General features: G+C 43.1%; 1 protein-coding gene across 2 annotated transcripts; it reads left to right on the forward strand.

The window, feature by feature from the left end:
• Window positions 1-70,217: 70,217 nt before the first annotated feature.
• Window positions 70,218-72,725, forward strand: LOC123184963 (uncharacterized). 2 transcript variants are annotated; one of them, XM_044596988.1, is made up of 3 exons: window positions 70,218-70,361; window positions 70,919-71,299; window positions 71,416-72,725. In XM_044596988.1, exon 3 carries the CDS (start codon window positions 71,761-71,763, stop codon window positions 72,625-72,627), a length of 867 nt encoding a protein of 288 aa, XP_044452923.1. In that variant the 5' UTR covers window positions 70,218-70,361; window positions 70,919-71,299; window positions 71,416-71,760; the 3' UTR covers window positions 72,628-72,725. Both variants share the same exon structure in this region, with proteins under 2 accessions (XP_044452923.1, XP_044452924.1).
• The last annotated feature ends 71,454 nt before the right edge of the window (window positions 72,726-144,179 follow it).

Raw genomic sequence — 144,179 nt, forward strand, 5'->3', positions numbered from 1 at the left:
ACACTTCTCGGTGATGACCGTAGTTTGAGGAGTTCATGTATTCACTAAGTGCTAATGATTTGGTCCGGTACTCTATTAAAAGGAGGCCTTAATATCCCTTAGTTTCCATTAGGACCCCGCTGCCACGGGAGGGTAGGACAAAAGATGTCATGCAAGTTCTTTTCCATAAGCACGTATGACTATATTAGGAATACATGCCTACATTATATTGATGAATTGGAGCTAGTTCTGTGTCACCCTATGTTATAACTATTGCATGATGAATGCCATCCGGCATAATTATCCATCATTGATCCATTACCTACGAGTTCATTTCATATTGATCTTTGCTCGATTAATTTTTCCGTTGCCACTGTTATGATTGTTACAAAAGTGCTACTGTTACTTTTGCCATTGTTACTGTTACTTCCATACTACTTTTCTACTAAATACTTTGCTGCAGATATTAAGTCTTTCAGGTGTGGTTGAATTGACAACTCATTTGCTAATACTTGAGAATATTCTTTGGCTCCCCTTGTGTCGAATCAATAAATTTGGGTTGAATACTCTACCCTCGAAACTATTGTGATCCCCTATACTTATGGGTTATCAAGACCTTTTTCTGGTGCTGTTGCCAGGGAGCATAGCTCTATTCTCTGAGTCACTTGGGATTTATATCTGTTGATCACTATGAGGAATTTGAAAGATCAAAGAACCAAAAAAATTCGCTCGACTACGAGGGGAGGTAAGGAACTGCCATCTACCTCTGCACTTGATTCTCCTTCTATTTTAAGTAAATTTGCGACTCCTAAACTTGCTATTGATTCTAATATGTCGCATGTTATTGATGATGCCACTTCTGCTATGCATGATGCTTAAGATGAAACTACTTCTCTGCTTGATAATACTATGCCACTAGGTGAATTTCTTGATGAACAACTTGCTTGGGTTAGAGAGAATGAAATTACTTAAACTAATGATATTATTGAAACTGAAGATTATGATTCTCCCCCTAGATATGAATTGCTTGTTGTACTTGAGGGTTATGTTATGGATGAAGAAACTGCTAGAGACTTCTTTGCTTGCAATGATAGAGAGGATCTTCAGAGAATTGTTAGCTAAGCTAAAAGAAAAATCCTTGAATTCTAGAATGAAATATGATCCCAATTTTTCTACTTCACCTATCTTTGTTATTGATAAGGACTATGAATTCTCTGTCGATCATGAGTTAATTACTTTGGTTGAATCTGATCCTTTCTATGGTTATGAATCTGAAACTGTTGTGGCACGTCTTACTAAATTGAATGGTATAGCCACCCTATTTGCTCATGAGGAAAAAATCGCTATTACTATATTCTTAAGTTGTTTCCTTTCTCATTAGAGGGTGATCCTAAGATATGGTTTAATTCTCTTGTCCTGGTTGTGTGCATAGTCCCCAGGATATGATTTACTACTTCTCTCAAAAATATTTCCCTGCTCATAAGAAACAAGCTGCTTTAAAGGAAATATTTAACTTTGTGCAAATTGAAGAAGGGAGTCTCCCACAAGCTTGGGGGAGGCTTCTCCAATTGCTTAATGTTTTGCGTGATCATCCTCTCAGGAAAAATGAAATACTTGATATCTTTTATAATGGACTAACTTATGCTTCCAGAGACCACCTGGATAGTTATGCTAGTTGTGTTTTCAGGGAAAGAACTGTTGAGCAAGATGAATTGATATTGAATAATATGTTGAGTAATGATAATGATTGGACACTTCCTGAACTAACTCCTAAGTCAACTCCGAAGAAAAGGGGTATTCTATTTCTTAGTCCTGAAGATATGCAAGAGGCAAAGAAATCTATGAAAGAAAAAGGTATTAAAGCTGAAGATGTTAAGAATTTACCGCCTATTGAAGAGATACATGGTCTTGATAACCCGACACAGGTAGTAGAGGTAAACTCTGTCCATAGATTTGATGAAGGTGATATTCCTCCTAATAAGTCTGCTAGTCAATGCTTGGATGAGTTTGATAATTTTATTGTTAAACAAGAAAATTTCAATGCTTATGTTAGTAGACAATTGAAATGTAATGCTTACATGCTTGACCAATTGAGTAATTATATGAGTAGAACTATTAATGATCTTAAGATTATTAGTAAACATGCTTCCATGGTTACAAGTCAAGTAGAACAAGTACTTAAGGCACATGACGATTTGCTTAATGAGTTGAATAGTAAGAATAATGATAGTGCTGTTAGGGTTATGACTAGAGGTGGTAAGATGACCCAGGAACCTTTGTATCCTGAAGGCCATCCTAAGAGAGTTGAGAAATATTCTCAGAGAATTAATACGGATGCATCTAGTCCTTCTAATAAAAATAAAAATAAAACTGATAGGACTTTGCATGCAAGTGAACCTGATACACCTGAGAATCCCAATGATATTTCTATTTCTGATACTGAGACAGAATCTGGTGATGAACATGAACCTAGTGATAATGTTAATAATGATGTTCATGTTGATGCTTAACCTAGTAATGATAATGATGTAGAGATTGAACCTGCTGTTGATCTTGATTACCCACAATCAAAGAATCAACGTTATGATAAGAGAGACTTCGTTGCTAGGAAACATGGTAAAGAAAGAGAAATATGGGTTCAGAAACCCATGCCCTTTCCTCCTAAGCTATCCAAGAAAAAGGATGATGCGGATTTGAGAGCTTTGCTGAAATGATTAGACCTATCTTTTTACGTATGCGTTTGACTGATATGCTTAAAATGCCTCCTTATGCTAAGTATATGGAAGATATTGTTACAAATAAAAGAAAGATACCGGAAGCTGAAATTTCCACCATTTTTGCTAATTATACTTTTAAGGGTGGAATACCATAGAAACTTGGAGATCCAGGAGTACCAACTATACCATGCTCCATTATAAGAAACTATGTTAAAACTGCTTTATGTGATCTTGGAGCCGGTGTTAGTGTTATGCCTTTCTCTTTATATCGTAGACTTGAATTGAATAAGTTGACACCTACTAAAATTCTTTGCAAATGGCTGATAAATCAACTGCTATACCCATCGGTATTTGTGAGGATGTGCCTGTTGTGGTTGCAAATGTTACTATCTTAACTGACTTTGTTATTCTTAATATTCCCAAGGACGACAGTATGTCGATCATCCTTGGTAGACCCTTTTTTAATACTGTAGGGGCTGTTATTGATTGCAACAAAGGCAATGTCACTTTTCATGTTAATGGTAATGAGCATACGGTGCACTTTCCGAAGAAACAACCTCAAGTTCATAGTATCAATTCTATCGGAAAAAATTTATATCATTTTTTGGTACTAACCTATTGACATAGTGCCAAGTGTCTGTTGTTGTTTTCTGCATGTTTTTTACATTGCAGGAAATCAATACCAAATGGATTCCAAATGCAGCGAAACTTTACGGAGATTTTTTTGGACCAGAATACACCCAATGGGCCAAGGCAGCGCCTGGGGGGTGCTCCGAGGGGAGCACAACCCACCATGGCGCGCCAGGAGGCCCATGCGCGCCCTGGTGGGTTGTGCCCACCTCGGGTGCCCCCCGGACCGCCTCTTTGCTCTATAAATACCCCAATATTCCAGAAACCTTAGGGGATTCGATGAAAATCAATTACAGCCGCCGCAGAGTCCAGAACCACCAGATCCAATCTAGACACCATCACTGAGGGTTTGACCACTTCCATTGGTGCCTCTCCGATGATGCGTGAGTAGTTCCTTGTAGACCTTCGGGTCCATAGTTAGTATCTAGATGGCTTCCTCTCTCTCATTTGAGTCTCAATACAATGGTCTCTTGGAGATCCATATGACGTAACTCTTTTTGCGGTGTGTTTGTTGGGATCGGATGAACTTTGAGTTTATGATCAGATCTATCTTTTTATATCCATGAAAGTAATTTGAGTTTCTTTGATCTCTTATGTGCATGATTGCTTATAGCCTCGTATTTCTTCTCTGATATTTGGGTTTTGTTTGGCCAACTTGATCTATTTATCTTGCAATGGGAAGAGGTGCTTTGTAGTGGGTTCGATCTTACGGTGCTTGATCCCAGTGACAGAAGTGGAACCGATACGTATGTATCATTGCTGTTGATACGTCTCCAACGTATCTATAATTTATGAAGTATTCATGCTGTTATTTTACCATTCTTGGATGTTCTACAATCATTTTATAGCAACTTTATATCATTTTTTGGGACTAACCTATTGACCCAGTGCCTAGTGCCACTTGCTGTTTTTTGCTTGTTTTTTACATCGCAAAAAATCAATATCAAACGGATTCCAAACACCGCGAAACTTTTTGTGGATTTTTTATGGGCCAGAAAACTCCCGATGGGCCAAAGCAACACCTTGGGGGTGCCTTGAGGTGGTCACAACCCAGTAGGGCGCGCCAGGGCCCCCTGGCGCGCCCAGGTGGATTGTGCCCACCTCGATGGCCTCCCATACCCCTTCTTTGCACTATAAATTGCAAAATGTTCCTAAACCCTTCGGGGTTTAACCTAGATCAGAAGTTCCGTCGCCGCAGGGCTCCGTAGCCACTGAAAACTAATCTAGACCCGTTTTGGCACCCTGCCGGAGGGGGGATCATATCCGATGGCCATCTTCATCATCCCGGCGGCCACCATGATGAGGAGGGAGTAGTCCACCCTCGGGGTTGAGGGTTTGTACCAGTAGCTATGTGTTTTATCTCTCTTCCTCATGATCTATGTCATGGGCTTTGTTAATATAGTCAGATCATATGATGTTTCTCCCCTCTATACTCTTGTTGTGATGAATTGAATCTTTACCCTTTGAAGTTTTGTCATGTCAGATTGAATATTCACAGATGAGAACACATGATATATATCTTGCGGCATGAATACTTGAGGTGACAATTGGGGTATCTTATTGATTCACTTGATATATGTTATGGCATTCAACTTGCAGATTCCCGCGGTGATATTGGGGTAATCTATGCATAGGGGTTGATGCACATTTTTCTCCGACGGAAACTTTGGGGTCTCTTTATAGTTCTTTGTGTGGATTGAGTATTATGAATATGAACTTGCTTTGGTATTATTCTAGTACGAACTCTAGGATAGATCGAACGGAAAAAATAGCTTTGTGTTATTTTAGTACGAACTCTTGAATAGATCGATCGGAAAGAATAGCTTTGAGGTGGTTTCGCACCCTACAAACAATTCCTACCTTTTGTTCTCCGCTAATAGGAACTCGAGAGTGATTCTTTGATGTACTTTGAGGGATAATCATATGATCCAACTATGTTAGCACTGTTGAGAGATTACACTAGCGAAAGTACGGACCCTAGGCCTCCTTTTTAAGCATTGAAATACCGTTTTTGTGCCCGTTTACTATTTGCTACCTTGCTATTTTTATTTATTCATAATTTAAAAATATATTTCTACCATCCATATTACACTTGTATCACCATCTCTTTGCCGAACTAGTGCACCTATACAATTTGCCATTGTATTGGGTGTGTTGCGGACACAAGAGATTTCTTGTATTTAGTTGTAGGGTCATCTGAGAGAGACCATCTTCATCCTACACCTCTCACAGATTGATAAACCTTAGGTCATCCACTTGAGGAAAAATTGGTACTGTCCTACAAAACATTGCGCTTGGAGGCCCAACATGTGTCCACAAGAATAAAGCTGCGTTGTAGACATCAAGCTCTTTTCTGGCGCCGTTGCCGGGGAGGCGAGTGCTTGAAGGTATATCTTTAGATCTTGCAATTAAATCTTTTAGTTTCTTGTTTTATCACTAGTTTGGCTTATAAAAGAAAACTACATAAAAATGGAATTGAGGTTGCATCATATTATTGATCATCTTTATAATATCTTTCATGAAAATGATGGTTCGAAAAATTGTGCTCAATTGTTAGAAGAAGAAGTCAATAAAATGTTTGGCACAAAATATTTGAATGATGAGCATGGTTGCAATGCTATTAGTATGAATTCTTCGAATATCCATGATGCTAATGATATGCAAAGCCATAAGCTTGGGGATGCTATATTTGATGAATATGATATTTTTAGTCCCTCAAGGTTTTGATGAGAAAATTTATTATTATGATAGCATGCCTCCTATCTATGATGATTATGGTGATGACATGTATGCTATAAAAATAATGATAACCATGAAACTTGTCATCATGATTTTAATTTTCACTCTCATGATAGTTATTTTGTTGAGTTTGCTCCCACTACTATTGATGAGAAGAAATTTGCTTATGTGGAGAGTGACAAAATTTCTATGCTTATGCATCATGAAAAGAATGCTTTATGTGATGGTTATATTGCTGAATTCATTCATGATGCCTCTAAAAATTATTATGAGAAGGAACTTATGCCCTTACATATCTCAATAATATTAAGTTTCTTATCTATGTGTTGATTGTTTTGAAGTTGCACTTGTTTTGCCTTCCTATGCTAGTTGATTCTTGTTCCCATAAGTTGTTTGCTCACAAAATCCCTATGCATAGGCAGTGGGTTAGAAGTAAATGTGCTAGTCATATGCTTCATGATGCTCTCTTCATGTTTCAATTCTTATCTCGTATGCGAGCATCATTGAAATCATCATGCCTAGCTAAAAGGCATTAAAGAAAAGCGCTTGCTGGGAGACAACCCAACACTTTTACCTACTGTTTTTGTGTGTTCACATGATTATGCTCTGTAGTAATCATGTTTTATTGCTTTTGTTTCAATAAAGTGCCAAGTGAAGCCTTTAGGATCTTGTTGGGTGATAGTTGATTTGATCTTGCTGAAAAACAGAAAGTGTTGCGCTCAGGAAAACAATTCTAATTTTTTAATAGAAGCATGATAAAATGTTGATTCTTTCTGAAGAAGATTAATAGACAAATTGTTCAGGTTGTCCTAATTTTTCAGAATTTTTGGAGTAGCAGAAGTATGGTTTGAGTACAGATTACTACAGACTTTTTTGACAGATTCTATTTTCAATGCAAAGTTTGCTTGTTTTCTAGTTTCCATGGCTTATATTGCTCAATGTAAATTGTGGAAATGATATGCTACACTAAACATTGTGTGCGAACAATTATGAGTCTTGTCTTTGACAGTACCAAAAGTGGAATGGCTTGCTCTTTATCATACTAACCTATCTCACAAAGTTCCGTTAAGTTTTGTGTGATTGAAGTTTTCAAGTTTTGGGTGAGATATCGATATGAGGAGAATAAGGAGTGACAAGAACCTAAGCTTGGGGATGCCCAAGGAAGCCCAAAGGTAATATTCAAGGAATATCCAAGCAACTAAGCTTGGTAATGCCCGAGAAGGCATCCCCTCTTTCGTCTCCAACATTATCGGTAACCTCACTTGGAGCTATGTTTTCATTCTTCACATGATAGGTGTTTTGATTGGAGCATCATTTTATTTTGTTATGATTTAAATTCTGTTATTTATAATAATTTTTTTCATTCATTATTTCAATAAAATTGGCATGTATAGCCTTTACTATGCTTATTTTGCAAGTATACATGTTGCTGTTTGAAAACACAAAGTTTACCACTGTTGCAAAAATTCCCTAGAAAGGTAAGAATGTGATAAAATGTTGATTTTTTTTTAAAATGAGCTCTGATAAATTTTCTATAGTGTGGTATATTTTCATAATTTTTGGAGTTAGGGAAGTATTGATACTCTTGCATTCTTTACAGACTGTACTGCTTTGGCAGATTGCTGTTATGTTTTCATTGTTTGCGTATGTTTGCTTGTTTAATGATTCTATTTGTGGATAGGAGTATTAAATATGCAGAGGCATTTAGTATGCAATGTTGAATAATAGTTTTAGTGATTTTCTACAGTAGAGAATGATAAGGTTTTTGCATTGGTTTATACTAACTTATCTTACGAGTTCTTGTTGAGTTTTGTGTGGATGAAGCTTTTGAGATTTAGGAAAACCGTGATATGAGAGGAATTAAGGAGACACAAAAGCTCAAGCTTGGGGATGCCCAAGGCATCCCAAGATAATATTTCAAGAAGTCTCAAGCATCTAAGCTTGGGGATGCCCCGGTAGGCATCCCACCTTTCTTCTTCAACAATTATCAGTTAGTATCGGTTGAGCCTGAGTTTTTATTTCTTCACATGATGCGTGCTATCCTTGGATTGTCATTTTATTTTATTTTTCTTGCTGTTTTAATAAAGTACTTAGATCTGAAAGTTTTAAATAAAATAGAGTCCTCAAATAGTTGCCAGAGAGGCTAAGTAAACGGCATTCACATCCCGTGAACGAAGCTCTTTTCTATGTCATTTACTCTTGTGCTTCACTTACATCCTATGAGTAAATTGTTGAATAAATCGAATGTCATGAAGTTGAAATCATATCATGCATAGTGGTTGCTTCACATTGGGTTTAGAAAGTGAAATCTTTTGAGGCTTGACAATTACAATATTGGTCATAGAAGCAATTCACGAATAATTAGTATAAGGAAGAGAACTTTCACATATAAATACACTATCATGGAAATATTTTGTGATTGTGAGCCCCCATCAAAATATTATATGCCAAAATTGTTGACGTTGGACAAGGAAGACAACGTAATGGTTTATATTTGTTCATACTGACATAGAAGTTATATTGTCATAGATCCTTCAACATGTGGTGCTTGCTCCCCATCTTTGCTAGCCAAAAATTCCGCACCAAGTAGAGATACTACTTGTGCATCCAAAAACCCTTAAACCCAAATCTTACTTTCAAGAGTCCACCATACCTACCTAAGGATTGAGCAAGATCCTTCAAGTAAGTTGACATCGGTGCAATAAGGCAATAAAAATTGCTTCTGATAGTGTAAGATCATTTAGTGTAAGAGAAAATTGAGCGTTGTACGAACTTGTGATGGTAAAGCAATAAAAGTGACAGACTGCATAATAAAGGTTTCTATCACAAGGGCAATATAACGTGATGTTCTTTTGCACTAAGGAATTGAGCATACAAATAAATAAGCGCATGGGAACCTCTGCTTCCCTCTGCGAAGGGGCTATCTTTTACTTTTTAGTATTTACTTTTATGCAAAGAGTCAAAGTATTCCTATGTATTCCTTTTTATTTTCTCTTTGGTTAAGCATCATGTGGTGAGGAAAGATCTAGGCACATATGTCCAGTTTAATATGGGTAGCATGAATTATTATTGTTGACATCACCCTTGAGGTGAATGCGTTGGGAGGAAAAACAATAAGCCCGTATCTTTCTATGTGTCCGGTTGAAACATTTTGCTCATGTGTACAAGGTGAGTGTTAGCAATCATAGAAGACTATATGATAGTTGAGTATGTGGAGCTCTTACTTAAACTCCGTTGACTAAGTTGAATTACAATTGCTTGGTGACTGAGAACATAGGTTGTTGGGTTTCAAGAGAATTGTTTGAACCTTAACATGTGAATGGGTTGCCACTATAAGATGAGAAGTTTTATAAGAAAGATTTGTTGTTATGATGCTAGGAAAAGTGATTGAAATTATAATTGATCAAACTTATGCACTTTGCTAGCATTCACACTTCATAAATTATTTCTTTTATCATTTACCTACTCGAGGACGAGTAGGTATTGTCGTGGAATTGTCACGGCAGATGTCCTAGTGTGAGGACTTAGTCGTGGAGCCATCGCAATGAGGTTAGCTTAAAGGGGTTAATCAGGACAAAGGACACGAGGAATTTATACTGGTTCGGCCCCTTGCGGTGAAGGTAAAAGCCTAATCTAGTTGGAGGTGGTATTGCTAGGGTTTCGATGACCAGGGAGCGAATACGCTTAAGCTGGCTCTCGATCTGTTGTTTCTTGCCCTAAGCCGCTGCCGGGTCGTCCCCTTATATACACGGGTTGATGCCCTGCAGCCTACAGAGTCCCGGCCGGCTCATACAACGTGTCCGGCTCGGTAACGTATCTTACATGACTTACATTACAAGCCTATACATACATGGCGGTTTATACTTATGGGCCTTATGCCACCTCCGGGCTTGGGCCTCTTACAAGCCTAACTGTGAACCGCCATCTTGTATACTCTTGGGCTTCATACAGGTGAACCACCATTGTGGTTGACCCGGCCCCTCCTGGGTGGTTCATACCTGATAGTCATATCCCCAACATTAGGCCCCAGGTTGATTTGAACTTGTTCAGGTTAATCTTCAACACTTTATAAAAAATCCTTCTTCCTCTACTTGTGAAACATTGTAACCCGCCATGACGTCATCTCCGCAAATTTCGGAAACCTGCCACGACGTCATCTTTAAACGGATTTTTTATCCTTAATGACCTTTTGAAACTCGAGGCGTTTAATTAGCTGGATAATCATCATTTGGCCACCTCGTTTTTCGCGCTTGCCTGTTACTCTTTTCCTTATAAATAGAGTCAGACCACCCCTTTATCATTCTCCTCTCTTATCCTTCTTCTTCCTCGCGATGCACCAACCCTTGCGAGCTCTGCTGCTGTTGACATTCATCCCCTTCATCAACTCCGGCCGCTGCATCGCCCTGAACGATCCAGAAATACCGCGACACTCCCCCGCTGTCAGCTAGCATCAGTAGGTCTCCCCCTTTCCTTTTCATAGATCTGTTCTTTAGGGTTTCGGTGTTCATTGGCGTTCATTATTTCTCTTCCTTCTTCTTGTTAAGTTGCATAGCTTTGATCAGAAAACAATGTAAATCCTGTGTGGTAGCAGTTTAGCACCTGCTTTTGATATTAGAAAATATCTTCTTTGTGATAGAGCTCTTCTAGGGCATCTCCACTTTTCTGTTGCTGCCCCTATAGGTTTAGAATTTATTTCTCTTTTCTGAACAGCAGTAGATCCGAATTTATAGCTTCAACCTGTGGAACTTGTTTGTCCTAACACTTAGCAAATTTTGCTCTTTGGTGGATCTTGAATATTGTGATCATGGCGGCTTATTCTGCTAGCTTATTGTTACTTCGTATATCATTATCCCTTGCTTAAGCCGCCATCCTGAACATGCACTACAATTATTAACTTGTAATCTCCTCAACTAACTTGAGCCGGCAAATTATTTTCTTTCTTTAGGTTGTCCTTTCACCATGCCGCCAAAGACAATTACAACCTATAACTGGGTTCCCTCCATCGTCACCGAGAGCACTTTGAAGGATTTTTGTCACCGTTGGATATTTGCCAGAGAAAAGTGTCATGCATTACCGTGCTCCTGACCCCGGGTGAAGAGAGACCTCAGCCAAAGGACGGTGAACTTATTGTATTCATTGATCATATGAAGCGGGGCTTCTCACCGCCCGGCTATAAGTTCTTTAGGATGTTTTGCACTTCTTCAAACTCCATCCGCAAGACATTGGACAGAACTCCATGTCAAATATCTATAACTTTCAAGTTTTCTGTGAGGTATACCTTCAAGAAGAGCCTATGTTGAGCTTTTCAGGGAATACTTTACCTAAACCGGCAAAATGAGTTCACAAACGGGCCAAGCTTGGAACTTGGTGGAATTTCAATTCAACGCAGAAGAGATGCCATCTTCCCTCAAGCAGCTCTACTGAGCCACCCCAAGGACTGGAATCAAACATGGTTCTACTGCAAAGATATCTCGCCGTCTGATGAAAATCCGTTGCTGGGTTATCGCGTTGAACGTCACGACTCAAGTTATCAACTCCTTGATAAACTTACTGCCGCCGAACGGAAGAAACTTGTCCCTACAATTTGAAAAGTCCAAGCCTTGCTAGGAAACGGTTTAACCGGAGTCGATCTAATCCGCTGCTGGGTCACATGGCGGATCATACCCTTAAGCCGCCGACCCGGCTTGATGTGTACTTACACCGGAGGGACAGACGATCCCTTACGCCATAGCTCTCTGCGTCTGACTAAACAGGGCATCATTGAAATGGCAACAACGCTTGTAAGTAGCAAATTTGAAGACTGCAGCAAAGTGGGTTTGAATCCTTTCTGCAAGCTTAACCCACCGCCAGATGTAAGTCTCTTAATATCTTTTACCTTACTTCATTACCAAAACATTGTGTGAACTCAAATATGTTATTCTTCCGCAGGCTAAATCTAACTTCTGGAAGGCAAAATATGACCATGAGGCCGCAAAAAGGCTAGAGCTTCCGCGAAGGCCGCCAAAAAGACCATCAAGAGATCTAGGAAGAAACCAATCGCCTCTGATCTGCTTAAGCTGGACGAAACCTCTGAGTCGGAGGTAGCCCTTGACTCTCTTGGCTTGTTTTTCAACCACCTTATTGACACTGACTATCGCCAGGATGACACGGGAGCGAGCCAAGCAGTTGAAGAAGAGGTAGCTATTATTTCCTCCGACTCAGAACCTTTACCAAGGCAGAAACTTCGGCGAGTAACCCGGAAAGTAAGGTTTTCACACCCCTTGGCTTATTTAGATCCTCACTTTCTTTTGAAACGACAGCAACACAAGAACCGCCGCCAGACCCGGACCAGTGGAGGTGAAGATTTGTCCTCCAGTTTACCAAACACTCCTCGAAAACGCCAAAATGAGGTTCCTTTTAACCTTAACTCTTTTATTTACCGGCGGGTTTCTTTCGTTAACCACTCAATTCCTTTGATTTCATTTTTGCAGGAGATTTCCCGTTCTTCCTTTGGCGATTCATCGCAAACTCAACTGCCAGCTTTCAAGACTGCCCCTGGGTAAGAATAATTATCTTTCTTCTGTACCTTTATATCTTCATCATTATGCTAACTTGTCCAAATTCTTTTTAGCGGTCAAGCAAAGCCCAACAAGAAAGCGAAGGTGACAAAGCCGGCCGAGGATCCTAAAGTCGCTGAACCGGACCAGCCAACCTTTGCACCAGAAAACTCTGAACAACCAGAAGATCCTGCTCCCAACACTCAACCTGAGATGCCTGAGTTGTCTGTTAATGAAACCAATATTGACCCGCCAACGACTGAACCGTCCAGCTCTCTTAACCCACCAGAGACTCATGCTGATGATGTTTTAATTACTGGCACTGAGTTTACTGAACCGGGGAATCCAACTGTACCAGCGAGACATTCTGCCAAACAAGAAGTCATGGAAAGACGAAAAGTGAGGTTTGATGTCTCCCACTATGCTCAATTGAGTAATAGTGAAGTATTATCTGGTTATCTCAGTCAAGTGCACTCTAGGCGTGACTTCGAAATTGAGATGGTTAAACAGATGCACCAAAAGTATGAGGTACGTCATTCGGCTTATATAAGTTATATATCCTGCCAGCCCCCAAGTCTTCTGATTATGATAAGATCGAATAATCTGTAGACTTTAAAAACTTACAAGCTTCTATCCTAGATTCCCTCCAAATCCGGTTTAAAACTAAACTGGATGCTGAGAATAACATAATTTCGCATTCGTAGTCCCCAAGGGCCGGTTTAATCAGTATGAATGAGCCGGTCCTATTGATCACTGTGTAAAAGAACAGAACTTAACTGCATAGCCCCCATGAGTCGGCTAAGACTGTTGACAGCACACCCGACTCATCCTTAGGAAGAAACAAGCAATATGCATTAGCCCCCAAGTGCCAAGCGTTGTTGCTTGCAAAGCACTTGGGACTTTAGAAAAGCCGTTTCCGTTGAAAAATTTGCGTTGACAGACATTAGCCCCCAAGTGCCCAAGTGTTGTTGCTTGCAAAGGACTTGTGACTTATATTGTTGTAATCCGCCATGAAATTTGACAAAGTTGTTCTGTATGCAGGCTGCTACTGCTAAACTAGAGTCTCAACTAAACGATGCCAAGACTCAGCTGGTGGCTCAAGAAAATGAGACCTGAAAGGCTGAATCAAAATTCCAGTTTAGTGTGTCTGAATCGGAGAAATTGAAGACCAGCTTTATTGAGGACAAAAGGCTTGGGTTGAAGAAAAAGATGCCTTGATACAGCGTGCCGAGAAAGCAGAAGCCGCTCTTCAGGAGGTGACCACGGAGCTCTTCGGCTTAAAACACCGTGTGTCTCAGATGGTTTCTGCTATCTTCGGTGAGTCGCCTTATTACTCATCCAAAGTGAGTATTTTTCATCACAATGTAAACCGCCATTTAACCAATCTGTAACTTACTCAGGTCCCAGGAGCAGCAACCTTAGCCAAGACACACTAGTGAAGCTCAAGGCGGTTTATACCCTTGTTGAGCAATATACACTAGAGCTCAGCGAACCCTTGCTACTATCACCCCATCGAATCAAGGACAAAATCTGTTAAGTGATATTCTGAAGAAATTGTCCATCTTGCCCGCTAGACTCCAAGAAATCAAATGGTCTTGTGCTAGAGCCGGAGCTGTAACGGCCTTGAGCCGTGCCAAAGCATGGGTACCAGAATTAGACCCGGCAGATGTAGCTAGCGGGTATCCTAGCTTAAAGTAAGATGGAACCTCCTTCGATCAGCAAGACTTTGCTGCCTGTATCAAAGAGATTCGTCCTCATGCAATAGTCATCGCCGAAGAAACCAATCTGTCCAAATATCAGCTGGCTTATGATGAGGATAATAAGAAGATGTAGACGCCTTCATATAAAGTGATGGACTTAATTCCACCGATTCGTAAGCACACTTTCGCCCATGATATTGACCCGGCCAATCTGATTGACGATGAAGCTGAATTCTTCACCTTGCGTGGCTTTGAATGGTCCAAACCGAACTTCCAGACAGTGGAGGAGGAGGAAGAACCGGTAAGGGATGGACCGGAGGCCTCCCGTCAACAAGGTCAAGAAGAATGAACCGCCAGGCGGCTGAAAGACTTATAGTTGTAATAAAACACTTGATCTTATGTTAGCTCATGGAGCTATGTAATAGAGTAGTTAAAACTTTGAATCGGTCGTGCCATCGTGCATGTTTTCTGTTTTCCATAACACTGATGATCCACCGGTTTAAATAACCACTCTTTGTATGATAATCTTTGACTTATGCAGATGTGTATTATACTCCCGTGAGATTGGATCACACTGTTGGTTTACCAAGCTAGTGTAATGAGGGCGATAACCCAAAATTTGAGCACTTGTAATTATCATTTATTGTTGGCTTATGAACAAAGCCAGACCGGGTTAATAAACACCCAATATTATCGTATCTCATACTGGCGACTTATAGCCGAAAGCCAGGTCGGGTTAATAAACACTAGATAGTATCTCATCTCATACTGGCGACTTATAGTCAAAAGCCAGGCCGAGTTAATAAACACCAGTGAATTATAATCATAAAGCCTTATAAGCCTCATCAAATAAACCTCAAAAAAGAAAAAAATCTGTCGAATAAAAACAAACAAAAAACAAGGCTTTTCATGGGCTGCCAGGCCGAAAATCGAGTGCTTTCACGGGCCGCACAGCCACCGAGTTAAACCTATATACAAACCTTATAAGATGGACCTCACATAACCAATCATCGGTTTAACTTTGACAAGTTCAGTGTCTGCATAAGATTGACTTGTAAAACGTTTGGCGGGTCATTCCAGGATTACTTGGGGCGGAGTGGCTTACTTAAAAAGGCAGGATAACCCGGGGTTTTAGGTGAATACACCTGGCTTCCAAGCCTGGCTTTTAAGCCTATTACAAGGGTTATAAAAACTCTTTGTTCTTTAGAACAAAAGAGCCCCCAAGCAATATTGTTGAGTTGTGCTTAATGGGCACCTATGTTTGAGTTGTGCTTTTGCAACAGACTCTCTTTGGTCCCTGTTAACATGGGTAGAAACCCCCAAGTTTTTTTCTGGCCAATAAGCCAGATCAAAGGGTAATCATAACTTCGCTCTGTAAAGCAAAAGCCCCCAAGTGACCAAAAACTCTTTAAGAAAAAACGACAAAGGCCCTGCTTTAGTAGGGATGCCGGTTTATTTTATTGATCATAAGATATACATTGTCAAAAATATGTACATCAGAAGAGCCAGTGGCTCAAGTGTAGTAAGGCCGAAGATGAGCAATATTCCACGGCCGGCGGGTCTCTTCCTCCGACGTGCGTGAGTCCTTGTGGTCTCGAACATCGATAAGGTAATATGACCCATTGTTCAGATTCTTGCTGACCACAAAGGGTCCTTCCCAAGGTGGAGATAACTTGTGCATATCAGTCTGATCCTGGATAAGCCGGAGCACCAGATCGCCTTCCTGGAAAGTTCTGGCTTTAACCCGGCGGCTGTGGTAACGGCGCAGATCTTGTTGGTAAATTGCCGAACGAGCCGCCGCTATATAACGCTCCTCATCTAACAGGTCAAGTGCTTCCTAATGTGCTTTTTCATTGTCAGCTTCAACATAAGCCGCCACACGAGGTGAGTCATGATAGATGTCACTAGGGAGAACCGCCTCTACTCTATGGACCATGAAGAAAGGTGTATAACCCGTAGATCTGTTGGGGTGGTGTTAATGCTCCATAACACGTAAGGTAACTCCACCACCCAACAACCGGGCGTCCTCTGTAAGGGAACCATAAGCTGGGGCTTGATTCCTCTCAGGATCTCTTGATTGGCTCTCTTAGCTTGACCATTAGATTGGGGGTGAGCCATTGACGATACATCAAGCCGGATATGCTCACGTTGACAAAATTCTTCCATAGCACCCTTGAAGAGATTAGTGTCGTTGTCTGTTATAATGTTGTGTGGAAAGCCAAAACGGAATATCACCTTTTTCATAAATTTAACCGCTGTTGCTACATCACACTTACTGACTGGCTCTGCCTCTACCCACTTAGTGAACTTATCAACCGCCACCAAAAGGTGGGTCTTCTTATCCTTCGATCTTTTGAAAGGTCCAACCATATCAAGCCCCCAAACTGCAAACGACCAAGTAATTGGAATCATCCTCAATTCTTGAGCCGGCACATGGGCTCATCGTGAAAATTTCTGGCATCCATCACTCCTGCTGACCAGGTCTTCAGCATCAGCATGAGCTGTTAGCCAATAAAACCCATGACGAAAAGCTTTAGCCACAAGAGACTTTGAACCGGCATGATGACCACAATCTCCTTCATGAATCTCACGCAGGATCTCACGGCCCTCTTCTGGAGAAACACAACGTTGAAAAGCCCCTGTAACACTGTAGTGATGCAGCTCTCCATTGACAATTGTCATTGACTTTGACCGCCGGGTTATCTGCATGGCTAAGGTTTCATCCTCAGGTAACTCGCCCCGGGTCATATAAGCCAAATAAGGGGTTGTCCAATCAGGAATTACATGAACAGCTGCCACCAACTGAGCTTCCATGTCAGGAATAGCCAAGTCCTCCTCTGTAGGTAACTTGACCAATTGGGTTATGCAAAACGTCAAGAAAAACATTAGGCGGCACCGGTTTATGTTGAGAACCCAACCGGCTTAAGGCATCAGCCACTTTATTTTTCCTCCGATCAACATGCTCAACTTGATAACCTTTGAAGTGACCAACAATAACATCCACTTCTCGTCGATAAGCCGCCATGAGTGGATCCTTAGAATCCCAAGTACCAGAGACTTGTTGAGCCACCAAATCTGAGGCGGCAAAGCACCTAAACCGACTTAAGTTCATCTCCTTAGCCATCCGAAGATCGTGGAGCAAGGCCTCATATTCAGCTGCATTGTTAGTGCAAGGGAACATCAAACGGAGAACATAACAAAATTTATCACCTCGAGGGGAAGCGAGCACAACTCCAGCCCCCGAGCCCTCCAATTGCCTGGACCCATCAAAGTGAATAGTCGAATACGTGTTATCCGGCTTTTCCTCAGGCATCTGCAGTTCTATCCAGTCATTGATGAAATCCACCAGCGCCTGAGACTTGATGGTCGTGCGAGGCATATATTTCAATCCATGAGGACCAAGCTCAATGGCCCACTTGGTTATCCGTCCTATGGCTCAACGTCCACTTGAGGCATATATTTCAAACCAGAACTAACCATAGTGATGGGATGTGATGTCTACTTCACAACCTTCTTCTTGTAGACGTTGTCGGGCCTCCAAGTGCAGAGGTTTGTAGGAAAGTAGAAAATTTCCCTCAAGTGGATGACTTAAGGTTTATCAATCCATGGGAGGCGTAGGACGAAGATGGTCTCTCTCAAAAAACCCTGCAACCAAGTAACAAAGAGTCTCTTGTGTCCCCAACACACCCAATACAATGGTAAATTGTATAGGTGCACTAGTTCGGCGAAGAGATGGTGATACAAGTGCAATATGGATGGTAGATATAGCTTTTTGTAATCTAAAATATAAAAACAACAAGGTAACTAATGATAAAAGTGAGCGTAAACGGTATTGCAATGCGTTGAAACAAGGCCTAGGGTTCATACTTTCACTAGTGCAAGTCCTCTCAACAATAATAACAAAATTGGATAATATAGCTATCCCTCAACATGCAACAAAGAGTCACTCCAAAGTCACTAATAGCGGAGAACAAACGAAAAGATTATGGTAGGATACGAAACCACCTCAAAGTTATCCTTTCTGATCGATCTATTCAAGAGTCCGTAGTAAAATAACATGAAGCTATTCTTTCCGTTCGATCTATTATAGAGTTCGTACTAGAATAACACCTTAAGATACAAATCAACCAAAACCCTAATGTCACCTAGATACTCCAATGTCACCTCAAGTATCCGTGGGTATGATTATACGATATGCATCACACAATCTCATATTCATCTATTCAAACCAACACAAAGTACTTCAAAGAGTGCCCCAAAGTTTCTACCGGAGAGTAAAGACAAAAACGTGTGCCAACCCCTACGCATAAGTTCACGAGGTCACGGAACTTGCAAGTTGATGACCAAAACATGCATCAAGTGGATGACATGATATCCCATTGTCACCACAGATAAGCACGTGCAAGACATACATCAAGTGTTCTCAAATCCTTAAAGACTCAATCCGATAAGATAACTTCAAAGGGAAAATCAATTCATCACAAAAGAGTAGAGGAGGAGAAACATCATAAGATCCAACTGTAATAGTAAAGCTCGCGATACATCAAGATCGTACCACCTCAAGAACATGAGAGAGAGAGAGAGATCAAACGCATAGCTACTGGTACATACCCTCATCGCCGAGGGAGAACTATTCCCTCCTCGTCATGGAGAGCACCGGGATGATGAAGATGGCTACCGGAGAGGGATTCCCCCTCCGATAGGGTGCCAGAACGGGTCTAGATTGGTTTTCGGTGGCTACGGAGGCATCTGGCGGTGGAACTCCCGATCTCTTTTGCTCTCTGATGTTTTTAGGGTATATGGATATATATAGGCGAAAGAAGTCGGTCAGCGGAGCCACAAGGGGCCCATGAGGGTGGGGGCGCTCCCAGGGGGCAGGCGCGCCTCCCTGCCTCGTGGCCACCTCGAAGCTTCCTTGACTTCAACACCAAGTCTCCTCGATCATGTTCGTTCCAAAAATCACGCTCCCGAAGGTTTCATTCCGTTTGGACTCCGTTTGATATTCCTTTTCTGCGAAACACTGAAATAAGGGGAAAACAGAAACTGGCACTGGGCTCTGGGTTAATAGGTTAGTCCCAAAAACAATATAAAAGTGCATAATAAAGCCCATAAACATCCAAAACAGATAATATAATAGCATGGAACAATCAAAAATTATAGATACGTTGGAGACGTATCAGCATCCCCAAGCTTAATTCATGCTCGTCCTCGAGTAGGTAAATGATAAAAACAGAATTTTTGATGTGGAATGCTACCTAACATATTTCTCTAAGTAATATTCTCTATTGTGGCAAGAATATTCAGATCCATAAGATTCAAGACAAAAGTTTAATATTGACATAAAAATAATAATACTTCAAGCATACTAACAAAGCAATCATATCTTCTCAAAATAACATGGCCAAAGAAAGTTATCCCTACAAAATCATATAGTCTGGCTATGCTCTATCTTCACCACACAAAATACTTAAATGATGCACAACCCCGATGACAAGCCAAGCAATTGTTTCATACTTTTGATGTTCTCACACTTTTTCAATCTTCACGCAATATACGAGCGTGAGCCATGGATATAGCACTATGGTGGAATAGAATGGTGGTTGTGGAGCAGACAAAAAGGGAGAAGATAGTCTCACATCAACTAGGCGTATCAACGGGCTATGGAGATGCCCATCAATAGATATCAATGTGAGTGAGTAGGGATTGCCATGCAACGGATGCACTACAGCTATAAGTGTATGAAAGCACAACAAAAGAAACTAGTGGGTATGCATCCAACTCGCTTGCCCACGAAGACCTAGGGCATTTTGAGGAAGCCCATCATTGTAATGTACAAGCCAAGTTCTATAATGAAAGATTCCCACTAGTATATGAAAGTGACAACATAGGAGACTCTCTATCATGAAGATCATGGTGCTACTTTGAAGCACAAGTGTGGTAAAAGGATAGTAGCATTGCCCCTTCTCTCTTTTTCTCTCATTTTTTTCTTTTTTTATTTGGGCCTTTACTCTTTTTTTATGGACTCTTTTTTTTTCTTTTTTTATTTTTCGTCCGGAGTCTCATCCCGACTTGTGGGGGAATCATAGTCTCCATCATCCTTTCCTCACATGGGACAATGCTCTAATAATGATGATCATCACACTTTTATTTACTTACAACTCGAGAATTACAACTCGATACTTAGAACAAAATATGACTCTATGTGAATGCCTCCGGCGGTGTACCGGGGTGTGCAATGACTCATGAGTGACATGTATGAAAGAATTATGAACGATGGCTTTGCCACAAATACGATGTCAACTACATGATCATGCAAAGCAATATGACAATGATGAAGCATGTCATAATAAACGGAATGGTGGAAAGTTGCATGGCAATATATCTCAGAATGGCTATGGAAATGCCATAATAGGTAGGTATGGTGGCTGTTTTGAGAAAGGTATATGGTGGGTTTATGGTACCGGCAAAAGTTGTGCGGTACTAGAGAGGCTACCAATTGTGTAAGGGTGAGGGTGTGTATAATCCATGGACTCAACATTAGTCATAAAGAACTCACATACTTATTGCAAAAATCTATTAGTTATCGAAACAAAGTACAACAAACATGCTCCTAGGGGGATAGATTGGTTGGAAAAGACCATCGCTCGTCCCTGACCGCCACTCATAAGGAAGGCAATCAATAAATAAATCATGCTCTGACTTCATGACATAACGGTTCACCATACGTGCATGCTATGGGAATCACAAACTTCAGCACAAGTATTTCTCAAATTCACAACTACTCAACTAGCATGACTCTAATATCACTATCTCCATATCTCAAAACAATCATCAAGTATCAAACTTCTCTTAGTATTCAATGCACTTATATATGAAAGTGTTTATTATGCCTAAAAGCAAATTACCATGCTGTTCTAAAGACTCTCAAAATAATATAAGTGAAGCACGAGAGTTCATCTATTTCTTCAAAATAAAACCACCGCTGTGCTCTAGAAAGATATACGTGAAGCACTAGAGCAAATGACAAACTACTCCAAAAGATAAAAGTGAAGATCAATGAGTAGTCGAATAATTATGCAACTATGTGAAGACTCTCTAACATTTAAGAATTTAAGATCTTGTTATTTTATTCAAACAGCAAGAAAAACAAAATAAAATAAAATGACGCTCCAAGCAAAACACATATTATGTGGTGAATAAAAATATAGCTCCAAGTAAAGTTACCGATGAATGAAGACGAAAGAGGGGATGCCTTCCGGGGCATCCCCAAGCTTAGGCTCTTGGTTGTCCTTGAATATTACCTTTGGGTGCCTTGCGCATCCCCAATCTTAGGCTCTTGCCACTCCTTATTCCATAGTCCATTGAATCTTTACCCAAAACTTGAAAACTTCACAACACAAAACTTAACAGAAAACTCGTAAGCTCCATTAGTATAAGAAAGTAAATCACCACTTAGGTACTGTTGTGAACTCATTCTAAATTCATATTGGTGTAATATCTACTGTATTCCAACTTCTCTATGGTTCTTACCCTCCGATACTACTCACAGATTCATCAAAATAAGCAAACAACATGATGAAAACAGAATCTGTCAAAAACAGAACAGTCTGTAGTAATCTGTAACTAACGCAAACTTCTGGAACCCCAAAAATTCTAAAATAAATTTCTGTAAGTGAGGAATTTATCTATTAATCATCTGCAAAAATAATTAACTAAATAGCACTCTCCAGTAAAATATAGCAGCAAATCTCGTGAGCGCTAAAGTTTCTGTTTTTTACAGCAAGATCGCAAAGACTTTCCCCAAGTCTTCCCAAAGGTTCTACTTGGCACAAACACTAATTAAAAGCATTAAACCACATCTAAAAAGAGGCTAGATGAATTATTTATTACTAAACAGAAACAAAAAGCAAGGAACAAAAATAAGATTGGGTTGCCTCCCAACAAGCGCTATTGTTTAACGCCCCTAGCTAGGCATGATGATTTCAATGATGCTCACATAAAAGATAAGAATTGTAACATAAAGAGAGCATCATGAAGAATATGACTAGCACATTTAAGTCTAACCCGCTTCATATGCATAGGGATTTTGTGAGCAAACAATTTATGGGAGCAATAATCAACTAGCATATGAAGGCAAAATAAGCATAACTTTAAAACTTTAAGCACATAGAGAGGAAACTTGATATTATTGCAATTCCTACAAGCATATGTTCCTCCCTCATAATAATTTTTAGTAGTACCATGAATGAATTCAACAATATAACCAGCACCTAAGGCATTCTTTTCATGATCTACAAGCATAGAAATTTTACTACTCACCACATAAGCAAAATTCTTCTCATTCATAATAGTGGGAGCAAACTCAACAAAATAACTATCATGTGAGGCATAATCCAATTGAAAACTAAAATCATGATGACAAGTTTCATGGTTATCATTATTCTTTATAGCATACATGTCATCACAATAATCATCATAGATAGCAACTTTGTTCTCATAATCAATTGGAACCTCTTCCAAAATAGTGGATTCATCACTAAATAAAGTCATGACCTCTCCAAATCCACTTTCATAATTATCACAATAAGATTCAACACCCTCCAAAATAGTGGGATCATTACTTCCTAAAGTTGACACTCTTCCAAACCCATTTTCATCAATATAATCATCATAAATAGGAGGCATGCTATCATCAAAATAAATTTTCTCATAAAAACTTGGGGAAAAATATCATCTTCATCAAACATAGCTTCCCCAAGCTTGTGGATTTGCATATCATTAGCATCATGGATATTAAAGGAATTCATACTAACAACATTGCAATCATCATTCAAAGATTTAGTGCCAAACATTCTAATGCATTCTTCTTCTAGCACTTGAGCACAATTATCAGAATCCTTATTCTAACGAAAGGCATTAAAAAGATGAAGCATATGAGGCATCCTTAATTCCATTTTTTGTAGATTTATTTTATAAACTAAAAAAGTGACAAAACAAGAAACTTAAAGATTCGATTACAAGATCTAAAGATATACCTTCAAGCGCTAACCTCCCCGGCAACGGCGCCAGAAAAGAGCTTGACGTCTACTACACAACCTTCTTCTTGTAGACGTTGTTGGGCCTCCAAGTGCAGAGGTTTGTAGGACTGTAGAAAATTTCCCTCAAGTGGATGACCTAAGGTTTATCAATCTGTGGGAGGCGTAGGATGAAGATGGTCTCTCTCAAACAAACCTGCAACCAAATAACAAAGAGTCTCTTGTGTCCCCAACACACCCAATCCAATGGTAAATTGTATAGGTGCATTAGTTCGGCGAAGAGATGGTGATACAAGTGCAATATGGATGGTAGATATATGTTTTTGTAATCTGAAAATATAAAAACAGCAAGGTAGCTAATGATAAAAGTGAGCGTAAACGGTATTGCAATGCGTTGAAACAAGGCCTAGGGTTCATACTTTCGCTAGTGGATGTCCTCTCAACAATAATAACATAATTGGATCATATAGCTATCCCTCAACATGCAACAAAGAGTCACTCCAAAGTCACTAATAGCGGAGAACAAATGAAGAGATTCTGATAGGGTACAAAACCACCTCAAAGTTATCCTTTCTGATCGATCTATTCAAGAGTCTATAGTAAAATAACATGAAGCTATTCTTTCCGTTCGATCTATCATAGAGTTCGTACTAGAATAACACCTTAAGATACAAATCAACCAAAACCCTAATGTCACCTAGATACTCCAATCTCACCTCAAGTATCCGTGGGTATGATTATACAATATGCATGACACAATCTCAGATTCATCTATTCAAACCAACACAAAGTACTTCAAAGGGTGCCCCAAAGTTTCTACCGGAGAGTCAAGACGAAAACATGTGCCAACCTCTACGCATAAGTTCACGAGGTCACGGAACTCGCAAGTTGATCACCAAGACATGCATCAAGTGGATCACATGATATCCCATTGTCACCACAGATAAGCATGTGCAAGACATACATCAAGTGTTCTCAAATCCTTAAAGACTCAATCCTATAAGATAACTTCAAAGGGAAAACTCAATTCATCACAAGAGAGTAGAGGGGGAGAAACATCATAAGATCCAACTATAATAGCAAGTCTCGCGATACATCAAGATCGTACCACCTCAAGAACACGAGAGAGAGAGAGAGAGAGATCAAACACATAGCTACTGGTACATACCCTCAACTCCGAGGGAGAACTATTCCCTCCTCGTCATGGAGAGCACTGGGATGATGAAGATGGCTACTAGAGAGGGATTCTCCCTCCGGCAGGGTGCCAGAACGGGTCTAGATTGGTTTTCGGTGGCTACGGAGGCCTCTGGCGGCGGAACTCCCGATCTCTTTTGCTCTCTAATGTTTTTACGGTATATGGATATATATAGGCGAAAGAAGTCGGTCATGGGAGCCACGAGGGGCCCATGAGGGTGGGGGCGCGCCCAGGGGGCGGCGCACCTCCCTGCGTCGTGGCCACCTCGAAGCTTCCTTGACTTCAACTCCAAGTCTCCTGGATCACGTTCGTTCCAAAAATCATGCTCCCGAAGGTTTCATTCCGTTTGGACTCCGTTTGATATTCCTTTTATGTGAAATACTGAAACAGGGGGAAAAACAAAAACTGGCACTGGGGTCTGGGTTAATAGGTTAGTCCCCAAAACAATATAAAAGTGCATAATAAAGCCCATAAACATCCAAAACAGATAATATAATAGCATGGAACAATAAAAAATTATAGATACGTTGGAGACGTATCAGGATGACCCAGAAAATATTGTTTATGCTTCCGACTAGCCATGAAGACCCCATATACAAGCTTCTGCCAGTGCGAATATCTCTGCTTGGACTCAATAAGCACCTCGCTGATGTAGTAAACTGGCCTTTGAACCGGATATTCCTTGCCTGCCTCCTTCCGTTTCACCACAATAGCCACGCTGACAGCCCGGGCATTGGCAACCACGTACAACAACAATGGCACTTTATCAACAGGAGCAGCCAGAACAGGTGGCTCAGCCAGCTGTTTCTTCTAGTCCTCAAACGCTACATTGGTGACATCACTCCAGACAAAATTATCTGTCTTTTTCATCATCTGATATAGAGGGATAGCCTTCTCTCCCAACCGGCTTAATGTCGCAATACGACCCGCCAGACGTTGCACATCATTGATACACGCCGGTTTAGCTAGAGAGGTGATGGCTTTGATCTTCTCCGGATTAGCTTCAATGCCCTTGTTAGACACCACAAAGCCCAAGAGCTTGCCTGCCGGCACACCAAAAACACACTTGGCCGGGTTTCAAGAGAATTCATCGTTTGAAACTTAACATGTGAATGGGTTGCCACTATAACATGAGAAGTTTTATAAGAAAGAATTGCTGTTATGATGCTAGGAAAAGTGATTGAAATTATCATTGATCAAACTTATGCACTTTTCTAGCATTCACACTTCATAAATTATTTCTTTTATCATTTACCTACTCGAGGACGAGTAGGAATTAAGCTTGGGGATGCTGATACGTCTCCAACGTATCTATAATTTATGAAGTATTCATGCTGTTATTTTATCATTCTTGGATGTTTTACAATCATTTTATAGCAACTTTATATCATTTTTTGGGACTAACCTATTGACCCAGTGCCCAGTGCCAGTTGCTGTTTTTTGCTTGTTTTTGACATCGCAGAAAATCAAAATCAAACGGAGTCCAACCGCCGCGAAACTTTTTGTGGATTTCTTATGGGCCAGAAGACTCCCGATGGGCCAAAGCAGGGCCTGGGGGGTGCCCGGAGGGGGGCACAACCCACCAAGCGGCGCACCCTGGCGCGCCCAAGTGGGTTGTGCCCACGTCGGTGGCCTCCCATACCCCTTCTTTGCACTATAAAATCCCAAATATTCCGAAACCCTTCGGGATTTAACCTAGATCAGAAGTTCCGCCACCGCAGGGCTCCGTAGCCACTGAAAACCAATCTAGACCCGTTCTGGCACCCTACCAGAGGGGGGAATCATCTCCGGTGGCCATCTTCATCATCCCAGCGGCCACCACGATGAGGAGGGAATTGTCCACCCTCGGGGCTGAGGGTTTGTACCAGTAGCCATGTGTTTTATCTCTCTCTCTCTCTCTCGTGATCTATATGATGGACTTTGTTAATATAGTCGGATCATATGATTTTTCTCCTCTGTATACTCTTGTTGTGATGAATTGAATCTTTACCCTTTGAAGTTTTGTCATGTCGTATTGAATATTCAGAGATGATAACACATGATATATATCTTGCGGTATGAATACTTGAGGTGGCAATTGGGGTATCTTAATGATTCACTTGATATACGTTATGGCATTCAACTCACGGATTCCCGCGGTGATATTGGGGTAATCTATGCATAGTGGTTGATGCACATTTTTCTCCGACGGAAACTTTGGGGTCTCTTTATAGTTCTTTTTGTGGATTGAGTATTATGAATATGAACTTCCTTTGGTGTTATTCTAGTATGAACTCTAGGATAGATTGAACGGAAAAAATAGCTTTGCATTATTTTAGTACGAACTCTTGAATAGATCGATCAGAAAGAATAGCTTTGAGGTGGTTTCGCACCCTACAAACAATTCCTACCTTTTGTTCTCAACTAATAGAAACTCGGGAGTGATTCTTTGCTATACTTTGAGGGATAATCATATGATCCAAGTATGTTAGCACTATTGTGAGATTGCACTAGCGAAAGTACGGACACTAGGCCTCCTTTTTAAGCATTGAAATATTGTTTTTGTGCCCATTTACTATTTGCTACCTTGCTGTTTTTATTTATTCAGATTATAAAAATATATTTCTACCATCCATATTACATTTGTATCACCATCTCTTCGCCGAACTAGTGCACCTATGCAATTTGCCATTGTATTGGATGTGTTGGGGACACAAGAGATTTCTTGTATTTGGTTGCAGGGTCGTTTGAGAAAGACCATCTTCATCCTACACCTCTCACGGATTGATAAACCTTAGGTCATCCACTTGAGGGAAAATTGCTACTGTCCTACAAAACTCTGCGCTTGGAGGCCCAACACGTGTCTACAAGAATAAAGTTGCGTAGTAGACATCAACTACTAAGGATCAAATGATGGGGTCTATCTCTACATAGATAGATCTTGTCTACATCATGTCATCGTTCTTATTGCATTACACTATTTCTCCATGAACATAATACACTAGATGCATGCTGGATAGCGGTCGATATATGGAGTAATAGTAGTAGATGTAGACAGGAGTCGGTCTACTAATCTTGGACGTGATGCCTATATAATGATCATTGCCTGGATATCATCATGATTATTTGAAGTTCTATCAATTGCCCAACAGTAATTTGTTTAACCAACATTTGCTATTTTTCTCGAGAGAAGCCACTAGTGAAACCTACGGCCCCCGGGTCTCTTTCTCATATTATTTGCCTTTGCAATCTACTTTTTACTTGCTTTTATTTTCAGATCTATTAAATAAAAAATACAAAAATACGTTGCTGTGTTTTATTCTTATTTATTTTGTTTGGCGTTCGATCTATCAATCTACTACAATTTTATTTCGCGTCTGTTTGCCTATCTTGGGGTGTCGCTACCCAAAAAGGATTGACAACCCCTTTTACACGTCAGGTTGCGAGTATTTGTTATTTGTGTGCAGGTGTTGTTTACGTGTTGTTGCTTGGTCCTCCTACTGGTTCGATAACTTTGGTTTCATATCTGAGGGAAATACCTACCGCTGTTGTGCTACATCATCCCTTCCTCTTTGGGGAAATACCGACGTAGCTTCAAGCCGCCATCAAAAGGAATGTGTGGCGCCGTTGCCAAGGAGGATCTTCAACATATACCAGGTTCCTAATCACAAATCTCATCTCCTCGAAATTTACATTATTTGCCATTTGCCTCTCGTTTTCCTCTCCCCCACTTCACAAAAATTTGTTGTTTTATTTGCCCCTCTTTTTCGTTCGCCGTTTTCTTGTCGGATATGTTTTTGCGTGCGTTCTTGTTTGCATACTCATGATGCCTCAAAGAAAATATATGATGTTCCTTACCCCAATATTTTGCTTGAAATTGAGAAAAGTGCTAAGGAATATATGACTACACAATTTGAGCATAATAAGTATTTTACCGAAGAACTTAAGGAACACTTTGTTGTGCTCGATGCTATAACAAAACAACTTGATGATATTACTAGAGAAGTTCGCAATCTCCAATATAAGTATGCTTTTGCCGAAAGTTTTCTAGGAAAAATATCCGATGCACAAGCTACCCTAGTAAATCAAATGGTCGCTAAATCAATCTCATTATAAGATAAAAATGAAGATCTTAAAATGATTGATGTTTCTTCTATTGATTCCTTGTTTAGTAAAGTTACGGCTGATGAAAAACGGACTGGAGAAGTGTCAACTTTAGTTAGAATGCGTCCCTATAATTCGGAGGGTGAAAATCTTGTTGAGAAAATTGATAAAAGTGGGTTTGAAGAGGTCAAGACTTTAACTAGTGATGTGCCCACTCTTTTGGATTACAAAGACTTTAATTATGATAGTTGCTCTTTGATTGATTGTATTTCTTTATTGCAATCCATGATAAATTAACCCCGTGCTTATAAACAAAATAAAGTTTTTACTAAACATATTGTTGATGCTATGATGAAAGCTTTAGAAGAAAAATTGGAGAAGTTTCAATTCCTAGAAAATTGCATGATGAATGGGAACCTACCATCAAAGTCAAGATTAAAAATTATGAGTGTTTTGCTTTATGTGATTTGGGTGCTAGTGTTTCTACAATTCTGAAATCTTTATGTGCTGTGCTTGGTCATACTGATATTGAAGAATGCTCTTTAAATTTGCACTTGGCGGATTCTACTATTAAAAAGCCTATGGGAAGAATGAATGATGTTCTTATTCTTGCAAATAGGAATTATGTGCCCATAGATTTTATTGTTCTTGATATTGATTGCAAACCGTCTTGTCCAATTATTCTTGGTAGACTGTTTTCACGCACTATCGGTGCCGTGATTGATATGAAAGAAGGCAATATTAAATTTCCAATTTCCTTTGAGGAAGGGTATGGAACACTTACCTAGAACAAGAATTAGGCCACCATATGAATCAATCATGAGGGCATCTTATAGATCTCGAAATAAAGATGAAAAAACTTAGATCCTTGTTTTATGCCTAGCTAAGGGCGTAAAACTATAGCGCTTGTTGGGAGGCAACCCAATGAATAAAATTTATTTTTGCCTTTTGCTTTATGTTCTTGAGTGTTTTCACAATTATTCTACTGTTATGATTGTGTTTTTTGTGTTTTAGTTAGTGTTTGTGCCAAGTAAAGCCTTTAGGATCTTCTTGGGTGATAGTTGTTTGATCTTGCTGAAAAAAACAGAAACTTTTGCGCTCACGGAAATAATTTTCATTTTTAACCAGGAAATTATAAAATACCAATACCTTTTGCAGTATATTGATATACAAATTGCCCAGGTCGTCCTAATTTTTCAGAGTTTTTGGAGTTATATAAGTATTCGAATTATCCAGATTTCTAGAGACTGTTCTGATTTTGACAGATTATGTTTTCTTTGTGTTGTGTGCTTGTTTTGATGGATCTATGGTTTTCTTTGATGAGTTTTTGCCATAGAAAAGTTGTAATACAATAGATATAATGCAAGAACAAAATATGAATTGGTTTACTACAACACTTATAGTAGTGAATTGTTTTCTTATAATAACGGATCTCACGAAGGCTTTTGTTGAGTTTTGTGTGATTGAAGTTTTCAAGTTTTGGGTTATCTTACGATGGATGAAGGAATAAGGAGTAAGAAGAGCCTAAGCTTGGGGATGCCCCGACATCCAAATCTATTATCCAAAAGAGAGCAAGCAACTAAGCTTGGGTATGCCCCCGAGTGGCATCCCCTCTTTCTTCTAACGACCACCGGTATTTTACTTGAAGCTATCTTTTTATTCGTCACATACTATGTGTTTTGCTTGGAGTGCCTTGTATGATTTGAGTATTTGCTTGTTTTTTTTGTTTTAAGTCTTGATTCCTTGCTGGACACACCTATTTGAGAGAGTCAAAATTATGTCATGACTTGTTAGAATTGCTCTCTATGCTTCACTTAAATCTTTTATGAGCTAGGACTTGCTCTAGTGATTCACTTATATCTTTTTAGCACAGTGTGCTTAGTATCTTTGAAGAAATTATCTCTTGCTTCACTTAGATTTATTTGAAAGTTAGTAAAATTTTGAAGAAAATCTCTATTGCTTCACTTCAATTATTATGAGAGAAAGAAAATTTGTTATGCTCATGATCTTCACTTATATTTTTTTTGAGCTTATGAAAAGCAACTCATGAAAATTAGTCCCAAAGTTATGGATATCCAAGAAGGATATAATAAAAACTTTCATGAAGATCATTGGACAAAATAAACTTGATTCTTAGTAATAGTTTTGAGATATGATGATGTGATATGTGAGTCATCTTGATGAGTAATTATGCTTTAGTAAGAATATTGGTGTTAAGGTTGGTGATTCCGTATGCAAGCACGAAACTCAATAATTGTGCAATGAAATTATATCCTACTTGTGGTGCATTATTCGGTGTTAATTATGCTTAATGCTTGCTTGTGAGATTATTCGTTTCTTGGTTGGTCGCTTCTGAATCTTTTTGCTAGCCTTCATTTTGCACTAAGTATGATCACTACTTGTGCATCCAAAAACTTTTAAACCAGTTTTGCCAGATGAGTACACTATATCTACCTATATAAGGTATTCTTTTGCCATTCTAAACAAATTTGTATGTGCCATCTCTAATTTTCAAAATAAACTTCTCTTTTGTGTGTTCATACCACTCACGGAGCGGTGAGGGGTGGCTGATATTTTCCATGCTAGATGTGTTATTCTCACGATGAGTGTTTATTCACTTGTCATTGCATGAGAGTAAGGCAAAGTTATTAGGGATGCTCAGTCCGAAAATGAAAAATGAATTTACTTTATGTCGTAAAATCATAAATTCCTTGGAAAGTGTTGGTATGGAAGGCACCCGTGGATACGGTTAGCCATGGAAAGTGAAAGTATTGTGGAAAAAGGAATAAACTTTATTTTCTGTTTGGGAACCGCCTATGATATATCTAGCATGGAAAGTGTTGGGAACTCTAAGTCGTTTTCGTTAGTGGGAAGGACACACCTCCCAAAATGTTTTTATCTCTAAGTTTTTTCTTTGAGCTCTGACACCTCTACAAATCCCTACTTCCCTCTGCGAAGGGCCTTTCTTTTACTTTATGCAAATTTTATTTTGAATTTGAGTCTCATCCTCTCTTATAAAAGCACCAACTAAGAGGCACTATGATCATACTTGGGCATTGGGTGTAGTTAATATGTGAGTGTGTTTCATGAATGGATCCATGATTGAGCATGATGGGCTAGGGGTAGCTTATTTTAGCGTTGATATTTGAAAGACAGGTTGCTTGTTGATATGCTTGAGCATTTAAGTTATCATGTAAAAACTAGACTATTGCTTTGAACAATATAAAAGTCCAAATGTCCATGCTATATAGAAAAGAATATGATATGACATGTTAGGCATCATTCCACATCAAAAATTCTGTTTTTATCACTTACCTACTCGAGGACGAGTAGGAGTTAAGCTTGGGGATGCTGATACGTCTGCAACGTATCTATAATTTTTGATTGTTCCATGTTGTTATATTATCAATCTTGGATGTTTTATAATCATTTTATATCATTTTTTGGTATTAACCTATTGACATAGTGCCAAGTGCCAATTGTTGTTTTCTGCATGTTTTTTACATCGCAGGAAATCAATACCAAATGGAGTCCAAATGAAGCGAAACTTTACGGAGAATTTTTTGGACCAGAAGACACCCAATGGGCCAAGGCAGCTCCTGGGGGTGCTCCGAGGGGAGCACAACCCACCAGGGCGCGCCAGGAGGCCCAGGTGCCCCCTGGTGGGTTGTGCCCACCTCGGGTGCCCCCCGGACTGCCTCTTTGCTCTATAAATACCCCAATATTCCTAAAACCCTAGGGGAGTCGACGAAAATCAATTCCAGCCGCCGCATAGTCCAGAACCACCAGATCCAATCTAGACACCATCACGGAGGGGTTCACCACTTCCATTGGTGCATCTCTGATGATGCGTGAGTAGTTCCTTATAGACCTTCGGGTCCATAGTTAATAGCTAGATGGATTCCTCTCTCTCGTTTGATTCTCAATACAATGGTCTCTTGGAGATCCATATGATGTAACTCTTTTCGCGGTGTGTTTGTTGGGATCGGATGAACTTTGAGTTTATGATCAGATCTATCTTTTTACATCCATGAAAGTTATTTGAGTTTCTTTGATCTCTTATATTCATGATTTCTTATAGCCTCATATTTCTTCTCCGATATTTGGGTTTTGTTTGGCCAACTTGATCTATTTATCTTGCAATGGGAAGAGGTGCTTTGTAGTGGGTTCGATATTATGGTGCTTGATCCCAGTGACATAAGGGGAACCGACACGTATGTATCATTGCTGCTAAGGATAAAACGATGGGGTCTATCTCTACATAGATAGATCTTGTCTACATCATGTCATCGTTCTTATTGCATTACTCCATTTCTCTATGAACTTAATATAGTAGATGCATGCTGGATATCGGTCGATGTGTGGAATAATAGTAGTAGATGCAGACAGGAGTTGGTATACTAATCTTGGACGTGATGCCTATATAATGATCATTGTCTGGATATCGTCATGATTATTTGAAGTTCTATCAATTTCCCAACAGTAATTTGTCTACCCACCGCTTGCTATTTTTCTCGAGAGAAGCCACTAGTGAAACCTATGGCCCCCGGGTGTCTTTCTCATATTATTTGCCATTGCGATCTACTTTTCCCTTGCTCTTATTTTTAGATCTATTAAACCAAAAATGCAAAAATACCTTGCTGCGTTTTATTCTTATTTACTTTATTTGGCGTTCGATCTATCAATCTACTACAATTTTATTTCACGTCCGTTTGCCTATCTTGGGGCGCCACTACCCGAAAGGGATTGACAACCCCTTTTACACGTCGGGTTGCGAGTATTTGTTATTTGTGTGTAGGTGTTGTTTACGTGTTGTTGCTTGGTCCTCCTACTGGTTCGATAACCTTGGTTTCATATCTGAGGGAAATACCTACCGCTACTCTGCTGCATCATCCCTTCCTCTTCGGGGAAATACCAACGTAGCTTCAAGCCGCCATCAGTGACTCAGGAACCACTTTATCCTGAGGGACACCCAAAGAGAATTGAACACGACTCTCAAAGAATTAACACTGATGCACCTAGTCCTTCCAAAAATAAAAACAAAAAGAAAAATGATAGGACTTTGCATGCCTCTAGTGAACCTGAAGTAGAAAAACCTCCTGTTAGTGATAATGAAGTTTCTATCTCTGATGCTGAAACTCAATCTGGTAATGAACACTCACCTTCTGATAATGAAAAATATAATGATGAGGTCCATGAAGATACTCAAACAAATGATAAAGAACCAGACAATGATGTTGAGATAGAACCAGTAATTGATCTTGATAACCCACAACCCAAGAATAAAAGGTACGATAAAAGAGGCTTTGTGGCTAGAAAACATGGTAAGGAAAGGGAACCATGGGTTCAAAAACCTATGCCCTTTCCACCTAAGTCAACTAAAAAGAAAGATGATGAAGGATTTAAATGTTTTGTCGAAATGCTGAGGCCGGTCTTTTTGCGTAGTCGCTTGACTGATATCTTGAAAATGCCTCCTTATGCAAAGTACTTGAAAGACATCATCACCAATAAGAGAAAAACACCGGAAGATGAAATCTCCACCATGCTTGCCAATTATACTTTTAAATATGGAGTACCTAAAAACTTGGAGATCCATGAATACCAACTATTGTGTGCTCCATCAAAAGAAATTATGTGAAACTGCTTTATGTGATTTGGGAGCTGGTGTTAGTGTTATGCCTTTCTCTTTATATAAAATACTTGATTTGAATAAACTCACACCTACTGAAATATCTTTGCAAATGGCTGACAAATCAACTGCCATACCTATCGGTATTTGTGAGGAGGTGCCCGTTGTTGTTGCTAATGTTACTATTTTGACTGACTTTGTTATACTTGAGATGCCCGAGGACGACAACATGTTGATTTTCCTTGGGAGACCCTTTTTGAATACTGCAGGGGCTGTCATTGATTGCAGTAAAAGCAAGGTCACTTTTCATATCAATGGTAATGAGCATACGGTGCACTTCCCGAAGAAACAATTACAAGTGAATGGTATTGACGTTATTGAAACATCTCCGACAATCACTATTGGAAGTTTTCAACTACCTCTAGCTACTATTAAGAAGAAATATGAAATGCTTATTGTTGGGGACATTCATATCCTTGTTGAGGTCACTTAGTGACTTACGAAAGTTCTTCGGTTTCATGCTAATCGAAAGTGGTTGTTAATAAGACTTGGTCAACCTTATTAATGGATAATTTTTGAGAGGTATGAAGTCGATGAATTTAGTGAGCACTGCCTTCTGTCCCTACCTTTTATTTTCTATTTTTATTAGTTAAATAAAATAAAATGCCATGTTTTGTTCGTTTTCTGAATTTTTCGTGCAATAAAAAATGACCCAAAAATAAAAGTTCTCGGAACTCTGAAAATTTAATACGAATTTTTTCTGAATATTTAAGAACTTTTGGTGCAAATAACATCATAGGGAGGTGCACTAGGTGGGCACAACTCACTTGGGCGCGCTAGGACCCCCAGGCGCCCTTGGTGGGTTGCGGTCTCCACATGGGCCCCCTCACTTATCTCTTCTTCCCACATCATCACCTACCTCCAGAAAAAATTCACCATTGCTCTCTCTCTCTCTCGTGTTCTTGCTCTCAAACCCGTGGATTTCGATCTCTTTGCTTGATGCTTCGTTTCCAGAACTGTTTCGGGGTATTGTTGCTTGGTATGTGACTCCTCCGTTTGTCCAATTAGTTTTTGTTTTAGTGGTTTATATTTTGAATAATTAGCTACTCTTGGTGCTTCTATAGTTGAGCTTGCATGTTGAATTCTTAGAGTTCTAAGTAGTTTGAATGCTTGTTATGGCTTCTATGCATCCCTATGAGTAGTTGCTATCAATCTTGTAGAGTTTTGCTGAGAAAAAAATTGTGGACTAAAATTTTAGAATTTTGTTCATAGGAAAAAGATGAGTATATTTAGGAAGTTTGCTTCCAAGAAGAACTCCAAGGGAGTCATTGGGGAGTCATCTAACAGTGATCTCCATACCCGGAGAATGGTGGAGGTACGGTGTACGAATGGCCGCATAACCCGTTCATGGAAGGGGCCAGAATCCTTCAAGAGTTTACACAATATGCTGCTAATGCTGGCCTCACCGACTTCATCGCAGCTGAATGTGAACATTATCATCTCCTCACAAATTCCTTTGTGCAAAGTTTTTGTTTTCTTCCTAGGAACAATCCCCCTGTGGTGGAGTTTAATTTATATGCTGAAACCCGTCAGATACCACATAATGAATTTTGTGACATATGCATGATCCGTTCTAACGGGAGTTTAGTTGAGCCTAGACCCGCGGAGTTTGATGGTTTTTACCGCACTCTGACTGTGGGGGATGAGAGAGGGGTGTCGAGTGTCACCGCCACTAGCATACACTTTCCTGTTGTGTATTATTTTTCTTTATTCATTGTGAAGTGTTTGCTTGCTAGAGAGAAAGTAGGTGCACTTAGTGCACCAGACTTTGCTATTTTGCGTCGTGCACTTCACGGCGAAAGCACTTATATCTTAGGAGCTATTGTGGCACGTCGCCTCCACATTAACAGGTCCAAGGGCAAATTACATGGTGGTATTTACGCTACTCGTTTGGCGACACACTTTAACATTTAGATACGCCAACATGATTATCGTTTGCCCAAGGTTTACCTAGATCGTGCGGCCATGGAACACCACCAGTTTATTGCAGGCGATTATCCTAACATTCCTATTCCTTATAACCTGGTTTTTAGTGAAAACACTAGTGATATTATTCCATTGCCAGCACCTGCTTTGTTTGATCCTTTTTCCAGGGGCGGATACATGATTATGCCTGAGGACATCATCGCCTACCGGAACAACCTAGCTACAGCACAGGAGGAGCCTAAGCAGTAGGATCCTCAGGTGCCAGCTCCTCAGCATTTCAACATAGGATCCCATGGTTTCTTCGAGTGGCCCTAGACCAAGTTGCTGGTCTTGTTTTAACTTGTCGAAGTGTCTTGAAGAACCGAGATACCGAGTCTGATCGGAACATCTCAGGAGGAGGTCTATTCCTTCGTTGACCGTGAGAGCTTGTCATGGGCTAAGTTGGGACTCCCCTGCAGGGATTTGAACTTTCGAAAGCCGTGCCTGCGGTTATGGGCAGATGGGAATTTGTTAATGTCTGATTGTAGATAACTTGAACCTTAACTTAATTAAAATGAATCAACAGTGTGAGTTACCGTGATGGCCTCTTTTCGGCGGAGTCCGGGAAGTGGACACGGTGTTGGAGTAATGCTTGCGCAGGTTGTCCTTTAGTTTCTCGTTCGCGCTTTGCCTCCTCTTCTTGCTCTCTTTTGCGAACAGGATAGCCACCATATATGCTAGTCGCTTGCTCCAGCTCCACATATTTACCTTGCCTTACCTATAAGCTTAAATAGTCTTGATCGCGAGGGTGTGAGATTGCTGAGTCCCTGTGGCTCACAGATTACTTCCAAACCAGATGCAGGGCCTGATGATTCCGCTCCAGGTGACGCGCTTGAGCTCAAGTGGGAGTTCGACGAGGACTCTCAACGATACTACGTGTCTTTCCCTGATGATCAGTAGTGGTGCCCAGTTGGGGGTGATCAGGACCGTATCGCATGTTGGGTTATCTTTTATTTTGGCGCCGTAGTCGGGCCATGAGTGTTTGAATGTTGTAATGTTATTTATGTACCTTGATTGACGTGGCGAGTGTAAGCCAACTATGTACCTTCCCCTTTTATTATTCATATTACATGGGATGTTGTGACGATTGCCTAACTTGCGACATTGCTTTCAATGCGGTTATGCCTCTAAGTCGTGCCTCGACACGTGGGAGATATAGCTGCATCGAGGGCGTTACAAGTTGGTAATCAGAGCCTTCCCCGACCTTAGGAGCCCCATTGCTTGATCGTTTTAGCAGTCGAGTTGTGTCTAGAAAAATGTTTTGAGTCATTTAGGAATTATATATTGGAGAGTTTAGGAATTCTTTTTACTTCCCAGTCTCCTCATCGCTCTGGTAAGGCATCCTGACGTAGAGTTTTGACTCTTCTCTTCTCAAATTTCACAAAAAAAATTAGGATCATGCGGGTATCTTGGAATCGTTCCGATGGTTTTATGACGAGAACATTGTCTTGGTGCCTCCTGTCAGGGGTTTTGTGGAAGTGTCCCAGGGAGTTGAGCTCTGAGGTGTTGTCATCATAATTTTATCGTTGCAGTTCTGGAATACCTGAGTTTAGTACGCCGACATCGAAAATCTCTTTTAGGCAGTTCGTTGGTGAGATAACCTCGACGCCACCCAGTACTGGGGCGGGAGTTCGGGAGTATCGCCATAACTTGTATAACGGATGCTTTTCGAAGGTTGAGGTAGATGGTTTCCGAAGTTTTCTCGGTTATGTGTTGAAGGATGGATACAGCTGGATGTAGGATTTGCTAGATTTGGGTGAGATATTATGCTTCCCTTGTATCCCCAACACCTGATTGCATAACTGGAAAGGTTCGGGAGTTTCATAGGTGGGAATTCTCGTAGCTCTAGTTCTTCTTCCACGGATATTGGTTTGAGATTGGGATTTCTTACCGATTATTCGTTCTTGACCCGTACCTTGTTGATTTATTTTCTCTACCTAAATTCTAAGTGGCTTCTCAATTTATGGATATGTGACCATTTCAAGAGGAATGCATTCATTCATTTTGTTTGGATGTGAAGACTTTATGTTGCAATTTTCATTCCGTTGGATTCAACTTCATGTTATCTGTCTATGTGCTAACGGTGGTCAACCTCTTCAGGATGGCTCCCGCTAAGAGCACCAATCAGAATCAGAATCAAGATCCGCCACCACCTCCCCCTCCTCCGGAGGCATGGCAAGTTGTGATGGCCGCAACCAATGCAAACACACAGTTGATCATGCAAATTCTTCAAGAGCGCAATCAAGGCAACCAAGGGAACCAAGGCAACAATTAGAATCACTTTGCTACACTCAACCAGTTCCTTGCTAATGGGCCAAAGACTTTCAGCAATTGTGTTGAGGCAACTGATGCTGACGATTGGCTCGTGGATCTGTGCAAGCATTTCAAGTGCAGTAATGTCAGGCCTGAGGACTTTGTCAAGTTCGCTTCCTTCCAACTCAAAGATCAAGCTGCAGAATGGTTCCAGCAGTACAAGGATTCCAGAGGTGGACATACGATTACCTGGGATGAATTCCGTCAAGATTTCAGAGCTCACCATATCCCTCAGAGCGTGGTTGAAAGCAAGCATGAGGAATTCCGCAACCTGAAGCAAGGCTCTTTGTCTGTCTATGACTACAACAAGTTGTTTCAGAAGCTCACCCGCTTTTCTAAGCAGGACGTACCTGATGAGAAGAGCATGATATACCAATTCAGGGGTGGTCTCAGAGAATAAATTCAGCTAGCTCTTGTTCTCTTTGAGCCCTTGAGGTACGATGAGTTCTACAACATGGCACTGAAGCAAGAGGCCGCTCAACTGAGGTGTGATGCTTCCAAGAAGCGAGTCAGATATGCTACTCCTTCTTCCTCGACTCAAGTGGCCAAGCAGCAGAAGTATTGGCTTCCTCCTCCTCCGTTCCGTCAGCCATATCAGCAGAAGAGCAAAGGTGGCAGTGGATCGTCCCACCCACCCAACCCTGGCTTTCAGAACAAGACTTCGTCTCAAGCTCCAAGATCGAGTGCTCCGTATCACCGTCCGCTTTCAGAGGTCACGTGCAACAAGTGCCAACAGAAGGGTCACTATGCCAACAAATGCTTCAATTAGAGGCGTCTTCCTCCTCCTCCTCCTGTGAGATCGGCAAGTACAGTTGTGGTCAAGCATAACCCCAAGCACGCCAAGGTCAACTTGATGAACGCAGCTCAGGCAGAGGATTCATCAGATGTCATCATGGGTAACCTTCCTGTTAATGATATTCCTGCAAAAGTTCTTTTTGACATTGGTGCATCGCATTGTTTCATTTCCAAACCCTTTGCATCAAAGTATGAGTGCGATTATCAGTATCTGCAAAATTCTTTGCAAACGTGTCACCGGGCAAGCAAATGACAGCTAATTTCTGCGTCCCGGATATTACTATCACGTTGGGCGACTACAAGTTCCTTTCTTCCCCAATTGTTCTTGGTGACTCGGATGTTGATCTTATTCTCGGAATGGATTGGCTTTCTAAGCATAAGGCGCATCTTGATTGTGCTGCCAGGCAGATTCAATTGACTCATTCGTCTGAGGATGTAATTGTGTTTGCCGCTCGGGACAATACAATCCGTCTGTTTTCTCTCAATGAGAAGGGTGAACTGGATGCTATCTTGCAAATTCCAGTCGTTTGCGAATATCAAGACGTCTTTCCAGAAGAGCTTACAGGAATGCCTCTGCACCGGCCAGTTGAATTCGTCATCGACCTTGAGCCTGGCATGGAACCTGTGTGCAAGCGTCCTTACAAGCTCGGACCTGAAGAGTTGAAGGAGCTGAAGAAGCAACTCGATATTCAAGAGCGTATGGGTCTCATCCGGCCTAGTTCTTCTCCGTGGGGTTGTGGTGTTCTTTTTGTGAAGAAGAAGGATGGAATGGACCGACTTTGTGTTGATTACCGTCCATTGAACAAGAAGACCATCAAGAACAAATACCGACTTCCCATCAACGAGCTGTTCGAACAACTCAAATGTGCCCAAGTATTCTCCAAGCTTGATCTCCGTATGGGTTATCATCAGATTCAAATCCATGAGCAAGATATTCCCAAGACGGCTTTCAGGACAAGCTATGGTTCATATGAATACACTGTCATGTCTTTTGGCCTCGTCAACGCTCCTCCGACTTTCTCTCGCATGATGAACTTCATCTTCAACGCCTACACCAATGACTTCGTTTTGGTCTATCTCGACGACATTCTGGTTTTCTCAAAGAACAAGGAAGATCATGCCAAGCACTTGCGTTTGGTGCTTGATAAGCTGAGAGAACACCAGTTCTACGCCAAGTTCTCCAAATGCGAATTTTGGCTCGATGAGGTTCTTTATCTTGGTCATATCATCTCTGCCAAGGGCATTGCCGTGAATCCTGAGAAGGTGTCTGCAATTGTGAATTGGGAACCTCCTCAGAACATGAAGCAACTCCGTAGCTTCCTCGGTCTCGCAAGCTATTGTCGAAGATTCGTTGAAAACTTTTCTAAGATCGCGAAGCCTCTCTCAAATCTTCTCTAGAAGCACGTCAAGTACGTTTGGTCTCCGGAGTGTGACATTGCTTTCAACACCTTGAAAGAGAAATTGATCACTGCTCCAGTTCTCACTCTGCCTGATGAATCCAAGCCGTACGAGGTCTTTTGTGATGCCTCTCTCCAAGGTCTTGGCGCAGTGTTGATGCAAGAGAAGAAAGTTGTTGCTTATACCTCTCACCAGTTGAAGCCCAATGAGAATAACTACCCCACTCATGATCTCGAGTTGGCGGCATTTGTGCATGCTCTTTTGACTTGGAGACATCTCTTATTGGGAAGAAAAGTGGACATCTTCACTGACCACAAGAGTCTCAAGTACATCTTCACTCAGCCTAATCTCAACCTCAGGCAAACTCGATGGGTCAAAATGATTCAAGAGTATAATCCGAGTATCGAGTATACTCTAGGCAAGGCCAATGTGATTGCTGACGCATTGAGCAGGAAGGCTTATTGCAACAGTCTGATTCTCAAGCCTTATCAACCCGAGCTTTGTGAAGCTTTCCGCAAACTTAATCTGCAAGTTGTTCCTCAAGGTTTCCTCGCCAACCTTCAAGTCTCTCCTACCTTGGAAGACCAGATTCGCCAAGCCCAGCTTCTTGATGCTATGGTGAAAAAGGTGAAGATTGGGATTGCCAAGAGTCAACCCAAGTACAAGTGCTACTGCCTTGATGACAAGGATACTCTCTTCTTCGAGGATCGTATTGTTGTACCCAAAGGTGAACTTCGTAAAGTGATCATGAACGAGGCTCACAATTCTCTCCTCTCCATCCACCCTGGGAGCACGAAGATGTATCAGGACCTCAAGCAGGCTTATTGGTGGACTCAAATGAAGCGCGAGATCACTCAGTTCATAAATGAGTGTGATGTCTGCAGAAGAGTGAAGGCAGAACACCAAAGACCAGCGGGTCTCCTCCAACCTCTTGCCATTCTAGAATGGAAGTTTTACCACATTGAGATGGACTTCGTGACTGGGTTTCCAAAGTCCAAGTGTGGCAATGATGCTATATTCGTTGTCATCGACAAACTCACCAAAGTGGCTCACTTTCTGCCTATCAAAGAGTCAATCACTGCAGCTCAATTGGCGGAACTCTATACCTCACGAATTGTCTCTCTGCACGGTATTCCTCAAGTGATATCTTCAGACCGTGGCAGCATCTTTACCTCCAAGTTTTGGAATTCTTTTCAGAAGGCCATGGGCACCAACATCCGCTTCAGTACAGCTTTCCATCCCCAAACTAGCGGTCAAGTCGAGCGTGTCAATCAGATTCTTGAAGATATGCTCAGGGCTTGTGTGATCTCCTTCGGCATGAAGTGGGAGGATTGTCTTCCTTATGCTAAATTCTCCTACAACAACAGTTTTCAAGCAAGTTCGGGCAAGGCCCCATTTGAAATTCTGTATGGCAGGAAGTGCCGTACCCCTCTCAACTGGTCCGAAACCGGTGAACGTCAGCTTTTGGGCAATGACTTAATCACAGAGGCAGAGGAAATGTGCAAAGTCATTCGAGATAACCTCAAAGCAGCCCAATCCCGCCAGAAGAGCTACTATGATAGTAAGCACCGTGATTTGGCTTTCGAGATCGGAGATCATGTTTACCTCCGCGTCTCTCCAATGAAAGGTACTCGTCACTTCGGTATCAAAGGGAAGCTTGCCCCTATATACGTGGGACCTTTCAAGATCGTCAGCAAGAGAGGCGATCTCGCCTATCAACTCGAGCTTCCTTCAAACTTTGCAAATGTTCATGACGTGTTCCATGTCTCTCAGCTCCGAAAGTGCTTCAAGACTCCTGACCGCACCATCAACTTCGAGGACATTGAGCTCCAAGAAGATCTCTCTTACCGTGAGCACCTCGTTGCTATTCTCGAAGAGACTAAACGCAAGACTCGCAACAAGTCAATCAAATTCCTCAAAGTCAAGTGGTCACACCATTCCGATCGTGAAGCTACCTGGGAACGCGAGGATCACCTCCGTTCTGAGTACTCGGCGTTCTTTCCGTCCTAGATCTCGGGACGAGATCCTTTCGTAGTGGTGGAGTGTTGTAACACCCCGGATGTGATTTACCCAATATGTACTCCAACTCTTGCCGTTTCCGTCCTTAAGTTATTTTATTTTCTCGGGTTCGGGTTTTTGTCTCCGTGTGTTGTTGTCGTTTTCATGCATCTCATATCATGTCATCATGTGCATTGCATTGGCATACGTGTTCATCTCATGCATCTGAGCATTTTCCCCGTTGTCCGTTTTGCATTCCGGCGCTTCGTTCTCCTCCGGTGGTCATTTCTACCTTTCTTTCGTGTGTGGGGATTAAACATTTCCGGATTGGACCGAGACTTGCCAAGCGGCCTTGGTTTACTACCGCGCCTGTCAAGTTTCGTACCATTTGGACTTCGTTTGATACTCCAACGGTTAATCGAGGGACCGAAAAGGCCTCGTGTGTGTTGCAGCCCAACACCCCTCCAATTTGGCCCAAGACCCACCAAAAGCCTCTTCATAATCTAGAGCGTTCGATCACGATTGTGTGGCCGAAAACCGCACCTCATTTGGACACTCCTAGCTCCCTCTAGGCCTATAAATAGGCCCTCCTCCGAAAATCCGGATCTCTTCCCCGTCCAAACCCTAAAAAATCGCCCCGCCGCCACCGGACACGTCCGGCCACCGCCGGACGAAGTCGGCACCGCCGCCCGCGCCAATCAGGAGGCGCCACGTGGCCGGCCGCCTCCTCCCACCGCCGCGGCCCGCCCGGCCCGCAGCCGGCCCCCGAGGGACCGAACCGGCGCCCGCGCACCGCCGCCCTTCTCCTACCTCCCGCCGCCGCCTTGCTCAGCTCCGGCGAGCGCGAGCCGCCGCACCACCGCTCCGGCGCCGCCCGCCCGCGCGCCTCACTGCCCACCGTCGCCTCGCGCCTCCTCCGGCCTCCTCCTCGTTCCGGCCACCGCCCCGCAGCTCCGGCGAGCAGCTCCGGCCACCGTCCTGCCTTCGTCGCCGGCGAGGTCCCGACGAACCTCGGGAGGCGTGTCGGGTCCAGATCGGCTATAGTAACCCTAGATCTGGAGGTCCAAATTTTCCTCTAAGTCTCCGTTTTTCCAGATTCAAGTGCCCTTGTTCATCGTGTCATATCTCCGCATCCGTAGCTCCGTTTTGGGCATATAGCATATCAAAATGTTCGTCTCAGAGAGCACATCATTTCATTCCGTTGCATCATTTTCATTTGAGTTCATCTTGATGCCCTAAATGCTGTTAGAAGAGTGCTACTTGAGATAATTGTCAGATCTGCTGCTTCATTTAGATATTTGTCATTTTTGCCATGATTAATGTGTGCATGCTATGCCCATGAGCTCTACATATGTTTTGTTAAGGGTTTTGCCATCTTTCCAGAGGTGCAACCCATGTATTTTTGTGATGTGTGTGGTGACTAGCACAAGCTTGCGAAGTGAGGCATTTGCTAATGCTGATTTTAGGGACTTAGCATTTCCACTAAGTCCTTGAGCTGTTTATCTCATATGGCCATATGTTCATGTTGTTTCCTAGTGATCCGTGCCTCTTTTGAGGATGATCGGTAAGGATGTTTTGTTAATATTGTAGTGCTCTATCCATCCATGTCTTTATTTGCAATTATGGAGCACCCTAGCCTGAGTCAATCGAGCTCTACTTTTGTCATTTCGTGAATCTGGGCAGATTGTCTACTTGTTAGCAATTTTGCCGATGATGTTGTAGTTGATCCGTGCATGCTATGTTATTGTTCTTGCCATTTCTAGCTTGTATTTTGTGTATTCTTGATGGGTGTATGCTTAGATTGTCATGACTTGCTCTGTAGTAAGTGCATCGAGCTCGTAAACATGCCTACTTGATATCTGTTTTCAGCATGCTCCAGTTTTCACTAAGTCCGAGAACTGATTATGTTTTGCCATGTTCACATGCTTGCAATTGTATTTTCTGATCTCTTTTGGCTCAAGGTCACTAAGGGACTTTTGTTAAGCTCTTTGAGTAGCTCCATGCCATGCTTTACTTTGCCATGTTTAGGTCCTGTAGCATGTAGTTTTATTGCTCCAAAGAGTGCTACCTGATCTGAAATTCCAGACAAGTGTTAATTTCACTAAGTCTGAGATCTGTTTACCATATGCATTTTTGCCATGCTTGTTTGAACCTGTTAATGGATGAATTGGCCGTAGCTCAATGCTAGACTTTTGTTAAGCATCTTGAATGCATCCCTGCCATGTATTTTTTATGCCATGTTTGGGTGCTGTAGCATGTTCATCTTGTCGCATTTAGATGGCTACTTGCTGTAAATCGCAGAACGTGGTCATATTTGCATTGCTTGCCATTTCCAAACCGTAACTCCGATTCCGGTGATCTTTATATCGTTTTCAAGCGATTTCATCTCATATTTCCAGTGGCGCACTTGGATTTCCAAGTTGAGTCCAGGTTCATGCATCCCTTGTCAAATCTTGCATATGCATCCCGCATCGCATCCCGCATAGCATACCATCCTTGCATCATATTGTTTGAGCTTTGCACGTGGTTGATTGTGTTCCATTTGCTTGTTTGTCTTGTTTGGGTAGAGCCGGGAGATGAGTTCGCTAACGAGGAGCCCGTTGAGTTTGCTTTCGAGGATCCAGTCAACTCTCACAACTTTGCAGGCAAGATGATCATACCCTCGAAATCACTACTATCTTTGCTTTGCTAGATGCTCGCTCTTTTGCTATGCCAATGCGATGATGCCTACCACTTGCTTTCAAGCCTCCCAAATTGCCATGTTCAGCCTCTAACCCACCATGTCCTAGCAAACCGTTGATTGGCTATGTTACCGCTTTGCTCAGCCCCTCTTATAGCGTTGCTAGTTGCAGGTGAAGATTGGAGACCCTTCCTTGTTGGAACATTATTTTACTTGTTGGGATATCATTATATTACCATGTTATCTTAATGCATCTATATACTTGGTAAAGGGTGGAAGGCTCGGCCTCTCGCCTAGTGTTTTGTTCCACTCTTGCCGCCCTAGTTTCCGTCATATCGGTGTTATGTTCCCGGATTTTGCGTTCCTTACGCGGTTGGGTTATAATGGGAACCCCTTGATAGTTCGCCTTGATTAAAGCTTTTCCAGCAATGCCCAACCTTGGTTTTACCATTTTCCACCTAGCCTCTTTTTCCCTTGGGTTTCCGGAGCCCGAGGGTCATCTTATTTAGACCCCCCCCCCCCGGGCCAGTGCTCCTCTGAGTGTTGGTCTGAACTAGAGTCATGTACAGCGCCCCCTCGGGGAAACTCGAGGTTTGGTTTTAGTTGTATGGAGAGCTCATCTGAGTGTGCCCTGAGAACGAGATATGTGCAGCTCCTATCGGGATTGTCGGCACATTCGGGCGGTGCTGCTGGTCTTGTTTTAACTTGTCGAAGTGTCTTGAAGAACCGAGATACCGAGTATGATCGGAACGTCTCGGGAGGAGGTCTATTCCCTCGTTGACCGTGAGAGCTTGTCATGGGCTAAGTTGGGACTCCCCTGCAGGGATTTGAACTTTCGAAAGCCGTGCCCGCAGTTATGGGCAGATGGGAATTTGTTAATGTCCGGTTGTAGATAACTTGAACCTTAACTTAATTAAAATGAATCAACAGTGTGAGTTACCGTGATGGCCTCTTCTCGGCGGAGTCCAGAAAGTGGACACGGTGTTGGAGTAATGCTTGCGCAGGTTGTCCTCTAGTTTCTCGTTCGCGCTTTGCCTCCTCTTCTTGCTCTCTTTTGCGAACAGGATAGCCACCATATATGCTAGTCTCTTGCTGCAGCTCCACATATTTACCTTGCCTTACCTATAAGCTTAAATAGTCTTGATCGCGAGGGTGCGAGATTGCTGAGTCCCTGTGGCTCACAGATTACTTCCAAACTAGATGCAGGGCATGATGATTCCGCTCCAGGTGACGCGCTTGAGCTCAAGTGGGAGTTCGACGAGGACTCTCAATGATACTATGTGTCTTTCCCTGATGATCAGTAGTGGTGCCCAGTTGGGGGTGATCGGGACCGTGTCGCATGTTGGGTTATCTTTTATTTTGGCGCCGTAGTCGGGCCATGAGTGTTTGAATGTTGTAATGTTATTTATGTACCTTGATTGACGTGGCGAGTGTAAGCCAACTATGTACCTTCCCCTTTTATTATTCATATTACATGGGATGTTGTGACGATTGCCTAACTTGCGACATTGCTTTCAATGCGGTTATGCCTCTAATTCGTGCCTTGACACGTGGGAGATATAGCTGCATCGAGGGCGTTACAGTAGGCTCGCTGGTCAGTGAGGAGTTGGATGAGATTCATCATGTAATCGAGTTAGTTTTGTTAGGGCTTGATCCCTAGTATCCATAATGTTCTGAGATTGATGTTGCTATGACTTTGTCATGCTTAATGCTTGTCACTTTGGGCCCGGGTGCCTTGATTTCAGATCTGAACTGTTTATGTTATCACCATTATATCTATGTTCTAGATCCGATCTTGCAAGTTATAGTCACCTACTACGTGTTATGATCTGGCAACTCTGTATTAAAAGGAGGCCTTAATATCCCTTAGTTTCCAATAGGACCCCGCTGCCACGGGAGGGTAGGACAAAAGATGTCATGCAAGTTCTTTCCATAAGCACATATGACTATTTACGGAATACATGCCTACATTATATTTATGAACTGGAGCTAGTGCCATATCGCCCTAGGTTATGACTGTTATATGATGAATATCATCCAACAAATCGCTGATCCAATGCCTATGATTTTCCTACATATTGATCTTGCTAAGTTACTACTCCCGCTGTTACTATTGTCACTGCTACAAAACTATTGCTATCACTGTTACCGTTACTGTTGTTGCTACCACTACTATCAAAACTATCATATTACTATGCTATTGATCACTTTCATGCAGATAATTAATCTCCAGGTGTGGTTGAATTGACAACTCAACTGCTAATACTTGCCAATATTCTTTGGCTCCCCTTGTGTCAAATCTATAAATTTGGGTTGAATACTCTACCCTCGAAAACTGTTGTGATCCCCTATACTTGTGGGTTATCATAGGCTTGCTGGACGGTGATGGGTTGGATGAGATTTACCATGTAATCGAGTTAGTTTTGTTAGGGTTTGATCCCTAGTATCCACGATGTTCTAAGATTGATGTTGTTATGACTTTGCTATGCCTAATGCTTGTCACTAGGGCCCGAGTGCCATGATTTCAGATCTGAACCTATTATGTTTTCATGAATATATTTGTGTTCTTGATCCTATCTTGCAAGTTATAGTCACCTACTACGTGTTATGATCCGGCAACCTCGGAGTGACAATAGTCGGGACACTTCCCGGTGATGACCGTAGTTTGAGGAGTTCATGTATTCACTAAGTGCTAATGCTTTGGTCCCGTACTCTATTAAAAGGAGGCCTTAACATCCCTTAGTTTCCATTAGGACCTCACTGCCACGAGAGGGTAGGACAAAAGATGTCATGCAAGTTCTTTTCCATAAGCACGTATAACTATATTCAGAATACATGCCTACATTATATTGATGAATTGGAGCTAGTCCTGTGTCACCCTATATTATAACTTTTGCATGATGAATGCCATCCGACATAATTATCCATCATTGATCCATTGCCTACGAGTTCGTTTCATATTGATCTTTGCTCCGTTACTTTTCCGTTGCCACTGTTACGATTGTTACAAAACTGCTACTGTTACTTTTTCCACTGTTACCGTTATTTCCATACTACTTTGCTACTAAATACTTTGCTGCAGATATTAAATCATTTAGGTGTGGTTGAATTGACAACTTAGTTGCTAGTACTTGAGAATATTCTTTGGCTCCCCTTGTGTCGAATTAATAAATTTGGGTTGAATACTCTACCCTTGAAAACTGTTGTGATCCCCTATACTTGTGGGTTATCAAGGGGGCGCCTAGAACACACACCAACAATTGTTAGCCGTGTGCGGCGCCCCCTTCCATAGTTTACGCATCCGGTCATATCTTTGTAATGCTTAGGCGAAGCCCTGCGCGAATCACTTCACCATCACCCTCACCACGCCGTCTCATCTACTACCTCGACACCTTGCTGGATCAAGAAGGCGAGGGATGTCACCGAGATGAACGTGCGCAAAACTCAGAGGTGACGTACGTTCGGTACTCGATCAGTGGAGCGTGAAGAAAGTTTGACTACATCAACCATGTTGTGAAACACTTTTGCTTATGGTCTACGAGGGTACGTAGACACACTCTCCCCCTCGTTGCTATGCATCTCCATGGATAGATCTTTGCGCGAGCGTAGAATTTTTTCCATGCTACATTCCCCAACAAATTGAGTGGGCATCGCCGGATTTAATTAAATATTAATAGGCCTAAAAAGGCCAAGAGGTGAAGGCGACTTGGGCCACAAAGGCCCAAGTGGGGAGGTGCCTCCTTCCCTAAGGAAGGACGCCAAATTGGTGGAGGGGAGGAGTCCTACTCCTCCTCCCCCCTGGCCGGCACACCAAGGAGGATTCCTTCCTCCTTGGTGGCAGCCCTCCCTCTCCCCTCCAACATATATACTAGCTAAATCCCCATGCGTTGCTACGGGATGAAAAAATATGTAAAGAGAGGTGACGTGTGAATGATAGTCATCGGCCATGGTGGCGTCAACTATGTTGTGACGAGGTTTGGGGTATACCCGCTGCTACCCGAATAAGTGTGGCGAGATGATGGGTTGGCTATGATTTTAGGGATCCTCGATGCTTGTCGATACACCAACCCAGTGTCCTTGGGCTCTATCGCATGTCGACAACGGATGGGGACGCTAGTGTGTTATGTAGCATGCTCATCGATGGATAATAAGCACGGTCACGCGACCTAGCACGGCTGCTAGTGTGGGCAGCTAGACTTCACGCGTAGTCATCATGGGGGAGCCATCTTTGTGTCTATGGTCAATGAGCAATCAACACAATGTCGTCCAAGTTGACCACATTGTAACGGAAGATGGGGCGGCAGTATAGAAGCTCTAGTGCAAAAACCCTGTCGCTTGATATGTTGATTATTTAAATGATAAGGGCATCTGCAAAGAAGACCCTCAAAGCTCCAGAATATGTCCAGGTTGTAGTGTCCAGACCATATTTGTCGACTTTTTTCATCCAATGAGGCCACCTACCGGTCCGCGGAGCATTCCAAACCATCATTTTCCCACAAACCAGAAAAAATCTGGAGGAGTTGTGTAGTAGTTCGGACCTTTGCATGTCCAACTAAAAAACACCACGTGGTCCCTCTATCCCTCCCCCACATAGACACAACACACGCAAACCACATGGATCCACCGGAGAGGCAAGCCATGCCGCCGCCTAACCTCCCCTCCCTCCGTCTCCCTCTCCCTCGTCTCGCCTATCCCAGCCGCCTTGTCACGCCGTGGTCAGCCTCGGCTATGACAAGCCCCATGTCGGCCATAAACCGCACGACCAGCTTTGCCTCCAGCCGCCGCTAGCCATGCCTCGTCACAAGCCGCTACTCTAGCTACCCTCCAACCACCACCATGCATAGCTTGAATTTCTTGATCATCTAATGGTTGCCATGATACTGGGTCCTAGTGTCATTTCAGCCATGATTTTGTTAAACTAAAACAAGATTGTGTTAATAAAAAAGAACCTTTCAAGGATTCCAAATTCTAGAATTGTTGTAATCTAGCAAAAGAAGAGGATGTGTAATCCAAAAGAATAAAATAATACCAACCAATAATTATAACCAGGTCAAAAAGATATAAATAAGGCTGCAAAGAACAAAATAGCTTTAGAGCCGAGTCATGAAAAATTGGCTAACAATATTTGTCCTCGAGTAATAAGTTGCAGAAGGTTCATGTCTACTGTGCAAATACAAGGTAAAGAGCGATATCAAAGTTCTTGGAACCACTACATGTGAAAGCTATCAGAGTTAAACACCAAAAGTACCTTATAAAAAGTCACTTTATCCAAGGTTAGCCTTCCTAGAACAAGTACTACTGGATAACCGTATACCATTGACTTAGGACCATGAAGATGGTTTTTGTGCAAACCTTCTCGAGAGTACACTCATACCAAAACAAGTTGTACTTACACTGCATAGTACCATAGCTCACGCGCAAACCTCTATCTGTTAAATGTACCAATTCTTTCAAAAAATAATTCCTAGTACTACTATTTTTAGTTTATATAGAATGCACCCTTTATTCTCACTTCACTACTGTACCTTTTGTCGACATATATGTCATATTACATAAAACTTCCTGGACTTTAACCTTAGATATCAGCTATCGTTAACATTTGCTGAAAAAATACTTCTAAAAAATACCAATAGAGAAAGAAGAATTCAGAAGATGCAACATGAATTGAGGGTTCAAGTAGGGGAGTGTGTCTAAGTAAGTGTACACACATACAAGAATAATTTGTGTCTTAGGAGCATATTGTAGTAAGTTAAGCAAATAAGGGTTGGAGAACAATGCACTAAGAACCAGTACTCAAGATGAGATGCTCCTACAAATAACAAAGGTCAAATGTTGAGTTGTGCATAACTTGGCACATTGGATATTTTCTTCCATTGATCCAACAATGTTTGGAAACATCATTTTTTAACCTGGAAATACTCAGAATCAGGTCAATGGAGCAATAGGAATAGATGTTGGGGAAAGAAACATGTGTGATCTTTGAATAAGCCAAAACATGTTTGAGATTTGCAGTAGTGATAACATCTATGTACTTACTGTCTCCATCAATGTAAGAATAGAACAAAGCAAACCACACATGTAAGGAACATGGATTAACGCATTGAACTAACTTCCTCATGGAACGGAGGGAGGCAACCATATTCAGCTCATTTCGGAATAAATGATGATCCAAAGTCATCAACAAAGGACCCTGATTCAACATTTGATTTGCCACTAATTATGCACTGCTACTGTAAGTAACACATACAAAGTTTAAAACAAAATCAGAATCACCAATCAGCTAGATGCATAGCTTGAATACTGTAGGATCGAAAGTATGTCTAAAGGGGGGTGATTAGACTACTTGACCAAATAAAAATCTAGCCTTTTCCCAATTTTAGTTCTTGGCAGATTTTAGCAACTTTGGACAAGTCAATCAATCTTAACACAATTCAAGCAAGCATGCATAGAGTATATGAGCAGCGGAAAGTAAAGTATGTAACTTGCAAGAATGTAAAGGGAAGGGTTTGGAGGATTCAAACACAATTGGAGACACGGATGTTTTTGTCGTGGTTCCGATAGGTGGTGCTATCGTACATCCACGTTGATGGAGACTTCAACCCACGAAGGGTAATGTCGCGTGAGTCCACGAAGGGCTCCACCCACGAAGGGTCCACGAAGAAGCAACCTTGTCTATCCCACCATGGCCATCGCCCACAAAGGACTTGCCTCACTAGCGGTAGATCTTCACGAAGTAGGCGATCTCCTTGCCCTTACAAACTCCTTGGTTCAACTCCACAATCTTGTCGGAGGCTCCTGATACGTCTCCAACGTATCTATAATTTTTTATTGCTCCATGCTATATTATCTACTGTTTTGGACATTATTGGGCTTTATTATTCACTTTTATATTATTTTTGGGACTAACCTATTAACCGGAGGCCCATCCTAGAATTGCTGTTTTTTGCCTGTTTTGGGGTTTCGAAGAAAAGGAATATCAAACGGAGTCCAAACGGAATGAAACCTTTGAAAACGTGATTTTCTCATCAGATAAGATCCAGGAGACTTGGACCCTCCGTCAAGAAAGCCACGAGGCGGTCACGAGGGTGGAGGGCGTGCCCCCTGCCTCGTGGGCCCCTCGAAGCTCCACCGACGTACTTTTTCCTCCTATATATATCCACGTACCCCCAAACGATCAGATACAGAGCCAAAAACCTAATTCCACCACCGCAACTTTCTGTATCCATGAGATCCCATCTTGGGGCCTGTTCCGGAGCTCCGCCGGAGGGGGCATCAATCACGGAGGGCTTCTACATCATCATCCAAGCCTCTTCGATGAAGTGTGAGTAGTTTACTTCAGACCTTCGGGTCCATAGTTAGTAGCTGGATGGATTATTCTCTCTTTTTGGATCTCAATACAATGTTCTCCCCCTCTCTCGTGGAGATCTATTCGATGTAATCTTCTTTTTGTGATGTGTTTGTTGAGACCGATGAATTGTGGGTTTATGATCAAGTCTATCTATGAATAATATTTAAATCTTCTCTGAATTCTTTTATGTATGATTGGTTATCTTTGCAAGTCTCTTCGAATTATCAGTTTGGTTTGGCCTACTAGATTGGTTGTTCTTGCCATGGGAGAAGTGCTTAGCTTTGGGTTCGATCTTGCGGTGTCCTTTCCCAGTGACAGAAGGGGCAGCAAGGCACGTATTGTATCGTTGCCATCGAGGATAACAAGATGGGGGTTTTATCATATTGCATGAAACTATCCCCCTACATCATGTCATCTTGCTTAAGGCATTACTCTGTTTTTAACTTAATACTCTAGATGCATGCTGGATAGCAGTCGATGAGTGGAGTAATAGTAGTAGATGCAGGCAGGAGTCGGTCTACTTGTCTCGGACGTGATGCCTATATACATGATCTTACCTAGATATTCTCATAAGTATGCTCAATTCTGTCAATTGCTCAACAGTAATTTGTTCAACCACCATAGAATACTTATGCTCTTGAGAGAAGCCACTAGTGAAACCTATGACCCCCGGGTCTCTTTCTCATCATATCAATCTCCGTCACTTTATTATTGCTTTGCTTTTACTTTTTACTTTGCATCTCTATACCAAAAATACCAAAAATATTATTTATCATCTCTATCAGATCTCACTTTCGTAAGTGACCGTGAAGGGATTGACAACCCCTAAGCGCGTTGGTTGCATTGAGATATTGTTTTGTGTAGGTACGAGGGACTCGTGCGTCGCCTCCTACTGGATTGATACATTGGTTCTCAAAAACTGAGGGAAATACTTACGCTACTTTGCTGCATCATCCTCTCCTCTTCGGGGAAATCCAACGCAGTGCTCAAGAGGTAGCAAGAAGAATTTCTGGCGCCGTTGTCGGGGAGTCTGCGCAAAAGTCGACATACCAAGTACCCATCACAATCCCTATCTCCCGCATCACATTATTTTCCATTTGCCTCTCGTTTTCCTCTCCCCCCAATTCACCCTTGCCATTTTATTCGCCCTCTCTCTCTCTCTATGCTCCCTCTCTATTTGCCTCTTTTTGCCCGCTTGCTTTTTGTTTGCTCGTATGGTTGGAATATTCGTTTATTTATTACTAAACGGAGAACCTAAGATCTATGGATCCTCATCCGCTTGCTAATCTTTTTAAGAGATCCAGTTATGTTGAACCAATTGCTAGTGAGTTTTGTGCACTAGATTATCTTTATGAGGTTTTGCTTGAAATTCGTGAATCTGAAAAGTGTGATGAAGTACTTCATGAAGTGATTCACGATAGATCTTTGAATAAAAATCATGATTGCAATGATGGTAGTATAAATTCTATTAATATAAATTGTGCTACTAATATGCAAAACCCTAAGCTTGGGGATGCTAGTTTTGCTATGTCCTCTACTTGTTGCAATGATCATGATTGGGGTGATTCTTCTTATGATCTTGAAAATTTATTTAAGCCCCATGATGAATATGAGATTGATTATAATGTTTGCAATAATATGGAAAGTGGGTTTGGAAGAATGTCAACTTTAGATCCCACATATTTGGGAATGTTCAATCTTATGAAGTTTTTGATAAAAGTGCGTTTGGAAAGGTCATGACTTTAGTTAATGTTAATCCCACTATTTTGGAAGAGTGTCAACTTTACATGCATGTGGATCATGTTGAAACTATTCTATGTGATGTCTATTTTGTTGAATTTGCTTATGATCCTACATGTAATTATTACGAGAGAGGAAAATATGGTGGTAGAAATTTTCATGTTACTAAATTACCTCTCGTTATGTTGAGATTGCTATTGTTTCTTTCCGCTTCCTTACATATGCTAGTTTTTGCTTGCCTTGATAATTTGTTTTCCTATAAGATGCCTATGCATAGGAAGTATGTTAGACTTAGATGTGTTTGTCACGTGTTTTATGATGCTCTCTTTGTGCTTCAATTCTTGTCTTTCATGTGAGCATCATTGAAATATTATGCCTAGCTTTAAGGATTTAAAGAAAAATGCTTGTTGGGAGGCAACCCAATATTTATCCTTACTGTTATTTAGTAAATAAATTATCTAGCCTCTGTTTTGGTTGTGTTTTTTTGTGTTTAATTAGTGTTTGTGCCAAGTAGAACCGTTGGGAAGACTTGGGGAAAGTCTTGTTGAACTTGCTGAAAAAAACAGAAACTTTAGCGCTCACGAGAACTGGTTTCATTTTTATTTGAAGAGTGATATTTAGTTAATTACTTTTGCATATGATTAATAGATAGATTCCTCACGTCCATAAATTTAGTTTAGAATTTTTGGGTTTCCAGATCTTGCGCTAGCTACAGATTACTACAGACTGTTCTGTTTTTGACAGATTCTGTTTTTCATGTGTTGTTTGCTTATTTTCATGAATCTATGGCTAGTAAAATAGTTTATAATCCATAGAGAAGTTGGAATACAGTAGGTTTAACACCAATATAAATAAATAATGAGTTCATTACAGTACCTTGAAGTGGTCTTTTGTTTTCTTTCGCTAACGGAGCTCACGAGATTTTCTACTTTAAGTTTTGTGTTGTGAAGTTTTCAAGTTTTGGGTAAAGATTTGTTGGATTATGGAACAAGGAGTGGCAAGAGCCTAAGATTGGGGATGCCCATGGCACCCCCAATATAATCTAAGGACACCTAAAAGCCAAAGCTTGGGGATGCCCCGGAAGGAATCCCCTCTTTCGTCTACTTCTATCGGTAACTTTACTTGGAGCTATATTTTTATTCACCACATGATATGTGTTTTGCTTGGAGCGTCTTTTATGATTTGAGTCTTTGCTTATTAGTTTACCACAATCATCCTTGCTTTACACACCTTTTTATAGAGCCATGCATAATTTTGAATTTGATAGAATACTCTATGTGCTTCACTTATATCTTTTGAGTTATATAATTTTGCTCTAATGCTTCACTTATATCTTTTAGAGCACGGTGGTGGATTTGTTTTATAGAAACTATTGATCTCTCATTCTTCACTTAGATTATTTTGAGAGTCTTAATATCATGGTAATTTGCTTAATAATAATATGCTTGGTATTCAAGATTTGTAAAACTTTCTTTTGAGTGCGTTGAATACTAAGAAAAAATTGATGCTTGATAATTGTTTTGAGATATGAGGATGGTGATATTAGAGTCATGCTAGTTGAGTAGTTGTGAATTTGAGAAATGCTTCTGTTAAAGTTTGTGATTCCCGTAGCATGCACGTATGGTGAACCATTATGTGATGAAGTCGGAGCATGATTTATTTATTGATTGTCTTCCTTATGAGTGGCGGTCGGGGACGAGCGATGGTCTTTTCCTACCAATCTATCCCCCTAGGAGCATGCGCGTAATACTTTGCTTTGATAACTTCTAGATTTTTGCAACAAGTATATGAGTTCTTCATGACTAATGTTGAGTCCATGGATTATACGCACTTTCCTTCCTTCCACCATTGCTAGCCTCTCTAATACCGCGCACTTTTTGCCGGTATCATACACCCACCAAATACCTTCCTCAAAACAGCCACCATACCTACCTATCATGGCATTTCCATAGCCATTCCTAGATATATTTCCATGCAACTTTCCACCGTTCCATTCATTATGACACGCTCCATCATTGTCATATTGCTAGCATGATCATGTAGTTGACATCGTATTTGTGGCAAAGCCACCGTTCATAATTCTTTCATACATGTCACTCTTGATTCATTGCATATCCCGGTACACCGCTAGAGGCATTCATATAGAGTCATATTTTCTTCTAAGTATTGAGTTTTAATTGTTGAGTTGTAAGAAAAATAAAAAGTGTGATGATCATCATTTTTTGAGAATTGTCCCAAGTGAGGAAAGGATGATGGAGACTATGATTCCCCCACAAGTCGGGATGAGACTCCGAACGAAAAATAAAAAAATAAAAAGAGGCCATAAAAAAAGAGAAGGCCTAAAAAATTGAGAGAAAAAGAGAGAAGGGACAATGTTACTATCCTTTTACCACACTTGTGCTTCAAAGTAGCACCATGATCTTCATGATAGAGAGTCTCTCATTCTGTCACTTTCATATACTAGTGGGAATTTTTCATTATAGAACTTGGCTTGTATATTCCAATGATGGGCTTCCTCAAAATTCCCTAGGTCTTCATGAGCAAGCGAGTTGGATGCACACCCACTTAGTTTCTTTTGTTGAGCTTTCATATACTTATAGCTCTAGTGCATCTGTTGCATGGCAATCCCTACTCACTCACATTGATATCTATTGATGGGCATCTCCATAGCCCGTTGATACGCCTAGTTGATGTGAGACTATCTTTTTATCTTCTCCACAACCACCATTCTATTCCACATATAGTGCTATATCCATGGCTCACGCTCATGTATTGCGTGAAGATCGAAAAAGTTTTGAAAATGTCAAAAGTATGAAACAATTGCTTGGCTTGTCATCGGGGTTGTGCATGATTTAAATACTTTGTGTGGTGAAGATAGAGCATAGCCAGACTATATGATTTTGTAGGGATAGCTTTCTTTGGCCATGTTATTTTGAGAAGACATAATTGCTTTGTTAGTATGCTTGAAGTATTATTATTTTTATGTCAATATGAACTTTTGTCTTGAACCTTTTGAATCTGAATATTCATACCACAATTAAGAAGATTTACATTGAAATTATGCCAAGTAGCACTCCGCATCAAAAATTCTGCTTTTATCATTTACCTACTCGAGGACGAGCAGGAATTAAGCTTGGGGATGCTTGATACGTCTCCAACGTATCTATAATTTTTTATTGCTCCATGCTATATTATCTACTGTTTTGGACATTATTGGGCTTTATTATCCACTTTTATATTATTTTTGGGACTAACCTATTAACCGGAGGCCCAACCCAGAATTGCTGTTTTTGCCTGTTTTAGGGTTTCGAAGAAAAGGAATATCAAACGGAGTCCAAATGGAATGAAACCTTCGGAAACGTGATTTTCTCATCAGATAAGATCCAGGAGACTTGGACCCTTCGTCAAGAAAGCCACGAGGCGTTCATGAGGGTGGAGGGCGCCCCCCTAGAGCGCGCCCCCTGCCTCATGGGCCCCCTGTTGCTCCACCGACATACTTCTTCCTCCTATATATGTCCACGTACCCCCAAACGATCAGATACGAAGCCTCCTACTGGATTGATACCTTGGTTCTCAAAACCTGAGGGAAATACTTACGCTACTTTGCTGCATCATCCTCTCCTCTTCGGGGAAATCCAACGCAGTGCTCAAGAGGTAGCACATCACAAAGTGCAGAGGTTTTTGAAAAAGAATGAATTAAAAACTTGGTTTTAGTTTTCCACAGAAAGCATTTCGGATCTACCGATTTGCAAACTCGGTGATACCGAAGCAGCTTTTGGAACCTAAACTAGTGAACTCGGTCAGACCGAGTCACAGTTCGGTGGCACCGAGACTGCTAGGGTTTCACAAAGTGCTGAACTCGGTCACACGGATTTGCAATTCTCGGTCAGACCGAGAATCACATGTGCAATGGCCTGAGCCAAATTGGTGGAACCGATTTCACCAACTCGGTCGGTTCGAGATGGTTTCGGCGGAAACCTAACCCTAAATTTCCAATTCATGACTAAACTATGGAGTGTTTTCGATGGATAGATTGATCTCAATTGTGGAAAGATACATAGCAAAGCAATGTGCTGGGGAATCGGAGTTAGAACAGCACAAAGTTCAAGTCCATACCCTAGTTCGGCAATGAACTTGCTACGGAGGCAACGGTGAAGACGATCCTGTTGACGGCGGCGGAGACCAGCGACAGGAGGCGGCTGGCGACAAGGAGGATGATCCGGAGACCCAGGGAGGCAGAGCAGGCTAAGCGCGGGCGAAGAGGTTCAGAAAGTTTTCCAAAATTTGGGCCGCGAATATATATAGCCTGACTCTATCAGTGTGACCGAGTGGAACAACTCAGTGGCACCGAGATTCATAACTGCAAGCAGTTACTGAAACTCGGTGTGACCGAAAAGTTCAAATCGGTTGCAGCGAGATTGAAAACCTAGATCAACTTAGTGATCTCGGTATGACCAAAATGGATGAATCGGCCAGACCGAAACACATAAAGAAGTTTTGGATTTTTAAGTCTATGACAAATCAGGGACTCCGAGTGCTCCTCACACAGAGTGGTTCGAATTTGACTTGATCAAACTTTGTGATGTAGCATGAATAGAGTTTGAGACGAGAAAAGCATAGATAGCTAGAGAAAGTTCTTAGGCATTCTTGTCCATCCACTTGGCAAAACAAAAAGAAACCAATCAATCAAAACAACAAGTCGATGTCCTCAAATGAGTAAATTATGCAACCAACATGCTCACACAATAAAATGACAAATGAAATATGTGGCAAAGCATGCACAAACAATTCTAGCATCTATCAAGAAATTGGCGATGACTAGGTCATCTATATATGAGTATATTGACTTAGGAGTCAAATGAGAACATTTGATCGTAGGTCGTACTCATTTTTTAAGCACAAGTGGGGTTACCACTTTTACATAAAGCGTTGTTGTGTTCACACCATTAGAGTTGCTTTAACTCAATTGTTAGAGAAAATCTCCCCCTAGATGTGAGATCCCCCCTAAGAGGGATGAACTAACCTTGGGTTTTGTCGATGATGACTTCATGTAGGTGTTGAAGATGTGGATGCTCTAAGTTGATGTAGATCATTCGGAGCTATCCTTTGGAGTGAATTGCACTTTCAATACCTACACAGGTTAGTCCCACAAGGAACAAACAGGGATATCCATAGACATAGAGTGATGCACACACAAGATGATGTCCATGAAAGCATTAGGTTACCTTGTCCCTTGTCTTACCAACAAGAGGGTTTGTGACTCCTTGAACTAGTGCAAGATGTGGAAGTTGATTGCACTTGTTCTTGCCAAAATGATAAGAGTGAAGTATGTTGGCGGAGTCACCCTCAAGAACTCTCTAGTTCTTCTTCTTCGAGATCCACACCATCTTGATGGGAATCCTCAGAGTTGTAGTTGTACTTGATGAAGTGGAACTTGATGTAGTCTTGGGAACCCACTTGACCAAGGCCTTAGGAGCTTCTTCAAATGCATCAATTTCCTCTTGAAGCTTGTCCTTGCCTTTTTTCCTTGTGGTCTTGTGGTGGAAGATCATCTTGAGCTTGTGTCCCCTTGAAAGAAGTAGGATCATACTTCTCTTGTTGAGGAACAAACTTCGTCTTGGGGTATTGATCTTCTTCCCACTCTACTCCATTGGCATTGAACTTTCATTCAAAACCAATACCTTGATTCTTCCGGTGCCTTCCTTGCTTGCGTACAATTTCCTCGAATTGCTTACTCCCGGCAAGGCTCTTGTAAACACCTTTCTCTATGATTCCCTTCAATAAGCTATTTTCTTGCTCAAGTGTAACTTGGCTAAGAGAATCATTAGTGGAATCAAAAGAACTACTAGAAGCAACAATATTCGATTTAGCATGATTATTGTTACTACTAGAAGAAGAATCCTTCTTGTTCTTGTTACTAGACTTGACTTGAGGCATGTAAGTGGATAAGAGTAAACGCTTGGCAATGTAAGAAGAACTTTTCTTGCGAAGATCATCATTGATTGCCTTTAAGAACTCATGCTCTTGCTCAAGATTGAGCTTCTCAAAACATAATTTCTCATGAGTCCTTAAAAGTTCTCGATGATCTCCTAAGATAGTTTCATGAGCTAACTTAAGAGTGTTTAGTTCTTTAGTTAGAGACTCAATCTTCTCCTTATTATTGTCATTCATTTCATCTTGATTAGCATGATTAATTGACGTTTCATCATAGTATTCATCACTAGAGTTGTCAACAAGTAAATCATCATCACCTAACAAGTCATCTTCATCACTATTGAAATCAACATACTTGGGATGTGATACCTTTGGGCCTTTAGCCATGAAGCACCTTCCAATTCCTTCATTTGGTGAATCAAATATGTCATAGGAGTTGGTTGACACAAGTGCTACACCAGAAACACCTTCATCTTGAGTATATTCAGAGTCGGAGTGATAGCTTCTCTCGGAGTGACTGTCGGAGTCGGAGATGGATACCCATTCACAAACATGAGCTTGATGTCTTCGTTTTGTGTAGCTTCTTGATGACTTGACCTTCATTTCTGAATCCTTGCTTCTCCGGGAGGGTCTTCGTTCATAACGATCATCCCTACTCCTTCTCTCCCTCGATGGTGATTCTTCTATTCTACTTCTTCTTTTGGGAGAATCTTCTCTTCTCTTGTGGGGGGCCGTACACTCATTGGAATAGTGTCCGGGTCTTCCACAATTGTAGCAATTTCGCTCTCGACTAGAAGATATTTTGTCATTGTAGGACCTTGACTTGGAACTTCTCTCTTTGCTTCTACTCTTGTAGAACTTGTTGAAGTTCTTAACCATTAGGCTCAATTCTTCATTGAAGGTTTGTTTCTCACTTGATGATGTGGGAGCTTCACATGAGGCTTTGTAAGCACCACTTGACTTGTTATGGAGTCCTCCTTATCCTTGAGTGACATCTCATGAGCAACAATTCTTCCAATGGCTTCCGTTGGCTTGAGATCTTTGTAATTTGGCATCATTTGGATCAATGTGCATACGGTATCATATTTTCCATCGAAGGCTCTTAGGATCTTCTTGATGATGAATTTGTTGGTCATCTCTTCACTTCCTAAGCCATCAATCTCATTTGTGATAAGAGCAAGCCTAGAGTACATTTCAGCGACACCTTCACCATCCTTCATTTTGAAGTTGTCAAGTTGACTTTGAAGCACATCCAACATGGATTCCTTGACGGAGTCGGTACCTTCGTGCATATCAATCAAAGTATCCCAAATTTCCTTTGCATTCTCAAGACGGTTGATTTTGTTGAATTCTTCGGGGCACAATTCATTGAAGAGGATATCACAAGCTTGAGCATTGTATTGTAGCATCTTCAACTCTTCCGCGGTAGCTTCACGGTTCAATTCTCTCCCATCAAATAATTCACCTTGCAAACCAACACACACAATAGCCCAAACGGCAGGGTTATGTCCAAGAATATGCATCTTCATCTTATGCTTCCAACTAGCAAAATTAGTGCCATCAAAGTAAGGACCTCTACGGTGGTAATTTCCCTCGCTAGACGCCATACTCTCCTAGGTTGTGAAACCAAGGCTATGACTTCCAAAAGCTATGAAAATCAAAGCAAATGGAGACCAAAGTTCTGATACCACTTGTAGGATTGAAAGTATGTCTAGAGGGGGGTGATTAGACTACTTGACCAAATAAAAATCTAGCCTTTTCCCAATTTTAGTTCTTGGCAGATTTTAGCAACTTTGGACAAGTCAAGCAATCTTAACACAATTCAAGCAAGCATGCATAGAGTATATGAGCAACGAAAAGTAAAGCATGTAACTTGCAAGAATGTAAAGGGAAGGGTTTGGAGGATTCAAACGCAATTGGAGACATGGATGTTTTTGTCGTGGTTCCGATAGGTGGTGCTATCGTACATCCACGTTGATGGAGACTTCAACCCACGAAGGGTAATGGTTGTGCGAGTCCACGGAGGGCTCCACCCACGAAGGGTCCAGGAAGAAGCAACCTTGTCTATCCCACCATGGCCATCGCCCACGAAGGACTTGCCTCACTAGCGGTAGATCTTCACGAAGTAGGCGATCTCCTTGTCCTTACAAACTCCTTGGTTCAACTCCACAATCTTGTCGGAGGCTCCCAAGTGACACCTAGCCAATCTAGGAGACACCACTCTCCAAGAAGTAACAAATAGTGTGTTGATGATGAACTCCTTGCTCTTGTGCTTCAAATGATAGTCTCCCCAACACTCAACTCTCTCTCACAGGATATGGATTTGGTGGAAATAAGATTTGAGTGGAAAGCAACTTGCGGAAGGCTAGAGATCAAGATTCATATGGTAGGAATGGAATATCTTGGTCTCAACACAAGTGTAGGTGGTTCTCTCTCAGAAAATATAGGTTGGAAGTGTAGGTTTGTTCTGATGGCTCTCTCCATGAATGAAGAGGAGGTGGAGGGGTATTTATAGCCTCCACACAAAATCTAACCGTTACACATAACTTCCCAAACTCGGTGGGACCGAATGATTAAAATCGGTCTGACCGATTCAGCAAAGCTAGTGACCATTAGGGTTTTCGGTGGGACCGACATGCAACTCAGTAGGACCGATATGATTAGGGTTAGGGCATAACATAATCTTGGTGAGAGTGATTACACAAACTCGGTGAGACCGATTTTGGTAATAAGCTAACCGGAGAGTTGGTCAGTTAAACTCGGTGGGACCGATCGCTCATTTCGGTGAGACCGAAACGTTACGAAGGGAAAATAGAGAGTTTACATTGCAGTCTCGGTGGGACCGATCGCTCATCTCGGTGAGACCGAAATGTTATGAAGGGAAACAGAGAGATTACAACCCCATCTCGGTGAGACCGAGATCCCTATCGGTGAAACCGATTTGCCTAGGGTTTGTGGCAGTGGCTAAGACATTTGAAACTCGGTGGCACCGGATAGAAAGAATCGGTGGGGCCGAGTTTGACTTTTGGTTTAAGTCATATGTGGATGTGAGAAAGTAGTTGAGGATTTTGGAGCATATCACTAAGCATTTTGAGCAAGAACCTCATTAGGCAACACCTCATCCCTCCTTGGTAGTATTGGCTTTTCCTATAGACTCAATGTGATCTTGGATCACTAAAATAGAAAATGTAGAGTCTTGAGCTTTGAGCTTGAGCCAATCCTTTGTCCTTAGCATTTTGAGGGGTCCACTTCTCTCATCCATGCCATGCCAATCATTGAGCTTTCCTGAGATATTAATCTTGAAATAGCATTAGCTCAATGAGCTATATGTTGTTAGGAATTACCAAAACCACCTGGGGGTAGTTGCACTTTCAAATACTCAAACCAATAAAAGGAGGAGGTGATCACTAGACCATTTGAAGCACAAAGAAGTTGTGTGCAAGATTGCATACTGGTATTTACAACTGAGCATGCAATAGTGAGAATACTCTAACCGATTAGTCATCTTAGTCTGAGCACAATATCTTTAGGCTTCACGCCCAACAACTCACAAGCCTCTAAGAATATTGTTGGACTTGAGTTTCTACTACAACCTGTTAGTAGAGAAAGTAGAGAACAAATTTTAATGGTGAAGATTAATAGGAAAACTGTAGGTAGAACTTGCATACAAAGTTAACATGCTACATGGTCAAGGTTCAGTCAACAGTCTTAGGTAAGGCGGTTCCTCTGTAAATGGGTACCCACATCAGCAGGTATAGCAACTACATTAAACCAGTGGTCACAATTCAGGGCCTCTAAAATTTTCTGCTACAACTTGTTAGTAAAAAATAATGTGTTCATTAAACATCATTGTCCGTGTAAAAATCAAGGGTGTACTGTCACTGATAGATAGCTAAAATGAACCACAAAAATCAAGGTTGTACTGTTACCAATGGATAGAAAAAATGAACCACAAAAAACTTCAATCTAACCTTGTTCAATCGGGTGTATCTCCTTGAACCCTGAACAGCTCCGCATGAGTACCTCCGCTCCTTCATCTTGAAAGATAAAATGCCAGTAAAACAGGACTGGTATATATTCAGCTGAAAGAAACTAAAACACATTCATAAGCCTACTATATGGAAAAATTTGATTGAACCAAGTTAGGCATAGATGAAATAAATTAGATTGGATCACTAATCGCCCCCCCCCCTACAAAGAGAAGCAACTGATCTACTAATACATGGTAGATCATACAATCTCGCACAAAGTCAACAAAGCACACTCTTTTCTTTCACCAAACGTGAAACATTGAGTGTACCCTGCATATAGAACAAGACCAAGATCAATACATGCCTGTAAAATGGAGACCACCAAATCTAATTCAAACACAAAAGAAAAAAGAAGAGCTTATGTTATCCGCATCGAGGGAGCCCTTGGCATGGTCGAGCTCCGCATCCTTCACACGGAGCTCCGCCTCCAGCTTGCGGGTCGTGATCTGGTACATCTTGAGCAGATGCCGCTGCTCCTCGGCATGCGTGGAGAGGGCGGTGTTGCCCATGGCCGCGGCGTCCCTGGCCGCGCCTGTGGGATCCTTGAAGAACCTCCGCTTGGTGTCGGATAGCCTGGTGACCTCCGTGACCACGGCAACGTCCGCAGACTGAATGGCATCCGCATCATAGGGGAACTGCGCGTAGGTCGCCTTGACGGCCGAGACACCCGCGAACAGATTGGCGAGGAGGGAGTTCGCGACGGCAACCGTCACGGTGGCCGGCGGCGAGGGCTCCTGCTGCTGCGCCCCGGCGGCCTTCTTCTCCGCGGCATTCCGGGAGAAGGCGTCGAGGGAATACGATGCTAAGGGCGGCGGTGGCGTCTCCCCCGGGCGGTGATGTCTCCCCTCGGCGGCGGCGACATCTCCCCTCGGACAGCGGCGGTGACAACAAAAGAGCACCTATCCATAGTCTGGAGATCGGGGATGGGATCGAGAGGCTGGTTTTTTTGCGGGGTGGGGTGGTGTGGGGGAGGAGACGAAAAAACCCAGTGAAAAAATGGTTGAAAGTGGTGGGACGAAAATAAATCGTGGATACAATTCAACCAACTTAGACATTAGGAGTAGAGATAATAGGTTTTTTTTGCTTTTTTGGATATATAAGTTTTGGAGCCTTCACTAGTTCTTCTAGTTCTAGTTGGTCCTAGTTGAATAATTAGAGCTAGTCTAATCCTCTTTTCCTCACAATTAGAAGCCCCATGTGGTTCTAATCTTCTCCCTCCAATTCTTCGGCGACGATTAGCTCTAGACGGAGAAGCACTGTCAGATCATGAAGGTTGCACGCTTGCAACCAAGTAGAGAGGTCGTGCTTTCGGTCTTCAGCTTGAGGGACTATTCATGGGCGGTTCACGCGATCGTCCATCGATGGTTTGAGGGACTTCAAGTATGATCTACACCAACACGTTCTTTTTTCGCTGCAACTCGGTGAAGGTAATGATCGTGATCCCAACCCGTTATGCATCTTCATATTATCTTGGGTGTGCGTAGGCGCAATTTTTTTGTTTTGTACTATGTTTCCCAATGGGAAGAGCATCTTTTAACTTGATATTTACTGTGATAGATCACCCAAATAATTGACTACTACACAATCAAAGGATGCAAACAACAAAGGGATAAATATCTTAGGCAGTTCATAAAAGCATGATATGGTATAGCCTTGGGCACCGGGAATCTCTGTGATCATCTTCAATCTCCAGTTGAAGCGTCATGATGGACATATTTCATTGATGTGGCAACAATTTCAAAAACATTGCTGTGGCGGTAATTTCAGTAACATTGTCGTGGTGACTATTTCAGAAAACATTGTCATGGCACCATATTCAGAAATTCTGTCATGGCACGAAATTATAGCTCCTCGTCCCGCGCCAAGTACACCTTCTCCATGTAGGGGTCCTCCGTGTACGATTGCCATCATCACTTATAACTTGTAGGCTATCTCTATGATATTTACATTAATGTGGCAATCTCGTGGCTCCAGCCATCATGTCGTGACGCGCATGCCACTTAATTAACACCACAACATATAACCATCTCATACATAAAACTCATTATCATGACAAAGGCTATACCATATCATATGCATACCCAATAAAATGAAGTTAGACATCGTCTAATCAGTTTTATCAAGATTTTAGTTACATGGTTAGCCTGTTTGAACAAGTAATACTAGCTACCTACATCCACAATTTAGGCGATGATTCTTGAAGCTAGATTATGTTTTTGGGTGTGTGAAACAAGTGACTTAAATAAAAATCTCTAGTCCCACACTAAACTTCGTCAAATATGCATGACCCCCTATAAGATCATCCATCTTCGGCACCCTCTTGTGTACTTGACGGTTCATACTCTCAACTATGGTGAAACCCAAGGAACTGTTAGAAGATCGTCGATGAACAGAGCCAATCGATTGTCAGAACCTTGTAAAAAGCGACACCATGCCGTCGATGAATTGAACCGAATCAACACTCGAGGGAAGCATAGCAAGAACATCAACCATCACAATAACATGTGATCTAGATCGCAACCTACACCTCCTCATATAACTGCTCATGATGCCACTATTGGGAAACATAGTAGAAACCAAAAATATCGTGCCTATGATCACCCAAGATTAATATGAAGATGCATAAAGGGTTGGGATCATGATTTTTACCGTCACCGAGTTGCATCAGAAGAAGAACATGTCAGTGTAGATCATACTTGCATTCCCTCAAACCGTCGGTGAATGATCCCTCATACCGCCCACGAACAGTCCCTCGAACCGAAGACCGAAAGCACGACCTCTCTACTTGGTTGCAAGCGTGCAACCTTCACGATCAGGTAGCGCTTCGCCATCCAAAGCTAATCGTCACTGGAGAATTACAGGGAGGAGATTAGAACCACACATGTCTTCTAATTGTGAGGGTAAGAGGATTATCCTAGCTCTAATTAGTCAACTAGGACCAACTAGAACTAGAACTAGAAGAACTAGAGGAGGCTCCAAAACTTTTATATCTAATAGAGAAAAAAAACCTAGTATACATAGGTTAGAGGAGGAGAATGCAACCACCAAGGAGGGAGGGGCGTCGGCCCCCTAGTCCAATTCGCCCCCCTACATGGCAAGGGGGGCGCCACTTCCTTATGGGCCCTTGTGGCCCATAATTCCCTCCACGTCTTGGCCTTTTTAGGTTCATAGATATTTAAATTAAATATAAAATGTTCCAAGTATTTTTTGGACCATTTTATATATTTTTAACATCTCTAGAAACATTTTTCACCTATATATAATATATCGGTAATACCCGGTATTACATGATATTCACCGAAACCCATCCGGTGACCCCGAAACACTTCCTGATTCTCTCGGAACTATTCCGAATATTTATGAAACAAGTCCATAAATATATTCTCATCACTCCCGTCCTACTAACAGTTAGCAGATCATGATTTCCTTAAGCTCTTGTGACCCCATAGGTTCGATAACTCATAGACATGAATGAAGCTGTTCGTTCAATGACCGATAGCGGGACCACGGACGTCCATATAAATCCCTATGAGCACACGAATGATATTCAAGTGAACCTTTGGTTATCATGTGATGTTCCCTTTGCTTCGCGATACTTCACAAAACCCGGGATGCATGGGTATCCTCTGAGTCATCACTATGCTCATTATACTAAATCCTCGTTACCGCTTTTGTTCTTCTTCCTCATTATTCTGTTCCGGCATCCCCATGACGAAGTCACTTGTGTCTGGACAGACTATGATTGATGTCGTCATATCGAGAGGGCGCTAATAATATCTCTCCATTGTTGGAGGAGCAAATCCCACTCTTAAGCTATCCGACGAAAACTTGTCAAACTTTCCAATGAACCCGTAAGTTTTCGTTAGGATCACCATGTTACAGGTGATGTTTGAGCAACCCCAAAGCCCATCGTACAGTAAGAAGTGACCTTGATACTTTCATGGTCTAAGGAGCAAGATCACACGTTAATACTCTGTGTTATTACAATAGAATATATATGATATTAATCCAATTCACACAAATAAGTTTGGGTCGATTCAATATGATCGTTCTTCCAACGTCATAATCTCAATGTTGTTTTAGGATCATCGTTTGCACTTAATGATATCCTAAGATTCAGAAAACGTGATCACCAACAACACTTGAGCTAGTCCTAGAGGCAAGATTTGGAACCTTTAATTTAACCATTTATCATTCCACGTGTGCATATGAGTTTTTCACTGAATCGCATATTGCAGGATAAGAGCAGTTATAGCATAGAATATAAACTCTTTAATTATGAATATGATAATACAAATATTATTGCCTCTAGGGCATATTTCAACAATTTGAGTATCAACACCCCTACCCCAATGCAGTCAAGCTAAAATTCTATATACCTAAGTAGTTGATCCCCATTACTTCTATTTATCTCAACGTGTATGCCATCTCATCGGTTATCTACTTTTTCCACTTCTTTTTAAATTACATACTCCACCCAAACTAGCATCTTTAACGCAAACTTGCCACCTCAACATCCATGGAAAAAAAAGTTCACCTCAATATACAACTATGCATGTGAAAACCATTATGCTACTTATATTTGGTAAATATTTTACACTATACATCAATTATATTAGCTTGATATTATGAATCCAAATATCTATGCTTCATTCAACCAAATTCATCAGAATATATGGCAACTAATTCTCGTTGTAACACGTAGGGTATCATCTAGTTTACATAATGAACATGTTGTCACTAACCTACTTCTCTCAACATGCAAAAATTCCAACTTCACATGTAATCATGGATGGGAAGAAGGCCTACATAACATGAAACCATGCATAGGAAAATGCCTATCTTAACATGCAACCTTTCTTAGAAAAATACCTATCTCAGCATGCAACCATGCATGGAAAATGATTTAACTACTTCCTATTATGCTACTTCAAATATTTTACAAGTCTACAAAAATTAAATACAAAAAATACCATGACCCTAAATATTCATGTTCCATATAAAATAATCTCATTAAAACATATTGCAGTACATACTTTTAGCAACATGCGGGGTATCCTTTCTAGTTCACTATAAATAATAGACTATTTTATAGTGAATAGTGCATGTGCTAGACATACAAGATTGTTTTTGTGTCGCTCACGCAAAAACATCTTTCATTATGAGAATTTGCTAAAATTTAGTATGCATACTGCGTACATGTGTATTTTTTCCAAAATTTTGGAACTTCAAAATCTGAATTTTTCTTTTCGATGTTTTCAAAGACCAGGCTCCAATGGAGCAGGAAATTCACAGTTTTCTTCTACTTCTCGTCAACAAGTAATAAATGTAAAAGAGGTGACATTACTCACATTGTGCCCCCTATCAACTAAACATAAGTACACCGAACGCAAAGAATGTTTATTGTGTGCATTTAACTTGACATCGTTTTTATGCATATAGTATAAATTATGCATTTTTTAGGTAATAGTATAAATTATGCATATATAGTATAAACAAAAAAATTCCCAAAAAAGGGAATGTTTTTTCTTTTCGTTCGGGCCTTACTTGAGGCTTCAAACCTCAACAAATAAAGAAAAAACCTCACCTCGAAGGGCTGGATGGGCTTGACGGAGCGTCCTGGGCTTCCTGGCAAGTATGTTCGGGCCTTACTTAGGGCCCTTATATATATCCACCTCCTTAGGGCTTTCGTTCTTGAACCAACCAGAAAAACGGTCTTCTTCTCCAATTCGCCCCTTTCCCTGCTTCGCCGTGCGCGTTGTCTTCTCCGGGCAAGCTCGCCGGTGTGCCTTCTCCAACTAAGCTGCACCCCCTTGCAGCGGGAGAAAAATGGATCCTCCGCATCCCCGATTTAAGGTTCCTGCTCCCTTTCTCCTCAACTGACTAAACACTTCTCGAAGACGGCTTTCTTGAAAATCTTGATGGTTCTTGATCTTGAATCCTCGCCGGCGACGATGGCCGGTGGTGCTTCTCTTTTTGTTTCCCTCTCTTATCTGGACTTCGAATTGACCACGCTAGCTCGCCACTCTTTCTTGCTCCTAAACTAACTAAACACGTTTCGAAGATGACGCTTTCTTGAAAATCTGGACCGTTCTTGATCTTGAATTCTCGCCGGCGACGATGGCCGGTGAAGTTTGCTGCTTCTCTTTTGGTTTCGCTCTCTCATCGGGACTTCTAATTGACGAGGATCCCCGTTAGCTCGCCACAGTTTCTTGATCCTAAACTAATCAAACACGTTTCGAAGATGACGCTTTGTTGAAAATTTCGATGGTTCTTGATCTTGAATTCTCACCGGCGACGATGTCCGGCGAAGTTTGCTGCTTATCTTTCGGTTTCGCTCTCTTATATGAACTTCTAATTGACGAGGATCCTAGTTAGTTCGCCATCGTTTCTAACTTGGTTCAATTCTTCAGGTTCGGCTCGTGAGGAATCTCGTCAGTCTCGCATTGGACGTATCTCCAGAGCTCGCGGACGATCCCGACCTGCTTGAGCGGGCGGTGCTTCTGAAGGGCGTGACGAGGCACACGAGCCCGAACGATCTCGCCAGCTTTTTCATCCCACTCGAGACGGACGCGGCAGTTGTCCTCCGTGATTGCGAGACCGGCGACTGCGCCGGCCTGGTGGTGCTCGCCAACCCCGGCGACTGCGAAAAGGCCATCAATATGCAGGTGCCGCGCACGAAGATCGTGAAGCTGCCGGGCGGAGGAACTGATTATGATCCGGCCTCCGACGTGCTCTACTACAGGGAGTGCCTAAGCGTCAGCTTTCGACAAGGAGAGGTCGACAACCTCGAGGTGAGTTGCGTTCTTCGATTCCCGACCGATGTGATGCCAACTCCGGCAGTCTTCTCTTTGCTCTGCTGCTGGTTTCAACTTTGACCAACCAATCAGTCGTGGCACTTGCATTGCAGGGGAGAGCATTAGCCAGGCAGCATGAGCTCGTTGGTGCCATCGACGATCACATCAGGAGGAGAGCGACAAACAGGGGTCTCCTTCGTCCTCTGCTTCCACTCGTCTACATTGAGGAGGATCTTTTGGTCCACCTGCGCTAACTCTTCATCAGAGCGCCGAGAATCTCGGGAGGTGCCCGCGGGGTGAGCAGACTGGATGCGAAGCTGGGGGCCAGAGGAGGAGTCTGCGCCACTGTCGCCTGCGAGGCGAGGTCGATCGCCCTCTTGGTGTACGACCACACTGACACTGCCGAAGCTGTGGCCAGGAGCTTGGTCCCGAGCAGTGTGCAGCTGTATGACTCGTCCATGTTCCCATTCGCCGTTGTCACTGCTGGAGCAGCTGCAGCTGCCGGAGAGGAGCTGGGAGTAGGAGGTATGATCCCCCCCTTCTTTACTCGGCCAGAGTACATGGGGCGCATTGTTCAGATGCGAGGACTCGACACGCAGCACTGCGACGCTCTCGAGGTGGCCAGCTCCATCCACGGCCAGAACGACGGCGACTTGGAGGCTTTGATCATCTACAGGCAGCAGGGGATAGTGATCGCTGTGTTCGGCACCACGCAAGGTGCTCGTCTGCAGACCCTCGAGTCAGCCGATTACTGGATCAGTACATTCGGCCGGAAGGTGACCTGCGAGCTCGTCTGCGACCCCGCGCTATTCACCGGCCCTCCAGCTCCGGCGCCACCTGACAAGCTGCTCCCAGTCCGAGCTGCCCCTTACCCAGGCATGCATCCGATGGCCATTCAGGCAGTACACGACCTATACGAGGAGGAGAGGAAGGTCTGTGCTCCTGATGATGTCCACGCCATTGCCGGCGTGCTTCTCAAGTTTGTTGCTCTTTTCCAGCCTGACCTTCTCCGGCTCGGCAGTTTTCCGGACAGGGCCGTGCTTCTACTGGGGATTCATCCGGCCAGAAACTGGGATTACCTTGTGCCGGCTATGAGCACGTATGGTGGCCTTGAGGAGCTGGTCCTCTGTCCGCCCAGCAGCGCAGCTCTGGTTATTTTCAAGTCCTGGAGCTCGGCGTCCAAGGTTTGTTGGGAGACTACAGCCAGGTGCTTGAGCTTGGGCTTCATCGAGGGTCGGCCCGTGCCGGGATGGGAGCGTGCTGCTCAGATCGCCGACGAGGTACACGCACTGCTACTCGACGCCGACGCGGCCATCAGGAGGTGATCACGGCAGGTCCTTTACCATGTCTGAGACAGAGTATCGATCGACTAGGTAGCAGCTATTCAGTGATTCTTCTTGTCTCATGGTGATGCGAATTTGCGCGTCCTTCAGTGGAAGTATAAACTGCATAATTCTTCACCATGCGAGTTTGCTCCTACGGTGTAAATTGAATCTTCATTTGTACGTATATCTTTTCATACTACTAATAATAGGCTTGATCAAGGTGCCTGTTTGTCTGTGCATATCTTTTCATCATATACTAGTAATAGGCTTGATCAAGGTGGCTGTTTGCCTCACGGCAGTGCCATTTTGCAAAACTTGTGCATCTGTCTCGGCGTCTGGCTGGGAACCATAAGCCGCACCCAACAATTTTTAGAGGAAGAATGCTGTATTTGTTGCCAAAATTAGTTGGCACAAGACAGTAGAGCAGAGCTGCCACTCCAATCGCAATCTGAGAGCTAAACATTGCGTCTCTCTCTTCATTGTTACTGTACCAAAGAACAGCGCAAGGATGCACGTTGCTTCCGTCTCTTCATTGATACTCCCTCTCTCTGTTCATCAATATAGGAGGTTTTAGACTGACCATACAAGTCTCTAAAACATCTTCTTATGATAATGAACAGAGCGAGTAATAGAAAGGACCAAACAGATTATGATGTATACCACAAACACTAAATAAACTAGCTAACTAGCTTTATTAATTGAAATATTAAAAGACAAAAATGATGCTCACAAAAGTTTCAAAATGACTTTCATATATTTTTCATTTTTTGGTACAACATTTTCCAATAGTTTCACTCTATGTGCAATATACAAAAATAGCAGTATTTTACTAAATTTCAGAAACGGGGATTTCAATAATTTCATAAACATGAAATCTTATCTCACAAATATCAAAGCATATTTTAGAAAATATTTTGGCGAATTTGGAGAGCACAAATTTGAATAATTTCATAAACACAAAAACATACTTAACTAATTTACAATCATGAATTTCAATAAATTTCACTAATTCAGTAGTCCCATTCTAGTTAGAGTGTGGTACTATTCACAGATTTCACAATTTCCACAAATCATGTCACCACTTCAGTGATATATGTCACAAGTATCATTTCGAAAACCTCATCACCATTTCAGTGATATATCATAAGTTTCATTTTTTTTCTAATACTAGCACATATGCCCGTGACTTGCAACAGGAGAGATATTTTTTTACGAGAAGCATCGGGAGAGATAATTGATGTGTTCATCAAAACGGTCTCCGTGACGGTAGGGCGACAGAGCGAGGAGCTAGGTGTTCTCGCGGGTCATGTTTGGCCGGCGAGATCTGGATAGTGGTGGGGTTGGTCGGAGTCGTGGCCACCACCCAACTCGTGCCTTTTTTTTCTCCAGGTCCACCTCCGTGTTGATGTTGTGGTTGCCTCCTCGCTTTGTGGCTGCACAACAACCTTTAGGGCATAGTTGTTTCGACCACTCTCTCCCATAATGGCGTAACGGATTGATTACTAATTGCATCGAATCCTGGCACAATCAGGTAGTCCTCGCTTTACCAGGGTGTATCCTATTTAATTATTTTAGCGCTCACTTGCCCGCATTTTTTTCATCAAAGTCAAACTAGCATATTCTTTTTTATTGGCATGTGCCAGATTTTTTTAATTATAGCCAACCAACATATTCACTTTTATTGTCAAATAGCACGTGGGACGCACAACAGTTCGCGTCTCGGTCAGGCCACTGGCATGCACCAAAACGACTAGTGTTTGTAAGGCGCAAAGAAAAATCCAAAAAAACTGATGAGTTGAAGGATCAAACTCATGGCCTCAAAAACTTGACCACGTGCTGCTAGCCACTCAAATAAACAGCTCCTGCTAATCAGTGGCTAGCGCGAATGCTTAAGAACATACTGCAACATCACATTCAAAACATTTTTTGATTTTTCTGATCTTTTTTGCAGTTTCAAAATATAAATTAATAATTATTAACTGTTGAACATTCTTTGAAACATGAACAATTTTTGAATCCTGATTTTTTAAACACAAGCATTTTTTTGAAAATTTTGTTAATTTTTGAAAGAAGACAAACAAAACTTGAAACAATGAGAGTTTTGGGAATACAATAACATTTTTTTGGAAACATGAACCTTTTATAAGAAAATAACATTTTTTGAATTTGTGAGCAATTTTTGAAAATGGAAACATGTTTTGAACATTCAAAATAATTTTCGTATTTTTTAACATGAAAATTATTTTGAATTTGTGAATACTTCAATAAAATAGGAACATTTTTTGAATTTGCATCATTTTTTAAAATGTAATTTAGTTTGGAAATCTCAAACAATTTTGGGAAACTTGAACATTTTTGAAATTTTGAAACGAGAAAAAAATTGAATTCCACAAAGTTTTTGAAATGGGAACAAAAAATTTCATGAAAATTTGAATAAAAATTGAAATTTTGATCAAATTGAAAATTTGATTTTATGAGAAAAAAAATAAAAATAAACTTGGAACGGTAAAAATAAAAAGGAAGGGAACAGAAAAAGAACGAGAAAAATAGAAACAGAACATAGAGAAAAACAAAAACGGGCCGGCCCAATCTTTGGCGCCCTATACCAAGCTCCGACTATTTGCCGCATTGTGCGGCAAATAAGGTTCCCAGCTGCGTGGGCAAGAAATAAATGGGCTGGCTTCGCTGGGCGCATGCGCTGCTCATGTACGAAATTCTGGATAAACCTGTTTTTGCTTGTCGTTTCTAAAAAATAGTGTTTTTCTTCTCTAGGAGATGGACACACAAACAATTAGTACCACCGTAAATAGAACAAAAAAAAATCTTTTCAGTGTTGAACGGATTAAAAAGTCAGAGAAACGCACCTTTATTTATTAATAGGTATAGATTTCACTAACGACACAAATTCCAAATCCATTAAAAATATGTAACATCGTATGTTATGACATTTCACAAGCATTCCCTGCGTAGGTTCTCGACACTCAAGCTACCCGCGTCACCTCATGCGTCCGATTGCATCATTACATCCATGAATGGATGGCGGATTGTCGCTCCCATGACAACCCGCAAAAGCATCATGAAGACCTTGGAAATCTCAGTTGTGGCCCTGTCGAGCCCCTTTCAGGCCCATATGTTGGAATATACCCTAGAGACAATAATAAAATGGTTATTATCATATTTTCCGTTCGTGATAAATGTTTATTATTCATGCTAGAATTATATTGACCGAAAACTTAAATGCATGTGCGAATACATAAACTACGCCATGTCCCTAATAAGTCTTTACTAGACTAGCTCATTGATCAAAGATGGTTATGATTTTCTAATCATAGACATGAGTTGTCATTTGATAATGGAATCACATCATTAGTAGAATGATGTGATGGACAAGACTCAATCGTAAGCTTAGCAATAGATTGTATCGCTTAGTTTTTTGCTATGGCTTTTTTCATGCCAAGTATCCATTCCTTTGACCATGAAATCATAAAGGTGCTATCAAACATCACTTCATAACTGGGTGATCATAAAGGTGCTCTATAGGTATCTCTAAAGGTGTCTGTTGGGTTGCATGAATCAAGACTGGGATTTGTCACTCTGTGTGACGGAGAGATATCTCTGGGCCTTCTCGGTAATGCAACATCAGAAGCTTCATGTGACTAATGAGTTTATTCACGGGATCTTGTAGTACGGAACAAGTAAAGAGACTTGCCGGTAACGGAATTGAACTAGGTACGGAGATACCGACAATCGAATCTCGGGCAAGTAACATATCTCCGGACAAAGGAAATTGCATACGGGATTGACTGAATCCTTGACATCGTGGTTCAACTGATAAAGATTTTCGTTGAATATGTAGGAATCAATATGGGCATCTAGGTCCCACTATTGGTTATAGATCGTAGAGGAGTCTCGGTCATGTCTGCATGTTCCGAACCCATAGGGTCGCACACTTAACGTTCGATAGCACTAGGGTAGTATTGAGATATTAATAGCGGAAAGTGCGAAAGATGGTCGGCGTCCCGGATGGGATCTGAGATATCACGAGGAGCTCCAGAATGGTTCGGAGGTAAAGATTTATATATGGGAAGTTATATTTTGGGTTCCGAAAAAAGTTCAGTTTTTTAGTATTATACTGAGAAGGTTCTAGAAGGTTCTGGGGGTTCCACTGTGGGGCCCAACATGGACCGAGGGGTGGGGCTAAAGCCCACATAGGTTGTCCGCCCCATTCCCCAAGGCACATGTTTTTAAATCTATGGATAAGGTCTTATCTCTAAATTTAAATGATTGAATCTAGAGATAAGATGTTATTTTCAAGTTTAAAGGGATTTCAACCTTGTGGCCGACCCTAAATGGGTTTTGGATGCCCTCCCTTGTCCCTAGCCTATATATATATATATATATATATATATATATATATATATATATGGGGGAGGCACATGGCGGCGGCCACCCCTTCATCCTGGCCCGTTCTTGCTCCCAATTCCTCCCACATCCCTCTAGAACGCGCTTGGCGAAGCCTTGCCATAACTCCGCTGCTGCCACCACCACCATACCGTTGTACTGGTTCTGATCTCATCTTACCTCCTCTCCCTCGCTTGCTGGATTAAAAAGGAGAGGATGCCATCGATGTGCGTAATTTAAAAAAGCAGGGGATGAAAACACACACCCCACTGCCACATAAGCAAGGGATGAAATCCATCTTGCAAAGTCGATTGCAACACGTCCAATGTTGCCATTGCAGTGGTTGTCACCGCTCTTTTGGAGGAGCCGCAGCGGTATGTATCTATCAAGACGTAGAAGCTAAAGAGGATTGCAACAAAACAAGACGGTTGTTGTGGCAGGATGCAGTAGGCAGTGGTGGGCGTTGGCCCTCCCAATTTGCATTTTCAGGGACTATGGGTCGCCATGGGAGCCCTCCCTTCAGTATCACGAGCCAGACAAATGGAAAAGGGGAGATGATGTGCGGAGGAGGCGGCCAACACAACAAAAACATCTCTTTTCAACTCGTTGAATCAGAGCAATTCCCAAGCGATTTTCAGTATTTGTATACCATGAACACTAAATAAATTAGCTTTATTAATTGAAATATTAAAAACAAAAATAATGCTCACAAAAGTTTCAAAATGATTTTCATATATTTTTTCATTTTTGGGTACAACATTTTTCAGTAGTTTCACTCTATCTGCAATTCACAAAAAATAGCAATATTTCGCTAAAATTTTAGAAACGGGGATTTCAACAATTTCATAAACACTAAAATTTATCTCACAAATATCAAAACACGTTTTTTAAAATATTTTCATGAATTCGAAGAGCACAAATTTCAATAATTTCATAAACACAAATCCATGCTTAACTAATTTACAATCATGAATTTCAATAATTTCACTATTTCAGTTGTCCCATTCCATTTACATTGTGGTTCCATTCACAGATTTCACAAATCATGTCACCATTCCAGTGATATATGTCACAAGTATCACTTCAAAAATCTCATCACCATTTCGGTGATATATCATAAGTTTCATTTTTCTATTACTAGCATATATGCCCGTGCGTGCAATGTGAGAGCTATTTTTTGTGAGAAGCATGAGAAGAGATAATTGATGTGTCTAAAATGGTCTATGCAGTGGTGGGGCAACAGAGCGAGGAGCTACGATTTTCTCGCGGGTCATATTTGGTCGATGAGATCTAGATAGTGGTGGGGTTGGCTGGAATGGCGGCCACCTCTAAGGCTGTGGTTGCCTCCTCACTTTTTTCTCTGGGTCCGCCTCTAAGGCTGTGGTTGCCTCCTCACTTTGTGGCTGCACAGCGACCTTCGGGGCATAGATGCTTCGACCACTATCTCCTATGATGGCGTAACTGGATGGATTACTAATAGAAGTGAATCATGTTTCATTAGCATAATCAGCGCATAACCAGGTAGTCCTTGCTTTACCAGGGGGTATTCTCTTCAATATTTTAGGGCTCACTTGCCAACTTTTTTTAATCAAAGCTAAACCAATATATTCTTTTTTATTGGCATGTGCCCATAATTTCTTTTAATTGTAGCCAACCAACATATTCTCTTTTATCATCAAATAGCACATGAGACGCACAACAGTTTATGTCTGGGCCAGGCCACTGGCAGGCACCAAAAAGACATGTGTTGTAAGGTGCGAATAAAAATCCAAAAAAAAACAGATGAGTTGCAGGATCAAACTCGTGACCACAAAACTCGACCATGTGTTGCTAGCCACTCAAACAAACAACTCCTGCTAACAAATGGCCAGTGCAAACTTTTAAGAAAATACTTAGCAACACATTTTAAACATTTTTGTTTTATCCTTTCTAAACTTTTCAAAAAACAAAGTAATAATAATGAATATTCTTTGAAATGCAAACAATTAATTAAATCCCGATTTTTTAAATGCGAGCATTTTTTAAAACTTCTTTAATTTTTGAAAAAATATGAACAAAACTTGAAATGGGATGAAATTCACAATCATTTATTGAAAACATGAACCTTTTATAAGAAAAGGAACATCTTTGCAAAACACCAACATGTTTTGAACATTCAAAACAATTTTCAAAAATATTTTTTTAAACACGAACATTATTTTGAATTTGTGAATATTTCAATAAAACATGAATATTTTTCGAATTTGTATCATTTTTAAAATGCAATTTTACTTTTTGAAAGAAATGCAATTTATTTAAAATATATAAATTATTTTAAAAATCTCGAACATATTGCAAAGCTCAAACATTTTTGGGAAAATGCAATTTTTTTAAATTTTGACAAATTTTGGAACGAGAAGAAACATTTGAAGTTCCACACATTTTTCGAAATGAGATTTTATTTTGAACTTATGAAGATATTAAGAAGATTTGAATAAAACTTGAAATTCTAAAAAAATTGAAAATTTGAATGTATGAGAAAAAGGGAAAAAAGAAAAAGTAAAGAGAAAAGAAAAAGAGAAGGAAAAGAAAGAGAAAATAGAAACAGTACACAAACAAAAACGAAAATGGGCCGGTGCAATCTTGGGTGCCTTATACAAAGCTCTTACTATTTGCCGCAGAGTGCAACACATAAGGTTTCCCGGCAGCGTGGGCAGGAAATAAATGGGTTGGCTTTGCTGGGCCGCTGCGCTTGCGGTCCATGTACGGAATTCTGGACAAAACTATTTTTTCTTTTATAGCATATGGACGCACATAGAAAAAAAATTGTCGGTAGTGAACGGATTAAAAAAATCAGAGAAACACACTTTGCTTTATTCGTAGGTATAGATATAGATATAGATTTCACAAACAAGACAAATTCCAGATCCATTACAAACATGTAACCTCATATGTTATGATATTTCACAAGCATTCGCTGAGACAAGACCTGCGCGAGATTCTCAACACTCAAGCTACACGCGTCATCTCATTAGTTCTTTGTCGTCTGATTGTGTCGTTACATCACGAATGGATGGCGGATTGTCGCTCCTGTGACAACCCGCGAAATCTCAATTGTGGCCCTATCGAGCCCCTTTCAGATGCATGTCGACACTCGTTGTCCTATCTGCTTTTGCTTGAATGAGGATGGTGAGCATTGCTTCATTAAGTGTAGGAGGGTTAAGGAAGTGTGGAGGAAAGCTTAGTCGGAGCATGTAATATTGCAAATTCTAACTTGTACTGATGCTTTGAGCTGTATGGAGAAAATTTTGAACCTCAATGACGAAGAAAAGATTAAATCATGCCTGCTCCTTTGGCGTTGATGGCGTGAGAGTAGTAGAGCAAATGTGGGAAATGAAGTCAAACCTTCTCATGAAATTTGTTATTCCGTTGACTATCTTTGTATGCAATTTTCAAAGGTAAAGCGAGAAGGGAGAATACATGAACACCTAGAAAAGGAAAGATGGTCTAGACCTCCATCAGAAATATTGAAAATCAACACTAATGGTGCCTCCCTGAAGGAATCGAATTCTAGATGTTGGGGCTTTGTTATCATGAAAATTGTGGTATGGTAATAGCAGCTAAGGCAAGAAATTTGGAGTGAGACTCAGATGCCCTTCATTCGGAGGCGTTGGCAATGTTGCATGCCATAAACACAACCATCCAGATGGGTTTCCACCGAGTGATGGTGGAAACTGACTCTGTGCAACTCAAGACAGAGGCGATCAAGGAGGGCTATGCTTTTCTGCACTAGGAGGTGTCTTCAAATATATTAAGTTTCAGCTAAGAGTGGGCTTCAATGATGTAATTTTTGTTTCTTGTCCTTGAACATGTAATTTAGTTGCGCATTTTTACTTGTGTATGGTGCTAAACTAGCAGCTGGAAAACACGAGATTTGGCTCGGCCAGTATCAAGACCTTAATATTCTCTCAAGTTCTATCGACCACCGATACAACTCTACGCACACTTAACGTTTGCTTTACCTAAAACAAGAATAAAACTACTTTGAGGTCTAATAGGATAAGTTTGCAAAAATAAAACTAGAAGTACTTAGCCAGGATAAAACTATAAGTAATTTGCAAGATAATAAAAGTTAGTCGTTTAGTAGAGAGCTTTTTTAACACAAAGAGAAATATTGTCCACAGGCAACTGAATATGACATGTGTGATACTTATTATATGCAATGAGGGAGAGGCATACGCTAACATACTTTTCATACTTGGATCACATGCATGCGCTTATGATTGAAACTCTAGCAAGCATCCACAACTACGAAAGATCATTAAGGTAAAACCCAACCATAGAGTTAAGTAACAAGTCCTCTTTATTCCCATACGCAACAGCCCCCTTACCCAGGTTTGTGTTTCCGTGACTCACGCAACCCACTACAAGCGAATCATGAACGTATTGCAACACCCTACAGCGGCAATCCCAAATGCTTGCGCGACATGGAAGGCACCATAGGACAACACCATATTAACATAAAACTCATACCAATCACACCATACCACAATTAACCCATAGGACAAAAATAATCTACTCAAACATCATAAGATTGCCATACATCAGTAGATAATAATATATAGCATTAAGCATCATTTTAAGTAGAGATTACAGCAGGAATAGAGGGTTACACCGCTGCATAGAGGGGGGAGTTGGTGATGACGGCGGCGAAGTTGTTGGTGTAGATCGTCGTCACGAGGTTCCCCTGGCGCCACTCCGGCGCCACCGGAAGAGAGGGGGAGAGAGCCCCCTCCTTCTTTTTCTTGCTTGGCCTCCCCCTCGATGGGAGGAGGGTTTCCCCTCTGGTCCTTGGACGCCATGGCTCTTGGAGGGCAGGAGGCCCCCGAGATTGGATCTCTCTCTCTCTCTCTCTCTCTCTCTCTCTTTCTGTGTATGTGTGTGTGTGTGTGTGTGTTTCTCTTATGTTTGTGTCTCTGTTTCTGGCCAAAAACCATTTCTTAAATATCCAGAGATCATTAACTCCGATTGGGCTGAAATTTTAACACGATTATTTTCCCGATATAAGCTTCCTTGCGGCTGAAGAAGGGCCCCAACCGACTTACCTGGTGGCCAAAAGGCAACCCCACGCACCCTAGGGAGATGGTGGCACCATGTTGCCATGTTGCCTTATGGAGGCCGTGGGCCCCCGTTTGCGCTGATTCTTCCTACAAAAAATCACATATATTCCAAAAAGCACCATAAAATTTTATCGCGTTTGGACTTCATTTGATATGGATTTTTTGTGAAACAAAAAACATGCAAAAAACAAGAACTGGCACTGGGCACTAGATCGATATGTTAGTCCCAAAAATAATATAAAATGTTGCCAAAAGTATATGAAAGTTATAGAGTACTGGCATGAAACAATCAAAAATTATAGATACCACGAAGACGTATCAACATCCCCGCTTAATTCCTACTCGTCCTTGAGTAGGTAAATGATAAAAAGATAATTTTTGATTTGAATGCTACCTAATATAAACTTAATCAAATAATCTAATCATGGCATGAATATTAAGATATGAGTGAGTCAAGGCAATAGTCTATCATTTGATATAAAGACATCAATACTCATGCGCACTTAGCAAACAATTGTGCCTTTCAATATAAAGAATGCTAAAGAATGCTATCCCTACAAAATCATATAGCTCAGCATGCTTAGTCTTCCTACCATAAAGATATTAGTCATGGACTACCTCGATGACAAGCCAAGCAATTGGATCATACTTTTTAACACACTTCAACATTTTCATCTTCACACAATACATGAGCGTGATCCATGGATATAACACTATGGGTGGAATAGAATGCGGTGATAGAGATTAATAAGGAACAAAATGGAAGAAAGTCTCGTATCAACTCGGCGGATCAACGGGCAATGGAGAGGCCCATCAATCAATATCAATGCGAGGAGTAGGAACTGCCATGCAACGGATGCACTAAGAGCTATAAGTGTTTGAAAGTTCAACAAAAACTAAGTGGATGTGCATCCAACTTGCTTGCTTATGAAGACCTTGGGCATTTGAGGAAGCCCATCATCTAAATATACAAGCCAAGTTCTATAATGAAAAATTCTCACTAGTATATGAAAGTGACAAGCCAGGAGACTCTCTATATGAAGAACATGGTGCTACTCTAAAGCACAAGTTTGGTAAAAGGATTATAACATTGCCCCCTCTCTCTTTTTCTCCCATTTTTTTGTTTTGTCTTATTTTTCAATTTTTCATGGGCTCTTTTTGGCCTTTTTAAGTCTTAAGACTCATCCCGACTTTTGGGGGATTCATTGTCTCCATCAGCCTTTTTCCTCATTGGGACAATGCTCTAATGATGATGATTATCACACTTTTATTTACTTACAACTCAATATTACAACTTGATAAAACTAATACAAGATGACTCTATGTGAATGCCTTTGGCAGTGTACCAGGATGTGCAATGATCTAGCATAGCAAAGATATCAAAAACAGACAAGCCATGAAAATATCATGCTAGCTATCTTACAATCATGCAAAGCTATATGACAATGAATGCTCAAGTCTTGTATATGATAATGATGGAAGTTGCATGGCAATATCTCGGAATGGCTATGGAAATGCCTTAATAGGTAGGTATGGTGGCTGTTTTGAGGAAGATATAAGGTGGCTTATGTGTGATGGAATGTATCATATCACGGGGTTTTGATGCACTGGTGAAGTTTGCACCAACTCTCGAGGTGAGAAAGGGTAATACACGGTACCAAAGAGGCTAGCAATATGAGGAAAGGTGAGAGTGCGTATAATCCATGGACTCACATTAGTCATAAAAAACTCATACACTTATTGTGAAAGTTTATTAGCCCTCGAAGCAGAGTACTACTCACATGCTACATGATACATGGTTGATCAAGACCAAGTCAAAGAGTCAGTAAAGTTGATCAACAAACAAAGCATACAAGATGTACCGAGAGGGATCAAGTGATTCCATGGTATAGTAAGAATTATCCATTATGCGTTGTGTGCTTACCCATTGTCTACGTGAGAGTTCTATGTTGGGTTAGGCATATTTCCATGGGCCATACAACCCATGGAGGATGACATCAAGTGGTGATCATCATCAATATTTCGGTGTGCAACTTCAAGTGGAGCATCACAAAGAGATCATGCTTGAAGCTTGCCATCAATTGTGGTGACAATGGACTTGTAAAGATGTGCCGAAGAGTGGTTCACCCATAGTGGAGTATGGGGGAGCAATATACTAGTCTTCACCAAGCCAAAGCAATCAAGAAAGGTGGTCCGACTTGAGGAAGTCATGATCGTCATCATCTAGCTCAAGTGGACTATGTGCAAGGGAAAGGTTTGCCCTTTATAGGTTTTCTATTTACCGATTTCATGGTGGTAGTTGGGAGACCGGGTTATAGGATCGATTTTCGTTCTATCAAGGGGGGCTCTCAAGTTAGTAACTTGATCGTATCATTTGTAGAGAGCTCAAAGCATTGCATCCATGCATCATCTTTCTTGGTTCTTGTTTGGTTTTTTCTGTTGAGTTTTTGAGCTTACAGTCATCTTCATGACAAGCTCAAGTTCATCGAGAATGGATTTCATTTGCATCATCTCTTGTGTTTTCGTTGTTGGAGTTTATGCCGGATCTTCACTGACAGAGGTTTCACACCTCTATATAGGCATATCTCTCTTGCCAGTTCTGAAAATTTCCAGTCGCAATTTGACATCCCTTGTCGTCAGCTTTCTATCAAGCTCGAGTTCGTCTACTTCAGAGTCCATTTGCAGGAGTTATGGCAGTGTTAGTGTTGGTCTTCTTGCATCCATCTGTTTTACTTGGGCAATTTTATTGCCCCCAAGTGGTAGTATCACTCGGTACCACAGTAGTACCGCTTATGGTACTTCCGTTGTGTACTACCATAGCCACTACCGCTTGGGGTAAGTCTTGTGTGCATGTTTCTGTTGCCTGTTTTCTTTAAGTGGTAGTAGAGAGGTAGTGTAGCGACCTGACCTCAGACGGTCAAGTCTCTGTGCATAAGTGTGATCCCTGGATTGGTAATGCTGACACACACAATACTCGAAGGATTTATAACAGAGTACCAATCACACACTTATTACATCGATAGTCTCCAAAGAGAACTTATTACAATAAATATGGCTTAAGGCCATCTAAATAAGATAACGGCGGAAGGCTTGGCAGATAAAGTGAGTCCATCAACTCCAACGGCATAGCTGAGTGCACGACAACGACTTAGCGCACCTTACTCTTCGTCTGGAAAGTCTGCAACATGATATGTTGTAGCCCGAAAATGGGTCAACACATGGAATATGCTAGCATAATAGCACAGTAGAGCAATGAACAGAATAAATGCTATCACTACATGCATATATGGTTGGTGGAGGCTCCACGGTTAATATGTTTTGTGAAAAGCCAATTTTTTCCTACAACAAAGGAATATGTTTTATTTAACTATCATGGTAGTTGAAAAACATTGAGGAGGTTCCTCCAACTCAATCCCAATTACAAGTAATTATCAACCCAACAAATTAAATTTAGAGTGATGAGATCCATATGACAATCCAAGAACCAGATACTCAAGATGTCCATAATCGGGGACACGGCTAACCATGATTAGATTTTACACTCTGCAGAGGTTTGCACACTTTTCCCCACAAGACTCGATCTCCTCCGTTAGATTTCTTGCACTACATGGTGTTTGAGAAACGGATGACCGAGACACAGTTTTTCAGAAGCATTAACTCTAACCCCGGGTAGACCGTACCAACCTACATCCCCTACATCTGCTAGCCTACCACTGGAAGAGGTCATGCAACTTACTCAACTATGCTAGAGCCCACAATAGCTTGCGGTTGCACATGGAAGTTTCTAGCATGAATAATCTTACGATCCCTTTGAGCCTGGGTGGCGGACCATAGGATGATCACACGGGTACTCCGGGATATCCTAGGACAACGCTGGATTCTCCAGGTGCCCAAAACCAACAATCCACCTAGATGTGTATTAAAGTTGCCACCTTAAGTTAACCATTAATTAAGAATCTCACATCTGTCATGGATGCACTCACCCAAACCACGTCTACGAGCATAGCATAGCAATATAAGCATAACGTAGAAGTAGCTCCCAAGGGATTCATAATAAAACAAGTAATAGGTTCTACCTCATCAACTACTTCCCAATACCGACATGTTAATCACAACCTACTCATGCAGTGTTTGAGGATTGAAACTAATGCATAAAACTGGGTATGAAAAGAGTATGATAAATGTGTTACTTTCCTTGTTGATGATCCAAAAAACCTAGTGACTCATAGTAGCACGCTTCGCACTCCGGGAATACTATCCAAACAAACAATAGCATACATAAGCACTCAAGCAAAGATGCATCGGTAAAACTCAAATAAGAAGATTTAACTAGAAAGTTCAACTGAAGAACTCCGATTTGCAAAAAGAATCAAATCAAACGGAGCAACGAAACTCAAACTACGAAAGAGGGTTTCGAGACGAAGGTCTAGGCGCTTGTTTCACCTGATTTGGATAAACGAGCGAAAAGAGAAACTAAAACGGAGATGAGGGCAGAAATCGCGATCGAAAATAATCGCGGAAAAACCCTGGAAAAATAAAACAAGACGAACAGGCTAACGAACGAACGCTCGATGTCTGCGGCTAACTGACGAACAGCGTTCGTTAAAACGAACGAACGAGCGTCCGCTAAATAACTAAACCGAGAAAAACCGAACCGAATAAAATAAAAAATGCATCTAGTTTTTTTTATAAACTGGGTTGTTTACCTAAAACCAAAGAAAACTGGCGAACGGATCGGATCGGGACTGACATCTCCGGTGAGGCGGGGCGCAACGGGGCAGCGCGGGGCGCTACGGCGAGCGGCGCGGCGGCGGCTGGTGTGGGCTGCGACTCCTGCTGCTGCTGGAGGCACGGCGAGGCGGGGTTGAGGGTGGTGGCGGGGTGCAGTTATAAAGGGGAGGGGGCGACTCGGCTTGGGGCAGGGGCAACCCGGACGGCGGCGGCATCCCGGAATCCGGTGGAGTCCGGCTCGGGCACGGGCACGAGCGCGAGGGAGGCGGTGCGGGCGGCGTGGGCTTGGCCCGGCTCGGCTGGGCTGCCGGCCCAATCGGGCGCTGACTTAAAGAAATAGATTTCGTCGAAAATAATTGTAGAAAATAAAATAAAAAACTAAAAATTCCAAAACAAATTTTCACCGTCTAAATAAAATATTAAGAACAGGATGAACATTTTCTTGGCCTAGAAATGCAATTTTGAAAAATGCATATTTTTTCTAATTCAAATAAAATTGCAATAAAATCCAAATAAAACTATTTATTTGATTTGAATATTTTTCCTCGAATATTTCATTTATTTTGGAGAAGTCATATTATCTCCTCTCATATATTTTTAATATGAAATATTTTTGAAGAGAAAATTAATTAAAACCAAAATGATCCTTGTTTTGATATCTGAGAAAAATTCAAATATGAAAACGATGAAATCCCCAAATCTCTCCGTGGGTCCTTGAGTTGCTTAGAATTTCGAGGATCGCGAAACGAAATGCAATAAAATATGATATGCATGAATGATCTAAGTATAACATTCCAAATTGGAAATTTGGGATGTTACAAACCTACCCCCCTTAAGATGAATCTCGCCCTCGAGATTCGGGTTGCCTAGAAAATAGGTGCTGGTGGTCTTTGCGTAGATCATCCTCTCGTTCCCAGGTGGCTTCATCCTTGGTATGGTGGCTCCACTGAACTTTGCAAAACTTTATAACCTTGCTGTGAGTAACTCGGCTGGCATACTCGAGAATCTTGACAGGTTTCTCTTCATAGGTCAAATCACTGTGCAACTGAGGTGCTTCCAAGGACACTGTATCTCTCAGAGGAATATATGTCATCTGAGCATGACACTTCTTCAACTAAGAAACGTGAAACACATCATGAACTCCTGACAGTCCTTCGGGTAACTCCAACTTGTAGGCCACTTCTCCCATACGTTCCAAAACTCAGTATGGTCCTACAAATCTCGGTATGGTCCTACAAATCTCGGGGCTAACTTTCCCTTGACTCCAAATCGCTTAACTCTCGGAGCGGTGATACATGAAGATACGCTCTGTCTCCGACTTCATAGATTACCTCCTTGCATTTCGAGTCTACATAGCTCTTCTGCCTGTGTGATAACCCAAAAGTATAGGGGATCGTAACAGTTTTCAAGGGTAGAGTATTCAACCCAAATTTATTGATTCGACACAAGGGGAGCTAAAGAATATTCTCAAGTATTAGCAGTTGAGTTGTCAATTCAACCACACCTGGATAACTTAATATCTGCAGTAAAGTATTTAGTAGCAAAGTAATATGATAGTGGTGATAACGGTAGCAGAAGAAACGGTAGCAGAAGTAACAGTAGCAAAAGTAATATTTTTGGTGTTTTATGGTGATGGTAACAATAGCAACGGAAAAGTAAATAAGCGAAGAACAATATATGGAAAGCTCGTAGGCAATGGATCAGTGATAGAGAATTATGCTGGATGCGGTCGATCATGTAACAGTCATAACCTAGGGTGACACAGAACTAGCTCCAGTTCATCAATGTAATGTAGGCATGTATTCTGAATATAGTCATACGTGCTTATGGAAAAGAACTTGCATGACATATTTTGTCCTACCCTCCCATGGCAGCGGGGTCCTATTGGAAACTAAGGGATATTAAGGCCTCCTTTTAATAGAGTACCGGACCAAAGCATTAACACATAGTGAATACATGAACTCCTCAAACTACAGTCATCACTGGGAGTGGTCCCGACTATTGTTACTTCGGGGTTGCCAGATCATGACACATAGTAGGTGACTATAGACTTGCAAGATAGGATCAAGAACTCTCATATATTGATGAAAACATAATAGGTTCAGATCTAAAATCACGGCACTCGGGCCCTAGTGACAAGCATTAAGCATAGCAAAGTCATAGCAACATCAATCTCAGAACATAGTGGATACTAGGGATCAAACCCTAACAAAACTAACTCGATTACATGATAAATCTCGTCCAACCCATCACCGTCCAGCAAGCCTACGATGGAATTAGTCACGCACGGCGGTGAGCATCATGAAATTGGTGATGGAGGAAGGTTGATGATGATGATGGCGACGGATTCCCCTCTCCGGAGCCCCGAATGGACTCCAGATCAGCCCTCCCGAGAGAGTTTAGGGCTTGGCAGTGGCTCCGTATTGTAAAACACGATGAATCCTTTTCTCTCATTTTTTCTCCCTGAAAGTGAATATATGGAGTCAAGGTTGAGGTCGGTGGAGCGTCAGGGGACCTGATGACCCACAAGTATAGGGGATCTATCATAGTCCTTTCGATAAGTAAGAGTATCGAAATCAACGAGGAGCAGAAGGAAATGATAAACGGTTTTCAGAAAGGTATTCTCTGCAAGTACTAAAATAAGTGGTAACAGACAGTTTTGTAATGAGATAATTTGTAACGAGCAACAAGTAAGAAAAGCAAATAAAGTGCAGCAAGGTGGCCCAATCCTTTTTGTAGCAAAGGACAAGCCTGGACAAACTCTTATATAAGGAAAAGCGCTCCCGAGGACACATGGGAATATCGTCAAGCTAGTTTTCATCACGCTCATATGATTCGCGTTCGGTACTTTGATAATTTGACATGTGGGTGGACCGGTGCTTGGGTGCTGTTCTTACTTGAACAAGCATCCCACTTATGATTAACCTCTATTGCAAGCATCCGCAACTACAATAAAATTATTAAGGTAAACCTTACCATAGCATGAAACATATCGATCCAAATCAGCCCCTTACGAAGCAACACATAAACTAGGGTTTAAGCTTCTGTCACTCTAGCAACCCATCATCTACTTATTACTTCCCAATGCCTTCGTCTAGGCCCAAATAATGGTGAAGTGTTATGTAGTCGACGTTCACATAACACCACTAGAGGGTAGACAACATACATCTCATTAAAATATCGAACGAATACCAAATTCACATGACTACTAATAGCAAGACTTCTCCCTTGTCCTTAGGAACAAACATAACTCCTCACAAAGCATAAACATGTTCATAATCAGAGGGGTATTAATATGCATAAAGGATCTGAACATATGATCTTCCACCAATTAAACCAACTAGCATCAACTACAAGGAGTAATTAACACTACTAGCAACCTACTAGCACCAATCCCGGACATGAAGACAAGAATCAGATACAAGAGATGAACTAGGGTTTTGAGATGAGATGGTGCTGATGAAGATGTTGATGGAGATTGCCCTCTCCCGATGAGAGGAGCGTTGGTGATGACGATGGCGATGATTTCCCCCTCCGGGAGGGAAGTTTCCCCGGCAGAACAGCTCTGCGGGAGCACTAGATTGGATCCGCCTTCGTGGCGGTGGAGTTTCGTCCCGAAAGGTTGCTTCTTATTTTTTTCTCGACGAAAGACTTCATAAAGGAGAAGATGGTCATCGGAGAGCCACCAAGGGGCCCACGAGGCAGGGGGCGCGCCCTAGGGGGAGGGGGCGCCCCCCACCCTCATGAGAAGGGTGTGGGCCCCCTGGTCTTCATCTTTGGCAAGGATTTTTCATTATTTATTATAAGGTGTTCCGTGGAGTTTCAGGACTTTTGGAGTTGTGCAGAATAGGTCTCTAATATTTACTCCTTTTCCAGCCTAGAATTCTAGCTGCCGGCATTCTCCCTCCTTATGTAAACCTTGTAAAATAAGAGAGAATAGCCATAAGTATTGTGACATAATGTGAAATAACAGCCCATAATGCAATAAATATCAATATAAAAGCATGATGCAAAATGGACGTATCAACTCCCCCAAGCTTAGACCTCGCTTGTCCTCAAGCGAAAAGCTGAAATCAAAAAATATGTCGACATGTTTAGAGATGAAGGTGTCGATAAAAATAAAATACGGACATGAGGGCATCATGATCATTCTTATAACAGCAACTTATATAATTTTTGTCATATGATCTCTAATGCTAGAGTAATAATTCAATCACAATATCAGGTATGAATCGTAAACTTCATTGAAAACTAACAAACTACAATCTCGGTCATTGAAGCAATTGCAATTTATCATAACATAGGAAAGAGTCAATGTATAAGAGATTTTCAGCAAGTCCACATACTCAACTATCATATAATCTTTCACAATTGCTGACACTCGCGCAATACTTATGGGTATGGAGTTTTAATCGGACACATAGAAAGATAGGGGCTTATAGTCTTGCCTCCCAACGTTTTACCTCAAGGGTAATGTCAACAGTAATAGTTAATGAAAACTCACATCCAATTAGCCATATATACCAGGATCTTTCCAACATACTATGTGCTACCCCTTGAGCTTGCGTTGGTTTTCCCCGAAGAGGAAGGGATGATGCAGAAAAGTAGCGTAAGTATTTCCCTCAGTTTTTGAGAACCAAGGTATCAATCTAGTAGGAGGCCATGCTCAAGTCCCTCGTACCTGCACAAAATGATAGCTACTCACAACCAACGTGATTAGGGGTTGTCAATCCCTTCACGGTCACTTACGAGAGTGAGATCTGATAGATATAATATTTTTGGTATAAAGATGCAAAGTAAAAAGTAAAGGCAAAGTAAAAAACAAAATAAGATTAAAGTGATGGAGATTGATATGATTAGAATAGACCCAGGGGCCATAGGTTTCACTAGTGGCTTCTCTCAAGAGCATAAGTATTCTACGGTGGGTGAACAAATTACTGTTGAGCAATTGACAGAATTGAGCATAGTTATGAGAATATCTAGGCATGATCATGTATATAGGCATCACGTCCGTGACAAGTAGACCGAAACGATTCTGCATCTACTACTATTACTCCACTCATCGACCACTATCCAGCATGCATCTAGAGTATTAAGTTAAAAACAGAGTAACGCCTTAAGCAAGATGACATGATGTAGAGAGATAAATTCATGCAATATGAAATAAACCCCATCTTGTTATCCTCGATGGCAACGATGCTATACGTGCCTTGCTGCCCCTTCTGTCACTGGGAAAGGACACAACAAGATCGAACCCAAAGCTAAGCACTTTTCCCATGGCAAGAACTACCAATCTAGTTGGCCAAACCAAACGGATAATTCGAAGAGACTTGCAAAGATAACCAATCATACATAAAAGAATTCAGAGAAGATTCAAATATTATTCATAGATAGACTTGATCATAAACCCACAATTCATCAGTCTCAACAAACACACCGCAAAAAGAATATTACATCGAATAGATCTCCACAAGAGAGGGGGAGAACTTTGTATTGAGATCCAAAAAGAGAGAAGAAGCCATCTAGATACTAACTATGGACCCGAAGGTCTGATGTAAACTACTCACACTTCATCGGAGAGGCTATGATGATGTAGAAGCCCTTCATGATGACGACCCTCTCCGGCGGAGCTCCGGAACAGGCCCCAAGATGGGATCTCGTGGATGCAGAAAGTTGCGGCGGTGGAATTAGGTTTTTGGCTCCTTATCTGTTCATTTGGGGGTACGTAGGTATATATAGGAGGAAGGAGTACGTCGGTGGAGCTCCGAGGGGCCCACGAGGTAGCCTCTCTGATGCCTTGGTGTAGGGTCCAAGTCTCCTGGATCACGTTCGGTGAGAAAATCATGTTCCCGAAGGTTTCATTCTGTTTGGACTCCGTTTGATATTCTGTTTCTTCAAAACACTGAAATAGGCAAAAAATAAATAGCAATTCTGGGCTGGGCCTCCGATTAATAGGTTATTCCCAAAAATTATATAAAAGTGGGAAATAAAGCCCAATATAGTCCAAAACAGTAGATAATATACCATGGAGCAATAAAAAATTATAGATACGTTGGAGACGTATCAGGCATCCCCAAGCTTAATTCCTGCTCGTCCTCGAGTAGGTAAATGATAAAAAGAGAATTTTTGATGCGGAGTGCTACTTGGCATAATTTCAATGCAAATATTCTTAATTGTGATATGAATATTCAGATTCGAAAGATTCAAGACAAAAGTTTATATTGACATAAAAATAATAATACTTCAAGCACACTAACAAAGCAATTATGTCTTCTCGAAATAACATGGCCAAAGAAAGTTATCCCTACAAAATCATATAGTCTGGCTATGCTCTATCTTCACCACACAAAGTATTTAAATCATGCACAACCCCGATGACAAGCCAAGCAATTGTTTCATACTCTAACTCTTTCAAAACTTTTTCAATCTTCACGCAATACATGAGCGTGAGCCATGGACATAGCACTATAGGTGGAATAGAATGGTGGTTGTGGAGAAGACAAAAAGGAGAAGATAGTCTCACATCAACTAGGCGTATCAACGGGCTATGGAGATGCCCATCAATAGATATCAATGTGAGTGAGTAGGGATTGCCATGCAACGGATGCACTAGAGCTATAAGTATATGAAAGCTCAAAAAGAAACTAAGTGGGTGTGCATCCAACTTGCTAGCTCATGAAGACCTAGGGCAATTTGAGGAATCCCATTATTAGAATATACAAGCCAAGTTCTATAATGAAAGATTCCGACTAGTATATGAAAGTGACAACATAGGAGACTCTTTATCGTGAAGATCATGGTGCTACTTTGATGCACAAGTGTGGTAAAAGGATAGTAACATTGTCCCTTCTCTCTTTTTCTCTCATTTTTTATATTTTTATTTTTTTATTTGGGCCTTTTCTCTTTATTTTTTTATTTTTTATGGCCTCTTTTTATTTGGGCTTCTTTGGCCTCTTTTTTTTCGTCCGGAGTCTCATCCCGACTTATGGGAGAATCATAGCCTCCATCATTCTTTCCTCACTTGGGACAATTCTCTAATAATGATGATCATCACACTTTTATTTTTCTTACAAGTTAACAATTACAAATCGATACTTAGAACAAAATATGACTCTATATGAATGCCTCCGGCGGTGTACCGGGATAAGCAATATGACAATGATGAATGTGTCATGAACGGAACGATGGAAAGTTGCATGGCAATATATCTCGGAATGGCTATGGAAATGCCATAATAGGTAGGTATGGTGGCTGTTTTGAGGAAGGTATATGGTAGGTGTATGATACCGGCGAAAAGTGCGCGGTATTAGAGAGGCTAGCAAAGGTGGAAGGGTGAGAGTGCGTATAATCCATGGACTCAACATTAGTCATAAAGAACTCATATACTTTTTGCAAAAATCTAGAAGTTACCAAAGCAAAGTATTACGCGCATTCTCCTAGGGGGATAGATTGGTAGGAAAAGACAATCGCTCGTCCCCGACCGCCACTCATAAGGAAAGCAATCAATAAATAAATCATGCTCCGACTTCATCACATAACGGTTCACCATACGTGCATGCTACGGGAATCACAAACTTTAACACAAGTATTCTTTAAATTCACAACTACTCAACTAGCATGACTTTAATATTATCACCTCCATACCTCAAAACAATTATCATGCTTCAATCTTTTCTTAGTATTCAACACACTCAAAAGAAAGTTTCACAAATCTTGAATACCAAGCATATTATTATTAAGCAAATTACCATGCTATTAAGACTCTCAAAATAATTTAAGTGAAGCATGAGAGATCAATAGTTTCTTTAAAACAAATCCACCACCGTGCTCTAAAAGATCTAAGTGAAGCACATAGATCAAAATTATAACGCTCAAAAGATATAAGTGAAGCACATAGAGCAAAACTACATAGCTCAAAAGATATAAGTGAAGCACATAGAGTATTCTATCAAATTTTAATTCATGTATGGCTCTCTCAAAAGGTGTGTACCACAAGGATGATTGTGGCATACTAAGACACAAAGACACAAATAATACAAGACGCTCCAAGCAAAACACATATCATGTTGGTGAATAAAAATATAGCTCCAAGTAAATTACCGATGGAAGTGGAAGAAAGAGGGGATGCCTTCCGGGGTATCCCCAAGCTTTGACTTCTTGGTGTCCTTGGATTATCTTGGGGGTGCCATGGGCATCCCCAATCTTAGGCTCTTTCCACTCCTTGTTCCATGATCCATCAAAAGAATTCACCCAAAACGTGAAAACTTCACAACACAAAACTTAAAGTAGAAAACTCGTGAGCTCCGTTAGCGAAAGAAAACAAAAGACCACTTCAAGGTACTGTAATTAACTCATACTTTATTTATATTGGTGTTAAACCTACTGTATTCCAACTTCTCTATGGATTATAAACTATTTTACTAACCATAGATTCATCAAAATAAGCAAACAACACACGAAAAACAGAATCTGTCAAAATCAGAACAGTCTGTAGTAATCTGTAGATAGCGCAAGATCTGGAACCAAAAAAATTCTAAAATAAATTTCTGGACGTGAGGAATTTATCTATTAATCATCTGAAAAAAGAATTAACTAAATATCACTCTTCAAATAAAAATGACAGCAGTTCTCGTGAGCGCTAAAGTTTCTGTTTTTTACAGCAAGTTCAACAAGACTTTCCCCAAGTCTTCCCAACGGTTCTACTTGGCACAAACACTAATTAAACACAAAAAACACAACCAAAACATAGGATAAATAATTTATTTATTACTAAACAGGATCAAAAATCGAGGAATAAAAGTAAAATTGGGTTGCCTCCCAACAAGCGCTATCGTTTAACGCCCCTAGCTAGGCATAAAAGCGTGGATAGATCTAGGTATTGCCATCTTTGGTAGGCAATCCATAAGTGGATCTCATGATAGTTTCATATGGAAATTTTATTTTCTTTCTTGTAAAGTGTTCCATGCCCTTTTTTAATGTAAATTGAAATCTAATATTCCCTTCCTTCATATCAATAATCGCACCAACCGTTCTAAGGAAAGGTCTACCAAGAATAATAGGGCAAGAAGGATTGCAATCTATATCAAGAACAATGAAATATACGGGCACATAATTTCTATTTTCAACAATAATAACATTATTAATCCTTCTCATAGGTTTCTTAATAGTAGAATCCGCAAGATGCAAGTTTACAGAGCAATCATCAAAATTACGGAAATCTAGCAAATCACACAAAGTCTTGGGAATAGTAGAGACACTAGCACCCAAATCACACAATGCATAAAACTCATGATCTTTAATTTTAATTTTAATAGTTGGTTCTCACTCATCATAGAGTTTTCTAGGGATAGAAACTTTCAACTCAAGTTTTTCTTCATAAGATTGCATCAAGGCATCAACAATATGTTCGGTGAAGGCTTTATGTTGGCTATAAGCATGTGGATAATTTAGCACAGATTGCAACAAGGAAATATAATCAATTAAAGATCAACTTTCATAATTAAATTCCTTGAAATCCAATATAGTGGGTTTAGCAACATCTAGATTTTTATTTCTTTCAATCCCACTTTCATCAATTTCATCATAAAGATCTAAATACTCCAAATTTTTAGAACGCCTTCTAGGTAAAGGAAGATCATATTCAGTTTCATCAAGATTCATATTGCAAAATAAAGATTTAATAGGAGACACATTAATAACTTTTAGATCTTCATCTTGATTTTCATAGGAATTGGAAGAACACGCTCTAATAAAGGCATCTTTGGAAGCACGCATCCTAGCGGTTCTTTCCTTGCACTCATCAATGGAAATTATCATGGCTTTGAGAGACTCATTGATATCATGCTTAGGAGGAATAGATCTAAGCTTTAAAGAATCAATGCCAAGATAAATTCTATCAACGTTCCTAGCCAAATCATCAACTTTAAGCAATTTCTCTTCAAGCAAAGCATTAAAATTCTTTTGTGAATTCATAAACTCTTTGACACTATTCTCAAATTCAGAGGGCATCTTATTATAATGTCCATAAGAGTTGCTGTAGGAATTCCCATAATTATTCGAAGGATTACTAGGATATGGCCTAGGATTAAAATTCCCTCTATAAGCGTTGTTACCAAAATTATTCCTACCAACAAAATTCACATCCATAGATTCATTGTTATTCTCAATCAAAGTAGACAAAGGCATATCATTAGGATCAGAAGAAACACTCTTAGTAGCAAATAATTTTATAAGTTCATCCATCTTTCCACTCAAAACATTGATTTCTTCTATCGCATGCACTTTTTTTATTAGAAGACCTTTCAGTATGCCATTGAGAATAATTAACCATAATATGATCTAGGAGTTTAGTAGCATCTCCTAAAGTGATTTCCATAAAAGTGCCTCCCGCGGCCGAATCTAAAAGATTTCTAGAAGCAAAATTCAATCTGGCATAATTTTTTTGTATAATCATCCACAAATTCAAACCATGAGTAGGGCAATTACGTATCGTTAATTTCATTCTCTCCCAAGCTTGTGCAACATGTTCATGATCAAGTTGCTTAAAGTTCATAATATCGTTTCTAAGAGAGATGATCTTAGCGGGAGGGAAATACTTAGAGATAAAAGCATCTTTGCACTTGTTCCAAGAATCAATACTATTTTTAGGCAAAGACAGAAACCAAGCTTTAGCACGATCTCCAAGAGAAAAAGGAAATAGCTTCAATTTAATGACATCATTATCGACATCTTTTTTCTTTTGCATATCACATAAATCAATGAAGCTATTCAGATGAGTAACGACATCTTCACTAGGAAGGCCGGCGAATTGATCTTTCATAACAAGATTCAACAAAGCAGTATTGATTTCACAAGATTCAGTATTGGCAAGAGGAGCAATGGAGTGCTAAGGAAATCATTATTATTGGTATTGGTGAAGTCACAGAATTTGGTAGTATCTTGAGCCATCGCGATAAACAAGCAATCTAACACACGAGCAAACAAAAAGGCAAGCGAAAAAGAGAGGCAAATAGAGAGGGAGGATAGAGAGAGAGAGAGAGAGGGCGAATAAAACGGCAAGGGTGAAGTGGGGGAGAGGAAAACGAGAGGCAAATGGAAAATAATGTAATGCAAGAGATAGGGATTGTGATGGGTACTTGATATGTTGACTTTTTGCATAGACTCCCCGGCAACGGCGCCAGAAATCCTTCTTGCTACCTCTTGAGCTTGCGTTGGTTTTCCCCGAAGAGGAAGGGATGATGCAGCAAAGTAGCATAAGTATTTCCCTCAGTTTTTGAGAACCAAGGTATCAATCCTGTAGGAGGCCACGCTCAAGTCCCTCGTACCTGCACAAAACGATAGCTACTCGCAACCAACGCGATTAGGGGTTGTCAATCCCTTCACGGTCACTTACGAGAGTGAGATATGATAGATATAATATTTTTGGTATTTTTGGTATAAAGATGCAAAGTAAAAAGCAAAACCAGATTAAAGTGATGGAGATTGATATGATGAGAATAGACCCGGGGGCCATAGGTTTCACTAGTGGCTTCTCTCAAGAGCATAAGTATTCTATGGTGGGTGAACAAATTACTGTTGAGCAATTGACAGAATTGAGCATAGTTATGAGAATATCTAGGCATGATCATGTATATAGGCATCACGTCCATGACAAGTAGACCGAAACAATTCTGCATCTACTACTATTACTCCACTCATCGACCGCTATCCAGCATGCATCTAGAGTATTAAGTTAAAAACAGAGTAACGCCTTAAGCAAGATGACATGATGTAGAGAGATAAATTCATGCAATATGAAATAAACCCCATCTTGTTATCCTCGGTGGCGACGATGCAATACGTGCCTTGCTGCCCCTTCTGTCACTGGGAAAGGACACCGCAAGATCGAACCCAAAGCTAAGAACTTCTCCCATGGCAAGAACTACCAATCTAGTTGGCCAAACCAAATGGATAATTCGAAGAGACTCGCAAAGATAACCAATCATACATAAAAGAATTCAGAGAAGATTCAAATATTATTCATAGATAGACTTGATCATAAACCCAAAATTCATCGGTCTCAACAAACACACCGCAAAAAGAAGATTACATCGAATATATCTCCACAAGAGAGGGGGAGAACTTTGTATTGAGATCCAAAAAGATAGAAGAAGCCATCTAGCTACTAACTATGGACCCGAAGGTCTGATGTAAACTACTCACACTTCATCGGAGAGGCTATGATGATGTAGAAGCCCTCCGTGATGACGGCCCTCTTCGGCGGAGCTCCGGAACAGGCCCCAAGATGGGATCTCGTGGATACAGAAAGTTGCGGGAGTGGAATTAGGTTTTTGGCTCCTTATCTGTTTGTTTGGTTGTACGTAGGTATATATAGGAGGAAGGAGTACGTCGGTGGAGCTCCGAGGGGCCAACAAGGCAGGGGGCATGCCCTGGGGGGGGGGGGCGCCCCCACCCTCATGACCACCTCTCTGATGCCTTGGCGTAGGGTCCAAGTCTCCTGGATCACGTTCGGTGAGAAAATCACGTTCCTGAAGGTTTCATTCCGTTTGGACTCCGTTTGATATTCCGTTTCTTCGAAACACTGAAATAGGCGAAAAACAACAATTCTGGGCTGGGCCTCCGGTTAATAGGTTAGTCCCAAAAATAATATAAAAGTGGAAAATAAAGCCCAATATAGTCCAAAACAGTAGATAATATAGCATGGAGCAATCAAAAATTATAGATACGTTGGAGACGTATCACTGTGCTTGCCAAATGATAAAGTGTAAAAAGGAAGGGTGAAAATCACCATGACTCTTGCATGAGGTAGAAGATAATGATAAAAGATAGTCCCTTCGCAGAGGAAAGCAGAGGTTGCCATGCACTTTTATGGTTGGATGCACATAATCTTAATGCGGAAGAACATCACTTTATATTGCCCCTTGTGATATGAACCTTTATTATGCAGTCCGTCGCTTTTATTACTTCCACATCACAAGATCGTATAAAGCTTATTTCTCCCGCACCAATCAATCATACATATTTAGAGAGCAATTTTTATTACTTTGCATCGATGACAACTTACTTGAAGGATCTTATTCAATCCATAGGTAGATATGGTGGACTCTCATGGCAAAACTGGTTTAAGGGTATTTGGAAGCACAAGTAGTATCTCTACTTGGTGCAATGAATTTGGCTAGCATGAGGGGGAAAGGCAAGCTCAACTTGTTGGAGGATCCAAGACAATATAATTTATCTCAGATGTAAGAAAACATAACCCATTATGTTGTCTTCCTTGTCCAATGTCAACTCTTTAGCATGTCATATTTTAGTGAGTGCTCACAATCATAAAAGACCTCTCTGTCTTTATTACTTCCTATTAATTGCAACGATGACCAAAACTATGCTTGTTAACTCTCAACAACTTTTATTTATCATACTTTTTCTATGTGATCTCATTACTCTCCATGAGATCCATATGATCTCTTTGTTTCTTTTTATTTCTTTCTCTTTTCTTTTATTCACTTAGGATCATGGCAAAACAATCAAGCCCTTGACTCAACACTAATATTTATTATATAGCTCACGGACTCGATTACATAGAAGGATAATAAAGCAAAACTCACAACTAGATCATGCCACAAACTTTATTCTACTAGATCTACTAATAAGATTGAACTAAGGAAAACGGTAAAGATAGGAGTTGTGATACGATACCGGGGCAACTCCCCCAAGCTTGGCGGTTGCCAAGGGGAGTGCCCATACCCATGTGATTATGTCTCTCTTTTCGGGGATGGTGATGTGATGTTTTTGGCGATGATGCCCTTGAAAATACGATTCTCCTCCTCAAGCTTGTTGACTTGCTGCTTGAGATCCATTATTTCCTTTCGGAGTTTTCCTATAACAGCCAAAGCTCCCTGCACCCAAGGGTGCTGCATAGCTGCGGGAGAACCAGTGACACTCTTCTTCATATTCTCATAAGAAAGAAATCTAACATTGGAAGGGATAACCGAGTTTGGAATAGCTGAGCTCTGCAGTTCTCCCATTGCAAATCCAGCTTGGAAGCGAGAGGTGACTTCTTGATCTTCCATGGCATCTACCCTCATTAGGTCAGCCTCCATCTCTTCGTCCGTTGCTGGCCCAAAGTGGTCAGGGTCGCTGTTTGACCTTGGTTCCGGTGTCGGATTAGATACCCGGCTCTCCCTGACTGACTCTTGAGAAGACATCTTGCTCTAATCTGCAGTAGCAACAACTCAAAACAAAAACAGAGGATTTTTGCGTGATACGGGAGTCAAAACCCCTGGGAGATTATATAATGAATTTTTACCGACCAAAATACGTATTGTGCAAGAAAACAGAGTCCGGAAGGCACACGAGGTGCTCACGAGGTAGGGGGGCATGCCTAGGGGGGTAGGGCGCGCCCTCCACCCTCGTGTCCTTCCCGGACTGCTACTTAACTTTCTATTTTTCTAAATATTCCAAAACGGAGAAATAATGCCTTAAATTTTTTTTGGAGTCGGTTTTCTTACCGTACCACATACCTATTCCTTTTCGGAGTCTGAAACATTCTGGAAAGTGTCTCTTATGTAATCCTCCGGGGTTACGGTTTCAATAATATTGGTTTCAACATTTATGTGATTACCTGAGATATATTGTTTGATTCTTTGACCGTTTACCACCTTCGGATTTGTGCCTTCGAAGTTGTTGATTTTTATGGCACCGGAACGATAGACCTCCTCGATAACATAGGGGCCTTCCCATTTAGACAGAAGTTTCCCTGCAAAAAATCTTAAACGAGAGTTGTATAGCAACACATAATCACCTACGTTAAACTCATGCTTTTGTATCCTTTTGTCATGCCATCTTTTAACCTTTTCTTTAAACAACTTAGCATTTTCATAAGCTTGGGTTCACCATTCATCAAGTGAGCTAATATCAAATAACCTCTTTGCACCGGCAAGTTTGAAATCATAGTTGAGCTCTTTAATAGCCCAATATGCCTTATGTTCATGTCGAGAGGTAAGTGACATGCTTTTCCATATACCATTTTATATGGAGACATACCAATAGGATTTTTATATGCAGTTCTATAGGCCCATAATGCATCATCAAGTTTCTTGGACCAATTCTTTCTAGGCCTATTGACAGTCTTTTGCAAAATTAATTTGAGTTCTCTATTACTCAATTCTACTTGACCACTAGACTGTGGGTGATACGGAGATGCAATTCTATGATTGACGTCATATTTAGCAAGCATTTTACGGAAAGCACCATGAATAAAATGTGAACCACCATCAGTCATTAAATATCTAGGGACTCCAAACCTCGGAAAATAACTTATTTAAGCATTTTAATAGAAGTGTTATGATTAGCACTACTAGTTGGAATAGCTTCTACCCACTTAGTAACGTAATCAACAACAAGTAAAATATGTGTATATCCATTAGAGGCAGGAAAAGGTCCCATATACTCAAAGCCCCAAACATCAAACGGTTCAATAACAAGTGAATAATTCATAGGCATTTCTTGACATCTACTAATATTACCAATCTTTGACATTCATCACAAGATAGGAAAAACTTACGGGCATCCTTGAAGATAGTAGGCCAATAGAAACCGGATTGCAATACCTTATGTGCAGTTCTATCTCCTGCGTGGTGTCCTCCATAAGTTTTGGAGTGGCACTTGCGTAGGATCTGTTCCTATTCATGCTCAGGTGCACAACATCTAATAACACCATCTACTCCTTCTTTATAAAGATGTGGGTCATCCCAAAAATAATGTCTCAAATCATAGAAGAACGTTTTCTTTTGTTGGTATGTGAAGCTAGGTGGTATAAATTTAGCAACTATGTAATTAGCATAATCAGCATACCAAGGGGTACTACGAGAAGTACTTATGACATTTAATTGTTCATCAGGAAAACTATCATCAATAGGTAGTGGGTCATCAAGAACATTCTCTAACCTAGACAAGCTGTCTACAACGGGGTTTTCAGCTCCTTTTCTATCAACAATATGAAAACCAAATTCTTGTAGCAAGAGAACCCATCTAATAAGTCTAGGTTTAACATCTTTCTTTTCCATAAGATATTTAATAGCAACATGATCAGTGTGGATAGTTACTTTAGAATCAACAATATAAGGGCTGAACTTATCCCAAGCAAATACAACTGCTAAAAGTTCTTTTTCAGTAGTAGCATAATTTCTTTGAGCATTTTCTAGAGTCTTACTAGCATAATGGATAACATTTAATTTCTTATCAACTCTTTGCCCTAGAACAGCACCTATAGCATAATCACTAGCATCACACATAATTTCAAAGGGTAAATTCCAATCAGGTGGCTGAACAATAGGTGCAGAGACTAATGCTTTCTTAAGTATTTCAAATGCTTCTACACAATCATCATCAAAGACAAATGGTATATCTTTTTGTAATAAATTAGTGAGAGGCCGAGAAATTTTTGAGAAGTCCTTGATGAACCTCCTATAAAATCCGACGTGACCAAGGAAATTTCTTATACCTTTGATGTCCTTGGGACATGGCATCTTTTCAATAGCATCAACCTTGGCTTTATCAACTTCAATACCTCTTTCAGAAACTTTATGCCCCAAGACAATACCTTCATAAACCATAAAGTGGCACTTTTCCCAATTCAAGACAAGATTAGTTTCTTCACATCTCTGCAAAACTCGATCAAGATTGCTCAAGCAATCATCAAAAGAAGATCTATAGACGGAAAATTCATCCATGAAAACCTCACAAATCTTTTCACAAAAGTTAGAGAATATAGCCATCATGCATCTTTGAAAGGTAGCAGGTGCATTACATAAACCAAAAGGCATACGTCTATAAGCAAAAGTACCAAAAGGGCATGTAAAAGTAGTCTTTGATTGATCTTTTGCCGACACATGTATTTGAGAGAAACCAGAATAACCATCTAGAAAGCAGTAATGAGTATGTTTCCATAATCTTTCTAGCATTTGATCGATAAAAGGTAAGGGGTAATGATCTTTCTTAGTAGCCTTATTTAATTTGCGGAAATCAATTACCATCCTATAACCGGTAATAATTCTTTGTGGAATCAATTCATCTTTATCATTAGGAACAACAGTAATACCTCCCTTCTTAGGGACACAATGAACATGACTTACCCACTGACTATCAGCAACGGGATAAATTATACCTGCCTCCAGAAGCTTTAGTATTTCTTTTCTTACCACTTCTTTCATTTTATTATTCAGACGTCGTTGAGGATCACGAACTGGTTTGGCATCTGCTTCCAAATTTATTTTATGTTGACATAGAGTGGGACTAATGCCCTTAAGATCATCAAGAGTATATCCAATAGCAGCACGGTGCTTCTTCAGAGTTTTCAATAATCTTTCTTCTTCATGCTCTGAAAGGTTAGCACTAATAATAACAGGATATATCTTCTTTTCATCAAGATAAGCATATTTAAGATTATCAGGCAATGGTTTAAGCTCAAACACGGGATCACCCTTAGCTGGAGGAGGATCCCCTAGGATTTCAACAGGCAAATTGTGTTTTAGCATAGGTTCTTGTTTAAAGAATACTTCATCTATTTCCCTTCTTTCATTCATAAACATGTCATTCTCATGGTCTAGCAAATATTGTTCTAAAGGATCACTAGGAGGTACGGCAATAGAAGCAAGACCAATAATTTCATCTTTACTAGGTAATTCTTCTTCACGGTGTTGTTTACTAAATTTAGAGAAATTAAATTCATGAGTCATGTCATCTAAGCCAATAGTAACAACATTCTTTTCGCAGTCTATCCTAGCATTAACTGTATTCAAGAAGGGTCTACCAAATATAATGGGACAAAAGCTATCTTGTGGGGAACCAAGAACAAGAAAATCAGCAGGATATTTAGTTCTCTCACACAAAACTTCAACATCTCTAGCAATTCCCACTGCGGATATAGTATCTCTATTAGCAAGTTTAATTGTAACATCAATTCCTTCTAACTCAGCAGGTGCAATTTCATGCTTAATTTCTTCGTATAAAGTATGTGGTATAACACTAGCACTAGCACCCATATCACATAAGCCATGATAACAATGATCTCCTATTTTAACAGAAATAACAGGCACGCCTACCACAGGTCTATGTTTATCTTAAGCACAAGGTTTAGCAATGTAGCGACCCGACCTCAGATGGTCAAGTCTCTGTGCTTCAGTGTCATCCCTGGATCGGTAATGCTGACACACACAGTACTCGAAGGATTTATAACAGAGTAGCAATCACACACTATTACATCGAATGTCTCCAAAGAGAACTTATTACAATAATATGGCTTAAGGCCATCTAATGCGATAACAGCGGAAGGCCTGGAAGATAAAGTGAGTCCATCAACTCCAACGGCATAGCTGAGCTGCACGGCAACGACCTAACGAACCTTATTCCTCGGCTGAAAAGTCTGCAACATAATATGTTGCAGCCCGAAAACGGGTCAGCACATGGAATATAGTGGCAATATAACACAGTAGAGAAGAAACAGAATAATGCTATCACTACATGCATATATGGTGGGTGGAAAGCTGTATGGTTGTAGTTTTGCGAAAAGCCAATTTTTCCCTACAACAACGGAATAGATTTTAATTTTACTATCATGGTGGTTGAAACATCATTGAGAAGGTATCCCCAACTCAATCCCAATTAAAGTGATTAACAACCCAACATTATTAATTAAGCATGGTGAGATACATGTGATAACCCAAGTACTAGATACTCAAGAATTGTCCATAACCGGGGACACGGCTAACCATGATTAGATTGTACACTCTGCAGAGGTTTGCACACTTTTCCCCACAAGACTCGATCGCCTCCGTTGGATTTCTCGCACTACATGGTGTTTGAGAAACAGATGACCGAGACACAGTCTTTCACAAACGTTAACTCTCTACTCCGGGTAGACCATACCAAACCTACAAAACCCACTACCTGCTGATCTACCTCTTCAAGAGCTTCACATAACTTACTCAACTATGCTAGAGCCCATAATAGCTTGTGGCTGCACACAGAAGTTTCTAGCATGAATCATCTCAGTTCCCTTTGAGCCTGGGTGGCGGGCCATAGGAAGATCACACGGGTACCCTGGGATTTCCAAAAAAAACCAGACAACACTGGGTTCCCCAGGTGCCTCAATCCACCCAGTTGTTTGATTAAGTTGCCACCTTAAGTTGAACCATTAATTAACAATCTCACATCTGACATGAATTTCACTCAAACCCAAACCACGTCTACGAGCATAGCATAACAATAAGCAATACGTAGAAGTAACTCCCAAGGGTTTGAATGTAACAAGGCAATAGGTTCTACCTCAGCAACTACTTCCCAACCCACAAGTTAATCACATCCTAATCATGCAATGTTTGAGGATTGGAACTAATGCATAAAAACTGGGTAATAATGGGATATGATCAAAGTGTTACTTGCCTTGCTGACGATCCGCGAATCCTAGAGACTCGTAGTAACACGCTTCGCACTCCGGGAATTCTATCGCAAGCAAACAATAACATACATAAGTAACAAGCAACGATGCACAAGCAAAACTCAAATAAGAGAGGTTGACCAGAAAGTTCAAATTAAGAACTCTGGTTCGCAAAAAGAATCAAATCAAACAGAGCAACGAAACTCAAACGGCGAAAGAAAGAAGCTTCATTTACTAATCTGAAACTAGGTCAAATTTTACAGTGGCAAAAACTTGTTTGAGTTGGTTAAATGGAAAGACGGTTCGAGACGAAACTCCAGGCGCTTGAATCGCCTGATTCCGACTAACGAGCGAAAAGAAAAACAGAAACTTAGATCGGATCAGAGATCGCGGTCAGAGAAAATCACGGAATAAATCCGATAAAGGAAAACTGACGAACAAACTAACGAACGAGCATTCGTTAGTTGTATCTAACGGGCGAAAACCGTTCGTTAAAACGAATGGTTGGACGAATGTCCGCTAACTAGAAGAACCGAAAAAAACGGCGAAACCAAAAAAATGAATCTAGGGTTTCTAAAAAAACGGACGGTTTTTTTTAAAAAAACCGACGGTGGATCCATCGGTTACCTCCGGCGAGGGGCTCCGGCGGGGTGGGGTGCGGGCGGCAGGGCGGCGGCGACAGCAAGCGGCGGCGGCGGGGCTCGGCTGCGGCGGCGGCAAGTACTTTGATAATTTGACATGTGGGTGGACCGGTGCTTGGGTGTTGTTCTTACTTGAACAAGCATCCCACTTATGATTAACCTCTATTGCAAGCATCCACAACTACAACAAAAGTATTAAGGTAAACCTAACCATAGCATGAAACATATGGATCCAAATCAGCCCCTTACGAAGCAACGCATAAACTAGGGTTTAAGCTTCTGTCACTCTAGCAACCCATCATCTACTTATTACTTCCCAATGCCTTCCTCTAGGCCCAAATAATGGTGAAGTGTTATGTAGTCGACGTTCACATAACACCACTAGAGGCTAGACAACATACATCTCATCAAAATATCGAACGGATACCAAATTCACATGACTACTAATAGCAAGACTTCTCCCTTGTCCTCAGGAACAAACGTAACTACTCACAAAGCATAAACATGTTCATAATCAGAGGGGTATTAATATGCATAAAGGATCTGAACATATGATCTTCCACCAATTAAACCAACTAGCATTAACTACAAGGAGTAATTAACACTACTAGCAACCTACTAGCACCAATCTCGGACTTGAAGACAAGAATCAGATACAAGAGATGAACTAGGGTTTTGAGATGAGATGGTGCTGATGAAGATGTTGATGGAGATTGCCCTCTCCCGATGAGAGGAGAGTTGGTGATGACGATGGCGATGATTTCCCCCTCCGGGAGGGAAGTTTCCCCGACGGAACAGCTCTGCCGGAGCTCTAGATTGGATCCTCCAAGGTTCCGCCTCGTGGCGGCGAAGTTTTGTCCCGAAAGGTTGCTTCTTATTTTTTTCTCGACGAAAGACTTCATATAGTAGAAGATGGTCATCGGAGAGCCACCAGGGGGCCCACGAGGCAGGGGCACGCCCTAGAGGGGGGGGGCTCCCCACCCTCGTGAGAAGGGTGTGGGCCCCCTGGTCTTCATCTTTGGCGAGGATTTTTCATTATTTATTATAAGGTGTTCCATGGAGTTTCAGGACTTTTGGAGTTGTGCAGAATAGGTCTCTAATATTTGCTCCTTTTCCAGCCCAGAATTCCAGCTGCCGGCATTCTCCCTCCTTATGTAAACCTTGTAAAATAAGAGAGAATAGCCATAAGTATTGTGACATAATGTGAAATAACAGCCCATAATTCAATAAATATCGATATAAAAGCATGATGAAAAATGGATGTATCAGGACCCACGAGGCAGGGGGCGCGCCCAGGGGGGCAGGCGCTCCCCCACCCTCGTGGACAGGTGGAGGCCCCCTTGACGTGGATTCTTCTTCCAATATTTTTTATATATTCCAAAATAATTCTCCGTTGATTTTCAGGTCATTCCGAGAACTTTTATTTCTGCACGAAAATAACACCATGACAATTCTGCTGAAAACAGCGTCAGTCCGGGTTAGTTCCATTCAAATCATGCAAGTTAGAGTCCAAAACAAGGGAAAAAATGTTTGGAAAAGTAGATATGATGGAGACGTATCAACTCCCCCAAGCTTAAACCTTTTCTTGTCCTCAAGCAATTTAGTTGATGAACTGAAAGTGATAAAGAAAAACTTTTACAAACTCTGTTTGCTCTTGTTCTTGTAAATATGTAAAGCCAACATTCAAGTTTTCAGCAAAGATTATGAACTAACCATATTCACAATAACATTTAGGTCTCATGTGTACTCATATCAATGGCATAATCAACTAGCGAGCAATAATAATAAATCTCGGATGACAACACTTTCTCAAAACAATCATGATATGATATTAGATGGTATCTCGCTAGCCCTTTCTGAGACCGCAAAACATAAATGCAGAGCACCTTTAAAGATCAAGGACTGACTAGACATTGTAATTCATGGTAAAAGAGATCCAGTCAAGTCATACTCAATGTAAACTAACAGTAATGGATGCAAATGACAGCGGTGCTCTCCAACTGGTGCTTTTTAATAAGAGGATAATGACTCAACATAAAAGTAAATAGATAGGCCCTTCGCAGAGGGAATTAGAGATTTGTAGAGGTTCTAGAGCCCGGTTTTGATATAGATATGAATAATATTTTGAGCGGTATACTTTCATTGTCAACATAACAACCGAGAGATCTCGATATCTTCCATGCTACACACGTTATAGGCGGTTCCCAAACAGAATGGTTAAGTTTATACTCCCCCTCCACCAACAAGCATCAATCCATGGCTTACTCGAAACAACGAGTGCCTCCAACTAACAAGAGTCCCGGGGAAGTTTTGTTTGCAGTTATTTTGATTTGATTTGCATAAAGCATGGGACTGGGCATCCTGGTGACCAGCCATGTTTTCGTGAGTGAGGAGCGGAGTCCACTCCTCTTGAGAATAACCTGCCTAGCATGGAAGATACAGACAGCCCTAGTTGATACATGAGCTATTTGAGCATACAAAACAAGATGTTTATTTGAAGGTTTAGAGTTTGGCACATACAAATTTACTTGGAACGGCAGGTAGATACTGTATATAGGTAGGTATGGTGGACTCATATGGAATAACTTTGGGGTATATGGAATTGATGCACAAGAAGTATTCCTTCTTAGTACACGTGAAGGCTAGAAAAAGACTGTGAAGCGACTAGCTAGAGAGCGACAATAGTCATGAACATGCATTAAAATTAATCAACACCGAATGCAAGCATGAGTAGGATATAATGCACCATGAACATAAATATCGTAGAGGCTATGTTGATTTTGTTTCAACTACATGCGTGAACATGTGCCAAGTCAAGCCACTCGAATCGTTCAAAAGAGGATACCACCCTATCATACCACATCACAACCAGTTTAATAGCATGTTGGCATGCAAGGTAAACCATTATAAGCTCCTAGATAATTAAGCATGGCATAAGCAACTATAATCTCTAATTGTCATTGCAAACATGTTTATTCATAATAGTCTGAATCAGGAACGATGAACTAATCATATTTACAAAAACAAGAGAGGTCGAGTTCATACCATCCTTTCTCATCTCAATAAATTCATCATTATTGCCTTTCACTTGCACGACCAAATAGTGTGGATAATAATAATAGTGCGCGTGCATTGGACTAAGCTGGAATCTGTAGGCATTCAATTCAAGAGAGAAGACAAGGTAATATGGGCTCTTTTGTCAGGTCAACAATAATGCATATAAGAGCCACTTTAACATTTTAATCATGGTCTTCTCCTCTCGACCCCTAAAGGAAAGAAAAGGAATGAAGTAAAACTATTTACACGGGAAAGCTCCCAACAAACAAAAGAAGAACATGAAATCTTTTTGGGTTTTATTTTTAATTACTACTACAAGCATGGAGAGTAAACTAGCTGAAAACTACAACTAATTTTTTTGTTTTTCTTAAGGTTTATTAAACACACAAGAAGAAAGCATAAAAAGGAAAATAAACTAGCATGGATGATACACTGAAAAAGTATGAGCACCGACAACTAGAAATGAGTGTGAACATGAATGTAATGTCGGTGAGAAATACGTACTCCCCCAAGCTTAGGCTTTTGGCCTAAGTTGCTCTATGGCCACGGTTGGCCTGGCGGATATCCAAAGTTGTAATTGGGGTCGTACTGAGATGGATACTCAGATTCCCACTGGCTAGCGATCTCTTCCAGATTCCACTGGTAAACAGACTGCCGTGAAGGATCAAATTGTGGTTCGGGCTCTGGCTCTGTAGCTGGCATGGGGCTTTGGTAAGCCTGAATAACCTCTGGCACAACAAGGTACTTGCTTGTAGATAAATCAAACAAAGAGGGAGCAGGCAAGGTAATAATCTCAGGTCGAATTTTATCAAATATCAGTTTGTACTTAAGCGCCCTTTCCCTATTCTTAATGATAAAATCATGTGCTACCCATACTCTTATAGTCTAGAAAAACAAGACGCAACAACTTTTCTTCCTTCTCATAATTCCTAATAGGTATGTTAAAGTGTGCAGCAAGGCGCGAGGCAAAGATACCTCCCAGGATGGGGCCCTTAGTACGGTTCAGATTTAACCGTTTAGCAACAGTAGCTCCTAAACTGAAATAATTATCATGAAACAAGGCATGGCCCAAAATAATAATGTGAGCGGCACTAAGGTTTCCATAGTTTCCGCAGCCAATTAAACATCTACTAGCAAATATTGCAAAATAGCATAGAATAGGAAAATGTATGCTAGTGATTCTTGCATCGGAAATTTTCCTAGTTTCCCCTACAACAATCATATCAATAAATCCCTCCACATCTTTACGATGTGGTTCCTCTAAGCTGCCTGTAAAGGGTATCTTATAGACCCGGCAGAAATCAATAAGGTACATTTCTTTATGCTCGTCATATAAATAAAATTCCACTGAAGGTATTGGTTTCCTAGCATGGAAATGAAAATTTTGCACGAAAAAATTAGTGAGTAAGAGATACTGTTCGCGCTGGTCGCGGAGGAAGTCGGTGAGGCCCGCATTCTCAGCCAAAGAATAGAAATCATCATGAATCCCGACTGCTGTTAAGAACTCGTCACAAGGCCATTCACACGGCCGAACCTCCGCAGTATGAGGGAAATTATATTTGGGCCTCTTGTCCTCCTCACTTTGCTTATTCTTCGAGCTTCGGCTCGATGAGCCCCTCAAAAATCACTTAATCTTTTTCTGAAAATTTCTGAAATTTTTAGTAACTTCAAAATAAAAGTGAACCAAACTCAACAAAATTGATAACAACTACTCCCGCAAGTGCCTAGAGGATATATCATGCATTAAAACTACTTTTGACCATATAAATTTGACATGCAAGCTCAAGAACAGGGTCACCTAAGCAGAAAAATTTGCAATGAATAAAGCACTAGAACAAAAACTAATTGGACCATTGGAGGAGTTACATACCAAAGAACAATTCCCCAAAGCAGTTTTGTGAATGGAGCTTTGAGCAAGGAGATCGAAAATGGTAGCAAGATGAGCTAGAACTCGGGTTTGAGCTGGTTGGTGATTTTTGTGGGAGGAAGAAGGAATGTGTGGTAGCTGGAATAAGTGGAGGGGGCCACCGTGGGCCCACGAGGCAGGGGCGTGCCCAGGGGGGTGGGCGCGCCCAGGACCCTCGTGGCTAGGTGCTTTCTCCCCTGTTGTGTTCTCAGTGCCAGATATTCTCAAATATTCTAGAAAAAATATATTTAATTTTCAGGGCATTTGGAGAACTTTTATTTTTGGGGCATTTTTTATTGCATTGATAATTCATAAAATATTATTTTTGCTTTATTTAATGAAAATAACAGAAAGTAAAAAGAGGGTACAGAGAGTTGTGTTTTCTAACTTCATCCATCTCATGCTCATCAAAAGGAATCCACTAACAAGGTTGATCAAGTCTTGTTAAAAAACTCATTCTGAATAACATGGAACCGGAGAAAATTCGAATAACACTAGGTTACCTCAACGAGGATATGCATATCCCCAACAATAAGAATATCATATTTCTTCTTGACAGTAGGTAGAGGAAACTCAAAACCTCCAAAAATAATCAATGGATTTTTTCCAATAGAGTTTATACTATGAACTTGAGGTTGTTTCCTCGGAAAGTGTACCGTATGCTCGTTACCTTTAACATGAAACGTGACATTGCCTTTGGTGCAATCAATAACAACCCCTGCAGTATTCAAAAAGGGTCTTCCAAGAATAATAGACATACTATCTTCCTCGGGAATATCAAGAATAACAAAGTCCATTAAGATAGTAACGTGTGCAACCACAACAGGCACATCCTCACAAATACCGACAGGTATAGCAGTTGATTTATCAACCATTTGCAAAGATATTTCAGTAGGTGTCAACTTATTCAAATCAAGTCTACGATATAAAGAGAGAGGCATAACACTAACACCGGCTCCAAGATCACATAAAGCAGTTTTAACATAGTTTCTTTTAATGGAGCATGGTATAGTTGGTACTCCTGGATCTCCAAGTTTCTTTGGTATTCCACCCTTAAAAGTATAATTAGCAAGCATGGTGGAAATTTCAGCTTCCGGTATCTTTCTCTTATTTGTTACAATATCCTTCATATACTTAGCATAAGGATTCATTTTGAGCATATCAGTCAAACGCATACGCAAAAAGATAGGTCTAATCATTTCAGCAAAGCACTCAAAATCCTCATCATCCTTTTTCTTGGATGGTTTAGGAGGAAAGAGCATGGGTTTCTTAACCCATGGTTCTCTTTCTTTACTGTGCTTCCTAGCAACAAAATCTCTCTTATCATAACGTTGATTCTTTGATTGTGGGTTATCAAGATCAATAGTAGGTTCAATCTCTACTTCATTGTCATTACTAGGTTGAGCATCAACATGAACATCATTATTAACATTATCACTAGGTTCATGTTAATTACCAGATTGTGTTTCAGCATCAGAAATAGAAATATCATTGGGATTCTCAGGTGTGTCAATAACAGGTTCACTAGAAGCATGCAAAGTCCTATCGTTTTTCTTCCTCTTAGAAGGACTAGGTGCATCAATATTATTTCTCTAAGAATCTTGCTCAATTATCTTAGAATGGCCCTCATGATACAAAGGTTCCTGAGTCATTTTACCACCTCTAGTCATAACTCTAACAACATTATCATTCCTATTATTTAATTCATTGAGCAAATCATTCTGAGCCTTAAGTACTTGTTCTACTTGAGTGGTAACCATAGAAGCATGTTTACTAATAAGTTTAAGTTCTTCTTTAACATTAGCCATATAATCACTCAATTGTTCTATCATATAAGCATTATGTTTCAATTGTCTACCAACATAAGCATTGAAGTTTTCTTGTTTAACAATAAAATTATCAAACTCATCTAAGCATTGGCTAGCAGACTTATAACGAGGAATATCACCTTGATCAAATCTAGAGAGAGAATTTACCTTTACTACCTGTGTAGGGTTATCAAGACCATGTATTTCTTCAACAGGAGGAAAATTAAGACCATTAATTTCTTCAATAGGAGGTAAATTCTTAACATCTTCAGCTTTAATACCTTTTTCTTTCATAGATTTCTTTGCCTTTGCATATCTTCAGGACTGAGAAATAGAATACCCCTTTTCTTCGGAGTTGGCTCAAGAATTGGATCAGGGATTGGATCAGGAAGTGTCCAATTATTTTCATTAGTCAACATATTATTCAATATAATTTCAGCTTCATCAACAGTTCTTTCCCTGAAAACACAACCAGCACAACTATCCAGGTGGTCTCTGGAAGCATCGGTTAGTCCATTATAAAAGATATCAAGTATTTCATTTTTCTTGAGAGGGTGATCAGGCAAAGCATTAAGTAATTGGAGAAGCCTCCCCCAAGCTTGTGGGAGACTCTCTTCTTCAATTTGCACAAAATTATATATTTCCCTTAAAGAAGCTTGTTTCTTATGAGCGGGGAAATATTTAGTAGAGAAGTAATAAATCATATCCTGGGGACTATGCACACAACCAGGATCAAGAGAATTAAACCATATCTTAGCATCACCCTTTAATGAGAACGGAAATAATTTAAGGATATAATAGTAGCGGGTTTTCTCATCATTAGTAAACAGGGTAGCTATATCATTTAATTTAGTCAGATGTGCCACAACAGTTTCAGATTCATAGCCATAGAAAGGATCAGATTCATACAAAGTAATTAACTCAGGATCGACAGAGAATTCATAATCCTTACCAATAACAAGGATAGGTGAAGTAGCATAAGCAGGGTCATATTTCATTCTAGCATTCACAGATTTTTGTTTGAGCTTAGCTAATAGTTTCTTAAGATCACTCCTATCATTGCAAGCAAGAAAGTCTCTAGCAGTTTCTTCATCCATAACATAACCCTCAGGCACAACGGGCAACTCATATCTATGGGGAGAATCTTCATCATCACTTTCATCAATATTATCAGTTTCAATAATTTCTTTCTCTCTAGCCCTAGCAAGTTGTTCATCAAGAAATTCACCAAGTGGCACAGTAGTATCAAGCATAGAAGTAGTTTCATCATAAGTATCATGCATTGCAGAAGTGGCATCATCAATAACATGCGACATATCATAATTAATAGCAAAAACAGGTTTAGGTGTCGCAAGTTTACTCAAAATAGAAGGCGAATCAAGTGCAGAGCTAGATGGCAGTTCCTTACCTCCCCTCGTAGTTGAGGGATAAATCTTGGTTCTTGGATCTTTCAAGTTCTTCATAATGATAAGTAGATATAAATCCCAAGTGACTCAAAGAATAGAGCTATGCTCCCGGCAACGGCGCCAAGAAATAGTCTAGATAACCCACAAGTATAGGGGATCGGAACAGTTTTCGAGGATAGAGTATTCAACCCAAATTTATTGATTCGACACAAGGGGAGCCAAAGAATATTCTCAAGTATTTGCAGTTGAGTTGTCAATTCAACCACACCTGGACAACTTAATATCTGCAGCAAAGTATTTAGTAGCAAAGTAATATGATAGTGGTGATAACGGTAGCAAAAGTAATATTTTTGGTGTTTTATAGTGATGGTAACAATAGCAACGGCAAAGTAAATAAGCGAAGAACAATATATGGAAAGCTCGTAGGCAATGGATCGGTGATAGAGAATTATGCCGGATGCGATCGATCATGTAACAGTCATAACCTAGGGTGACACAGAACTAGCTCCAGTTCATCAATGTAATGTAGGCATGTATTCCGAATATAGTCATACGTGCTTATGGAAAAGAACTTGGATGACATCTTTTGTCCTACCCTCCTGTGGCAGTGGGGTCCTATTGGAAACTAAGGGATATTAAGGCCTCCTTTTAATAGAGTATCGGACCAAAGCATTAACACATAGTGAATACATGAATTCCTCAAACTATGGTGATCTCCGGGAGTGGTCCCGACTATTGTCACTTCGGGGTTGCCGGATCATAACACATAGTAGGTGACTATAGACATGCAAGATAGGATCAAGAACTCTCATATATTGAGGAAAACATAATAGGTTCAGATCTGAAATCATGGCACTCGGGCCCTAGTGACAAGCATTAAGCATAGCAAAGTCATGGCAACATGAATCTCAGAACATAGTGGATACTAGGGATCAAACCCTAACAAAACTAACTCGATTACATGATAAATCTCATCCAACCCATCACCGTCCAGCAAGCCTACGATGGAATTACTCACAGCACGGCGGTGAGCATCATGAAATTGGTGATGGAGGAAGGTTGATGATGACGATGGCGACGGATTCCCCTCTCCGGAGCTCCGAACAGACTCTAGATCAGCCCTCCCGAGATAGTTTAGGGCTCGGCGGCGGCTCCGTATCGTAAAACGCGATGAATCCTTCTCTCTCATTTTTTTCTCCTCGAAAGTGAATATATGGAGTCAAGGTTGAGGTCGGTGGAGCGTTAGGGTTAGTTCCATTCAAATCATGCAAGTTGGAGTCCAAAACAAGGGCAAAAGTGTTTGGAAAAGTAGATACGACGGAGACGTATCACTGTGCTACCTTCAGTCTATCTCAAATCAGCTTAACCTTCTCTTCTGACTCTTTGATGAACTCTGGTCCAAACAACTGACGGTCTCCAACTTCATCCCACATTAACAGTGTCCTACACCTTCGTCCATACAGAGCTTCGAAATGTGCCATCTTCAAACTGGCTTGGTAACTATTGTTGTATGAGAACTCTGCGTATGGCAAATTGTCATCCCAACTAGATCCATAATCTAGCGCAAAAGCTGTCAACATGTCCTCCAGAATTTGATTGACTCTTTCGGTCTGTCCATCTGTCTGCGGATGAAAGGCTATACGAAACTCTAGCCTGGTCCCCAAAGTCTGGCGCAACTGATGCCAAAACTTTGAAGTGAACTATGTTCCTCTATCTGATACGATGGTCCTCGGAACGCCATGCAGACATACGATCCTGGTCGTATATATCTTGGCCAACTTTACACTTGTGTAGGTGGTTTTCACTGGGATAAAGTGAGCCACTTTGGTCAAGCGATCAACTACTACCCAGATAGAGTCATATCCCGATCGGGTCCTGGGTAATCCGGTGATGAAATCCATGCCAAGCTTATCCCACTTCCATTCGGGTATCGACATAGGCTGCAGTAATCCTGCTGGCTTCTAATGTTCTACCTTCACTCTCTGACATACATCACATACAGCTACATACTCAGCAATATCCTTCTTCATACCAGTCCACCAGAAATGCTCCATCAAATCCAAATACATCTTTGTGTTTCCGGGGTGTATCGAGTATGGTGAGTCATGAGCCTCCTGAAGTATTAACTTCCTGATCTTTGCATTATCGGGCACATAAATACGGTCCTCAAACCACAAGGTGTCATGCTCATCCTCACGAAAACCTTTGGCTTTTCCTTTGCTCATTCTCTCCTTTATTTCAGCAATTTCTTTGTCATCCTTCTGAGCTTCACGAATCTTTTCCAACAAGGTAGACTGAACTTCCATTGCTGCAACAAAACTTCTAGGAACAATCTCCAAACGAAGCTCCCTGAGATCTTCGGCTAACTCCTTTGGCAATCCTCCTGTTAAGAGAGTATTGACGTAACTCTTCTGGCTCAAAGCGTCTGCTACGACATTGGCCTTTCTTGGATGGTAGTGTAGCTTCATGTCATAATCCTTTATAAGCTCCAACCATCTCCTCTACCTGAGATTCAGCTCCTTCTATGTGAAAATGTACTTCAAACTCTTATGATCCATGTACACATCACAACGGTTTCCAATAAGAAAATGTCTCTAGGTTTTGAGTGCATGCACTACAGCTGCTAACTCCAAATCATGCATGGCATAATTCAACTCATGCGATCGAAGTTGACATGAGGCATATGAAACAACTCTTCCATCTTGCGTAAGTACTCCTCCAAGTCCTAAGAAGGAGGCGTCGCAATACACATGGAAATCCTTGCGTATATCCGGCAGAATCAACACTGGGCTGTAGTTAGACATTCCTACAACTCCTGAAAACTGGCCTCACATTCTTCTGTCCATTTGAACTTAGTGTCCTTCTTCAACAACTCCGTCATGGGCTTTGCGATCTTTGAGAAATTCTCAATGAATCTCCGGTAATATCCCGTGAGTCACAGAAAACTATGGATCTCTCCAACCTAGGTGGGTGATAACTAATCGGTGACTGACTTAACCTTGGTGGGGTCTAGTGCTATACCTTCTCCTGATATAACGTGTCCAAGGAATCCAACTTCCTTCAACCAAAAATCTCATTTGCTGAACTTGGCGTATAACCAATGTTCCCTGAGCTTCTCATGAACTAAACGCAAATGCTCCTTGTGTTCCTCTTCATTCTTTGAGTATACCAAGATATCATCAATGAACACCACAACAAACTTATCCAAGAACTCCATGAACACCTTGTTCATCATGCTCTTGAAATAGGCAGGGGCATCAGTCAATCCAAATGACATAACTGTATACTCATAAAGCCCATACCTTGTGGTGAAAGCTATCTTAGGTATATCTTTTTCTCGAATCTTCAACTGGTGGTATCCTAATCATAGGTCGATCTTCGAAAACACTTTATCTCCTTGCAGATGGTCAAACAAATCATTGATCATCGACAGTGGGTATTTGTTCTTGATCGTCACTTCATTCAACGCACAATAATCAACAACCATTCTCAAAGATTTATCCTTCTTCTCAACCAAGAGCACTGGGGCTCCCCATGGTGATGAACTTCATCGGATGTAACTTTTCTCCAACAACTCCTTAATATGCTTCTTAATCTCCTCTATATCATTCGTGGGCATCCAGTATGGTCTGTTTGATATCGGTCCGGTGCTTGGCAACAGTTCTATCAAAAACTCGATATCACGATCTGGCGGCATGCCTGGTAATTCCTCTGGAAATACATCCGGGTAATCCTTCACTACATGCACTTCTTCCTGAACAACTCCCATGAGGGAATTTACATGAGTCCTCTTTGGTGTATGCCTGGATACATACTTAATCCTTTTCCCCCCGGGGTGGTGAGCAGAATTGACCTACTAGCACAATCAATGTTTCCTCCATACTTCGATAGCCAGTCCATACCCAGTATCACGTCCAATCCTTGTGACTCCAGAATTATTAGGTCTGAGGGGAAAACATGGCTGCCAATGTTTAGGGGTAACCAGCTGCACCATCGGCTGGCCATATACTCTGCACCGGGTGAGCTCATTAGCAAAGGTGTCCTAAGGGCTAGGGTGGGTAACTTAAACTTATCCACAAATCCCCTTGAAATGTATGAATGCGATGCACCAGTATAAAAAAGAACGAGAGCGGTAAATTACTTAACCAAAAACTTACCGATGACTGCATCTGGCTGCTCTTCAACCTCCTCCACGCTTACGTGGTTCACTTGTCCCCTGTTGAAAGGATTGGGCTTCTTCCCAGAGCTTCCATTGCCATTTCCATTCTTCGCTTCAGGGCACTCAGTGGCATAGTGTCCAGTCTTTCCGCACTTGAAACAAGTAATGTGACTTAGGTCCTTCTTGGCGGGTGTGGCTGGATTGGAGCGGTTCTGATTGTTGTTTGTTCCATTTCCACTCCCATTCTTGGGGCCATTGTGATTATGAGAACTTCCTCCATTGTGGGTGTGGCCTCCATGGTTATGGGTGTATCCTCCCGAGTTCGGGGTAAAACGAGGCTTCTGCTGAGCTCCTAAATTGTACTTCCCTTGTCCATACTTCCTCTTGTGGCTCTCAATTTGCTGCTGCTTCCCTTCAATCATAAGAGCCTTGTCTACCAACTCCTGGTAGTTGTTAAATGTTGCCACCATTAACTGCATGCTCATCTCATCATTTAGCCCTTCCATAAACTTCTCCTGCTTTGCGGCATCGGTGGCCACATCATCAGGGGCGTAGCAAGATAACTTACTAAACTCATCTACGTACTGGGCCACAGTACGGTTCCCCTGGCATAAGTTGCGAAACTCACGCTTCCTCATGCTCATCGCTCCAGTTGAGACATGGGCTGTGCGGAAAAGCTTGCTGAAATTGCTCCCAAGTGACATTGGCTATAGGGAAAGTGGCTGTGTAATTCTCCCACCATGAGGCTGTAGGTCCATCCAATTGGTGTGCGGCAAAGCGCACCTTCTCAGCATCTGTGCAACCTGCGGTGGTCAACTCCCTTCCAATACGGCGTAGCCAATCATCAGCAACTATCGGCTCAATGCTACTGGAAAACACCAGCGGCTGCAACCTTAGAAAGCGGGCTAGGTTGTCAACTGGAGGGGGGGGTGGGTTATTGTTATTCGTGTTGTTGCCTTGATTCTGAACTAGCAACTGCATCAGTGTATTCTGCTGTTGGATCAACTGAGTGAGCTCCGGTGGGAAGACAAATCCGGGGTCACATCTTGGAGGCATCTGATGGGTTTAGAGGGAAGAGATTAGAATAGGATGAGGTCTAATGAGAAAGCACTACCCATATGCACATGAGACAAACACAATCATACCATATCACTCAATCAATCAAGCAAGGACATACAATCGATCTAGCTATCGTTACAGTGCTTGGACTATACTATTTACATGGGGGAATACTACCGATCATATGGTGCTCTACTAGAAATTTTGATCGGTGGAAGACTCCATGATATCTACTCCAGCTTCGTCTTCATAATCATCATCACTGGGGTCAGAGTCAGTGTCATCGATGATGATGTAGTCCTTGGGATGGTCGTCATCTCCTCCTGGCGTAGGGTCTCCCATGAATACTCCGAGCTTCCTTGTCAGGTCGTCATTCATCTCCACTTGTATTGCAATTTCCTCCTCGTATCCGTTGCGTGTAGACTTGAGTTCCTCTTCTAGCTCCATGTTCTTGGTCATTGCCTTCTTCAAATCTATCATGCTAGCGCACATCTGGTTCTCCTGGTGTCGAATGTGCTGGTTTAACTCCTGGATGAAAGCTGCAATGGACATGTCCGTCCTGGTGCTGATCATCTCCCATTGCTCATCTCGGTGCCCACATATCTGGTAGATAGTGTCCTTCAGCTCCTGTTTGTAGACTTCTACAATACGTCCCATAGCAATGTGGGCTGCCATGCTCTTGCCTAGACTCCAGGTTGGTGCATCAAAGGAAAACTCTATGGGCTCAGTGACTGGCGTGAATGTCCTTCCTAGAACTTGAACTTGAATCATCCAACACTCCTCTTCTGGTAAGGTGGCGGTGTAGGTCCTGGTGAAGTTTGGTATTCCGATGTTCAGGTACCTAGTGACTTCCTTCAGGTGTCTCCCAGAAGGTGTGTCTTCATCCGGTTGTGCAAACTTGTTCCTTGAGTCCGCCATCCTATAGAGTATAAAATGGAGAGAAGTCAGAAATGAGTAGAGAAGAGTGATCTATGGCTCATCTTAGTGGTCGTGTCCTACATTCAGCGTGTGCTCTGATCCATCTTGTAGCGACCCGACCTCAGACGGTCAAGTCTCTGTGCATAAGTGTCATCCCTGGATCGGTAATGATGACACACATAATACTCGAAGGATTTATAAGAGAGTAGCAATCACACACTTATTACATTGATAGTCTCCAAAGAGAACTTATTACAATAAATATGTCTTAAGGCCATCTAAATAATATAACAGCGGAAGACTTGGAAGATAAAGTGAGTCCATCAACTCCAACGGCATAGCTGACTGCACGACAACGACCTAGCGCACCTTACTCTTCGTCTAAAAAGTCTGCAACATGATATGTTGCAGCCCGAAAACGGGTCAGCACATGGAATATGCTAGCATAGTAACACAGTAGAGCAATGAACAGAATAAATGCTATCACTACATGCATATATGGCTGGTGGAGGCTCTACGGTTAATATGTTTTGCGAAAAGCCAATTTTTCCCTACAACAAAGGAATATGTTTTATTTAACTATCATGGTAGTTGAACAACATTGAGAAGGTTCCTCCAACTCAATCCCAATTAAAAGTAATTGTCAACCCAACAAATTAAATTTAGAGTGATGAGATCCATATGATAATCCAAGAACCAGATACTCAAGATGTCCATAACCGGGGACATGGCTAACCATGATTAGATTGTACACTCTGCAGAGGTTTGTGCACTTTTCCCCACAAGACTCGATCTCCTCCGTTGGATTTCTCGCACTACATGGTGTTTGAGAAACGGATGACCGAGACACAGTTTTTCAGAAGCAGTAACTCTAACCCCGGGTAGACCGTACCAAACTACATCCCCTACATCTGCTAGCCTACCACTAGAAGAGGTCATGCAACTTATGATGAAGCTATGTACCTAGGGTAGGGTCATGGACCTGTCCGACATACCCGCCCCCCCAAGGACATCTCTGCAAAGAATCAGAAGCAGTCGAAGAGAAACCATCGTCCACTCGACCATGAAGATGCGCTCACTCGACCACCTTGAAGACACTCGACCACCAGAAGATGAGAAACTCTCCACTCTGCAACGGTCAAGACTTAAACCATAGCTTTATGGGCATTTATAACACTTTACTGCAGGCGTTACCAGTAACGCCCCTCCTTTATGAACATTGAACCCTGTGTAACGGAGGGGAGCTGGGGTCCTGGCGCACTCTATATAAGCCACCCTCCTCCTCCGGGACAAGGGTTCGCACTTTTGTAAACACACCCTCATATAATCCAGTCGACTGCCTCAGGGCACCGAGACGTAGGGCTGTTACTTCCTCTGAGAAGGGCCTGAACTCGTAAAACTCGTGCGTACAACTCCTCCATAGCTAGGATCTTGCCTCCTCATACTTACCCCCCATTCTACTATCAGTCTTAGATCCACGACAGTTGGCGCCCACCATGGGGCAGGTGTCTTAGCGACTTATTGGATAAGTTGCAATTTTTCTGATCCCCTTCATCATGGTTCCAGGCGGAGGTTTGGCTGAGGGCCGCGAGATCCTTCTCGGCGCGCTAGTGTTTGTCGCCGACTCCGCTTGGCTCCAAGAGGAACCACTCGACGCCGACGCGCTCCCCGCCCGCAGGGCGGTGCACTTTCGCGCGTGCGTCCACGGCGTCCTCCTGCGGCAACCGTCGACCTAGTACCAGTCGACTCCAGCAGCTTTCCCCCTCCCATGCGACCCGCCGGAGCAAGCGCACCGGTCGGTCGAGGCTTCAGCGATGGGTGAAGCATGCGGTGGCCCGCCAATGGGCCACCCCTCAAGTCACGGCAATCGAGCCCGACGAATCTCTCTACCACCTGTTCGATCTGTCGACTGGCTCCGTAGAGACCGCATCCGAGTGCGGCAGCAGTGACTTGGCGGCGGAAGTCCGGATGGTCAATGGACCATGCAGCCCTCCTGGCTTCAATCGTGAAGACGGAGGTGACGGGAACGGCGATCCGTCGCGCGTTCACGAGGAGTACCGCCCCGAACCTCTCTCCTCGCAGCAGAGGGAAGAACTTCGTCGCCGGAACATGGATGCCCTGCACACTCCTATAGTTGGAGAAACCCCCAAGGCCCAGGCCTTGGAGCAGGCGCGCTTGGCCAATCTGGCTGAGCGCACTCGACTGGAGAACCTCCAGCGTGCACTCGACGATCGCGCTCGACAACATGCTCCTGAATCCAGTCGACGCCAACTTTTTCCACCTTCAACTCAGGTATACCGAACCCCGATCCAGAATCTAGCTGCTGCTGCCCGGATAGTGGAGTCGATCCAACCCTCCCAGTCAGAAGTTGGTCGAGGTCTGGTGCAGATCCGAGCCTTGCTTCGGGCGGCAGGACAGCAGAATACAATTGTATCTCAGTCGCGGGATAGGATCCACAACAGATCCGTGATGGCAGACACAGTTCAGTCGGCCCATAGCCCAAGATCGCCTCCGAGGTGTGAGGGACGTGGGGATCGACGAGATCAGTACAAAAACCAAGAGCGGTATGATCGCCGAGTCAATCGTGATGATCGCCGTCGAGTGCCCACGCCTCCCCCGAGGAGCGGGTCGTACGCGCCTTGGTAGCATGAAGACAGACGTCCTCACAGTGTTGGGTGAGGTATTCCAATCGACCCTAGGGAGTCAGGCTTTGATGCGAGATCTATTCTCGTGCAGGGCTTGGTCGACAGAAACAGACCTCACCGGGAGGGGCATGATGGAGGTCCACAAACCAGCAACAGGGTGCATGTCTCTGGTCCAGAGTGCTTCAGCAGAGCTATCAGAGCTGCGGTGATTCCCTCCAACTTCAGGTTGGCGTCTGGAGTTAGTAAGTTCACCGGGGAGTCCAAGCCTGACACTTGGCTTGAAGACTACCGAGTGGCTGTCCAGATTGGTGGCGGTAATGATGAAGTGGCCATGAAACACCTTCCTCTGATGTTAGATGGCTCAGCTAGAGCGTGGCTGAATCAGTTAGCACCTGGCAGCATCTATACTTGGGAAGATCTCGCCCGAGTGTTTGTCAGAACATTCGAGGGCACGTGCAAACGGCCGGCAGGGTTGACAAAGTTGTAGTGTTGTGTTCAAAAACCGAATGAAACTTTGAGGGATTATATCCAGAGATGGATCACCCTGCACCACACACTAGAAGATGTGTCAGATCATCAGGCAATTTGTGCCTTTAAGGAAGGCGTCAGGTATCGAGAGTTGAATATGAAATTCTGCCGGACAGGGAATATGACTCTGGCTCGGATGATGGAAATTGCCACCAAGTATGCCAATGGTGAAGAAGAAGAGCGGCTCCGGAGCGGCAAGCACAAAGCAGTCGCCCACGAAGCCGGAGGAGGAAACTCCGGTCGGAAACAGAAGCGCAAGGCCGAGCCAGCTGCTCTGAGTGAAGCCTTGGCTGTGGTTCAAGGAAAGTTCAAGGGGAAGCCCAAAGGGCCGTGGAACCCCAAGAAAGTAAAAGATCAAGATGGAAATGACGTGGTGGATCTGCCGTGCCATATCCACACCAAAAAAGATGAAGAAGGTAATTTCATTTACCCGAAGCACACCACTCGGCAGTGTCGGCTCCTAATCCAGCTGTCGGTGTACTAGAGTAGGGGTACCCTAGTATCCCGAACTTGTGCACGGGCAGTCGTAGCATCCCGTGGCAAGGCTTGCCGGCTGACCGCCAAGGTCCTCCGTGGTTCCTTTGGAGCCATTCAAGAACAAAGTATCCAAACCAAGACACCACAAGACCCCGGCAAGCGGAGCTTGCCGGGAAGGCCAACCAAGGCATCTCAAGACCCCAGCAAGAGGAGCTTGCCGGGAAGGCCACCCGAGGCATCTCAAGGAACTTGCCGCGACGCACCGCACGTCCCAGCAAGGCCCGGTGAGCGACAAGCTCCCGGACGCGACAAGACAACGACCGCGGCAAGGCGCTTGCTGCGACAAGCCACCACTCTATGCCCGCGCTCCAGCACATCCACCAACGTGTCGCTCTGGGACCCTTCCAGGCGTGCGTGGCAGGAGGCTGTGCAGCCAGCGGTGCGCAGTGGCGAGCGGCGCTGACAAGATTGCCATCGTGGGGAGCGGTGGCGTCCCTGACGGTCCCTTTTGCACTGTTTAGGCGACACAGACGGGCATTTAATGCCCTTGTCCCTTGCCGTCAGGGTTAGGTATGATACACTGTAGCAGGTAGCTGTACCTACCGCAGCACCTTTCCATTTTTACCCTTTGTCTCTGTTGCCACCTGTCGGTGACCCCTTGAGCATATAAAAGGAGGCCCATGTGCAACGTCGAGGGGGGTTGGAGAAAAAAGAGAACACTCAGGATCGGTCTCGTTAGCCGCTGGTGTGTACTGTAGCACTCCGCGCTCCTGAGCAAGAACTCAATACAAACCACAAAGTAGGAGTAGGGTTTTATGCATCCGTGCGGCCCGAACCTGGGTAAACTGCTCGTGTGCTTCGCCTCGATCCGCTCTTCGTGCGACCTCCGCCCCCGCCGAACCGAAAGGGACTCGGTCCGCCGGTCCCATAGGTGTTCGTGGATTAGTCCCCCGACATCTTTGGCGCGCCAGGTAGGGGGGCGTCGAGGTTGTGTGAACCAGATCCGGCGTTCACACGAGCTAGATCTTCATCATCTTCATTGACATGCCGCCGAAGAAGAAGGCTTCGGAGGCGGCTGCTCCGTCCGCGCTAAACCCACCACCGCCGGAGCAAACGGCTGATGGGGCAGACGCCGGCGGAAGAATGGGCATCGACGAGGGAGCTCATGGTGCTGCCAGGTCCAAGGACAAGGCTGCGCTGCCCATCGGCGGCGTAGCCGGCTCCCACAACGACCGGGCGCACTCCAAGACCTCGGCGTCCGTACATGCACCGCGCCCATCTCAGGAGGCGTGGGACCGGCAGCGTCATGGTACTCACAGTACCATGCGTTTGCTGGACCAAGATCGAGCTGGTGGATCCCGGAGTGCTCAAGACCAGCATGCACGCCAACATGCTGGCACGAGCGAGGCACGGTCGCCTGGACAGGATACTGCTCCTTCTAACATAGTTAGAAGTCCGAGCATATCCCGCTCCTCGCACCGTTCGCCACCGCCACCCGCCACTGCAGCAGAAGCTTTAGCGCGAGCTCAACTGCTCCTGGACTACCCTCCAACGGCGGACAAGATCGACGACTGGAGGGCCACCATTCAGAGTCTCATCGGCTTCGCCAACGGCGACACTCAACAGCAGCCGAGCACATCGCAGCCGCGGCAAGCCAGCCAGGCACAAGCCTGTGGCGACAAGACCGATGGGGGTGCAACCACTATGCACTCTCCGCCGCCCCGAAGGCCAAGATCGCCGACTCGCTGGGTCTACCTCGACAGCGACTCCACCGCGTCATCAGATCCACGAGCTCGTCGCGATCGGCGCCAAGTTCTTCATGAACGACAGCAAGAAGACGCTCGTACCCGCATCGAGCGCCGAAGAGAAGCGCGACATCAATCAGACCAGTGCGCTGGGCCCTCTGTCGACATGCATGCGCTAGGGGAACCAGGCGACTTGCCGTACGCGGTAGGTTGCCCTGCGTTTACTCGTGAGCTGCGGCAAGTCTAGTGGCCCAGCATGAAGAATTTCAAGCCAGATGTACCAGAGAAGTACGATGGCAAGTCGCATCCGTCGGAGTTCCTCAGCATCTACACCATCGCGGTGCATGCTGCCGGGGGACGGGACGACAAGATCCTTGCCAACTACTTCCCACTGGTGCTCAAGCCCAACGTCAGGTCCTGGCTCATGCACTTGCCGGACAACTCCATATCCTCCTGGGCGGACCTTTGCCATCAGTTTGTCGGCGCCTTTACAGGCGGCCACAAACCCCATGGCCAAGAGAGTGACCTTCATCTGCTCACCCAGAAGGAAGGAGGGCCCTTGTGCAAGTACATACAACCGTGTACAGCACAACATCCCAGATGTCCACCCTTCCGCGGTCATCAGCGCGTTCCATCAGAACGTGCGTAACCGTAGGATGCGGGAGGAGATGGCGATGTGCAAGATCAGAGACGTCAGTGAGCTGTATGCCCTGGCCGACAAGTGTGCACGTGCTGAGGAAGGGAGGAAACTCCCTGGAGAGAATGCAGGAGCAGGAGAATCTGACAGCAAGGATGCTGCCCCGGCAAAGAAAAACCGGCGGCGGAACAGGAAGAAGAAAGGCAAAGATGTGCTAGTCGTTGAGCAGTCCGGCAATGAAGGTGGCGCCAAGAAAGCCAAAGTTGGTAGCTCCGGCAAGGATATTGCCGCATGCACCAACTACCAGGCTATGGCGGTCACCGACAAGCAGGACGGCACCGACAAGCAGTACTGCAAGATCCACCACACCAAGGGCCATGACCTCCTGAGCTGCAAGAAGGTCGAACAGCTTGTCCAGCAGCAAAAAGCCAAATACGAGCGACGCGACAAGGAGAGGGCCCAAGGTGGCGATGGAGAATTCGGCAAGAAGCGCGCCGGCCGGGGAGGACGCCGCGGCAAGGCCAAGCAGCGGCAAGGAGACAGACCTCCCCGCGGCCGTGACAAGGATGAAGATGATGATGACGACGAAGACATGGATGACGCCGAGACCAGTGAGCAAGAGTTCCAGAAAGCCACAGAGGTCTTGTGTGTTGATGGCGGCGCTTCTCTGCATACTTCACACCACCAACTCAAGCAGTGGATGCGGGAAGTCAATGCGGTGGAGCCACCTGTCGAGTCACGCAAGCTTCTGAAATGGTCCATCACGCCTATCATCTTTGACATTGAGGACCACCCTGATCGCACAACTGCGGTCGGGTGCTTGCCGATGTTGGTTTCACCAAGTATCCGCAACCTCAAGGTCACTAAGATGTTAGTTAACGGCGGGGCCGGCTTGAACCTGATCTCCTCCGCGGTACTCCAGAAACTCCAGATCCCTGACAGCGAGCTCGAAGAGACCGGCACATTCCAAGGAATCAACCCGGGAAGGAGCAAGCCGAAGGGGAAGGTCACGTTGCCAGTAACATTTGGCAGCGAGCTGAACTTCAGGACTGAGAGGGTCACCTTTGACGTTGCCGATATTCCATTGCCTTACAATGGGATAATTGGCCGTCCAGCACTCGCCAAGTTCATGGCAGCCTCTCACTACGCATACAACATGCTGAAGATGCCAGGCCCGATAAGCGTCATCTCTGTCCCCGGCGACAAGAAGGATGCTCTTATCTGTGCCGACAAGATCTACCGGGAAGCGGCAGCCGCAATAGATCGCAAGTCACTTGCCGTTGAAGCTCCCGGGGGGAAGAAGAAGACCAAGTCCGGCAAGAGTTCTGATGCCCACTCCGGCAAGCGCACCTCTTCGGAGTGCTGCGCTGCCATCGAGGATGCACCATCGAGCTCCACCGGCAAGTGTAAGAAGACAATGGCAGCTCCGCCAGAGACGAAGAAGGTGTCCGCCAAGGAGGACGGCCCTGGTGGTACCTTCACCATCAGTGCCACTCTCGACCCTAAATAGGAAAACGCGCTCATTGCTTTCCTGCGGGCGAATGTCCACGTGTTTGTGTGGCAACCGTCTGACATCCCCGGTGTTCCCAGGAAAGTAATTGAGCACCACCTTGCCGTTTATCCTCATGCGTGGCCCGTCAAGCAGAAGGTCAGGAAGCAAGCAGTGGAGCGCCAAGAATTCATTGCAGAAGAGATCAAGAAGTTCGAAGCAGCAGGCCTTGTCAGAGGGGTGCTCCATCCTACGTGGCTGGCCAATCCTGTAGTCGTGCGCAAGGCGAACGGGAAATGGAGACTTTGCATCAACTTTACCGATGTTAACAAAGCTTGTCCCAAAGACCCATTTCCTTTGCCGCGCATTGACTAGATTGTTGACTCCACGGCCGGATGTGACTTGCTTTCATTTCTTGACGCATACTCAGGATACCATCAGATCTTCATGGCAGAAGAAGATGAAGAGAAGAGCACATTTATTACTCCATGTGGCACGTACTATTTCATACGGATGCCTTTCGGTTTAAAAAATGCTGGTTCAACATTCGCAAGGGTAGTCCATGTCGCTCTTGAGCCACAAATACACAGAAATGTGGAAGCCTACATGGACGACATAGTGGTCAAGAGCAAGGACAAGGCAACTCTGATCCAAGATTTAGAAGAGACCTTTGCAAATCTGCGCAAGATCAGCCTCAAGCTCAACCCCGAGAAGTGTGTGTTTGGAGTCCCCTCCGGCAAGCTTCTCGGGTTCTTCGTGTCTCAGCGGGGAATTGAAGCCAATCCCGACAAGATCAAGGCCATTGAGCAGATTGAAGCACCAAAGCGCGTCAAGGATGTACAAAGACTTGCCGGTTGCATGGCTGCTCTCAGCAGGTTTATCTCTAGGTCTGCTGAGCGCGCCCTGCCGTTTTTCAAATTATTGAAAAAGGCAGGCCCAATGAAATGGACTCCGGAAGCGGAGGCTGCGCTGCAAGACTTGAAGAGATACCTGTCCTCCGCTCCAACACTTGTCGCACCTAAGCCACAAGAGAAGTTGCTGCTGTACATAGCGGCAACCAATCAAGTGGTTAGTGCTGCATTAGTGGCAGAGAGGGAGGCAGATGACGAGCCAGCAACCATGGCAGGCGCATCAGCGACAAGCAGGAGGCTTCCCCGGCAAGCTCTGGTCCCGACAAAGATGGATCTGCGCAGATGCGCGAGGAGATACAAAAGAAAATGGTGCAGCGCCCAGTTTACTTTGTCAGTTCCCTTCTGCAGGGGGCTAGGTCAAGGTACTCTGGCGTGCCGAAATTGCTTTTCGGCCTTCTCATGACCTCGAGAAAGCTGCGCCATTACTTCCAAGCACATGAGATCACAGTTGTCACTCGCTTTCCGCTGAAGAGGATACTACAGAATCCAGAAGCGACAGGCAGGATTGTTGAGTGGGCACTGGAACTGTCAAGCTTTGGCCTCAAGTTTGAGAGTACTTCAACTATCCAAAGCAGAGCATTGGCAGAATTCATAGCAGAATGGATGCCAACACCAGATGAAGAAATTCCAGAAACAAGCATCCCCGTCAACGAAGCAAGCAAAGAGTGGCTGATGTACTTTGATGGTGCTTTTTCGCTGCAAGGCGCCGGCACTGGTGTGCTGCTTATCGCACCCACCGGAGAGCACCTCAAGTACATAGTCCAGATGCACTTTCCCAAGGAGCAAGCAACAAAAAATACTGCAGAGTATGAAGGCTTGCTTGCCGGTCTCAGGATCGCGGAAGACCTTGGGATCAAGAAGCTCATTGTCCGGGGTGACTCACAGCTTGTCGTCCGCCAAGTGAACAAGAGTTATCAGAGTCCGTTGATGGAAGCTTACGTCGATGAAGTGAGAAAGCTAGAAGAGCACTTTGATGGCCTACAGATGGAGCATGTTCCAAGAGCTCAGAACGCCATTGCCGATGGCCTGTCAAAGTGCGCTACACTTAAGTTACCTGTGGAACCAGGGATCTTTGTGCTCAAGCTGACTCAACCGTCCGTAACGCCATCAACTGGACAGAGCAAGAAGAGGAAGTTGATTTCTGGTGACTATTTTCCGGCAGAGCTTCCCGAAGCCGCCGCCAAGAAGGTCCCCAAGATCAATGCCAAGAGTGCCGAGGAGCAATCTGCTCCGGCAAGCCCTAGGGTTTGTTCCGTTGAAGTAGAAGCTCCCGACAAGTTTTGCTCCGGCAAGCTTGCCGGGGAACGTCAAGCTCCGGCAGAGCCGCAGGTTCTCACCGTAGAAGCGGACGTTCCCGCAGCAGCAGATTTGCCTTTGGCAAAGAAGGTCCCCGAGATCAACGCCAAGAGCGCTGAGGAGCAATCTGCTCCGGCAAGCCCTAGGGTTTGTTCCCTTGAAGCAGAAGCTCCCGACAAGTTTTGCTCCGGTAAGCTTGCCGGGGAACGTCAAGCTCCGGCAGAGCCGCAGATTCTCGCCGTAGAAGCGGATGTTCCCGCAGCCACAGATTTTCCTTTAGTCCTTGTTGTCGAGCCACAAGCTCGAGCATGGGCACAGCAGATTGTCCGTTTCCTTCAGACAGGAGAACTTCTCGAAGAGCAAGAAGAAGCGGAAAGAGTAGCCCGGCAGTCAAGTATGTACCAGTTTGTCGACAAGACACTGTACAGAAGAAGACTCAACGGTGTGAAATTGAAGTGTATTCACCGGGAAGACGGACAAAAGCTGTTGGCAGAGATACATGGAGGCATATGTGGTCACCACATTGGCGCAAGAGCACTTGTCGGCAAAGCATTCCGGCAAGGTTTCTTTTAGCCGACAGCCCTACAGGATGCAACTGCACAAGTAACCAAGTTTGAAGCGTGCCAGTTCCATTCCAAGCAGATACACCAACCAGCTCAAGCTCTCCAGATGATCCCTTTATCCTGGCCATTTTCGGTCTGGGGGCTCGACATCCTCGGCCCCTTTCCCCGAGCAGTCGGGGGCTTTGAGTACTTGTACGTCGCAATCGACAAGTTTACAAAGTGGCCGGAAGTGGAACCAGTGAGGAAGGTGACAGCACAGTCAGCAGTCAGGTTCTTCAGGTCGATTGTTTGCTGCTTCGGGATCCCTAACAGGATAATCACCGACAACGGTACGCAATTCACGAGCCGCACCTTCATGCAGTACGTCCAAGATCTTGGCGCCAAGGTCTGCTTCGCTTCTGTTGCTCACCCGAGAAGCAACGGGCAAGCGGAGAGGGTAAATGCTGAAGTGCTGCGCGGGCTCAAGACCAGGACTTTCAACAGGCTGCACAAGTGCGGAAGAAACTGGATCGAGGAGCTGCCGGTGGTTCTTTGGTCGATCAGAACGACGCCAAATCGAGCCACTGGCCAGACACCTTTTGCTCTAGTCTATGGAGCAGAGGCAGTTCTCCCCATGGAACTCGTATACGGGTCACCTCGAGTGCTCGCTTATGATGAGCTCGAGCAAGAGCAGCTGCGACAAGATGACGCACTGCTCCTTGAGGAAGACCGTCTTCAGGCTACTGTGCGAGCTGCTCGCTACCAGCAAGCTTTGCGCCGCGACCATAGCCGCAAAGTTAACGCCAGAAGTCTCGAGGAAGGCGACCTTGTTCTTCGGCGTGTTTAGTCCGCCAAGAATTCCAACAATTTGACGCCGAAGTGGGAAGGCCCTTACCGGGTGAAACGAGTCACTAGGCCTGGCGCTGTCTGCCTTGAGACCGAAGATGGCATTCCGGTGAGCAACTCCTGGAACATTGAGCATCTTCGTAAGTTTTACCCGTAAGGCGCGGTTGCCGGAACCTGTTCCGGCAACCACCTTTTGTACAAGTCTTTCCGCTGTTGCATGTAATCCTTTGTACAAAGCCGGGCGCAGACCCCGTGCACAAGTAAAGCTCATGTGCTCCGCACATTTTGTCAATTTCATGCTCTCTATTTTTTGGCATATATGATCTGACACTTTGTGTAGCACCTACTCCACGGTAAGCAATAACGAGCCGTAAGGCTCCATATCTTTATTTTCTCTTCTTTCTTTTTTCTCAAGGAAAGGAAGGTTCCCTCGCCCACAAGTTTGCCGGGGAGGAAAGGAGAAGATAATGGTATGGACCAGGCGTCGTTCAAGAAAATTTCGCCTTACTGGGAAGCAAACAATAGAAAAGCTAAGTTGCCAAAGTTTGAGCAATCAGATTTTTTAAATTTTAAGTTATCTCCCTTGAACGACCGCACTTTGTATGGAAAACCTGTGTGCGGAGGAACCAACTCGTAGCTAGTTGCGCCCTTACTTTGTTTCGAGTCCGCTCAACAACTTAAGTGAGCTGCAACTAGTTGCGACAAGGTTTCTTGTCGGCAGCGGCACCGCCAGCAGGCTGCTGACGTCCCGCACTCAGCGCTTGCGGCTCAGGTGCCTGCACCGGCAAGTTCCCTAAAAGCGTAGGGCAAAAACATACAAAGGGAGGAGTCAAGTAAAGGGAATAACATTGCAATCATTACCCAGAATAGAGTTATATTACAAAGATAGCTTGTCGCCCCTCTAACAGATTGTTTTCATAGCATGACAAACAGCGACAAGAAAAGAAGAAATGGGCGGCCTAATCTACGCGATCGCCCTCGACCCTCTTGATCCCGCTCACCTTGTCCACAATGGTTGCGACAAGGGCCTTGAGCGCCTCCAGATCGGCATCCGGCGGTAGGGTCTTGAGGACGTTGGTGAGGTTGAGGCCCGGATTGAGGAAGGCCACCTTCACCAACACTTTCTGAAGAGCTCCCGTGCAGATCTTGCGCGACTCGTCGGCCAGCTGCTTTGGGATCCTCTCCCGGAGTCGCTGGAGGGCCGTCGCCACGCCCTTGAAGAACAAGACGAGCTTGGCGCTGGGTTGGAGGTTCTCGTCGGAGGGATACCCGAGATCCTCCATCCCCAGCTGCGCCAACTCCTTGTCAATGTCTGCGGCAGCACTCACGAGGCTCTCCGTCCAGTGCTCCACATTTTCCCTGAAAGCGTTCTGGGTGGCGGCAACAATCTCCAGCAGCGCCTTGTCGGCCTTGATCTCTTCTTTCAAGGCCGTCTCCTACTTCTTAGCGCCGTCCAGCGTCTTGGTCAAAGCGGTCAGCTTCAACTCAAGATCCGCGTTGGAGCCTTTGGCGGCGCTGAGCTCTTTGCCCTTCTCGGCAAGATCGGCCTCCAGCTGCACCACCTTCATCTCCAGCTCCTTCTTGGCGGCCTCGGCAACTGCGGCAGCATCCTCTGCTTGCTTAAGGGCTCCGCCGAGTTTTTCCTCGCGCACGGCAAGCTCCTCCTCGTGGGCGTCAAGATTGACCATCCGCTGCGCCAGCTCGCCCTCCTCCGCGGATAGCTTCACAGCGGCAAGTCGCTGTTGCTCTTCGACTTCAGCCTTCTCGGGGAGGAAGGCCTTCTGCGCTTCGGCGAGCTGCTCCCGCTCCTCCGCCAGGGACTGGAGGGCTTCCCGGTGGAAACCCCTGAGCTCTTCCGTGCGCTTCTCGATGTCTGCTCCCGCCTTCGCGACAAGCGCCTCGCAGGATCCCAGCTTGGCTTGCCGCACGCAGTAGAGCGACAATAACTTCCGCAGCAGCCACTCCTCCTCAGGCTTGTTGCTGCTGCTGCTCGGCGCGTCAACCAGAGTCAGCCCAGCGGAGGCAAGCTCCTCCCCGTCGAAGATCTCTCCCTCGACCGACGCCCTGGAGCTCGATGCCCAGGGAAGGTTGATGAAGACGTCGTCGCCGGCCTTCAAGTAGACGCCTGGCTGGGGCTCTTCGGAGCCTGGCGCTGCGGCAGTGGCGGATGGGTCGGCGGTCGGTGTAGCGCCTAGCGCTCCTGCGGCCTCAGGGCCGTCAGTGCGATCGCCAGACCCCTCGCCAGTTGCCGCGGCGGCGGCTGATGGGGTCATGTACCTAGGGTAGGCTCACAGACCTGATCTAAGTACCCTGCCCAAGGACACCCTTAGAAGAGGTCACCTTCCAGTCGACCAACGAGGGATTCACTCAACTGACTTGAAGGACTCGACCACGAAGACTCACTCGACTACCAGGAGGTCAAAAGGCACTCTGCGCTGCAACGGCCTGTAGTTAAGTAGACTTTATGATAGTTAAGACACTTTATGTGGGACGTTACCAGTAACGCCCCGGACTAAATACACCTTAAACCCTTCATTATGTGGGCTGGCTGGGGTCCTGGCGCACTCTATATAAGCCACCCCCCTCCACAGGCAGAAGGGTTCGGCACCCTGTAACTCATATACACATAATCCACTCGACCGCCTCCGGGCTCCAAGACGTAGGGCTTTTACTTCCTCCGAGAAGGGCCTGAACTCGTACATCTCTTGTGTTACAACCTCTCCATAGCTAGGACCTTGCCTCTCTATACCTACCCCCCACTCTACTGTCAGACTTAGAACCACGACAGTTGGCGCCCACCGTGGGGTCGGTGTTTTAACGATTTGGTGGAGAAGTTGCGGTTCTTTCGAGTACTTTTATCATGATGACTGCTGGAGAGAGATCCGTCTCGGTGCTCTCACCTTCGTCGCCGACGACTCCGCCTGGCTCCAGGAGGATCCACTCGACGTCGATGCGCTCCCCGTCCGCGGTGCGACGCATTTTCGCGCATGTGTCTGCGGTGTTCTGCTGCGGCAACCGTCGACTCCGTATCGGTCGACTCCCCCATCGACCACCCTCCCGGTCTCCCGCCAGCGCAAGCGCTCGGGCCGGTCGAGACTTCAGCGGTGGGTGAGGCATGCGGTGGCTCGCCAGACGGCCACCACCCAAGTTGCGGCAATCGAGCCCGACGAATCTCTCTACGGCCTGTTCGATCTGTCGACTGGCTCCGTAGAGACTGCATCCGAGTGCGATAGCAGTAATCCAGCGGCGGAAATCCTGATGGTCGACGGGCCCCGCAGTCCCCCTGGCTTCGCCCGTGATGGTGGGGCAGGCGACGGAGGCGACCCCGCACGAGACCACAAAGAGTACCAGCCCGAGCCACTCGACTCTCTGCAAAGAGAGGAACTTCGCCGCACGAACGTGGATGCCCTGCGTACTCTCATCGCAGGAGAAACCCCCGAGGCTCGCGCCTTGGAGGAGGCACGTTTGGCCAATTTGGCCGAACGCACTCGACTGGAGAATCTTCAGCGAGCACTCGACGAGCGTGCGCGGCAACGAGTTCCCGACACCAGTCGACGTCAACTCTTCCCGCCGACTCAGGTATATCGAACCCCAATCCAGAATTTAGCAGCTGCGACCCGTATAGCAGAGTCCATCCAGCCCTCTTAGTCGGAAGCTGGCAGAGGCTTGATGCAGATCAGGGATCTGCTCCGGGCAGCAGGAGATCAGAATTCGGCCGTGTCACAGTCGCGCAACAGAATTCACAGTCGATCTGTCGCTGCGAATACAGTTCAGTCGGCTCACAGCCCCAGATCGCCTTCGCGGCGTGAAGGGCGCGAGAATCGGTGAGACCAATATGGTGACCGACTCGACCGAGACGATAGGCGTCGAGTGCCCAATTCCCCTCCGAGGGGTGGGTCTTACGCTCCTCGGCAACAAGATGACATGCGTCAGCTCAGTGCGGGACGAAGAGTTCCAGTCGACCCCAGAGAACCAGGCTTTGATGCGCGATCCATTATCGTGCAAGGCTTAGTCGACCGGAACAGAGCCCATCGAGGTGGACTCGACAGAGATGCGCCCACAAGCAGTCGAGTGCATGTTTCTGGTCCTAAATGTTTCAGCAGAGCTATCAGAGCCGCAGTTATCCCTCCCAATTTTAGGTTGGCAACAGGAGTCAGCAAGTTCACTGGTGAGTCTAAGCCTGAAACTTGGCTTGAAGACTACCGAGTGGCGGTTCAGATTGGTGGTGGGCACGACGAGGTGGCCATGAAGCATTTGCCCCTCATGTTGGAAGGTTCTGCCAGGGCATGGTTGACTCAATTACCTCCTAGCAGCATTTACACCTGGGAAGATCTGTCCCGAGTGTTCATCAGAACATTTGAAGGAACTTGCAAGCGACCGGCTGGACTGACGGAGTTGCAAGTCTGCGTGCAGAAGACCAATGAGACTCTCAGAGAGTATATTCAGAGATGGATCACTTTGCACCATACTGTGGAGAATGTGTCTGATCATCAGGCAGTCTGCGCCTTTAAGGATGGTGTCAAGAACAGAGAATTGAGTTTGAAATTTGGTCGAACCGGTGACATGACCTTGAGTCGGATGATGGAGATTGCTACCAAGTACGCCAACGGCGAAGAAGAAGACCGACTCCGAAGCGGCAAGCACAAGCCGAGTCAGTCGGAAAAGGGAAACACCAGTCGGAAACAGAAGCGGAAGGCTGAACCGGCAGCTCCTGGAGAGGCTCTGGCCGTGACTCAGGGAAAGTTTAAAGGGAAACCAAAAGGATCCTGGAACCCTAAGAAGGTGAAGGATAAAGAAGGGAACGACGTGATGGATATGCCGTGTCACATCCACACGAAGAAAGACGAAGAGGGGAATATCATCTACCCGAAGCATACCACTCGCCAATGTCGACTCCTGATCCAGCAGTTTCAGGGAAAACAGTCTAATAACAAGGAGAAGGAGTCGGACAAGGCCGAAGACAAGGAGGACAGTGAGGAAGGATATCCACATATCAACTCCACTCTGATGATCTTTGCAGATGTGGAAAGCAAGAGTCGACTGAAAGTCATTAACCGAGAGGTGAACATGGTCGCCCCAGCAAAAGCAAATTATCTGAGATGGTCCCAAACACCCATCACATTCGACCAATCTGATCACCCGACTCATATTGCCACCCCTGGGAGGCAAGCTTTGGTGGTCGATCCAGTTGTCGAAGGCACTCGACTGACAAAAGTGCTGATGGACGGTGGTAGTGGGATGAATTTGTTGTATGCAGACACGCTGAAAGGAATGGGCATTCCGATGTACCGACTGAGCACCAGTAACATGAGCTTTCATGGAGTTATACCAGGGAAGAAAGCCGAGTCACTCGGCCAAATAGCTCTGGACGTGGTGTTTGGCGATTCGAAACATTTTCGCAAAGAGAAGTTGACGTTTGAGGTCGTGGATTTTCAAAGTGCATATCATGCCATTTTGGGGAGACCAGCTTATGCACGATTCATGGCTCGACCATGTTACGTGTACCTCAAATTGAAGATGCCCGGCCCCAAAGGAGTGATCACTGTCACCGGTGATCGGAAAAAGGCAGAAGAGTGCTTTCAGAAGGGCTCAAAGATTGCCGATTCCCAGGTGACAGCGGTCGAGTTCGAAGAATACAAGCAAAACGCAGATCCGAGTGATTTGCTGCGATCCAAGAAACCCGCCACAGAATCTGCATTTCAGTCGTCCGGTGAGACAAAGCCTGTTCACATTCACCCGACCGACCCCGATGCAGCTCCGACCCACATTTCCACAACACTCGACCCGAAATAGGAAGAAGCGCTCATCCAGTTCCTCCGTGAGAACTGGGACATTTTTGCATGGAAGCCCGCTGACATGCCAGGTGTTCCCAGGGGACTGGCTGAGCATCGCCTAAGAGTCGACTCATCTGCAAAACCAGTCAAAGAGCATCTTCGGCGGTCCGCCGTCCAGAAGAGAAAAGCCATTAGTGAGGAAGTGGCTCGACTGTTGGCGGCAGGATTTATCCGAGAGATATACCACTCCGAGTGGCTCGCTAATGTCGTCATGGTTCCTAAGAAGGAAAAATCACTCCGAATGTGTATTGATTTCAAGCACATCAACCGGGCCTGCCCGAAAGATCATTTTCCTCTCCCTCGCATAGATCAAATTGTTGACTCGACCGCGGGATGTGAGAGACTGTCTTTTCTGGACGCCTACTCTGGGTACCACCAGATCCGTCTGTACGGACCCGATGAGGTAAAAACAACTTTCATCACTCCATTCGGGTGCTTCTGCTATATCACCATGCCATTCGGCCTCAAGAATGCCGGAGCCACATTTATGCGAATGATTCAGAAGTGTCTACTCACTCAAATCAGTCGGAATGTGGAAGCGTATATGGATGATATCGTCGTCAAGTCACGAAAAGGTTCCGACCTGCTCGCTGACCTCGCCGAAACATTTGCCAACCTCAGAAGGTATGATATCAAGCTCAATCCATCAAAGTGCACATTTGGAGTTCCTGGTGGCAAGTTACTCGGTTTTCTCATTTCCGAGCGAGGAATCGACGCTAATCCAGAGAAGATCGGCACTATTCTCCGAATGAAACGCCCTGTGCGAGTGCACGATGTCCAGAAGCTTACTGGATGCTTGGCCGCATTAAGTCGATTCATCTCACGACTCGGTGAAAAGGCATTTCCTCTTTACCGACTGATGAAGAAGGCAGACAAGTTCGAGTGGACTCCAGAAGCTGATGCAGCGTTTGCCGAGCTAAAAGCTCTGCTCTCCACCCAGCCGGTGCTTGCTGCTCCAATCAGCAAAGAGCCTCTGTTGCTCTATATCGCAGCCACAGGACAAGTCGTCAGTACTGTGCTTACGGTCGAGCGGGAAGAAGAAGGAAAAGCTCTCAAAGTTCAGTGCCCAGTGTACTATTTGTCTGAAGTCTTGACTCCATCCAAGAAGAGATATCCTCATTATCAGAAGCTTGTGTATGGAATATACATGACCACAAAGAAGGTTGCTCATTATTTCTCTGATCATTCCATCACAGTCGTCAGCGACGCTCCACTATCAGAGATTTTGCACAAGAGAGATGCAACTGGTCGAGTGGCTAAATGGGCGATTGAACTTCTTCCCCTTGATATCAAGTTTGAGGCAAAGAAAGCCATTAAGTCCCAGGCAATAGCAGATTTCCTCGCCGAGTGGATTGAACAGCAGCAGCCGACTGAAGTTCACTCGGAGCATTGGACCATGTTCTTTGATGGCTCTAAGATGTTGAATGGTTCCGGTGCTGGGGTTGTCCTGGTTTCCCCCAGAGGAGATAAGCTCAGATATGTGCTCCAGATTCACTTTGATTCTTCCAACAATGAGGCAGAATATGAGGCCCTCTTATATGGGTTGCGCATGGCCATTTCACTCGGCGTCCGTCGCCTGATGGTTTATGGCGACTCGGATTTAGTGGTCAACCAAGTGATGAAGGAGTGGGACGTGAGAAGCCCAGCCATGACTGGATACTGCAGTGCAGTGAGGAAGCTGGAAAAGAAGTTCGAGGGGTTGGAGCTCCATCATATACCCCGACTGAAAAATCAAGCAGCTGATGATCTAGCAAAGATAGGTTCCAAGAGAGAAGCCATTCCGAGTGGTGTGTTCTTGGAGAATATACACACTCCGTCAGTCAAAGAAGATCCTTTCACCGAAGAAGCTCCACAGCCCAAGAGTGCCACAGATCCGACTGAGGTTGAAGTCCCAGCGGTGGTCGACTTGATCATGGAGGTCTTGGTGGTCATTCCCGACTGGACAGTTCCATATATCGCGTATATCCTGAGAAAAGAGCTTCCGGAGGATGAGGAAGAGGCTCGACAGATCGTCCGTCGATCTAAGGCCTTTACCGTAATCAAGGGACAATTATACAGAGAAAGCGCGACTGGAGTTGGTCAGAAGTGCATAACACCAGAAGAAGGTCGACTCATCCTCAATGATATCCACTCGGGGACCTGTGGCCATCATGCGTCCTCTCGGACCATCGTGGCCAAAGCATACCGAGCCGGATTTTACAGGCCAAAGGCGAATGAGATGGCAAAGGAGATAGTGGATAAGTGCGAGGGATGTTAGTTCTACTCGAATATGTCGCACAAGCCTGCATCAGCCCTGAAGACCATTCCACTCGTCTGGCCTTTCACAGTATGGGGGTTGGACATGGTCGGTCCTTTGAGAACAGGGCGAAGTGGCTTCACGCATGTACTGGTGGCTGTCGACAAGTTCACCAAGTGGATCGAGGCTAAACCAATCAAGAACCTTGACGCTGGTGCTGCTGTTAGCTTCATCAGATAACTAATATTCAGATATGGAGTCCCGCACAGCATCATTATGGATAATGGGTCGAACTTTGACTCGGAGGAATTCAGAGATTTCTGTAACTCTCAAGGCACACGAGTCGACTACGCTTCAGTCGCTCATCCGCAGTCGAATGGACAAGCAGAGCGAGCCAATGGCCTGATTCTCAAGGGACTGAAACCCCGACTGATGCGTGATCTCAAGCATGCAGCTGGAGCTTGGGTCGACGAACTTCCCTCGGTGCTTTGGGGACTGAGGACCACACCTAATCGGTCGACCGGAAGAACTCCATTCTTCTTGGTCTACGGAGCTGAAGCAGTCTTGCCGAGTGATCTTCTCCACAATGCTCCTCGAGTTGAAATCTACAACGAAGCAGAAGCTGAACAAGCGTGGCAGGACGCAGTCGACCTTTTAGAGGAAGAAAGGGAGATGGCTCTGATCCGGTCGACCATCTACCAACAAGATTTGCGTCGTTTCCATGCCAGAAATGTGAGAGGTCGAGCCTTCCAAGAAGGAGATTTAGTTCTCCCAGTGGATCAGAAGAAACAACACAAGCTTGCTCCTTCTTGGGAAGGACCCTTCATCGTCACCAAAGTTCTCCACAATGGGGCGTACCGTCTCTACAACATCGAGCATAATATCGACGAGCCCCAAGCTTGGAACGCGGAACTACTCCGCCCATTTTACACTTAAGTTTTATCACTCGGATTAGTTGCAATAAAGTACTTCTGTAGTTCATGGACCTCAAAATAATAGTGTCATAGCTCCTCCATAATTTTTGTCACTTTTTATTTTGTCCAATGAAATTTCCCCCCAGTGGGTGACTTAGCCGCGAATCCGTTTCGCCTAAGTTTGTAAAAATCCTACCGAGTGGTGAGCCAGACTCCCACTCGGAGGCTTAGCTGCGAATCCGTTTCGCCTAAGTTTGTAAAAATCCTACCGAGTGGTGAGCCAGACTCCCACTCGGAGGCTTAGCTGCGAACCCGTTTCGCCTAAGTTATTGAAAATCCTACCGAGTGAAGAGCAAACCTCTCACTCGGGGGCTTAGCTGTAGTCCAAGTACTCGCCTAAGTTATGAAAATCCTACCGAGTGAAGAGCAAACCTCTCACTCGGAGGCTTAGCTGCAGCCCAGTGCTCGCCTAAGTTATGAAAATCCTACCGAGTGAAGAGCAAACCTCTCACTCGGGGGCTTAGCTGCAGCCCAGTGCTCGCCTAAGATATAAAAATCCTACCGAGTGAAGAGCAAACCTCTCACTCGGGGGCTTAGCTGCAGCCCAGTGCTCGCCTAAGTTATGAAAATCCTACCGAGTGAAGAGCAAACCTCTCACTCGGGGGCTTAGCTGCAGCCCAGTGCTCGCCTAAGTTATGAAAATCCTACCGAGTGAAGAGCAAACCTCTCACTCGGGGGCTTAGCTGCAGCCCAGTGCTCGCCTAAGTTATGAAAATCCTACCGAGTGAAGAGCAAACCTCTCACTCGGGGGCTTAGCTGCAGCCCAGTGCTCGCCTAAGATATAAAAATCCTACCGAGTGAAGAGCAAACCTCTCACTCGGGGGCTTAGCTGCAGCCCAGTGCTCACCTAAGATATAAAAATCCTACCGAGTGAAAAGCAAACCTCTCACTCGGGGGCTTAGCTGCAGCCCAGTGCTCGCCTAAGATATAAAAATCCTACCGAGTGAAGAGCAAACCTCTCACTCGGGGGCTTAGCTGCAGCCCAGTGCTCGCCTAAGTTATGAAAATCCTTCCGAGTGATAAGCCAGACTTCCACTCGGAGGCTTAGCTGCAGCCTAGCGCTCACCTAAGTGGATTAAGGAATAAGTTGATTGCAGTAAGCGCCCTGCTTTGAACCTGCAAAAGACATTTCAAGCCAAGAGCAATCATATTCAAACGACAAATTCAAGTTCGGATCGATACCTAAAGGGACCGGAAGTGCTCAGGCGCTAAGCCCGTTAAGGTTTATCGGTTACAATTCCACTCGGCATACCGAGGCAAATTTAAAGCGTCGAGCTTAGAAGAAGTTTTTTACCCCTCCTATGGAGGGCTGGAAGGTGCAACAAACTCATCAAGATCAATCCCATCTGCGATCCGAGTGGCAGCCGCAAGGAAAGTTTCCATAAAGGACCTGAAGTCGTGTTTCTTGGTGTTGGCCACCCGGAGGGCCGCCAGCTTGTCTTCTCGCGCATCTTTGCAGTGAACTCGGGCCAGACATAGAGCAACATCTTCACCGCACCGAGCCGAGGATTTTTTCCACTCCTGCACTCGACCAGGGATCGTGTTCAAGCGAGCCATCAGCGACTCGAGGTCATTCTGAAGAGTCTCCCCGGGCCAGAGCGTCGAGTCGATGCGAGATGTGGCGACCTTCAGCCTTGCAAGATAGTCCACGACAGCTGCAACACGGGACTCCAGTCGGAAAACATTCATGGCAGCTTCGTCGTCCATCGGAGAATTGGCGGGGTCAAGGTTTGGTTCCAGCCGGCTAGTTTCTTCTTCAAAGTTTTGACAAAATTCTGCAAGGATGATCACCGAGTCAAGGCAATGGTCGAATGGAAAAACCACGATTGGAAATGATCGCCGAGCATAGAGATTTACCTTCAAGCATAAGAAACAGCTTCTTGGCAAGACCATTCAGGAAGGCCTCCAGATCTTTTTTCTTCCCAAGAGCAGCTTTCAGATTGGCATTTTCTTGCTCAAGCTTGGCGACTGAAGCTAACTTCTCGTCAACAAGCTTGATCTTCTCAGCTAGTTCAAGGTCCTTCTTCCGTTCGGCCTCCCTCACCTTACCTGCAAGTTACAGCAAGATCAGATTTTGAAACAAATAAAGGGAAAAAGCAGTCGTCAAGGTCTCACCAAACATACCTTCGGTCTCCTCCTTTGCCTTAGTCAGATTCTCCTGAACCAGCTTCAAATTCAGCTCGAGCTGAATGTGCTTGTTTTCCAGCTCAGAGTAGCGAGCCACAAGATCACAGGAGTTCTGCGAAGAACCAATCGACTAAAATGTCAAATATAATTCACTTCCGAGTGAAAAAGGAAAAATCACGCGTTTCTAAGACTACAGCCGAATACGAGCATTCGACCGTAGTCTCGGGGACTACACCCAGTGGGTGCACTCAGCGTGCCCCCACTAATCGACCAGTCGAAGACAGAGTCGACCAGTCGACCTCAAAAAAAAACAAGATGTATTCTCTAAGACTCTAACCGACTGCCAGCAGTCGACCACAGTCTCGGGGAATACACCCAGTGGGTGCACTCAGCGTGCCCCCACTAGTTTGCGAAATCCATTCGCCGTAGTCGAATGACGGAGAGACTGAAATTATAAAGCCTAAGGCCGACTGCTGGGGTGACTACTATAAATTCTGGAAAGAAAAGTTTTTTGATAGCATATCCTAACAGAACAAGTGGTGGTCGACTGACCTGAACATTCCTTTGAAGGGCGGAACTGGCGTCATAAGCTGCCTGGCTCGCATCCCAGATGGTCTTCAACTGCTCCATCATGATCCCTGCCTG

This window comes from Triticum aestivum, chromosome 2A, assembly GCF_018294505.1.
Source record: "Triticum aestivum cultivar Chinese Spring chromosome 2A, IWGSC CS RefSeq v2.1, whole genome shotgun sequence".
In the NCBI taxonomy this organism is placed as follows: domain Eukaryota; kingdom Viridiplantae; phylum Streptophyta; class Magnoliopsida; order Poales; family Poaceae; genus Triticum; species Triticum aestivum.

Bases quoted from the DNA above. Each gene is read 5' to 3' on its own strand.
- LOC123184963 (XM_044596988.1), top strand. From the start codon at position 71,761: ATGTTCCCATTCGCCGTTGTCACTGCTGGAGCAGCTGCAGCTGCCGGA.